At 40.7% G+C, this 144,179-nt stretch overlaps 3 protein-coding genes across 3 annotated transcripts in view; all 3 read left to right on the top strand.

The window, feature by feature from the left end:
- Nucleotides 1–51,137, top strand: part of LOC139749400 (uncharacterized) — a 64,630-nt gene extending 13,493 nt beyond the window's left edge. Inside the window, exons 2-3 of the mRNA XM_071663209.1 lie at nt 38,475–38,774; nt 47,664–51,137. Coding sequence (XP_071519310.1) covers nt 38,475–38,774; nt 47,664–47,766 — 403 coding nt within the window. The 3' untranslated portion in view covers nt 47,767–51,137. The remainder of the gene's footprint in view (nt 1–38,474; nt 38,775–47,663) is intronic.
- Nucleotides 51,138–64,755: 13,618 nt separating this feature from the next.
- par-6 (partitioning defective protein 6) lies at nt 64,756–81,834 on the top strand. Its single transcript, XM_071663208.1, has 5 exons — nt 64,756–64,954; nt 68,494–68,719; nt 72,601–72,716; nt 74,685–74,951; nt 78,921–81,834. Exons 1-5 carry the CDS (start codon nt 64,892–64,894, stop codon nt 79,191–79,193), a joined length of 945 nt encoding a protein of 314 aa, XP_071519309.1. The 5' UTR covers nt 64,756–64,891; the 3' UTR covers nt 79,194–81,834.
- Nucleotides 81,835–87,435: 5,601 nt separating this feature from the next.
- GAA1 (glycosylphosphatidylinositol anchor attachment 1) lies at nt 87,436–136,934 on the top strand. The gene is made up of 13 exons (XM_071663207.1): nt 87,436–87,573; nt 92,458–92,640; nt 99,975–100,060; nt 104,650–104,781; nt 112,141–112,300; nt 114,889–115,040; nt 118,445–118,597; nt 121,090–121,208; nt 122,349–122,536; nt 123,130–123,251; nt 125,533–125,723; nt 127,706–127,870; nt 131,732–136,934. Exons 2-13 carry the CDS (start codon nt 92,499–92,501, stop codon nt 132,000–132,002), a joined length of 1,881 nt encoding a protein of 626 aa, XP_071519308.1. The 5' UTR covers nt 87,436–87,573; nt 92,458–92,498; the 3' UTR covers nt 132,003–136,934.
- The last annotated feature ends 7,245 nt before the right edge of the window (nt 136,935–144,179 follow it).

The following is a 144,179-nucleotide window of genomic DNA, read 5'->3' as shown; positions in this document are numbered from 1 at the left end:
ATTAGACAGGAAATATTATTGATAACTTTACCTCTAATTACCCCTGAGCCACATGTATAATGAGGATGTTTGGAGTCTGAAAATGATCCTAAACAAACGAGTTTTCTTTTGTTTTCTTTTTTTGGTTTGGTGGCAGTTTACATGAGGAAGACACACACAACAGGAGGCCTGATTGGCCCACAACGGAGTTTTCTGGAAGAAAACGTTTTTAACTTGACAAGAAAGTATAATTCCGCTCAGTAACTTCTCTTAAGCTATCACTGACTCCCCGCTGTTGTACATTAACCTTCTAGTGTCCCCGTTAACGTTGTCGTTTATACAGTTTATCTCCGGCGGGTTTTTCTCAGAGAATACCTGAATTTTTGAAATATTCGTCTAAACTACTTTTGAGGATATCTAGCATTCACTATGACGGTAACTTTATTCCAGTGCTCAACACAGCTATAGGAAAAGAAGCATTTTCCCACGTCCGGACTACATCTTTTAGCTTTGACTCGTACTCCATTAGCCCTGGTAACCGTATTTTCCTGCATTTCGAAAAGATGTTCATGATTTACTTTATCGAAGTAGTTCATAATTTTCGAACACTTGGATTAAGTCGCCACGAAGTCTACGTTTTTTTTTTTTCTTTTTTAAAGGGAGAAGAGATCCAATTGCCTTAGCCTCTCTTCGTATGCCAGATTCTAAGGGTTGGGCTCGGCTTAAAACCCCCCAAAGAGCTCACGGGCCAACGTCGAATATCATAGACTAGGCATTAATGTAATCCAGTAACTGAATTATCATTAAACGCACGACAGTTTGGGCAAATCCGATGTAGTTTAACGAAGGGAAAAAACATATTGTGTTCTCTGTACTACCACTCTGTGTTATTACAAGCAAAAAATGTCAGTTCTAAGTAATTGTTTACCATATATTGTATTGTAAAAATCACGGTTTAGCAGTACAGTAGAATATATTTCGATATCAATATTTTCCATAACAATAGCTATATATCAAAATATATTTCAATATCAATATTTTCCATAATAATAACTATATAGGAGATTATATTTCTATATCAATATTTTCCATAACAATAGCTATTATTATTATTTTGCTTTGTTGCTGTCTCCCGCGTTAGCGAGGTAACGCAAGGAAACAGACGAAAGAATGGCCCAAACCACCCACATACACATGTATATACATACACGTCCACACACGCAAATATACATACCTATACATCTCAACGTATATATATATATATATATATATATATATATATATATATATATATATATATATATATATATATATATATATATACACACACACAGGCATATACATATATACACATGTACATAATTCATACTGTCTGCCTTTATTCATTCCCATCGCCACCCCGCCACACATGAAATAACAACCCCCTCCCCACTCATGTGCGCGAGGCAGCGCTAGGAAGACAACAAAGGTCCCATTCGTTCACACTCAGTCTCTAGCTGTCATGTAATAATGCACCGAAACCACAGCTCCCTTTCCACATCCAGGCCCCACAGAACTTTCCATGGTTTACCCCAGACGCTTCACATGCCCTGGTTCAATCTATTGACAGCACGTCGACCCCGGTATACCATATCGTTCCAATTCACTCTATTCCTTGCACGCCTTTCACCCTGCTGCATGTTCAGGCCCCGATCACTCAAAATCTTTTTCACTCCATCTCTCCACCTCCAATTAGGTCTCCCACTTCTCCTCGTTCCCTCCACCTCAGACACATATATCATCTTGGTCAATCTTTCCTCACTCATTCTCTTCATGTAACCAAACCATTTCAAAACACCCTCTTCTGCTCTCTCAACCACACTCTTTTTATTACCACACACCTCTCTTACCGTATTATTACTTACTCGATCAAACCACCTCACACCCCATATTGTTCTTAACATCTCATTTCCAGCAAATCCACTCTCCTGCGCACAACTCTATCCATAGCCCACGCCTCGCAACCATACAACATTGTTGGAACCACTATTCCTTCAAACATACCCATTTTTGCTTTCCGAGATAAAGTTCTCGACTTCCACACATTCTTCAAGGCTGCCAGAATTTTCGCCCCCTCCCCCACCCTATGATTCACTTCCGCTTCCATGGTTCCATCCGCTGCCAAATCCACTCCCAGATATCTAAAACACTTCACTTCCTCCAGTTTTTCTCCATTCAAACTTACCTCCCAATTGATTTGACCCTCAACCCTACTGTACCTAATAACCTTGCTCTTATTCACATTTACTCTCAACTTTCTTCTTTCACACACTTTACCAAACTCATTCACCAGCTTCTGCAGTTTCTCACATGAATCAGCCACCAGCGCTGTATCATCAGCGAACAACAACTGACTCACTTCCCAAGCTCTCTCATCCACAACAGACTGCATACTTGCCCCTCTTTCCAAAACCCTTGCATTCACCTCCCTAACAACCCCATCCATAAACAAATTAAACAACCATGGAGACATCACACACCCCTGTCGCAGACCTACATTCACTGAGAACCAATCACTTTCCTCTCTTCCTACACGTACACATGCCTTACATCCTCGATAAAAACTTTTCATTGCTTCTAACAACTTGCCTCCCACACCATATATTCTTAATACCTTCCTCAGAGCATCTCTATCAACTCTATCATATGCCTTCTCCAGATCCATAAATGCTACATACAAATCCATTTGCTTTTCTAAGTATTTCTCACATACATTCTTCAAAGCAAACACCTGATTCACACATCCTCTACTACTTCTGAAACCACACTGCTCCTCCCCAATCTGATGCTCTGTACATGCCTTCAATCAATACCCTCTCAATCAGTACCCTCCCATATAATTTCCTAGGAATACTCAACAAACTTATACCTCTGTAATTTGAGCACTCACTCTTATCCCCTTTGCCTTTGTACAATGGCACTATGCACGCATTCCGCCACTCCTCAGGAACCTCACCATGAATCATACATACATTAAATAACCTTACCAACCAGTCAACAATACAGTCACCCCCTTTTTTTAATTAATTCCACTGCAATACCATCCAAACCTGCTGCCTTGCCGGCTTTCATCTTCCGCAAAGCTTTTACTACCTCTTTGTTTACCAAATCATTTTCCCTAACCCTCTCACTTTGCACACCACCTCGACCAAAACACCCTATATCTGCCACTCTATCATCAAACACATTTAACAAACCTTCAAAATACTCACTCCATCTCCTTCTCACATCACCACTACTTGTTATCACCTCCCCATTAGCCCCCTTCACTGAAGTTCCCATTTGCTCCCTTGTCTTACGCACATTATTTACCTCCTTCCAAAACATCTTTTTATTCTCCCTAAAATCTAATGATACTCTCTCACCCCAACTCTCATTTGCCGTCTTTTTCACCTCTTGCACCTTCCTCTTGACCTCCTGCCTCTTTCTTTTATACATCTCCCACTCATTTGCATTATTTCCCTGCAAAAATCGTTCAAATGCCTCACTCTTCTTTTTCACTAATAGTCTTACTTCTTCATCCCACCACTCACTACCCTTTCTAATCTGTCCACCTTCCACGCCTCTCATGCCACAAGCATCTTTTGCGCAAGCCATCACTGCTTCCCTAAATACATCCCATTCCTCCCCCACTCCCCTTTCCTCCTTTGTTCTCACCTTTTTCCATTCTGTACCCAGTCTCTCCTGGTACTTCCTCACACAAGTCTCCTCAAGCTCATTTACTCTCAACACTCTCTTCACCCCAACATTCTCTCTTCTTTTCTGAAAACCTCTACAAATCTTCACCTTCGCCTCCACAAGATAATGATCAGACATCCCTGCAGTTGCACCTCTCAGCACATTTACATCCAAAAGTCTCTCTTTCGTGCGCCTATCAATTAACACGTGATCCAATAACGCTCTCTGGCCATCTCTCCTACTTACATACGTATACTTATGTATATCTCTCTTTTGAAACCAGGTATTCCCAATCACCAGTCCTTTTTCAGCACATAAATCTACAAGCTCTTCCCCATTTCCATTTACAACACTGAACACCCCATGTATACCAATTATTCCCTGAACTGCCACATTACTCACCTTTGCATTCAAATCACCCATCACTATAACCCGGTCTCGTGCATCAAAACCACTGACACAATCATTCAGCTGCTCCCAAAACACTTGCCTCTCATGATCTTTCTTCTCATGCCCAGGTGCATATGCACCAAAAATCACCCATCTCTCTCCATCAACTTTCAGTTTTACCCATATCAATCTAGAGTTTACTTTCTTACACTATCACATACTCCCACCACTCCTGTTTCAGGAGTAGTGCTACTCCTTCCCTTGCTCTTGTCCTCTCACTAACTCCTGACTTTACTCCTAAGACATATTTTCCATAACAATAGCTATATAGCAGAATATATTTCGCTATCAATATTTTCCATAACAATAGCTATATAGCAGAATATATTTCGATATCAATATTTTCCATAACAATAGCTATAAAGGAGAATATATTTCAATATCAATATTTTCCATAACAATATCAATTCAATTCTCCATGTCTGGCAAGGGTGTTGGACTCCGCTCAGTTACCAAATGATCAACAGTTAATTCAATCCACCGAGATAACATATCGACGTAGTGATATGGACTTTGGCTAAATAACCCTCGGCCGTTGCTACTCATTAACTTTGATATGCATGTAATTATACACCTTATGAATGTAATTAGAATACCGAGGGAAGTGTAACAAGTGTATCTCGACGATGGAGGATTTAAATGATGGAGACGGTGGCTGTGTCATCATCCCTCGCTCACTATGCTAATGAAATCAATGAGACTCACAACCTCGCCTCGTACGGGGCACTCAGAGGTGCTCGCCTGTTACTAGTCACAATATGATCGACTGAGTGTAACCTACCCGAGCCAGACTTCTCTCTCCAAGAATATTTTTTTTTTTTTACGTTTAACAACGTCTGACTAGGCTATGGCTAGGATAAGTTAGGGTAGGCTATGCTATGCTAGGTTAGGGTTGCCCTAGGCTATGGCCAGCATAGGTTAAGATATGCTATGCTAGGTTAGAGTTGCCCTAGAATATGGCCAGCATAAGTGAAGTTAAGATATGCTAGGCTAGGTTAGGGTTGCCCTAGGCTATGGCCAGCATAAGTGAGGTTAAGATATGCTATGCTAGGCTAGGGTTGCCCTAGGTTATGGCCAGCATAAGTGAGGTTAAGATATGCTAGGCTAGGTTAGGGTTACCCTAGGCTATGGCCAGCATAAGTTAGGTTAAGATATGCTAGGCTAGGTTAGGGTTGCCCTAGGCTATGGCCAGCATAGGTTAAGATATGCTAGGCTAGGGTTGCCCTAGGCTATGGCCAGCATAAGTGAGGTTACGATATGCTATGCTAGGCAAGGGTTGCCCTAGGCTATGGCCAGCATAAGTTAGGTTAAGATATGCTATGCTAGACTAGGGTTTCCCTAGGCTATGGCCAGCATAAGTTAGGTTAAGGTATGCTAGGCTAGGTTAGGGTTGCCCTAGGCTATGGCCAGCATAAGTGAGGTTAAGATATGCTATGCTAGACTAGGGTTGCCCTAGGCTATGGCCAGCATAAGTGAGGTTAAGATATGCTATGCTAGACTAGGGTTGCCCTAGGCTATGGCCAGCATAAGTTAGGTTAAGGTATGCTAGGCTAGGTTAGGGTTGCCTTAGGCTATAGCCAGCATAAGTGAGGTTACGATATGCTAGGCTAGGGTAAGATGTTGCCCTAGGTTATGGCCAGCATAAGTGAGGTTAAGATATGCTATGCTAGGTTAGGGGTGCCCTAGGCTATGGCCAGCATAAGTTAGTTTACGCTATGCTAGGCTAGGCTCGGATGTTCCCCTTAACTAAGATCATATCCTAGCCTCTTAGACATTTAGTATGGCGTGTTTATACAAACATAACATTAAAAAAAGACAAATATTATGGTCTCTCTCTCTCTCTCTCTATATATATATATGCCCTTTTGTAGGCATAAACTACACACCATTACCCTCTCACCCTGACCCATACGTTCCTGTCTTGTACGTCTCATAGATCAGTCGGCACTCGACTCCCTCTGCCTACATAAATTCTCTTAACATAGCATGATAGCCTTCCAAACTCTAGACCTACACCTCAAATACGGTCAATCTTGACTGACACACTACTGTGTCCACGTTCTCGACTCTCAAATACACTCATCGTCAAGAGATCTCTATGAACTTTATTATTGTGCATATCTATTGCGCACAGCCCATGGCGATAGGTCGCCACCTAGGTGCATGCACGAGAGCGTGAGATCCCTGATCGGGACGGAGCGTCCGCGCCGTCACACATGTGCGACAGATGCCTTGTCACAGGTGAATCAACGATACATGACATGCACTAACTGATATCAATATCGTCTTAGAGTGACTCTGAAGTATCTATGATTAATATGTATCCATAGCATCACATCTAGTCCTGTACACTGGCGTACGGATATTGTGTCCTCTGCTCACTTCGTCTGTGAGTCCTCAGGCTATGCTGCGTCTCTCTATCTGACATACGCGCGACACGTGCGATCCATATGCGCGCACAAAAGCACAACAATACGCGCAGCGAGAGTCTCTTGAAATCTCATGAGTACATATCATCGCAACATATACAGAATATCACACAAGTATTCTCTTATATATTACTTCTGAATATTATTCTGAGTCTGATGTATAGAACATCACACGTACTGTACGTCTGCATCTGCGCTCTCGTTTCACGTGCTCGAGGATTAGAGAGCGCGCTATGCGCGCACACGATGCGCTGCGCGCGCGAGCACATGAGACCCCCACCCAAAATGGCTAACCCCAGCCCCCCTCACACCAAACACCCTTATACTAAGTACAAATAATGTCAGCTCGCTAGACGCCAGTCGACAATAATGTCAAACGCTCACAGACAGCCTCAGTAGGGTTCCCCCAACCATCACATGCCTATAACCTTCTCTCAATATCCACAGATCAGAACGTCAACCCCTGTAGTGGGAAGTTGGTACCGGGTAATTGAGAGTAGATGGGGTGGGGGAGTGGGTAGGCTGGGGGTCACATGAGCTTCAGCGTTCTCATATATGCATCATCTACTTTCTGCGAGATCTGAGACGCGCGTCCACATGTGTCACCCTCGCTTCACGACCGTTCAGAATAACCTCTCAATCAAATGAACCATCACTGCAATTTACCAAGATCCTCATCTTACTCCTACTCCTTAGAGAATTGGCTACATCGTCATACACATCTCCCTCGATTCTCGCTCTACCATCCATACGACACTTATATCCTCTATGGTGTCACGAAACACAACTTCACATCACTGCATATCACGTCTCATATAGTGATCCAAGCTGTGACCCGGAGATCTCTCAGCAACCAATCCGCTACACTTCCTGCATCTCACTCGACTCACTGCTCTCTTCATTATAGATGCTCAGCACATCTCTCGATATACCCTTGGCGCTGAGACTCACCTCTATACTCTAGTCTCAGCGACACCCTCCGTACTACACCACACATTGGTCTCTCAAACTCTCATTTCCAGCACATCCATTCGCCTCCAGAGCACATTCTATCCATAGCCCACGCCCTCGCCACCATAACAGCATTGTTGGAGACCACTATTCCCTTCAAACATACCCATTTTTGCTTTCCGAGATAATGTTCTCGACTTCCACACATTTTTCAAGGCTCCTAAAATTTTCGCACCCCCCCCCCACCCTATGATCCACGTCCGCTTCCATATTCCATCCGCTGACAGATCCACTACCCAATATCTAGAAACACTTTCACTTCCTCCAGTTTTCTCCATTCTAAATCACCTCCCAATTGACTATATACCTCACCCCTACTGTAACCTAATAACCTTGCTCTTATTCACTTACTCTCCAACTTTGCTAGATACCACACTCTTCCCACACACTTTACCAAACTCATGACTCCACAGCTTCTATTCAGTATTCTCAGCACTGCACCGAACACCGCCATGCGCTAGAGAGTCATACTCAGACGGATTGCTAACATAGTGTGGACGTCGACGCCCGGTTGGGGGGAGGGAGTCGGGGGGGGGGGGAAGAGGACCAGAGTCAACTCGTACCTATCATACACTTCTCCCTCTTACCACTCTCCTCTCTGCGCGATATCTACGCCTGTCTCTCTTTCCAACAACGCCATCCAAAAACTCTAAATGAGCGCGCCGATACCCGAGGTCCAAGACACATCCACCCACACGCACGGACCGCGACGCCATCCTACCATCACACTGAGAACCAATCACTTCCCCTCTCTTTCTTACAGTACACAGCCTTTACATACTCGATAAAAACTTTTCACTGCTTTCTAACAACTGGCCTCCCACACAATATATTTCTTAATACCTTGATCCACAAGCATCTCTATCAACTCTATCATAAAGCCTTCTCCAGATCCATAAAGTGCACATACAAATCCATTTGCTATTTCTAAGTATTTCCACATACAGTCTTCAAATGCGACACCTGCGCACTCCACCCACATCCTCCATACCACTTCATGAAACCTGCGCCTCATCACTGAGCCACTTCCCCACTCCAGCTCTGCACCCATGCTATACATCACTACTCACAATCAACACTCACCATCTCCCAATCACTCTATATAACACTCAGGCCAATACATCCAACCACTTAACACTCTCCTGACATACCTTCGCGTGACAGCCACTCACATCCTCATAACCCCTGATATTGCGCCTTTTGATACAATGGCACTATGCAACCAATTCCGCCAATCCTCCAGGCACCTCAACCATGGTCATACATACATTAAATAACCTTACCTAAACCAGTCAACAATACACTCTAACCCCCTTTCTAATAAATTCCCCACTGCAATAACCATCCAAACCTGCTGCCTTGCCGGCCTTTCATCTTCGCAAAGCTTTTACTACCATCTTCTCTGTTTACAAATCATTTTCCCTAACACTCTCACTTTTGCACACCACCTCGACCAAAACAACCTATATCTGCCACTCTGTCATCAACACATTTAACAAACCTTCAAAATACTCATTCCATCTCCTTTCTCTCACATCACCCGCTACTTGTATCACTCCCCTATTTACGCCCTTCACTGAAGTTCCCATTTGCTCCCCTTGTCTTAACGCACCCACTATTACCATCCTTCCATACCATCTTTTTATTCTCCCTAAAATTTACTGATAGTCTCTCACCCCAACTCTCAATTGCCCTTTTTTTCACCTCTGCAACCTTTCTCTTGACCTCCTGTCTCTTTCTTTTATACTTCTCCACCTCAATTGCATTTTTTTTCCCTGCAAAAAATCGTCAATGCCTCTCTCTTCTCTTTCACTAATACTCTTACTCTTTCATCCCACCACTCACTACCCTTTCGAAACAGCCAACCATCCCACCTTCTCATGCCACAAGCACTTTTGCGCAATCCATCACTGATTCCCTAAATACATCCCATTCCTCCCCGACCCCCTTACTTCCAATGTGTTTCTCCACCTTTTCCATTCTGTTCACAGTCTCTCCTGGTACTTCCCCACACAGGTCCCTTTCCAAGCTTCACTTACTCTACCAACCACCTTCTCACCCCAACATTCACTCCTCTTTTCTGAAACCCATACTAATCTTCACCTTAGCCTCCACAAGATAATGATCAGACATCCTCCAGTTGCCCTCTCATGCACATTAACATCCAAAAGTCTCTCTTTCGCACGCCTGTCAATTAACAACGTAATCCAATACGCTCCTGGCATCACTCCTACTTACATAAGTATACTTATGTTATATCTCAGCTTTTTAAACCAGGTAATCCCAATCATCAGTCCCTTTTTTCAGCACATAAATCTACAAGCTCTTCACCATTTCCCATTTACCAACACTGAACACCCCATGCATACCAATTTATCCCCAACTGCCACATTACTCACCTTTGCAATCACATTCACCCATCACTATAACCCGTCTCGTGCATCAAAACCGCTAACACACTACATTTAGCTGCTCCAAACACTTGCCTCTCATGATCTTTCTTCTCATCCCCCTAGATGCATATGCACCCAAAATCACCCCACCTCTCTCCATCAATTTCAATTTAAACCCATCTAAATCGAGAAATTACTTTCTTAACATTCTTATGCACATACACCCACAACGCACAACTAAACCTTTATTAATATCCATCTGCCACCTGCAACTCATCTCGCCACAATCAGGAAAATAAGCAATTCCCCCTACCCTCCCTCATGTGTGCGAGGTAAGCCTAGGCCCAACAACACAACAAAGGCCCCTATTCGTTCACCGCGACTCAGTCTCTACGCTTGTCATGTAATATATGCCCGAAACCACAGACATCCCTTTCCACATCCAGGCCCCACACTGATCCAACACTAACACAACACTAATATACTAAAATTGAAAAGTTACAATAACATAGTTACCAATAAACCCAAATACAAATACAACCAATGATATAACAACTTGCAACAACCATCGGGTGAAACAACATGAACATATCTCTTACGTACCATACACTTAACAATAAAACTACAACTCACCCCAAATCCAACTTTATGCAACTATATTAACAGATAACATCAATCACTCACAACAGTTCCAGGTTGAACAATTTATTATCTAAACAACCCTCACCCAGCCGCTTCCCATGCAAGTGGTTCTCAATCCATTGACATCACGACGCCGCCTGGTATACCCCATCATCGGAATATCAATCACTCTACTCTCCTTGCCCCGCACTTTCACCCGCCTGCAAGTATTCAAGCTAACCTGAACCTAATCCAAGTATAAACTAACCCTGATCACTCAAATCTTTTTTTCACTCCATCTTTCCACCCTCCAATTTGGTCCTCCCACTTCTCCTCGTTCCCTCCACCATCGTCTGGGACAAACACGTAAAATCCTCAAGGTCACAATCTTTCCTCATCATTTCTCTACCATGCGACCAAACGCCAATTTCAAAACCACCGCTCATTTCTGCTCTCTCCAACCACACTCTTTCTTTACTACAAAACACATCTACTTCTAATCTCACACTCCATTACAGTACTTGATCAAACCAACCTCACCAACGAGATAAACCACTCACATAATTCTGCTCAAGAACATCTCATTACAGCACATCCACCCCTCCTCCGCACAACTTTACTCTACCACCACAGCGCTCGCAGCCTAAAGCTTGTTGAACCACTATTCCTTCTCAAACACATACCCAATTTTGCTTTCGGAGATCTAAACATGTTCTCAACATTCCACACTTTCTTCAAGGGCTCCCAGAATTTTTGCCCCCTCCTCCCAACCCTATAAATTCACTTCGCTTCCATTGGTTACCCATCCGCTGCCAAAATCACTCACCAGATATCTAAAACACATCACATTTCCTCCAGTTTATTCTCTCTAATCTCGCAACTTAGAGAAACAACTAAACTAAAACCTATTGCCTCTACATTAACCATTAAACAATGGGAAGAAGACACTACAAAATAACCCTATACCTTCAACACCACTTCACAACTCATTATCACATCTAAATTATTCTGCTATAATATAGAATACTTTAATCCTTCCGTTTTGCGCCCCATTCCATTCAAACATACCTCCCAATTGACTATGACTCTCTAACCCTACTGTACCTAATAACCTTGCTCTTATTCACCGTTAACTCTCATCATTCTTAACATCACAGTCGAGACCACACAAACGTAACATGACAACAGAACTCCGAATAAAAAACTAGCATAAAACACAAAATCTATTAACCATTTCATATCTAAAGATCATCCGAAGGAACCAGTAAACTACTAACAGCCTGGGGGGAGGGGGGGGGGGGGGGGGGGGGCTGTGGGGGGGTGTGGTGGCTGGTGGGGGGTGATGTTAGGGGGTAGGGATGCGTGGTTTGGGTTGTTTTAATATGTTGTGAGAGTACAATGTGTTTAAAGAGCAAGGTTATTAGTTACTATAGGGTTAAAGGTTCTAAGTCAACAATGGGCAGGTAAAGTTTGAAAGGACTACAAAAACTGGAGGAAGTGAAGTGTTTAAGACATAAACTGGAGCTGGATTTTCGGCAGCGGATGGAACGCATGGAAGCGGACAAGAGAAATATAGGGTGGTGGAGGGGGCAAAAATTCTGGTAGCCGTTGGGCAGAAAGGTGTGGCGCAATTTGACAGAACATTATCTCCGAAAGCAAAATTGGGTATGTTTGAAGGAATAGTGGTTTCAACAATGTCAATATGGGCTCGAGGGTGGCCGCTATGATAAGTATGTGCGGAGGAGGGTGGATGTGCCAATGAGATGTCTGAGGATAATAATGTGAGTGTGAGGTGGTTACTTGGAATCGAAGTAAGTCTATGAAAGGGTAGAGAGATGTTGTGGTAATAAAAAGATGTGGTTGAGAGAGCAGAAGAGGGTGTAAAAGATCCCAGTAATTACACTCGACATCAACATAACCTCAAGACTTTGTGCCAGAACTCCACAACAAAATCTAACTCTAACTACCACACTAGACAATTCAAACACCAAAAAACCCAACTGAGCCGAACTTGACGCCAATAACTCCCACAACGAAGACTAAAACTAAAACTAATCACTACCACACCTAAAATCCTAATCCCCTTAACTCCACAACCAAAAATATTACACGTGCAACTTCTTTTCTCACACTTCTATCAATCTCATACACCAGCATCTGCAGTTTTCACACATGAAATCAGCCACCGGTGTAACGTATCATTCAAGCGAACAACAACTAGAACTCACATCCCCAAGCCTTATCTCACATCAACAACAGACGCATACTGCCACTCTCACCCAAAACCCTGCATTCACCGCCCTAACACCCTATCCCTAAACAAATTAAACAACCAGGGAGACATCACACACATCCTTGCCGCAAACCTACATCTTCTCTCTTACACAACACCAATCACTTTCCTCTCTTCCTACAGTACAACATGCCTTACATCCTCGCATAAAAACTTTTCCAAAACTGCGCATCTCAACAACTTGGCCTCCCACGACCAATATATTCTTAATACCATTCCATAAGCATCTCTATCAATATGTCCTTCTCCAGATCCATAAACATGCTACATACAAATCCATAATAGAAAGATATATATATATATATCATATATATAAGTAATATATAAAAATCTATATATATATATATATATATATATTATCCCTGGGGATAGGGAGAAAGAATACTCCCACGTTATTCCCTGCGTGTCGTAGAAGCGACAAAAGGGGAGGGAGCGGGGGGCTGAGAAATCCTCCCCTCACGTTTTTTTTAATATTCTTCCAAAAAGAAGGAACAGAAAGAATAGCCAGGTGAGGACTATACCCATCAGAGGCCCAGTCCTCTGACTTTCTAAACGCTACCTATTCTAACCGCGGGAACATGTGCGAATCAGAACAATGAAAAGAAAAACTGAAATATATAATATTATATATATGAGATATATAAATATATGGAATTGTATGTACATTTAATGGATTCTGGAGACGGTCAATGATAAGTTTATAGAGATGCCTGTGGAAGTATTAAGAATATATTGTGTGGAGGCAAGTTGGTTAGAAGCAGTGAAAAGTTATATCGACGGAAGTAAGGACCATGTGTACGCGTAGGAAAGAGTGAAGAAAGTGATTGGTTCTCAGCGTGAATGTAGGTTAGGCCGGCCGGTGATGTGTGATGTACTCCATGGCGCTTGTTTAAACTTTGTTCTTAATGGATGGGGTTGTAAGGGAGAGCGCACATGCAAGAGTCCTGTGAAAAGAGGAGCAAGTATGACATAGTCTGTTGGGGGATGAGAAGAGCTTGGAAGTGAGTCAGTTGTTGTTCGCTGATGATACAGCCTGGTGGCGTGATTCATGTGATAAACTGCAGAAGCTGGATGACTGAGCTTGGTAAAGTTGAGGAAGAAGAAAGTTGAGATAATGTAATACAGAGCAAGGTTATTAGTACAGCTGGGGTGGCGGGCATCACATTGGGATGTGAGTTATGAATGGAGAAAAAACTGGAGGAAGTGAAGTATTTTTTTAGATATCTGGGAGTGAACTGGCAAGCGGCGAATGGAACCATGGAAGCGGAAGTGGATCATAGGGTTGGGGGAGGGCGGCGAAAAATTTTGGGAGCCTAGAAAAATTGTGGAAGTCGAGAACATTATCTCGGAAAGCAAAATGGGTATGTTTCCCAGGGAAATATGAGCGGTGGATGGTCTCCACCATGTTGTATGGTTGCGAGCGGCGTGGGCTATGGATTAGAGACATGTGCCAGGAGGATGGATGGCAGGAAAATGAGATGTTTGAGGACAATGATGGTGTGTGGAGGTGGTTTTAGATCGAGTAAAGTAACCGTAAGGGAAAGAGAGAGAGTGGAAATAAAAAAGAGCGTGGTTCAGAAGAGCAGAAGAGGTTGTTATGAAATGGTTTTTGGGCACATGGAAGCATGATGAGGAGAGATTTGACCAAATATATATTGTCCGGAGGTGGAGGGAACGAGGAGAAGAAGGAAGACCAACGCCTAGACGCGAACTGGAGAAGATGGAGTGAAAAAGAATTTATGCGGTGGATCGGGCCTGAACATGCAGAGGGTGAAAGGAGGCAAGAAAAAGAGTGAATTCTGCCGAGTCATGTGGTATACCGGGGTTGACTGTGCTGTCAGTGGACTTGAAGCAAGGCATGTGAAAGCCGTCAGGGGTAAACCCTGAAAGCTTGTGTAGGTATGTATAATTTTGCGTGATGAGGACGTGTCGTCTCATACATGTGTATGGAGGGAGGGGGGTTAACGGGCCATTTCTTTCGTCGTTATCCTTGCGCTACCTCGCAAACGCTGGTGAGACAGCGACAAAGACCATAAAAAATTAAAAACAAAAAATATATAATCACTTATTATATCATATATATATATATATATATATATATTATAATATATATATATAAATATATATATTCTATTTACAACTATTCGCCATTCTCCCGCGTTAGCGAGGTCAGCTTAAGAACAGAGGACTGGGCCCTTTTTTGGAATATCCACACCTGCCTCACCTCTGTTCCTTCTTTTGGAAAACCTTTAAGAAAAAAAACCACAACGAGGGGAAGGAAAATAATAAGCACATCGTCCTTACAAAACCTACTTACCTAAGAGAGTACAACAGTATAAACATACAACCGTGAAACGGGATACTTGCCGCAGACTATAACACACCGAAGTTGAAACTTTCTACTGCAGGGGGGGGGGGGGGGGGGGGGGGGGGGGGGGGGGGGGGGGGGGGGGGGGGGGGGGGGGGGGGGGGGGGGGGGGGGGGGGGGGGGGGGGGGGGGGGGGGGGGGGGGGGGGGGTGGGGGGTTGTTGTGGATGGGATTTTGGGGATATTTGGGTGGGGTGAGTGGGGTGAGGGTTGTTATGTGGTAGGGGGAAGATGGGGCCCGTTTTTGGATGACACTCTCTCCACCGGCCACGGCTCATGCCTCCCTGTCTTTTGTGAACAATTATATGACACAACAGACCCACAAAAGAACTACAATTAACAAACAAAAAAAAAACCCTAAACACATCTGAGGTGACAGGAATTCTCACCTCAAACCGCCCCAACTCCTCTCAACATCCTTTACCTTACAAATCACCCGCTACATTCCTCAGATCCGTTCGCGCAAACACATCAACTTAACCCGCCTTCCTATGCACGACCACTGGGCAACATCGTGGGACCTCCTTTTAGCGTCAGCCATATACATCTGACAACCGTCAGGATATACTCAGGTTGCATATAAGCAATATACCATTACCCTATCGCTCATTCCGCGTGGCTAGAGGTGGAATCCTGAATGAAACCATAACCAGTTTCCGACAAAGCGAGAAGAAGGAAGTCCCAGGCGTGGCTGGCGTAGACAGCACGAATCAAACAATGATGCGGACGGGGGGGAACCAACTCCACCCCGCCAATGAGGGGCCTGGGGAAATCCGTGAGAGAGTCGCGGAGGTGTTTGGGGTGGTGGTGTTTTTTGTAATTTTCCAAAATAACGGTGCTAACGATGAGGGACCAAGATGAGTGGATATATCTCTCTCTCTCAAGGCCAGTCCATCTGTCCCAACGCTACCCATTCGCTAACCGATGGGGAAAAGAAACTGGCGATATTTAAAGACAGCGCGAGATATATATATGGGGATAAGGGGATTAAGACTTACTTTCCCACGGTATCCCACTGCTGTCCGTAGAAGCGACAAAAGGCGCGGAGGGAGCGGGGAGCTGGAAATTCTCCCTCTCGTTTATCTATCTCTTTTGATTTAATTTTCACTTATCACACAAGAAGGAACAGAGTAATTGTGCCCAGTGAATGAGGTATTCCCTCAAGGGGGGGGGGAGGCCAGTTCGCCTTTCATGTAAACCTTTTTTTAACCAGCTTTACCCCTACGAACCTAAGCTAGCGGGAATGGCGAATAGTTTTGAAAGAAAGAAAGAAATATCTATATATATATAGAATACTATAAATATATTATATATATTATAATATATCCCCTGGGATAGGGGAGAATGAATTATTTCCCCCACACTATTCCCTGCGGTGTCGTAGAGGCTGACTAAAAACGGGAGAGAGAGCGGCGGGGCTGAGAAACCAGTCCCCCTCTCGCGCTTTTTTTTTTTTGTAAATCTTCCACGAAGAGGCGGACCGAGAAGGGGCCAGGTGTAGATTATTCCCCACAGGCCCTCAGTCCTCAGCTTCTCAAGCGGCTAGCCATCGCGTGCACGATACAACGACCTGAGTCCGAACAATATTAAACAACACACCCTACAACGACCACAATCTCAACTTAACTAAAACAGAACCAAAACTAACAATTTACAACACACATACTCCCCAAACTTTCACCCACAACGTCTTAACCAACTCACCAACGATTAAACGAGTACAGATAAGCGCCATATTGCAACATTTTCAAAACTGCAAATGGCCGATGATACTCAAAACGAGAAACCGCATCGAATATCCCCCACAACATACCACAACCATTCTAACCACACAACTAAAGATGATAAATTGCCATATTCATAACTGCAACTACCAAACCCCCACAACACAACTGAAATACGTAAAAACCCGCCGCAGTACCATACTATGCTTACACCTACCGTCGTACAACTAGGTTTCCGATCGGTCTTCACTACAGAGAACTACATATGTACAACGCTCAGTCCTCCCCTACTACAACAAACTCAAGTCTTACATACTTACCGACCCTCGGGGACAACACCCACAACAACCCAACTGCTACGAGACTACAACACCGAAAACGTTTTTCAACCACACATTGCACACCTATGTAACACAACATATACCCACCCCGACATCCCGGAACGTTCCATAACCACAGTAGACCCCAACTGTACCCACACACACCCCAAAAGATCGACACATCCACCGAAGGACCCACCACACCGAACTCCCCACAAAACCGGACTTGTCGTACCAGACAACCCTAGACCGGCCCAATCCCAACATCAGCTACCACGTCTGGAGTCCAGCAACAGACATACCAGGCACAGTCGCCCCAGACCCACCCCCACCCCCTCACTGCAAGACTAACGTGTTCTCTACAACAACAACATCGAGCCACCATCAACGACTACAACAACGCTATCCCCCGCCCGGCTCTACACTCTGGTCCTAACGTCCCTTACCCGTCTTACAGACCCATAGTCAACCAGGTACGAACCCCGACCCCGTGACAACACTAACCCACCCAACCATAGCCAACCCCCACCTAACCTTTAAACAAACGCTAGCTAACCAGAACGTCATCCACACTTCAAGTCGAGCCACCGCACAACCTACACCCCCCGCGCAATAACCTTGTCGACTCGCCCCAATCAGGGGACTTTTCCCCCAACAACCGGAGACCACACCCCCACTACCACAACAAACTCAACCTGACCCATACACAGTCATCTCTCCCTTCTAACTTGAACATACCTTTCTGGACTTACTGACTGCTTGATCGACTTACTGTACGATAACTTGAACAATCACAACATAACTCTATCAGACTATAACGAGATGACCTACTCCACACAAAACCCTGCATGGATGCATAACTGGACTGACCAACTACTTACGAGAGTACGACTACACGGAAAGCCAATAACAAAAGCGGACCCTGGAGCCCGAACCGGGGGAGCGACGCGCCGGTATATAGACACCCCCCCCAGGCGCCCACACTTGGGCTTAACCTGGTTATATCATGAGTATAGCTACTCCTTCCCATGCTCTTGACCTCATATCTCACCTAACCCCTAGACTTCACACACCCCAGACTTTCCAAACAAAACCACTCTAGCCCTTTACCCTTGACATCGTTTCACTCAGAGCCAAAACAACCAGGTACCATTCCTCAAACATACACCTATCTCTCTTTTTTCAACATCTTTGTAAACATCCACACACATTTAGGCACCCCACTCTGAGCCCATCGAGGAGATGAACATTCCCCGCGTGACTCCTTCTTCTGTTTCCATCCCATTTTAGAAAGTTAATACAAGGAGGGGAGGATTTCCGCCCCCCGCTCCCGTCCCCCCTAGTCGCTTTCTACGACCACGCGAGAATGCGTGGGAAGTATTCTTTCACCCCTATCCCCAGGGATAATATACATATATATATACATACACACACACACACACACACACACATATGCACATACACACACACACACACACATACATATATATACATATGAAAAATGTAAGAACAATTTAGAAACAAACTTTTAGCTTGAAAATATATATATATGTATATATATATATATATATATATATTAAGTTTTTATAACGTATCCGGTGTCCAGCGTCTTCACAAGGTAACCATTTGTTTTGGGTTATGTACCGCCGCCATAGCTCACCTTGTGGTTATTGTAGTAGCTTGCCCGACTGAATGCGTGAAGGTCAGGTCATTACTCTCTCGTCTGGTTGGTCGTTCAGGTGATTACTGGCCTCTCAACTCCTCCATTGATGGCTCATTTGGGTTGACTAGGGAGGGTTCTGTTTAGGCTGTCTCTTACCCACCATCTGCTGCTGGCCGTCAGTGTTGGCCATCGTACTGAATGGAGAATTATCGTACACGGTGATCTAGACTGCAGTTGTGTATATTTCATGGAAAATGCAAAAAAAGTATAAGCATATATATATATATATATATATATATATATATATATATATATATATATATATATATATATATATATTTCTTTTCATTCAAACTATTCGCCATTTCCCGCATTAGCAAGGTAGCGTTAAGAACAGAGGACTGGACCTCTGAGGGAATATCCTCACCTGGCCCCCTTCTCTGTTCCTTCTTTTGGAAAATTAAGAAAAAAAAATGAGGGGAGGATTTCCAGCCCCCCTCAGCTCCCTCCCCATTTAGTCGCCTTCGACGACACGCAGGGAATACGTGGGAAGTATTCTTTCTCCCCTATCCCTATATATATATATATTGGTGCTAACAGACTCTATGTAATTAAGGTTACTCAACAAGTGGAAGGTCACCTTTGACAAAGTTGTACCATTAAGAGTACAGTTTTGTTAAAGAACTTATCACTCCAAACGAGTCTACATTTCCCTGCAACTGGAAGTAGCACAGCCTTGTGGCATGCAGGAGACTTTAAAAAGAAGCTTTGGAAATTGGTCCTAGGGTAGTCATGTATGAAATGAATATCAATATAACACTTTATGACCCATGGTTCCGACTCGTGGACGTGGCAAGCTTTCCGAGTGCTGCAGGACTTCTGGGGCAGGAAGGTATGGTAAGATTCATTCTGTATATATGAAGAATTAACGAGGCAAAACAACAATCCATGCTAGCACCAACCCTCCCATGAAGAGAATGAGTGAAGAAAGGTCGACAAAGAGGATATATGTGTCAAAAAGGAGGGAACAAGAATGGGGAGACGAAACTGCAGATTGAGGGATGGAGTGACATAGATTTTAGCAATTGGGTCCTGAGTATGCAGGAGGGTGAAAAGTTTGCATCAGATAGAGTGCATTGGAACAATGTGGTATACTGGGGTTGAAATGCTGTCAGTGGACTTAACCAGGGCATGTTAAACCTCCAGGGTAAACCATGAAAAAGTATGTTGGGCCTGGGGGTGGACAAGGAGCTGTGAGTTTTTGCTATTTTATCCAAGACAAGGTAGCTTCAAGAACAGATGACCAAGCCTATGAAGAAAAATTCTCCATTGGCCCCTTACCTTCCTGCTCAAGGAGTCCCTTCTATGGGATTCATGCAGCTGAGTACTCAGGAAGCCAGTCACAACACCCACTGGGCAGGAGTCCACGGGGAAAATGAAACACGATAAGTTCCCAAGTGCACTTTCGTGTAATAATCACATCATCAGGGGGGGACACAAGAGAGAAATATAACAGTCAGTTGATATACATCGAAGAGACGAAGCTAGGACGCCATTTGGTAAACATGTGATTGTCCAAAACATACAACGAGCTTTCATAAACTTATCATTTTACAATTTTTATCAACACTAAAGTTATCTAATTTGTATAGACCATCACTAATATTAAGACTATAATTCTTTGTGTACTTAATAATAGAAGATTCAATGATATTTATCTTGGTAATAGAGTTAATAACTGAGATGGCGTTACTCCAGTCAATACAATGATCATAGTTTTTAACGTGATTAAACAAGGCATTTGATTCTTGTCCCGGTCTTATACTATATTTATGTTGCTTAAGTCTAACAGAAAGATCCTTACCAGTCTGACCAACATAAGATTTATCACAGTTTAAACAAGGCACTTTATAGATGCATCGAAGAGAATATTCTGGTGAATTCCTGATTAAGATGTTCTTTATAGTATTATTGTTGCTGAAGACAACATTTACATTAAAGGATTTAAGCAACATGGGAAGCAAAGTGAAATTATTATTAAAAGGGAGAACTAAAAGATTCTTGGTGTCAATGGGAGGTTTGGGCTTAACTCTATAAAATGATTTCTTTGCTAACCTAAGGGATTTATCAATGAAAGATCTAGGGTACTTTAACTTAGATCCAATAGAATATATCTTCTCAAACTCATCATCAATAAACTCTGGACTGCAAATACGTAATGCCCTAAGTAACATAGAATGAAATGATGATAATTCAACTCTGTCATGTTGAGATGAGTAATAATGCCTTGTTTAATCACGTTAAAAACTATGATCATTGTATTGACTGGAGTAACGCCATCTCAGTTATTAACTCTATTACCAAGATAAATATCATTGAATCTTCTATTATTAAGTACACAAAGAATTATAGTCTTAATATTAGTGATGGTCTATACAAATTAGATAACTTTAGTGTTGATAAAATTTGTAAAATGATAAGTTTATGAACGCTCATTGTATGTTTTGGACAGTCACATGTTTACCAAATGGCGTCCTAGCTTCGTCTCTTCGATGTATATCAATTGACTGCTATATTTCTCTTTTGTGTCTCCTCTGATGATGTGATTATTACACGAAAGTGCACTTGGGAACTTATCGTGTTTCATTTTCCCCGTGGACTCATAGGAATATCTTGATCACGCGCAAATTTGTGATCCTTTCCAATATATATATATATATATATATATATATATATATATATATATATATATATATATATATATATATATATATATATATATATATATTCCCACGTATTCCCTGCGTGTCGTAGAAGGCGACTAAAAGGGGAGGGAGCGGGGGGCTGGAAATCCTCCCCTCTCAATTTTTTTTAATTTTCCAAAAGAAGGAACAGAGAAGGGGGCCAGGTGAGGATTTCCCTCAGTGGCCCAGTTCTCTGTTCTTAACGCTACCTCGCTAACGCGGGAAATGGCGAATAGTTTGAAAAAAAAAGAATATATATATATATGTATATATTTATATATATATATATATACAGGAAAGTGATTGGTTCTCAGTGAATGTAGGTTTGTGGCAGGGGTGTGTGATGTCTCCATGGTTGTTTAATTTGTTTATGGATGGGGTTGTTAGGGAGGTGAATGCAAGAGTTTTGGAAAGAGGGGCAAGTATGCAGTCTGTTGGGGATGAGAGGGCTTGGGAAGTGAGTCAGTTGTTGTTCGCTGATGATACAGCGCTGGTGGCTGATTCATGTGGGAAACTGCAGAAGCTGGTGACTGAGTTTGATAAAGTGTGTGAAAGAAGAAAGTTAAGAGTAAATGTGAATAAGAGCAAGGTTATTAGGTACAGTAGGGTTGAGGGTCAAGTCAATTGGGAGGTAAGTTTGAATGGAGAAAAGCTCGAGGAAGTAAAGTGTTTTAGATATCTGGGAGTGGACCTGGCAGCGGATGGAACCATGGACGCGGAAGTGAATCATAGGGTGGGGGAGGGGCGAAAATCCTGGGAGCCTTGAAGAATGTTTGGAAGTCGAGAACATTATCTCCGAAAGCAAAAATGGGTATGTTTGAAGGAATAGTGGTTGCAACAATGTTGTATGGTTGCGAGACGTGGGCTATGGATAGAGTTGTGCACAGGAGAGTGGATGTGCTGGAAATGAGATGTTGGAGGACAATATGTGGTGTAAGGTGGTATGATCGAGTAAGTAATGTAAGGGTAAGAGAGATGTGTGGAAATAAGAAGAGCGTGGTTGGGAGAGCAGAAGAGGGTGTTTTGAAATGGTTTGGGCACATGGAGAGAATGAGTGAGGAAAGATTGGCCAAGAGGATATATGTGTCGGAGGTGGAGGGAACGAGGAGAAGTGGGAGACCAATTGGAGGTGGAAAGATGGAGTGAAAAAGATTTTGAGTGATCGGGGCCTGAACATGCAGGAGGGTGAAAGGCGGGCAAAGAATAGAGTGAATTGGATGGATGTGGTATACCGGGGTCGACGTGCTGTCAATGGATTGAATCAGGGCATGTGAAGCGTCTCGGGTAAACCATGGAAAGTTCTGTGGGGCCTAAATGTGGAAAGGGAGCTGTGGTTTCGGGCATTATTACATGACAGCTAGAGACTGAGTGTGAACGAATGGGGCCTTTGTTGTCTTTTCCTAGCGCTACCTCGCACACATGAGGGGGAGGGGGATGTTATTCCATGTGTGGCGAGGTGGCGATGGGAATGAATAAAGGCAGACAGTGTGAATTGTGTGCATGTGTATATATGTATATGTCTGAGGGTATTTGTCTGACAGCGACAAAGCAAAATAAATAAGTAATATTTGTTTATTTATTCATTTATTATACTTTGTCGCTGTCTCCCGCGTTAGCGAGGTAGCGCAAGGAAACGGACGAAAGAATGGCCCAACCCACCCACATACACATGTATATACATACACGTCCACACACGCACATATACATACCTATACATTTCAACATATACATATTTATACATACACAGATAGAGATGCTCTGTGGAAGGTATTAAGAATATATGGTGTGGGAGGAAAGTTGTTAGAAGCAGTGAAAAGTTTTTATCGAGGATGTAAGGCATGTGTACGTGTAGGAAGAGAGGAAAGTGATTGGTTCTCAGTGAATGTAGGTTTGCGGCAGGGGTGTGTGATGTCTCCATGGTTGTTTAATTTGTTTATGAATGGGGTTGTTAGGGAGGTAAATGCAAGAGTTTTGGAAAGAGGGGCAAGTATGAAGTCTGTTGGGGATGAGAGAGCTTGGGAAGTGAGTCAGTTGTTGTTCGCTGATGATACAGCGCTGGTGGCTGATTCATGTGAGAAACTGCAGAAGCTGGTGACTGAGTTTGGTAAAGTGTGTGGAAGAAGAAAGTTAAGAGTAAATGTGAATAAGAGCAAGGTTATTAGGTACAGTAGGGTTGAGGGTCAAGTCAATTGGGAGGTGAGTTTGAATGGAGAAAAACTGGAGGAAGTGAAGTGTTTTAGATATCTGGGAGTGGATCTGGCAGCGGATGGAACCATGGAAGCGGAAGTGGATCATAGGGTGGGGGAGGGGGCGAAAATTCTGGGGGCCTTGAAGAATGTGTGGAAGTCGAGAACATTATCTCGGAAAGCAAAAATGGGTATGTTTGAAGGAACAGTGGTTCCAACAATGTTGTATGGTTGCGAGGCGTGGGCTATGGATAGAGTTGTGCGCAGGAGGATGGATGTGCTGGAAATGAGATGTTTGAGGACAATGTGTGGTGTGAGGTGGTTTGATCGAGTGAGTAACGTAAGGGTAAGAGAGATGTGTGGAAATAAAAAGAGCGTGGTTGAGAGAGCAGAAGAGGGTGTTTTGAAGTGGTTTGGGCACATGGAGAGAATGAGTGAGGAAAGATTGACCAAGAGGATATATGTGTCGGAGGTGGAGGGAACGAGGAGAAGAGGGAGACCAAATTGGAGGTGGAAAGATGGAGTGAAAAAGATTTTGTGTGATCGGGGCCTGAACATGCAGGAGGGTGAAAGGAGGGCAAGGAATAGAGTGAATTGGAGCGATGTGGTATACCGGGGTTGACGTGCTGTCAGTGGATTGAATCAAGGCATGTGAAGCGTCTGGGGTAAACCATGGAAAGCTGTGTAGGTATGTATATTTGCGTGTGTGGACGTATGTATATACATGTGTATGGGGGGGGTTGGGCCATTTCTTTCGTCTGTTTCCTTGCGCTACCTCGCAAACGCGGGAGACAGCGACAAAGTATAAAAAAAAAAAAAAGATATATCCATATATACATATGCACATAATTCATACCTGCTGCCTTTATTCATTTCCGTCGCCACCCCTCCACACATGAAATGACAACCCCATCCCCCCGCATGCCCGCGAGGTAGCGCTAGGAAAAGACAACAAAGGCCACATTCGTTCACAGTCTCTAGCTGTCATGTATAATGCACCGAAACCACAGCTCCCTTTCCACATCCAGGCCCCACAAAACTTTCCATGGTTTACCCCAGACGCTTCACATGCCCTGATTCAATCCATTGACAGCACGTCGACCCCGGTATACCACATCGTTCCAATTCACTCTATTCCGTGCACGCCTTTCACCCTCCTGCATTTTCAGGCCCGGATCGCTCAAAATCTTTTTCACTCCATCTTTCCACCTCCAATTTGGTCTCTCACTTCTCGTCCCCTCCACCTTTGACACATATATCCTCTTTGTCAATCTTTCCTAACTGATTCTCTCTATGTGAACAAACCATTTCAAAACACCCTCTTCTGCTCTCTCAGCCACACTCATTTTATTACCACACATCTCTATTATCCTTTCATTACTTACTCGATCAAACCACCTCACACCACATATTGTCCTCAAACATCTCATTTCCAACACATCCACCCTCCTCCGCACAACTCTATCTATAGCCAACGCCTCGGAACCATATAGCATTGTTGGAACCACTATTCCTTCAAACATACCCATTTTTGCTTTCCGAGATGATGTTCTCGCCTTCCACACATTTTTCAACGATCCCAGAACTCTCGCCCCCTCCCCCACCCTGTGACTCACTTCCGCTTCCATGGTTACTTCCGCTGCTAAATCCACTCCCAGATATCTAAAACACTTTACTTCCTCCAGTTTTTCTCCATTCAAACTTACCTCCTAATTGACTTGTTCCTCAATCCTACTATACCTATTAACCTTGCTCTTATTCACATTTACTGTCAGCTTTCTTCTTTCACACAATTTACCAAACAGTCACCAGTTTCTGCAGTTTCTCACCCAAATCAGCTACCAGCGTTGTATCATCAGCGAACAACAATTGACTCACTTCCCATGCTCTCTTATCCACAGCAGACTGCATACTTGCCCTTCTCTCCAAAACTCTTGCATTCACCTCCCTAACAACCCCATCCATAAACAAATCAAACAGCCATGGAGACATCACGCACCCCTGCCGCAAACCAACATTTACTGAGAACCAATCACTTTCCTCTCTTCCTACTCGTACACATGCCTTACATCCTCGATAAAAACTTTTCACTGCTTCTAACAACTTGCCTCCCACACCATATATTCTTAACACCTTCCACAGGGCATCTCTATCAACTCTATCATGTGCCTTCTCCAGATCCATAAACGCTACATACAAATCCATTTGCTTTTCTAAGTATTTCTTACTTACATTCTTCAAAGCAATCACCTGATCCACATATTCTCTACAACTTCTGAAACCACACTGCTCTTCCCCAATCTGATTCTCTGTACATGCCTTCACCCTCTCAATCAATACCCTCCCATATAATTTCCCAGGAATACTCAACAAACTTATACCTCTGTAATTTGAGCACTCACTCTTATCCCCTTTGCCTTTGTACAATGGCACTATGCAAGCATTCCGTCAGTCCTCAGGCACCTCACCATGAGTCATACATACATTAAATAACCTTACCAACCAGTCAACAACACAGGCACCCCCTTTTTTTTAATAAATTCCACTGCAATACCATCCAAACCCCGCTGCCTTGCCAGCTTTCATCTTCCGTAAAGCTTTTACTACCTCTTGTCTGTTTGCCAAATAAATCTCCGAAACCCTCTCACTTTGCACACCACCTCGACCAAAACACCCTATATCTACCACTGTATCCTCAAACACATTCAACAAACCTTCAAAATACTCACTCCATCTCCTTCTCACATCACCACTATTATCACCTCCCCCTTCTCACATCACCACTACTTATCACCTCCCCATTAGCCCCCTTCACCGATGTTCCCATTTGTTCTCTTGTCTTACACACTTTATTTACCTCCTTCCAAAACACCTTTTTATTCTCCCTAAAATTTAATGATACTCTCTCACCCCAACTCTCATTTGCCCTCATTTTCACCTCTTGCACCTTTCTTTTGACCTCCTGCCTCTTTCTTTCATACATCTCCCAGTCATTTGCACTATTTCCCTGGAAAACTCGTCTTAATGCCTCTCTCTTCTCTTTCACTAACAATCTTACTTCTTCATCCCACAACTCACTACCCTTTCTAATATGTCCACCTCCCACGCTTCTCTTGCCACAAGCATCCTTTGAGTAAGCCATCATTACTTCCCTAAATACATCCCATTCCTCCCCCACTCTCCTTACGCCCTTTGCTCTCACCTTTTTCTATTCTTCACTCAGTCTCTTCTGGTACTTCCTCACACAAGCCTCCTTCCCAAGCTTACCTACTCTCACCACTCCCTTCACCCTAACATTATCTCTTCTTTTCTGAAAACCTCTACAAATCTTCACCTTCGCCTCCACAAGATAATGATCAGACATCCCTCCAGTTGTACCTCTCAGCACATTAACATCCAGAAGTCTCTTTCGCGCGCCTATCAATTAACACATAATCCAGTAACGCTCTCAGGCCATCTCTCCAACTTACGTATACTTATATCTCTCTTTTTAAACCAGGTATTCCCAATCACCAGTCCTTTTTCAGCGCACAAATCTATGAGTCCACGGGGAAATGAAACTTGATAAGTTCCCAAGTGCACTTTCGTGTAATGATCACATCTTCAGGGGAGATTCAAGAAGGAAATATAACAGTCAGTTGTTATACAAGGAAGAGACGTGGCTAGTACGCCATTTAGTAAATAAGTAACTGCCCAAATGGAGGATGGGTGCGTTCAAGTCTGGGAACATGCGTATCATAAAATTTAGAATGTAGACAAGAAATGGAAGTTTACAAATTTTATCAATAATAAAGCTATCCAATTTGTATAGATTCTCACTAATATTAATGTTATAATTGTTTGTGTATTTGATCATAGAAGATTCAATGATACTTCTCTTGGTACAGGAGTTAGAGTTGATAACTGAGATGGCATTACTCCAGTCAGTATACTGATCGTAATTTTTAGCATCATTAAACAAGGCATTTGATTCTTGTCCTGTTCTTATATTTATGTTACTTATGTTTAACATGAAGATCGTTTCCAGTCTGCCTAACATAAAACGTATCAAAATTGTTACATGGTACTCTAAACACAGCCTGCAGAGCATTCTGGTGAGTTCCTGATTAAGATGCTCTTTATAGTATTGTTGTTGCTGAAGGCGACATTCACAGTAATGGATTCAAGCAGCATAGGGGTGTGTGATGTCTCCATAGTTGTTTAATTTGTTTATGGATGGGGTTGTTAGGGAGGTGAATGCAAGAGTTTTGGAAAGAGGGGCAAGTATGAAGTCTGTTGGGGATGAGAGAGCTTGGGAAGTGAGTCAGTTGTTGTTCGCTGATGATACAGCGCTGGTGGCTGATTCATGTGAGAAACTGCAGAAGCTGGTGACTGAGTTTGGTAAAGTGTGTGAAAGAAGAAAGTTAAGAGTAAATGTGAATAAGAGCAAGGTTATTAGGCACAGTAGGGTTGAGGGTCAAGTCAATTGGGAGGTGAGTTTGAATGGAGAAAAACTGGAGGAAGTGAAGTGTTTTAGATATCTGGGAGTGGATCTGGCAGCGGATGGAACCATGGAAGCGGAAGTGGATCATAGGGTGGGGGAGGGGGCGAAAATTCTGGGAGCCTTGAAGAATGTGTGGAAGTCGAGAACATTATCTCGGAAAGCAAAAATGGGTATGTTTGAAGGAATAGTGGTTCCAACAATGTTGTATGGTTGCGAGGCGTGGGCTATGGATAGAGTTGTGCGCAGGAGGATGGATGTGCTGGAAATGAGATGTTTGAGGACAATGTGTGGTGTGAGGTGGTTTGATCGAGTAAGTAACGTAAGGGTAAGAGAGATGTGTGGAAATAAAAAGAGCGTGGTTGAGAGAGCAGAAGAGGGTGTTTTGAAATGGTTCGGGCACATGGAGAGAATGAGTGAGGAAAGATTGACCAAGAGAATATATGTGTCGGAGGTGGAGGGAACGAGGAGAAGAGGGAGACCAAATTGGAGGTGGAAAGATGGAGTGAAAAAGATTTTGTGTGATCGGGGCCTGAACATGCAGGAGGGTGAAAGGAGGGCAAGGAATAGAGTGAATTGGAGCGATGTGGTATACCGGGGTTGACGTGCTGTCAGTGGATTGAATCAAGGCATGTGAAGCGTCTGGGGTAAACCATGGAAAGCTGTGTAGGTATGTATATTTGCGTGTGTGGACGTATGTATATACATGTGTATGGGGGGTGGGTTGGGCCATTTCTTTCGTCTGTTTCCTTGCGCTACCTCGCAAACGCGGGAGACAGCGACAAAGCAAAAAAAAAAAAAAGAAAAAAAAAATGATGATGAGCGACATTCCTTCACGAGCCTCCATTTCCAGGAATCTTAAACAATTACTACAAGCCTAACGATCATCTTTCGTTCACTCTGACCTTCGTTCATTAATTCACACTTTGATGCTAGGCGATTGAGGGCAGCGCTTGGAGGTAGAAAAAATAATTCTGTCTGTACTTGAACAGCAGATCTAGTAACAAACAGAATTATAATTCAACTTATTTGTTGTAAAAAAAAAAAAAAAAGAAAATAAATTTGTGGTGTTGGGGGCCCTGGGGAGAGAGAGTCAGCTGTCGGGGGACACACACACACACACACACACACACACACATACACACACACACACACACACCTCATTACAGGCTTAATTTTTCATGATCTCTCAGCATTTTTGAACAATTTCAGTTCCAATTTCACTTTAGCCTGTTCATGAAAAAATGCAGCGAAAGGCTCTTGAATTCAGAGATGATAATGAATTTATGAACGCTGACAAGTGGTAAGTATGTGGGAGACTAAGACAAGCCAAATTTCTACATCATGATTTATGTCAAGTCCTGTGAAAATAGGTTTTTGAAAATCTTGAAATGCCGTGATATATTTATATGAAATTGCTTTTTTTTATATATATATTTTTTTGTTGTTATTTTTCATACATATTTGCCATTTCCCGCGTTAGCGAGGTAGCGTTCAGAACAGAGGACTGAGCCTTAGAGGGAATATCCTTCTGTGTAACTGGCTCCCACCACTCCTCACATCATCCCCCCTTGGACCCTCAGCCTCCTTCTGCTCCTCCTCCTTCTCCACGGCTCCCCCAACCCACAACCCCTTCCTGGTGCCCACCAAAACAACACCCCTCCTCACCCACACCCTCTTTATCAGCCCAACCAACACCCCTCCTCACCCACACCCTCCTCATCAGCCCAACCAACACCCCTCCTCACCCACACCCTCTTTATCAGCCCAACCAACACCCCTCCTCACCCACACCCTCCTTATCAGCCCAACCAACACCCCTCCTCACCCACACCCTCCTCATCAGCCCAACCAACACCCCTCCTCACCCACACCCTCCTTATCGGCCCAACCAACACCCCTCCTCACCCACACCCTCCTTATCAAGCCAGCGCACGGCAGGGCAGACTTAGGTAAAAGTCGTGGCGTAAAGTTCATCTGGTATTCAGCACCCTCCCAGCTCAACGTCTCACAGAATGTTGTAGTTTTATTTAAAAAAAAGGGGGAAAAAAAAAGTAATCTTATAAAGTGACAGACATTGCATAGAAGTAACTTGAGATATGATTTATACTTTAGTGTATGTTACATAAACAAATGCAGACGTTATGAAGCACCTACACACCCACACACACACACACACACATACACGCCCAACTGCTATTTACACTCACCTCCCCAGTGTAACAAGGCCCCAGTTTAGTTCCCCCCAAGACCCTAAATCTAATATTCCATCTGGCTACGAAGATCATACGTGTTGTATAAGCTGGTGCGTGTGTATGTGTGTGTGTGTGTGTGTGTCTGTGTCTGTGTGTCAGTGTATTGTCTGGTATCAGAGTTATGGATAGATAGATAGATAGATAGATAGATAGACGAATAAATACTTGTGATGTATTCCAACTTAGTAGACATGATGAACATCTTTCACTGTAGATGGGGCATATACACCGTGCAGTTTTGTTTTCTCTGTTGATCACGGTGAGGTTGAAAAAATTGAAAAATGAAAAAACGACACATCCATTTTAGGTGGCAGGTCAGGGCATCGGGGATAAGTAAAAGTTGCCAGGGTCTGACTGGGGTCTCACTGATCGGAAACCCGTGGACGTCTAACACAGCATGGACAGGTGATCCTGCCGAGCCACTTGAGACAACGGGAGAAGATACGTCGGAAAGTGGAACGAGGCGCTCTTTTGGCCTCAGTAGGACCACGGCAGCTGTCTCTTCTTGAGGTTTCTCCGGAAAGCCCAAGATCGAGGCGAGAGACAGGGGTGTAGGTCGTTGTGGTAGGGGACGGGGTGGTGGACATAGTACGTCGGGACAGGATTATTGGGAATTGCAAGCGAGAGGATGGTGGGAATAGAGCCGTGAGACGGGGTGATGGGAGTAGATCCAAGAGACGGGGTGATGGGAGAGCCAGGGGAAGGGGTAGTGGGAGGAGAGGCAGGCGAGTGGTAGATGGAAGGAGAGCGAGGGCACGGGGTGGTGGGAGGATAACTAGGGGAGTGGGTGATGGGAGAATTTGCCGGGGAAGGGGTGGTGGAAGTTGCCAAGAACGGAGTAGTGGGAGTAGATTAAGGGGACGGGGTACTGGGAGAATTTGCAGGGAACGGGGTAGTGGGAGAAGTTCCTGGGAAGGAATTGGTGGAGGAAGTTCCTTGTGATGGAGTGGTGGGAGTACTTCCTGTGGAGGAGATGGTGGGAGAACTTCCTGTGGAGGGGATGGTGGGAGAACTTCCTGTGGAGGGGATGGTGGGAGAACTTTCTGTTGAGGGGATGGCTCGAGAACTTCCTGTGGAGGGGATGGTGGGAGAACTTCCTGTGGAGGGGATGGTGGGAGAACTTCCTGTGGAGTGGGTGGTGGGAGAACTTCCTGTGGAGTGGGTGGTGGGAGATGGTGCATAGGAGGTGGTGGTGGGAATGTTACCTGGTGAGGGTATGGTACCATGTCAGGGTGTGGTGGGAATTGTACCATGAAAGACTATGGTGGTAATGGTACCTGGTAAGGGTGTGGTTGGAATGATACCATGTCAGGGTGTGGTGAGAATGGTACCATGAGAGGGTGTTGTGGGAATGGTGCCATGAGAGGGTGTTGTTGGAATGGCACCATATGAGGGTGTGGTGTGAATGGTAGCATGCCAGGGTTTGGTGGGAATGGTACCATGAGAGGTTGTTGTTGGAATGGTACCATATGAGGTTGTGGTTGGAATGGTAGCATATGAGGGTGTGTTGGGAATGGTACCATATCAGGTTGTGGTGGGAATGGTACCATCTGAGGTTGTGGTGGGTATCCTATCATATCAGGTTGTGTTGGGAATGGTACCATATCAGGTTGTGTTGGGAATGGTACCACGAGTGGGGGTGATGGGAATGGTATGATGGGTTCACACAAGGGCTCCTCCTGAGGTTCTGCCTCACACACAGGTTCCTCCTCAACTACTGCCTCACACACGGTTTCTGCCTCAGGTACTACCTCAGGCACCTCCACGGGCTCCTCCTGAGGTTCTGCCTCACACACAAGTTCCTCCTCAGGTACTGCCTCACACACGGGTTCTTCCTCAGGTACTACCTCAGACACAGGTTCCTCCTCAGGTACAGCCTGACACACGGGTTCTGCCTCAGACACAGGTTCCTCCTCAGGTACAGCCTGACACACGGGTTCTGTCTCAGGTACTACCTCAGACACCTCCACGGGCTCCTTCTCAGGTACAGCCTGAGACACTGGACTTTGGTCCTGTTTCTGATCAGGCTGAGAGCGCTTCTGGAAGTTGCCCTTCTTCCTGGAGGGCCGAGGAGTTCTACTTCTGCAGAGCCACATTATGTCGGTTTTGGCCTTCTGGGCATCTTCAGCTCGTCCGAGAATATCAATTACTTTATATTCTTCTTCCTTGCCGGGCACGTGGATGTGAACGCCATACTTCTCTCTAATGGCAGCCACGGTTTGTCCACCTTTACCCAGAATTAGACCATGCAAGCTGGGGTCAACATTTGACGTTCTCAAGACGTGCCCAGAAAGCCAAACTCTGGAGGGCCGATTCCTGTAAGAGGCCTTAGACGCTATCAAGCGAAGGTCGCCGTCAGTAACCTTAGTCAGCTTGAAGACACGCTGTAGCTGCAAACAAGCCTTAGTTACCCCTTGACGGTGTCCTTCTAGGATGATATAGTCGCCTGTGTCGGGGACAGTAACCTTAACGTCCAATTCATCTTGTATGGATGGCGTTCTCCTTCTGACGTAGTCGTGTTCTTTTGAGGATATTTCCAGCCACTCCACCCACCTGTAATTTCTCTTGGAGGTGTTCTGACGGTCGTCCTCCCTGGGTGGGGGCCTTGTTTCCTTTACAAGGCTCTGGTTACGAGACGTCTGTGTTGGGTGTTCGATGACTATATGGTTGTAGTTAGATGTCTGGTGTGGGGTTTTGTAAGGTGGGGTTGTGTAGGTTCTTTCCGTGCCAGACCCTTGAGGTCTCTGAGGTGGGGTTGTGTAGGTTCTCTGCCTGCCAGACCACTGAGATCTCTGAGGTGGGGTTGTGTAGGTTCTCTCCCTGCCGGACCCCTGAGATCTCCGAGATGGGATTGTGTAGGTTGTTTCCCTGCCAGACCCCTGAGATCTCTGAGGTGGGGTTCTGTAGGTTCTCTCCCTGCCAGACCCCTGAGATCTCTGAGGTGGGATTGTGTAGGTTGTTTCCCTGCCAGACCCCTGAGATCTCCGAGGTGGGATTGTGTAGGTTGTTTCCCTGCCAGACCCCTGAGATCTCTAAGCTGGGGTTGTGTAGGTTCTCTCCCTGTCAGACCCCTCAGATCTCTGAGGTGAGATTGTGTAGATTGTGTCCCTACCAGACCAGCGCACAGACCTGCCAGAACCCTCAGACCTCAAACCTGGTGAAGCCTAAAGTGGAGTAGTAGTGACAGGTTTCTTACCAGACCCCTGGGTTGGAGTCTTAGGTGTAACCTGAACTGGAGTTGAAGTGGTTGGTGTGTTTGGCTTCTTCCCAGACCCCTGGGTTGGAGTCTTAGGTGTAGCCTGAACTGGAGTTGACGTGATTGGTGTGTTTGGCTTCTTTCCAGACCCCTGGGTTGGTGTCTTAGGTGTAGCCTGAACTGGAGTTGACGTGATTGGTGTGTTTGGCTTCTTACCAGACCCCTGGGTTGGAGTTTTAGGTGTTGCCTGAACTGGTGTTGAAGTGGTTGGTGTGTTTGGCTTCTTACCAGACCCCTGGGTTGGAGTCTTAGGTGTAGCCTGAACTGGAGTTGAAGTGGTTGGTGTCTTTGGCTTCTTACCAGACCCCTGGGTTGGAGTCTTAGGTGTAGCCTGAACTGGTGATGAAGTGGTTGGTGTCTTTGGCTTCTTACCAGACCCCTGGGTTGGAGTCTTAGGTGTAGCCTGAACTGGTGTTGAAGTGGTTGGTGTGTTTGGCTTCTTCCCAGACCCCTGGGTTGGAGTCTTAGGTGTAGCCTGAAATGGTGTTGAAGTGATGTGTGTGTTTAGCTCCTTCCCAGACCCCTGGGCAGGAGTCTCCAGAGGCGCCACTGGAGTTTCCTGTGGAACCTGCATGGTTGCGAGTCCAGTGTCTTGTGGAACCTCACGTGTCGTGACCGTAGTGTGTTGTGTTATTTCGTGTGCCTGGATACAAGTGGAATCAACCATTTCCTGTTGGTGACGTCTTCGTCCTCTGGGAATTCTTTGTGGCTTGGGTTCCAACAATTCCCAGAACCTGGGCCTTTCTATATGACCGATTATGTCTTCCATTACAATGGACAATCTCTAACTTTAAACCTGTACAAGAGGAAAGCCACTCACTACAAAAGATATTCTAGATACTTTCAGAAATATAGTAATGTTCAGCTTTCAGATGGTAGTGAAGTTATATGTTTGAAAGTGAAGATATAATCAGAGAGTTATTTGACTCCAGTATCAAGGATATATAAAAGCTGTTACTGTAATTTCATTGGTAGTGAAAATACATTTGAGCGTTATCTGTTGCCCATTTGTTAGTGAAGATACATTGAGAAAGTTATTCCAATCCAGTCTTATGGACATAAGTTATGCATATACTGTAATTTCAGTGGTAGTGAAGATACAGTATGAGGGTCACTGTTGTCCATTTGTTAGTGAAGATACATTAAGAAAGTTATTCCAATCCAGTCTTATGGACATAAGTAATGCATTTACTGTAATTTCAGTGGTAGTGAAGATACAGTATGAGGGTCACTGTTGTCCATTTGTTAGTGAAGATACATTAAGAAAGTTATTCCAATCCAGTCTTATGGACATAAGTAATGCATTTACTGTAATTTCAGTGGTAGTGAAGATAGAGTGGTATGGTCAGTGTAGTCCAGCTCATCATGAAGATACATTAAGAAAGTTATTCCAATCCAGTCTTATGGACATAAGTAATGCATTTACTGTAATTTCAGTGGTAGTGAAGATACAGTATGAGGGTCACTGTTGTCCAGTTGTTTATGAAAATACAGTAAGTTCTTGTAATCCAGTTTTAAGGATATAGTTATGAAGTTACTGTAATCCCAGTGATAGTGAAGATACAGTGGAGCGGTCACTTTTGTCCAATTGTTAGTGAAGATACAGTAAGGAAGATATTGTAATCCATTTTTAAGGATATAGTAATGCAGTTACTGTAATCTCACTGGTAGTGAAGATACAGTGGTATGGTCACTGTAGTCCAGCTCATCATGAAGATACATTAAGGAAGATATTCTAATCCAGTTTTATGGATATAGTAATGCATTTACTGAAATTTCAGTGGTAGTGAAGATACAGTATGAGGGTCACTGTTGTCCATTTGTTAGTGAAGATACATTGAGAAAGTTATCCCAATCCAGTCTTATGGACATAAGTAATGCATTTACTGTAATTTCAGTGGTAGTGAAGATAGAGTGGTATGGTCACTGTAGTCCAGCTCATCATGAAGACACATTAAGAAAGTTATTCCAATCCAGTCTTATGGACATAAGTAATGCATTTACTGTAATCTCACTGGTAGTGAAGATACAGTGGTATGGTTACTGTAGTCCAGCTCATCATGGAGATACATTAAGGAAGATATTCTAATCCAGTTTTATGGATATAGTAATACATATACTGAAATTTCAGTTGTAGTGAAGATACAGTTTAACGGTCACTGTTGTGCAGTTGCTTAGAGAGATAGAGTAAGATATTGTAATCCTGGTTTAAGGACATAGTAATTGTCATGACTGTAATCTCATCGATAGTGAAGATACAGTGGGATGCTCACTGTTGTCGAGTTGTTATTGAAGATACAGTAATGAAGTGGAATGTGAGAAAGTCTTTAGAGGAAAGAAAAGAGAGAGTCGTTTAGGGAAAATAAGACATTTATTTGGAATTAGGAAAAACTGGAAAGGCGTGGATGTAGTAGGGGAGAATGACTTAGTAAACGGAGAAGAAGCTCTGCGGAAGGTGAAAGCCGGAAAGGTAGCGGATTTGGATGGTATTGCAGGTGAATTTATTTAAAAAGTGGGTGACTCTATTGTTGACTGACTGGTAAGGTTATTCACTGTATGTATGACTCATGGTGAGGTGCCTGAGGATTGGCGGAATGCGTGCATAGTGCCATTGTACAAAGGCAAACGGGATAAAAGTGAGTGCTCAAATTACAGAGGTATAAGTCTGTTGAGTATTGCTGGTAAATTATATGGGAGGGTATTGATTGAGAGGGTGAAGGCATGTACAGAGCATCAGATTGGGGAAGAGCAGTGTGGTTTCAGAAGTGGTAGAGGATGTGTGGATCAGGTGTTTGCTTTGAAGAATGTATGTGAGAAATACTTAGAAAAGCAAATGGATTTGTATGTAGCATTTATGGATCTGGAGAAGGCATATAATAGAGTTGATAGAGATGGTCTGTGGAAGGTATTAAGAATATGTGGTGTAGGAGGCAAGTTGTTAGAAGCAGTGGAAAGTTTTTATCGAGGGCGTAAGGCATGTGTACGTGTAGGAAGAGAGGAAAGTGATTGGTTCTCAGTGAATGTAGGTTTGCGGCAGGGGTGTGCTGATGTCTCCATGGTTGTTTAATTTGTTTATGGATGGGGTTGTTAGGGAGGTGAATGCAAGAGTTTTGGAAAGAGGGGCAAGTATGCAGTCTTGTGGATGAGAGAGCTTGGGAGGTGAGTCAGTTGTTTTTCGCTGATGATACAGCGCTGGTGGCTGCTTCATGTGAGAAACTGCAGAAGCTGGTGACTGAGTTTGGTAAAGTGTGTGAAAGAAGAAAGCTGAGAGTAAATGTAAATAAGAGCAAGGTTATCAAGGACAGTAGGCTTGAGGGACAAGTCAATTGGGAGGTAAGTTTGAATGGAGAAAAATTGGAGGAAGTGAAGTGTTTTAGATATCTGGGAGTGGATTTGGCAGTGGATGGAACCATGGAAGCGGAAGTGAATCATATGGTGGGGGAGGGGGCGAAGTTCTGGACGCGTTGAAAAATGTGTGAAAGCCGAGAACGTTATCTTGAAAGCAAAAATGGGTATGTTTGAAGGAATAGTGGTTCCAACAATGTTATATGGTTGCGAGGCGTGGGCTATAGAGCTGTGCGGAGGAGGGTGGATGTGCTGGAAATGAGATGTTTGAGGACAATATGTGGTGTGAGGTGGTTTGATCGAGTAAGTAATGAAAGGGTAAGAGAGATGTGTGGTAATGAAAAGAGTGTGGTTGAAGAGAAGAAGATAGTGTTTTGAAATGATTTGGTCACATGGAGAGAGTGAGTGAGGAAAGATTGACAAAGAGGATATGTGTGTCAGAGGTGGAGGGAACGAGGAGAAGTGGGAGACCAAATTGGAGGTGGAGAGATGGAGTGAAATATATTTTGAGTGATCGGGGCCTGAACATGCAGGAGGGTGAAAGGCGTGCAAAGAATAGAGTGAATTGGAACGATGTGGTATACCAGGATCGACGTACTGTCAATTGATTGAACCCGGGCATGTGAAGCGTCTCGGGTAAACCATGGAAAGTTCTGTGGGGCCTGGATGTGGAAAGGGAGCTGTGGTTTTGGTGCATTATACATGACAGCTAGAGAATGAGTGTAAATGAATGTGGCCTTTGTTGTCTTTTCCTAGCGCTACTTTGTGCACATGCGGGGGGAGGGGGTTGTCATTTTCATGTGTGGTGGGGTGGCGACGGGAATGAATAAGGGCAGACAGTATGAATTATGTACATGTTTATATATGTATATATCTGTGTGTGTGTATATATATATATATATATATATATATATATATATATATATATATATATATATATATATATATATATATATATATATACATTGAGATGTATAGGTATGTATATGTGCGTGTGAGGACGTGTTTGTGTATACATGTGTATGTGGGTGGGTTGGGCCATTCTTTCGTCTGTTTCCTTGCGCTACCTCGCTAATGCGGGAGACAGCGATAAAGTATAATAAAAAAAGAATAGATAGATGAAATATCACCTACATAGGTGACTTTGTCCTGAGTGTTCTTGTGCGACAGAAATCGACGGATAAATCTTTTTCACCCTGATCTCCTATGCATTGTGAATAGCTCAGTCTCCCCTGTTGCAGGTGTCCCTGTAGGATGGCGTCCCTCTCTCTGCCTCTCCGCACCCGCAGTGGCATGAAGGAGGTGCGCTACAAGGGGCTCTTCAGCCCAGAGGCGGCGCCCACGACCCGAGCGTACTGCCTTCTGCTGAGCCTTCTGCTGGGAGCTCTCATGGTGACCGCTGGCTCCGTTTTCTACCATGTGATCCTCACTCAGCCCATGAGCGGGTCTCGTCCCATGCACACGCCACCGCTGGCCTTGGCCCTGGGCCTCATCCTGGCCGGCTTGGCCACCCTGCTGGCCGTTGCCACCGTGGCCTATAGGTAAAAACCCCCCCGAGGACCGGAGGCGTGGATGATTGCTTCCTCTCCCTTTCCCTAAATTCGTAGTCCTGTGCATTCAGGACGTGTGTGCTGCAATGGCATGTGATAGTAAATGGCTGTGTGTGGTATCTCCAGCATTCTCCACCATACTAACGTCTCCAACATTCTCCACCATACTAACATCTCCAACATTCTCCACCATACTCTCACCTCTCACACCCTCCCTCCACCATACTCTCACCTCTCACACCCTCCCTCCACCATACTCTCACTTCTCACACCCTCCCTCCACCATACTCTCACCTCTCACACACTCCCCCTCCACCATACTACCACCATGTCACTCCCTCCGCACACACACACACACACACACACAGCAGTAGAGGAGTTGACCTTGGCTAAGATGTTAGGGTGGAGTTCAGCATCACCATCATTTAAGACTCTGTTTCCCTCCCTCCCTCCCTCTTTCCCTCCCTCCCTCATTATGATGTGATCGCCCCATGTCTTGACACATTGCTGTGTCAAGAGTGGTTTACTTAGATCACGAAACTCTCTTTCCCCTGTGCGTGTGTGTGTGTGTGTGTGTCTGCTTTTCCCCCCACACGAATCTCTGTATATGTCTTACGTGTCTGTTCTTACTACACGAATCTGTGTTGTTGATATGTCTCTCTCTCTCTCTCTCTCTCTCTCTCTCTCTCTCTCTCTCTCTCTCTCTCTCTCTCTCTCTCTCTCTCTCTCTCTCTCTCTCTCCTCCTTACCCCCCCCCCACCCCACACATACACATACACACACACACATATACTTATGTACATATACACACGAATGGACCCATACATACTCGGTGTTCAATAGATGTGTTCCGTTTGTGTTTCTGTTGGAGATACTCATCTTTTCATCGATCATGTCTATCGGTGGGTCTCTCCTCTCTAGAAAACCGGCTAGAAACCCTCCGGGTGGCCCGTTGTGTGTTCTCTAAGAGTGAGGGGAAAAGAACATGGTTTCAAATTTGGTTGGAATATTTTTTTCTTTTGAGCAACAGACATTCATAGGAACAGTTTCTGTTGTACCTGTTATAGAGCACCTGTTGTCCTGTTGTAAAGAACCTCTGTTGTCCTGTTGTAGAGAACCTGTTGTCCTGTTGTAAAGAACCTCTGTTGTCCTGTTGTAGAGAACCTGTTGTCCTGTTGTAGAGAACCTGTTGTCCTGTTGTAGAGAACCTGTTGTCCTGTTGTAGAGAACCTGTTGTCCTGTTGTAGAGAACCTCTGTTGTCCTGTTGTAGAGAACCTGTTGTCCTGTTGTAGAGAACCTGTTGTCCTGTTGTAGAGAACCTGTTGTCCTGTTGTAGAGAACCTCTGTTGTCCTGTTGTAGAGAACCTCTGTTGTCCTGTTGTAGAGAACCTGTTGTCCTGTTGTAGAGAACCTGTTGTCCTGTTGTAGAGAACCTCTGTTGTCCTGTTGTAGAGAACCTCTGTTGTCCTGTTGTATGAGAACCTCTGTTGTCCTGTTGTAGAGAACCTCTGTTGTCCTGTTGTAGAGAACCTGTTGTCCTGTTGTAGAGAACCTCTGTTGTCCTGTTGTAGAGAACCTGTTGTCCTGTTGTAGAGAACCTGTTGTCCTGTTGTAGAGAACCTCTGTTGTCCTGTTGTAGAGAACCTCTGTTGTCCTGTTGTAGAGAACCTCTGTTGTCCTGTTGTAGAGAACCTCTGTTGTCCTGTTGTAGAGAACCTGTTGTCCTGTTGTAGAGAACCTGTTGTCCTGTTGTAGAGAACCTGTTGTCCTGTTGTAGAGAACCTCTGTTGTCCCTGTTGTAGAGAACCTCTGTTGTCCTGTTGTAGAGAACCTGTTGTCCTGTTGTAGAGAACCTGTTGTCCTGTTGTAGAGAACCTCTGTTGTCCTGTTGTAGAGAACCTCTGTTGTCCTGTTGTAGAGAACCTCGTTGTCCTGTTGTAGAGAACCTGTTGTCCTGTTGTAGAGAGACCTGTTGTCCTGTTGTAGAGAACCTGTTGTCCTGTTGTAGAGAACCTGTTGTCCTGTTGTAGAGAACCTCTGTTGTCCTGTTGTAGAGAACCTGTTGTCCTGTTGTAGAGAACCTGTTGTCCTGTTGTAGAGAACCTCTGTTGTCCCTGTTGTAGAGAACCTCTGTTGTCTGTTGTAGAGACCTGTTGTCCTGTTGTAGAGAACCTCTGTTGTCCTGTTGTAGATAACCTGTCTGTTGTAGTCCTGTTGTAGAGAACCTCTGTTGTCCTGTTGTAGAGAACCTGTTGTCCTGTTGTAGAGAACCTGTTGTCCTGTTGTAGAGAACCTCTGTTGTCCTGTTGTAGAGAACCTGTTGTCCTGTTGTAGAGAACCTCTGTTGTCCTGTTGTAGAGAACCTCTGTTGTCCTGTTGTAGAGAACCCTGTTGTCCTGTTGTAGAGAACCTGTTGTCCTGTTGTAGAGAACCTGTTGTCCTGTTGTAGAGAACCTCTGTTGTCCTGTTGTAGAGAACCTCTGTTGTCCTGTTGTAGAGAACCTCTGTTGTCCTGTTGTAGAGAACCTGTTGTCCTGTTGTAGAGAACCTGTTGTCCTGTTGTAGAGAACCTGTTGTCCTGTTGTAGAGAACCTCTGTTGTCCTGTTGTAGAGAACCCTGTTGTCCTGTTGTAGAGAACCTGTTGTCCTGTTGTAGAGAACCTGTTGTCCTGTTGTAGAGAACCTCTGTTGTCCTGTTGTAGAGAACCTCTGTTGTCCTGTTGTAGAGAACCTCTGTTGTCCTGTTGTAGAGAACCTCTGTTGTCCTGTTGTAGAGAACCTGTTGTCCTGTTGTAGAGAACCTCTGTTGTCCTGTTGTAGAGAACCTGTTGTCCTGTTGTAGAGAACCTGTTGTCCTGTTGTAGAGAACCTCTGTTGTCCTGTTGTAGAGAACCTCTGTTGTCCTGTTGTAGAGAACCTCTGTTGTCCTGTTGTAGAGAACCTCTGTTGTCCTGTTGTAGAGAACCTGTTGTCCTGTTGTAGAGAACCTGTTGTCCTGTTGTAGAGAACCTGTTGTCCTGTTGTAGAGAACCTCTGTTGTCCTGTTGTAGAGAACCTCTGTTGTCCTGTTGTAGAGAACCTGTTGTCCTGTTGTAGAGAACCTGTTGTCCTGTTGTAGAGAACCTCTGTTGTCCTGTTGTAGAGAACCTCTGTTGTCCTGTTGTAGAGAACCTGTTGTCCTGTTGTAGAGAACCTGTTGTCCTGTTGTAGAGAACCTGTTGTCCTGTTGTAGAGAACCTCTGTTGTCCTGTTGTAGAGAACCTGTTGTCCTGTTGTAGAGAACCTCTGTTGTCCTGTTGTAGAGAACCTCTTGTCCTGTTGTAGAGAACCTCTGTTGTCCTGTTGTAGAGAACCTCTTGTCCTGTTGTAGAGAACCTCTGTTGTCCTGTTGTAGAGAACCTGTTGTCCTGTTGTAGAGAACCTGTTGTCCTGTTGTAGAGAACCTCTGTTGTCCTGTTGTAGAGAACCTGTTGTCCTGTTGTAGAGAACCTGTTGTCCTGTTGTAGAGAACCTGTTGTCCTGTTGTAGAGAACCTGTTGTCCTGTTGTAGAGAACCTCTGTTGTCCTGTTGTAGAGAACCTGTTGTCCTGTTGTAGAGAACCTGTTGTCCTGTTGTAGAGAACCTCTGTTGTCCTGTTGTAGAGAACCTGTTGTCCTGTTGTAGAGAACCTGTTGTCCTGTTGTAGAGAACCTGTTGTCCTGTTGTAGAGAACCTGTTGTCCTGTTGTAGAGAACCTCTGTTGTCCTGTTGTAGAGAACCTCTTGTCCTGTTGTAGAGAACCTCTGTTGTCCTGTTGTAGAGAACCTCTTGTCCTGTTGTAGAGAACCTCTGTTGTCCTGTTGTAGAGAACCTGTTGTCCTGTTGTAGAGAACCTGTTGTCCTGTTGTAGAGAACCTGTTGTCCTGTTGTAGAGAACCTGTTGTCCTGTTGTAAAGAGCCTCTGTTGTCCTGTTGTAGAGAACCTGTTGTCCTGTTGTAGAAAACCTGTTGTCCTGTTGTAGAGAACCTGTTGTCCTGTTGTAGAGAACCTGTTGTCCTGTTGTAGAGAACCTGTTGTCCTGTTGTAGAGAACCTGTTGTCCTGTTGTAAAGAGCCTCTGTTGTCCTGTTGTAGAGAACCTGTTGCACATGTTCTAGAAGACCTGTTGCCCCTGTTGTATGTGACCTGTTTTCCCCCTGTTGTATGTGACCTGTTGCCTCTGTTGTATGTGACCTGTTATCCCCGTGTTGTATGTGACCTGTTGCCTCTGTTGTATGTGACCTGTTTTCCCCCTGTTGTATGTGACCTGTTTTCCCCCTGTTGTATGTGACCTGTTTTCCCCCTGTTATATGTGACCTGTTGCCTCTGTTGTATGTGACCTGTTTTCCCCCTGTTGTATGTGACCTGTTGCCTCTGTTGTATGTGACCTGTCGGTGAAGAAGACCTATTTTTACCTGAAGGTTAAAGATGGCGGTTCATAGACAGTCTTGTCCTCATCAGGTGTACACATGTTCATATATATGTGTATGGTGTGTCTTGGTGTATCTCTGTGTATGGTGTGTCTTGGTGTATCTCTGTGTATGGTGTGTCTTGGTGTATCTCTGTGTATGGCGTGCCTTGGTGTAGGAAGCGGTGGCTCTCGGTTCGCATCTCACTTCCCTGACCGTGTTCATTGTCTAAGCAATTATCTCTATGAAGGAGATGTTGACCCAGTCCTCTAGCACTCAAACCCTTGTCAAGGGCGTCAGGTCGAGGCGTGGGGGCCAGCTGCGGAGTATGTCATCCCGTACGTTCGCTGTTGTCGTGGACAAAGGAACAAAGGATTTTGAATGTGGATAAGTGGGCCGGACCTTAGGCCTTCCTTCAGCCAATCACGTCAAGATGAGGGCGTGACAATGAGTCTTTTTGACCTATCAAGGGCAATGGTGTCATTCTGACCTATAGTAGAATTCAGGTGGTGGGTCGAGGCGTGGCTAGCTGTTCCTGCCTTGCTGGTCCTTCACATAAAAGGCTCAGACGATCGTCTGGGAGTCGATACCTTCAGTAGTCTCGAGCCCAGCAAGGTAATGGAGGCTTTCCCTGTCTCGAACCCCGTAGCCACCGCTGCCAGAGTTTGTAAGATGTTTACTGTGTTACGTCAGGTTTAGCTAAGTGTAACGATGAGGTTTACTGTGTTACGTCAGGTTTAGCTAAGTGTAACGAAGATGTTTACTGTGTTACGTCAGGTTTAGCTAAGTGTAACGATGAGGTTTACTGTGTCACGTCAGGTTTAGCTAAGTGTAACGATGAGGTTTACTGTGTCACGTCAGGTTTAGCTAAGTGTAACGATGAGGTTTACTGTGTCACGTCAGGTTTAGCTAAGTGTAACGAAGATGTTTACTGTATTACGTCAGGTTTAGCTAAGTGTAACGAAGATGTTTACTGTGTTACGTCAGGTTTAGCTAAGTGTAACGATGAGGTTTACTGTGTTACGTCAGGTTTAGCTAAGTGTAACGATGAGGTTTACTGTGTCACGTCAGGTTTAGCTAAGTGTAACGATGAGGTTTACTGTGTCACGTCAGGTTTAGCTAAGTGTAACGATGAGGTTTACTGTGTCACGTCAGGTTTAGCTAAGTGTAACGATGAGGTTTACTGTGTTACGTCAGGTTTAGCTAAGTGTAACGATGAGGTTTACTTTGTTACGTCAGGTTTAGCTAAGTGTAACGATGAGGTTTACTGTGTCACGTCAGGTCTAACTAAGTGTAACGCTATCGAACGAAGAGTCAAAGGAAAGTGATCTCCTGATTTGAAATCTTATCTGGAATGTTAACTCATGTTCAATGTTAAACTCATGTTCAGTGTTAACGTAAATGATTCGTACCTGATTTATGTGTTCACCTTGTACATTTGAATTCTTTCATTATAGGTAATTCTAACCTTGGTGTTTGTTTTAATCCTATAACGTTAAGATAGCGTTATCCTGAGTTGTGCAATATAACAAAACTAACGTACTTGCAAAGACAAGGACCGGTATAGTGTTTGTAACATATATATGTTACTGGCGACCTTGCTCGAATAAGCACTGAGTTCGTAACATATAAATTGGCGACCTTGCCAGGATATTTCTTGCCTTAACGAAATCTCTTTCCTTGATTCGTTAATCATGTCGTTGATCAGTGATGACAGTACCGCTCCATCATTAACGTCGGTCCGAAGTCTCGATCCTTCCCCATATCCCTAGTGATGTTAATGTTGATCTCAATTATTGGCGAATTCAACTAGAGATAGCTAAGATCAATGCCGAAATGCAAAAAGGAGAGGATCGCCCTCGAACGTGAAAAACTTAGACTTAACGCTTCACCATCAGGAGCAGTGTCGTCCCAATTGGACAATTACATCTCGTACCGAAGTTCAGTGAACTTGACGTGGGCAGACGTTCAAAGGGCTACGACGGCAGATGGAGGAGGACCAGAGGTCATGTGATCCCACCTGAATCTGATACCTTGCCGGTAACTCATAAAAGTTAGGGGAAATACTCCCAGAAAGTAAAGTTTTGCTCTCACTGTGGCAAGGCTGGGCACCAGGTGAGGGATTGCTGGGATCGAGCGAAGGAATCCAGAGACTTCAACCAAAGTAGGCCAGTAAGTCTCTTCTCAACTTAAGGTCCACTTAGTAAAGTAGGTGAGGTTGTCCCTGCTCTTAGGAAAGTGAGGGGTTGCGAGAGTGTTAATCAATATGTGGTTAAGGATCCGTTCTGTGGGAACTACAATGCGTTCCTGTCTGAGGGCTATGTTAGTAGATGTGGTGTACGACGAAAAGTGACCGTATTACGGGATTCTGGTGCGCTACAGTCCCTGATGTTGGATGGCTCGGTGCCGCGAGAAGAGTTTGGAGACCGAGTCTTGCTAGATGGACTGTCGGGTCCCAAGGAAGATCCACTAGTCACTGTGAGGGTAGAAGCAGATCTCTTCACGGGCCATGCTCTCATAGGGGTTGTAGATAGGTTACCTGTCTCAGTTGTGGACTTTGTGTTAGGCAATGACCTAGCGGGTGGGAAGATGAACCCAGTGCCGGTGTTGCCTACGGGCCCGGTGGAGTCCACGGAGGCAGTGCAGCTTGAGGAAGAAGTGCCAGAGTTAGTCTCCAACCACGATGATGCCAGGTCTATGACAGCTGGCACGGCAGGCCGTGTGCCTGAGGGCATAGCCGTTGAAACGGAGGAAGTGAAGACCAGCGAGAGGAGGCTGTGTGATACCCTCTCCCCTGGTACAGACTCCGTTAAGACGAAGGAAGTGAAGTCTCTCCCTACGAGTGAGTCTAGTGAGAGGGAGCTGTGTGATACCCTCTCCCCTGGTGTAGCCTCCGTTGAGACTGAGGATTTGTCTCGCTCCCATTCAAGAGAGAAGATTCTCCCTTAGGATGAAATGAGTGAGGAGAAGCTGTGTGATACCTCCTGTGCTGGTTACGAGTCCGTACAAGAATCAGTGGGTGAGACTGAGGATTTGCCTCGCATCCATTCAAGAGAGACTCAGGAACGGAGGACAATATGGCCTGACAAACGATCTCGTTTGAGAAGGTTTGAGGCGAGCGACGAGGTGTTGCTTCAACTACTGCAGCCAGGTCAACCCTTGGCTGTCCATTTTCAGGGTCACTACACCATTATCTGGAGTGTAGGAGACTCAAATTACCTTGTCTCTATCCCCGATAGGCGCAGAGGTCGGAGATTATGCCACGTCAACATGCCTAAGCCACATTTCAGTCGTGAACCTCCCCCCTTGGAACCGAAGGTGCCAGTCTGCATCATCTTACGTCCAGCAGTAGCCGTGTGTGACGAAGTCGACGACGTAGCTGCGAGTGCCTCAGAGACCTGTGACCCGGGCGGGGGCGTGAGAGAACTGAAATGTTACTTCGATATGGTTAGGTACTATAGGATGTTCATTGTAAATTTGGCAACGCTCGCAATCCCCTTCTGACAGATTTCCTGAAGAATGATATCAGATGTTTGGAATGAGTAGTGTGAGACAGTCTCTCTCACCAGTTAGGGATCCTACTTTGTAACTGTTATATTTTGCAGGCTCCAACCAGATTATATGTGAATGCCAGCGATGCTGACGCTGGTGAGGTCCTCATGCAGGAGGACAGAGAGAAGGTTGAGCCCAAACAGATAGCCCCACCATGGAGAAGGAACCTTTGTCTGTTATTTGTATCATAACACTTTATATATTTGTGTCCTTCAGCCAACCAATTTAGAGGGTACTGACTACCAACACTTCAAAATGTTAGTAAGTCACGGGATCGGACTCAGAAGTTAACTAGGTGGGCCGTGTTCCTTCAACAGGATAATTTAGACATTCACCATATTGCTGGCGCACATAATGTGTTAGCTGATTGTTTATCTCGCTCTTAGTGTGAGAAAATTCCTTTTCCAGGAATTTTCTCCTTTGGGGAGGGAGGTGTTACGAAGACGTGTGTGTGTGCACGCATGTTCGTATATATGTGTATGGTGTGTCTTGGTGTATCTCTGTGTATGGCGTGCCTTGGTGTATATATATATATATATATATATATATATATATATATATATATATATATATATATATATATATATATATATTATCCCTGGGGATAAGGGAGAAAGAATACTTCCCACGTATTCCCTGCGTGTCTTAGAAGGCGACTAAAAGGGGAGGGAGCGAGGGGCTGGAAATCCTCCCATCTCGGGGGGTTTTTTTTCTTAATTTTCCAAAAAAAAGGAACAGAGAAGAGGGCCAAGTGAGGATATTCCCTTAAAGGCTCACCCCTCTGTTCTTAACGCTACCTCCCTAACGCGGGAAATGGTGAATAGTATGAAAAAAAAAAAATATGTGTGTGTGTGTGTGTGTGTCTGTCGTTTAACGACCACTCTCCCCCTTATCTCCAGGTTGGGTTGTGACGATGGGGACGACACGCTGGAAGACGACCTCTACTACCTCGCCCGGGACGACGACCCTCACCACGACCACGACCACGACCCCCCGGTGTGAGGCTGGACCCCCTCCTCCTCCTCTCTCCTCTCTCCTCTCGTTCTCCAAGACGACCTGCCGACGAAGATCTATATCTACTAATATCTACTCGCATCTACTATTATCTACTCGCATCTATTGCTTAGCTGAATATATATATATATATATATATATATATATATATATATATATATATATATATATATATATATATATATATATATATATATTCTCTCAAGGCCTATGAATTTAGCTAACCTTTATTGTGTGTACAGATACGACCTCCGGTGACCTGTACGTACAGATATGACCCCGGTGACCTGTATGTACAGATACGACCTCTGGTGACTTTGTTATGTACAGATACGACCTCTGGTGACCTGTATGTACAAATACGACCTCTGGTGACCTGTATGTACAGATACGACCTCTGGTGACCTGTATGTACAGATACGACCCCCGGTGACCTGTATGTACAGATACGACCTCTGGTGACTTTGTTATGTACAGATGCGACCTCTGGTGACCTGTATGTACAAATACGACCTCTGGTGACCTGTATGTACAAATACGACCTCTGGTGACCTGTATGTACAGATACGACCCCCGGTGACCTGTATATACAGATACGACCTCTGGTGACCTGTACGTACAGATACGACCCCCGGTGACCTGTATATACAGATACGACCTCTGGTGACCTTGTTATGTACAGATACGACCTCAGGTGACCTGTATGTACAAATACGACCTCTGGTGACCTGTATGTACAGATACGACCCCCGATGACCTGTATATACAGATACGACCACTGGTGACCTGTATGTACAGATACGACCTCTGGTGACCTGTATGTGCTGTTATGATCTCAGACGACCTGTTACGACGTCAGGTGACCTGCACGTACTGTTACGACCTCATTTGACCTTTGTATACTGTTGCTTACGACCTCAGGTGACCTGTACGTACTGTTACGACCTTAGGTGACCTGTAAGTGCTGTTATGACCTCATTTGACCTGTACGTACTGTTACGACCTCAGGTGACCTGTATGTGCTCTTATGACCTCATTTGACCTGTATGTATAGTTATCTACGACCTCGGATCATTGAGGTGTATATGCGTTTAGACACAAGTGAGTACTGGCTTCATGTAAAACACTTGTGTAAAACACCTGTATGTGTAAAACACCTGTGTTGTGTAAAACATCTGTGTTGTGTAAAACACCTGTACTGTGTAAAACACCTGTACTGTGTAAAACACCTGTGTTGTGTAAAACACTTGTGTGTAAAACATCTGTACTGTGTAAAACATCTGTACTGTGTAAAACATCTGTACTGTGTAAAACATCTGTACTGTGTAAAACACCTGTACTGTGTAAAACATCTGTGCTGTGTAAAACACCTGTACTGTGTAAAACACCTGTGATATGTAAAACACCTGTGCTCTGTAAAACACTTGAGTAAAACACCTGTGCTGTGTAAAACACCTGTATTGTGTAAAACACTTGTGTAAAACACCTGTGTTGTGTAAAACATCTGTACTGTGTAAAACACCTGTGTTGTGTAAAACACCTGTACTGTGTAAAACACCTGTGTTGTGTAAAAAATGTACTGTGTAAAACACCTGTGATATGTAAAACGTATGTTATGTAAAACATAAGTATTTGTAGAACACCTGTTATGTAAAACATGTGTTGTTTAAAACAACTTCTTTTTTTTATAAAAACACTTGTGTTTTGTATAATGTCAGTGCTCTGTAAAACCTAAGTGCCTGTAAAACACTCATTTACAATATGCAGTGTAAATCGGGTGATTTACGTAAAAAGAGTCATCCTGAGCTGTGGTAAACAAGGCGTGATGCATAGAATAGAATCACTTGATTTACCTCTTTCAAAATCTCTGTTTACTGAATGGATAATAAGATGGTGTATAAAAGACTGTGTTTTTCAGTTTAATGGAGAATATTACCCTCAGAAATTTGACATGGTCGAGGGGTTAACCCTCTTTCACCAGTATTAAGAAATCTTTGCATAGAATTCTTTGAAGCAAAATGATTAAGGGATATCTTACCTTCTAAAGCAATTTGATTTAAATATGTAGAGGATGTTCTTTGGTGTTTGGCCAACAAACGAAAATTTACAAACATTTATCCCTTTACTATTTAGTCCCTTCTAACAACTTTACTGTGGAAGTGGACAATATTGGTATGTTACCATTTTTAGGTTGTATGATCCATAGGGATAGAAACATATATAAGTTTAGCCAAAACAGAAAAGCCATCCAATTTCCTTTTTTCATATATTCATTATGACTCACCTCAGCATGACAGAGATGAATTATCATCATTCCAGTCTGTGTTCCACTGGGCATTACGTATATGCAGTCCGGAATTTATTGATGATACAGGGGGATAGGGGAGAAAGAATACTTCCCACGTATTCCCTGCGTGTTGTAGAAGGGCGACTAAAAGGGAAGGGAGCGGGGGGCTGGAAATCCTCCCCTCTCGTTTTTAATTTTCCAAAAGAAGGAACAGAGAAGGGCGGCCAAGTGAGGATATTCCCTCAAAGGCTCAGTCCTCTGTTCTTAACGCTACCTCGCTAATGCGGGAAATGGCAAATAGTATAAAAAAAAAAAGTTTGAGATGATATATTCTATTGGATCCAATTAAAAGCATCCCAGATATTTCATTGATAAATCCCTTAAGTTAGCAAAGAAATCATTTTATAGAGTTAAACCCAAACCTCCCATAGACATCAAGAATCTTTTAGTTCTCCCTTTTAATAATAATTTTACTTTACTTTCCATGTTGCTTAAATCCTTCAATGTAAATGTTGCCTTCAGCAATAAAAATGATATAAAGAATATCTTCATCAGGAACTCGCTAGAAAATTCTGCGGGCTGTGTTTGTAGAATCCCTTGCAAAAATTGTAATATGCTTTATGTTGAGCAGACTGGTAAGGATCTTTATGCTAAACTTAAGCAACATAGATGTAGTATAAGAACAGGATAAGAATAAAATGCTTTGCTTAATAATGTTAGAAATTATGACCATGATACTGATAACTGTAACTCCTTTTTACCACGAGAAATATCACTGAATCTTCTATTATTGAATCACAAAGAAATGTTAAATCATTATTAGTGAAGGTCTTTACAAACTGGATAGCTCTGTTGTAGTCAAATTTTTTTTAAGCATTTTCCTTTCCTGTCCAAATAGTAGAATTTTATGACAGACATGATGCCAGATCCCGAACACCACCATCTAGTCACGCTTGTTTACCAAGTGGCGTCTTAGCTACGTCTCTTCCTTGTATATCAACTGATGTTCTACGTCTTCTTGTATGTATCTCCCCTGATGATGTGATCATTATGCGAAAGTGCACTTGGGAACTTACCGTGTTTCATTATCCTCATCGTTTTATGCATATGATAGATCACGCACGCCACTGTAACCTCTTGCAGTATATATTTATTTTAACTTTCTAAAAGGGGAAACAGAAGAAGCAGTCACGCGGGGAGTGGATGTAACCAAGATGAGAAAAAAGGAGAGATAGGTAACATGTTTGAGGAAAGGAACCTGGATGTTTTGGCTCTAAGTGAAACGAAGGTCAAGGGCAAAGGGGAAGAGTGGTTTGGTGATGTTTTGGGAGTAAAGTCAGGGGTTAGTGAGAGGACAAGAGCAAGGGAAGGAGTAGCACTACTCCTGAAACAGGAGTGGTGGGAGTATGTGATAGAGTGTAAGAAAGTAAACTATAGATTGATATGGGTAAAACTGAAAGTGAATGGAGAGAGATAGGTGATTATTGGTGCATATGCACCTGGGCATGAGAAAGATCATGAAAGGCAAGTGTTTTTGGAGCAGCTGAGTGAGTTTGTTAGTAGTTTTGATGCATGAGACCGGTTACAGTGATGGGTAATTTGAATGCAAAAGTGAGTAATGTGGCAGTTGAGGGAATCATTGGTGTACATGGGGTGTTCCGGGGTGTAAATGGAAATGGTGAAGAGCTTGTATATTTGTGTGCTGAAAAAGGACTGATGATTGGGAATGCCTGGTTTAAAAAGAGAGATATAAGTATACGTATATAAGTAGGAGAGATGGCGAGAGAGCGTTATTGGATTACGCGTTAATTGATAGGCGCGTGAAAAAGAGACTTTAGAATGTTAATGTGCTGAGAGGTGCAACTGGAGGGATGTCTTATCATTATCTTGTGGAGGCGAGGGTGAAGATTTGTAGAGGTTTTCAGAAAAGAAGTGAGAGTGTTGGGGTGAAGGGAGTGGTGAAAGTGAGCTTGGGAAGGAGACGTGTGAGGAAATACCAGGAGAGACTGAGTGGAGAAAGGAAAAAGGTGAGAACAAAGGACGTAAGGGGAGTGGGGGAGGAATGGGATGTATTTAGGGAAGCAGCGATGGCTTGCGCAAAAGATGCTTGTGGCATGAGAAGCGTGGGAGGTGGGCAGATTAGAAAGGGTAGTGAGTGATGGGATGAACAAGTAAGGTTATTAGTGAAAGAGAAGAGAGAGGCATTTGGACGATTTTTGCAGGAAAATAGTACAAATGATTGGGAGATGTATAAAAGAAAGAGGCAAGAGGTCAAGAGAAAGGTGCAAGATGTGAAAATGAGGGCAAATGAGAGTTAGGATGAGAATAATTAAATTTTAGGGAAAATAAAAAGATGTTTTGGAAGGAGGTAAATAAAGTGCGTAGGACAAGAGAACAAATGGGAACATCGGTGAAGGGGGCTAATGGGGAGGTAATATAAAGTAGTGGTTATGTGAGGAGATGGAATTAGTATTTTGAAGGTATGTTGAATATGTTAGAGGATAGAGAGGCATATATAGGATGTTTTGGTCGAGGTGCTGTGCGAAGTGAGAGGGTTAGGGAGAATGATTTGGTAAACAGAGAAGAGGTAGTAAAAGCTTTGCGGAAGATGAAAGCCGGCGAGGCAGCGGGATTGGATGGTATTGCAGTGGAATTTATTAAAAAAGAAAAGGGGTGACTGTGTTGTTGACTGGTTGGTAAGGATATTTAATGTATGTATGACTCATGGTGAGGTGCCTGAGGAATTGCGTAATGCATGCAAAGCGCCATTGTACAAAGGCAAAGGGGATATAGGCGAGTGCTTAAATTGCAGAGGTATAAGTTTGTTGAGTATTCCTGGGGAATTATATGGGAAGGTATTGACTGAGAGAGTGAAAGAATGTATAGAGCTTCGATTGGGGAATAGCAGTGTGGTTTCAGAAGTGGTAGAGGATGTGTGGATCAGGTGTTTGTTTTGAAGAATGTATGAGAGAAATACTTGGAAAAACAAATGGATTTGTATGTAGCATTTATGGATCTGAGAAGGGATATGATAGAGTTGATAGAGATGCTCTGTGGAAGGAATTAATGATATATGGTGTGGGAGGTAAGTTGCTAGAAGCAGTAAAAAGTTTTTATCGAGGATGGAAGGCATGTGTATAAGTGGGAAGAGAGGAAAGTGATTGGTTCTCAGTGAATGTCGGTTTGCGGCAGGGGTGCTTGATATCTCCATGGTTGTTTAATTTGTTTATGGATGGGGTTGTTAGGGAAGTGAATGCAAGAGTTTTGGAAAGAGGGGCAAGTATGCAGTCTGTTGTGGATGAAAGGGCTTGGCAAGTGAGTCAGTTGTTGTTAGCTGATGATACAACGCTGGTGGCTGATTCGGGTGAGAAACTACAGAGGTTGGTGACTGAGTTTGGTAAAGTGTGTGAAAGAAGAAAGCTGAGAGTAAATGTGAATAAGAGCAAGGTTATTTGTTACAGGAGAGTTGAGGGACAAGTCAATTGGGAGGTAAGTTTTAATGGAGAAAACTGGAGGAAGTGAAGTGTTTTAGATATCTGGGAGTGGATCTGGCAGCGGATGGAACCATGGAAGCGAAAGTGAGTCACAGGGCGGGGGAGGGGGCGAAAGTTCTGGGAGCGTTGAAAAATGTGTGGAAGGCGAGAACATTAAGTTGGAAAGCAAAAATGGGTATGTTTGAAGGAATAGTGGTTCCAACAATTTTATATAGTTGCGAGGCATGGGCTATAGATAGATTTGTGCGGAAGAGGGTGGATGTGTTGGAAATGAGATGTGGTGTGAGGTGGTTTGATCAAGTAATGAAAAGGTAAGAGAGATGTGTGGTAATATAAAGAGTGTGGTTGTGAGAGCTAAAGAGGGTGTTTTGAAATGGTTTGGTCACATAGAGAGAATGAGTGAGGAAAGATTGACAGAGGATATATGTGTCAGAGGTGGAGGGAACGAGGAGAAGTGGGAGACCAAATTAGAGGTGGAAAGATGGAGTGACAAAGATTTTGAGCGATCGGGACCTTAACATGCAGGAGGGTGAAAGGCGGGCAAGGAATAAAGTGAATTGGAACGATCTGGTATACCGGGATCGACGTGCTGTCAATTGATTGAACCAGGGCATGTGAAGCGTCTGGGGTAAACCATGGAATATTTTGTGGGGCCTGGATGTGGAAAGGGAGCTGTGGTTTTGGTGCATTATACATGACAGCTAGAGACTGAGTGTGAACGAATGTGGCCTTTGTTGTCTTTTCCTAGCGCTACTTCGTGCACATGCGCGGAGAGGGGGTTGTCATTTCATGTGTGACGGGGTGGCGACGGGAATGAATAAAGACAGTAAATATGAATTATGTACATGTGTATATATGTATATATCTGTATATTATTATATATGTATACGTTGAAATGTATAGGTATGTGTATGTGCGTGTGTGGACGTGTGTGTATATACATGTGTATGTATGTGGGTTGGGCCATTCTTTCGTCTGTTTCCTTGCGCTACCTCGCTAACGCGGGAGACAGCGACAAAGCAAAATACAAGATAATCAAAAAATCTTGAGATTTTGAGCCATTTTGTTTACCATTTTGTTGGGATTTTATCAAAATTTTCAAATTTTTCAGATTTACATAAAAATTTCATTTTAGATGTTATTTTTAGAATCAGAGTTTGGAGTGAAAAACCCCATTTTCTAATACTTCATATATCAATTAGCTAATAAAAATGGAAATAATGAACCAATTTCATTAGCTAATTACTTGAGAAATTATGCTAAACATAACTTTTGGATAAGTTTCTTATTCAGCATGGTTGATGATATCGATGGTAAAGTCTTAAACAAATTCGAAGATATTCAAAAAAAAATCTTGAAAGTTTGAGCCATTTTGTTTTACATTTTGGTGGGATTTTATTGAAATTTTCAACTTTCTCAGATTTACATGAAAATTGTATTTTAGTTGTTATTCCTTATGCTGAATCAGCATTTGGAGTGGAAAAAGATCCATTTCCTAATATCTGAAATATTAACTTGCTTATGAAAATTGAATCAATTAACAAAATCTATGAGATAATTACTTGAAAAAGTATTATGGACATAATGTTTTGATAACATTTTCTTATTCAGCATGATTGATATAATATATGGTGAATTTTTAAACAAAATCCATGATGTTCAAAAAGTCTTGAAATTTTAAGCCATTTTGGTGGAATTTTATTGAAATTTTTAACTTTCTCAGATTTGCATGAAAATCTCATTTCAAATGTTATTCTTTCTGCTTAATAAGTATTTGGAATGAGAAAACTCCATATCCTACCATTTCGTATATTGATTAGCTAATGAAAATTGAAATAATTGACCAGAACATTAATTAGCTGATTACTTAAGAAATTATTCCAGAAATAAGTATCGATAAGTTTTTCATTCAGAATTTTTAATACTATTCATGGTGAAGTTTTAAAGAAAATCCAAGAAATTCAAAAAAATCTTGAAATTTTGAACCATTTTGTCCAACATTTTTGTGGGATTTTATTGAAATTTTCAACTTTTATAGATTTACATGAAACTATTATTATAGGTGTTATTCCTTAAACTGAATGATTATTTGGAGTGAAAAAACTCTTTCGTAATATTCTGTATTTCAATAAGCAAAAGAAAATTAAAACAATTAGCATAATTAATTAGCTAATTACTTGATGAATCATTCTAAACATAAGATTTTGACAACAGTTTCTTAATCAGCATGCTTGGTGAAGTTTAAACAAAATCCAAGATACCAAACAGATCCTGAAAATATGCGTCATTTTGTTTTTACATTTTGTTGGGATTTTATTGAAATTTTCAACTTTTTCAGATTTGCATGAAAATCTCACTTAATTTGTGATTCCTTATGCTGAATGAGAATTTTGAGTGAAAAAACTCCACCATCTGATGTTTCACCTATCAAACAATAAAAATTGCTATAATTAACCTAATTCATTAGCTAATGACTTGAGAAATTCTTTTGAATTTAAGTTTTTGATAAAAGTTTCTTATTTAGCATGCCTAATAGTATTTATGTTGAAGTTTTAAACAAAACCCAGGATATCAAAAAATTTTGAAATTTTGTGCCATTTTGTGTAACATTTTGATGGAATTTTATTGAAATTTTCAACTTTTTTAGTTTTGCATGAAATTTTCATTTTAGATGTTATTCTTTTGCTGAATAAGTATTTGGAGTGAAAATAAAATTCCATCCTAATATTTCATACATTAAGTTAAGAGTAAATGTGAATAAGAGCAAGGTTATTAGGTATAGGGTTGAGGGTCAAGTCAATTGGGAGGTAAGTTTGAATGGAGAAAAACTGGAGGAAGTAAAGTGTTTTAGATATCTGGGAGTGGATCTGGCAGCGGATGGAACCATGGAAGCGGAAGTGAATCATAGGGTGGGGGAGGTGGCGAAAATCCTGGGAGCCTTGAAGAATGTGTGGAAGTCGAGAACATTATCTCGGAAAGGAAAAATGGGTATGTTTGAAGGAATAGTGGTTCCAACAATGTTGTATGGTTGCGAGGCGTGGGCTATGGATAGAGTTGTGCGCAGGAGGGTGGATGTGCTGGAAATGAGATGTTTGAGGACAACATGTGGTGTGAGGTGGTTTGATCGAGTAAGTAATGTAAGGGTAAGAGAGATGTGTGGAAATAAAAAGAGCGTGGTTGAGAGAGCAGAAGAGGGTGTTTTGAAATGGTTTGGGCACATGGAGAGAATGAGTGAGGAAAGATTGACTAAGAGGATATATGTGTCGGAGGTGGAGGGAACGAGAAGTGGGAGACCAAATTGGAGGTGGAAAGATGGAGTGACAAAGATTTTGAGTGATCGGGGCCTGAACATGCAGGAGGGTGAAAGGCGGGGAAGGAATAGAGTGAATTGGATCGATGTGGTATACCGGGATTGACGTGCTGTCAGTGGATTGAATTAGGGCATGTGAAGCGTCTGGGGTAAACCATGGAAAGTAGTGTGGGGCCTAGATGTGGAAAGGGAGCTGTGGTTTCGGGCTTTATTGCATGACAGCTAGAGACTGAGTGTGAACGAATGGGGCCTTTGTTGTCTTTTCCTAGCGCTACCTCGCACACATGAGGGGGGAGGGGGATGGTATTCCATGTGTGGCGAGGTGGCGATGGAAATGAATAAAGGCAGACAGTGTGAATTGTGTGCATGAGTATATATGTATGTGTCTGTGTGTGTATATATATGTGTACATTGAGATGTATAGGTATGTATATTTGCGTGTGTGGACGTGTATGTATATACATGTGTATGGGGGTGGGTTGGGCCATTTCTTTCGTCTGTTTCCTTGCGCTACCTCGCAAACGCGTGAGACAGCGACAAAGCAAAATAAATAAATAAATGTAATTTGCTAATGATAATTGAAATAATTGACCATAATATTGATTGGCTAATTACTTGAGAAATTATTCTCGACAAGTTTTGATAACAGTTTTTCATTCAGCATTCTTAATAGTATTTATGGTGAGGTATTAAACAAAATCCAAGATGCTCAAAAAATATCGAAATTTTGAGCCATTTTGTTTAACATTTTGGTAGGATTTTATCAAGATTTCCAGTTCTTATATTTGCATGAGTCTCATTTTAGATGCTATTCCTTCAGCTGAATCAGAATTTGGAGTGAAAAAACTCCATTTCCTAATCTTTTTCTTTCTTTCAAATTATTCGCCATTTCCCGCATCAGCGAGGTAGCGTTAAGAACAGAGGACTGAGCCTTTGAGGGACTACCCTCACCCGGCCCAATTCTCTGTTCCTTCTTTTGGAAAATTAAAAAAAAAAACGAGAGGGGAGGATTTCCAGCCCCCCCGCTCCCTCCCCTTTTAGTCGCCTTCTACGACACGCAGGGAATACGTGGGAAGTATTCTTGCTCCCCTATCCCCAGGGATAAATATTCTATATATTAATTGGCTAATTACTTTCCAATATAGTGGAAATGTATTTGCAACATATAGTGACTGGTGATCAATATGTGAACACACTACAACATAATTGTGATTCTAATGACTTGATTAATGATGGGATGATCTTATTGCAATCCGTGATTATGATAAATCATTTCAGTACAGTAAAGTCTAAGACGTTATAAACATTACTCGACCATAGTGAGACGGTTTAGAAACCTTTTGGAAGGGTTCGAATCCTTGGTTCGAATCCTGGAAGCCTCGTCACTCCTGACTGACCTGACCTCCACCTCCACCCAGCCCGGCGTCGGAAGAGTGAAGTTGTGGTGGGCGACTACGAGGTGCAGGTGTACGACCAGCTGGTGATGGCGGGCAACACGGCCGTGCTCAGGTGCGCCGTCCCCTCCTACGTGCGGGAGTACGTCACGGTCACCTCCTGGCTCCACGACAACTCCTTCAACATCTACCCGTCCCTGCACGGCGACGGGAAGTACCACATGAGCAGCGAGGGTGAGCTCCACGTGCTGGAGGTGGGGCCCCAGGATGGTCTCTCCCGCTTCCAGTGTCGCACCCTCCACCAGCTGACCAGCCGGACCCAGCTGTCCCGCACACCAGCTAGGATCATCATCACAGTATAAAGGTCTGAAGGCAAGACCGATTTCGACGATGAAGGCCTGCACTGTGGCTGAGAGATTGACTTGAGGAGGCAGAAGTGATATTGTGACAGTGATTGTGTCAGCGTCGCGTCGCCTCGCCGCAGTGTATCGAGACAGACTTCCCCAGAACTTTTAAAGGGGAAGTAAATGTTTATAGTTGTGTTGCTGGAGTGATAGTTTTCATGCATGGTGTTTTTGACAAGAAAATAGTGAAGTTGGAGAAAAATGTAGCTTAGACACTGAAGCTTATTGATACAGTGGTGAAATTGATGAGAACTGCTATTGACGTTTGTGTGAATAAATTGTACATTTCCTTTTCCATAGCCAGAGGTTGAACCATTATGTGACACTCATTTTTTTCATTCATTTCAAGCTAAAAGTTTGTTTTCTAAATTGTTTCTTACATTTTTCATATGTATATATATGTATGTGTGTGTGTGTGTGTGTGTGTGTGTGTGCGTATGTGTGTGTATGTGTGTGTGTGTGTATATGTATATATATATGTATATTATCCCTGGGGATAGGGGTGAAAGAATACTTCCCACGTATTCCTCGCGTGTCGTAGAAAGCGACTAGAGGGGACGGGAGCGGGGGGCCGGAAATCCTCCCCTCCTTGTATTAACTTTCTAAAATGGGAAACAGAAGAAGGAGTCACGCGGGGAGTGATCATCCTCCTCGAAGGCTCAGAGTGGGGTGCCTAAATGTGTGTGGATGTAACCAAGATGTGAAAAAAGGAGAGATAGGTAGTATGTTTGAGGAAAGGAACCTGGATGTTTTGGCTCTGAGTGAAACGAAGCTCAAGGGTAAAGGGGAAGAGTGGTTTGGAAATGTCTGGGGAGTGAAGTCAGGGGTTAGTGAGAGGACAAGAGCAAGGGAAGGAGTAGCAATACTCCTGAAACAGGAGTTGTGGGAGTATGTGATAGAATGTAAGAAAGTAAATTCTCGATTAATATGGGTAAAATTGAAAGTTGATGGAGAGAGGTGGGTGATTATTGGTGCATATGCACCTGGGCATGAGAAGAAAGATCATGAGAGGCAAGTGTTTTGGGAGCAGCTAAATGAGTGTGTTAGCGGTTTTGATGCACGAGACCGGGTTATAGTGATGGGTGATTTGAATGCAAAGGTGAGTAATGTGGCAGTTGAGGGAATAATTGGTATGCATGGGGTGTTCAGTGTTGTAAATGGAAATGGTGAAGAGCTTGTAGATTTATGTGCTGAAAAAGGACTGATGATTGGGAATACCTGGTTTAAAAAGCGAGATATACATAAGTATACTTATGTAAGTAGGAGAGATGGCCAGAGAGCGTTATTGGATTACGTGTTAATTGACAGGCGTGCGAAAGAGAGACTTTTGGATGTTAATGTGCTGAGAGGTGCAACTGGAGGGATGTCTGATCATTATCTTGTGGAGGCTAAGGTGAAGATTAGTATGGGTTTTCAGAAAAGAGGAGTGAATGTTGGGGTGAAGAAGGTGGTGAGAGTAAGTGAGCTTGGGAAGGAGACCTGTGTGGGGAAGTACCAGGAGAGACTGTGTACAGAATGGAAAAAGGTGAGAACAATGGAAGTAAGGGGAGTGGGGGAGGAATGGGATGTATTTAGGGAATCAGTGATGGATTGCGCAAAAGATGCTTGTGGCATGAGAAGAGTGGGAGGTGGGCTGTTTAGAAAGGGTAGTGAGTGGTGGGATGAAGAAGTAAGAGTATTAGTGAAAGAGAAGAGAGAGGCATTTGGACGATTTTTGCAGGGAAAAAATGCAATTGAGTGGGAGAAGTATAAAAGAAAGAGACAGGAGGTCAAGAGAAAGGTGCAAGAGGTGAAAAAAAGGGCAAATGAGAGTTGGGGTGAGAGACTATCAGTAAATTTTAGGGAGAATAAAAAGATGTTCTGGAAGGAGGTAAATAGGGTGCGTAAGACAAGGGAGCAAATGGGAACTTCAGTGAAGGGCGTAAATGGGGAGGTGATAACAAGTAGTGGTGATGTGAGAAGGAGATGGAATGAGTATTTTGAAGGTTTGTTGAATGTGTCTGATGACAGAGTGGCAGATATAGGGTGTTTTGGACGAGGTGGTGTGCAAAGTGAGAGGGTTAGGGAAAATGATTTGGTAAACAGAGAAGAGGTAGTAAAAGCTTTGCGGAAGATGAAAGCCGGCAAGGCAGCAGGTTTGGATGGTATTGCAGTGGAATTTATTAAAAAAGGGGGTGACTGTATTGTTGACTGGTTGGTAAGGTTATTTAATCTATGTATGACTCATGGTGAGGTGCCTGAGGATTGGCGGAATGCGTGCATAGTGCCATTGTACAAAGGCAAAGGGGATAAGAGTGAGTGCTCAAATTACAGAGGTATAAGTTTGTTGAGTATTCCTGGTAAATTATATGGGAGGGTATTGATTGAGAGGGTGAAGGCATGTACAGAGCATCAGATTGGGGAAGAGCAGTGCGGTTTCAGAAGTGGTAGAGGATGTGTGGATCAGGTGTTTGCCTTGAAGAATGTATGTGAGAAATACTTAGAAAAGCAAATGGATTTGTATGTAGCATTTATGGATCTGGAGAAGGCATATGATAGAGTTGATAGAGATGCTCTGTGGAAGGTATTAAGAATATATGGTGTGGGAGGCAAGTTGTTAGAAGCAGTGAAAAGTTTTTATCGAGGATGTAAGGCATGTGTACGTGTAGGAAGAGAGGAAAGTGATTGGTTCTCAGTGAATGTAGGTTTGCGGCAGGGGTGTGTGATGTCTCCATGGTTGTTTAATTTGTTTATGGATGGGGTTGTTAGGGAGGTAAATGCAAGAGTCCTGGAAAGAGGGGCAAGTATGAAGTCTGTTGGGGATGAGAGAGCTTGGGAAGTGAGTCAGTTGTTGTTCGCTGATGATACAGCGCTGGTGGCTGATTCATGTGAGAAACTGCAGAAGCTGGTGACTGAGTTTGGTAAAGTGTGTGGAAGAAGAAAGTTAAGAGTAAATGTGAATAAGAGCAAGGTTATTAGGTACAGTAGGGTTGAGGGTCAAGTCAATTGGGAGGTGAGTTTGAATGGAGAAAAACTGGAGGAAGTGAAGTGTTTTAGATATCTGGGAGTGGATCTGTCAGCGGATGGAACCATGGAAGCGGAAGTGGATCATAGGGTGGGGGAGGGGGCGAAAATTTTGGGAGCCTTGAAAAATGTGTGGAAGTCGAGAACATTATCTCGGAAAGCAAAAATGGGTATGTTTGAAGGAATAGTGGTTCCAACAATGTTGTATGGTTGCGAGGCGTGGGCTATGGATAGAGTTGTGCGCAGGAGGATGGATGTGCTGGAAATGAGATGTTTGAGGACAATGTGTGGTGTGAGGTGGTTTGATCGAGTAAGTAACGTAAGGGTAAGAGAGATGTGTGGAAATAAAAAGAGCGTGGTTGAGAGAGCAGAAGAGGGTGTTTTGAAATGGTTTGGGCACATGGAGAGAATGAGTGAGGAAAGATTGACCAAGAGGATATATGTGTCGGAGGTGGAGGGAACGAGGAGAAGAGGGAGACCAAATTGGAGGTGGAAAGATGGAGTGAAAAAGATTTTGTGTGATCGGGGCCTGAACATGCAGGAGGGTGAAAGGAGGGCAAGGAATAGAGTGAATTGGAGCGATGTGGTATACAGGGGTTGACGTGCTGTCAGTGGATTGAATCAAGGCATGTGAAGCGTCTGGGGTAAACCATGGAAAGCTGTGTAGGTATGTATATTTGCGTGTGTGGACGTGTGTATGTACATGTGTATGGGGGGGGGGTTGGGCCATTTCTTTCGTCTGTTTCCTTGCGCTACCTCGCAAACGCGGGAGACAGCGACAAAGTATAAAAAAAAAAAAAAAAAAAAAAAAATTAATTGGCTAAAAGAAAATTAAAATAAACCTAATTCTTTAGCTAATTACTTGAAAAGTTATCCTAAATATAGGTTTTTTATAGTTTCTTATTCAGCATGCTTGATAGTATCTATGGTAAAGTTTTAAACAAAATCCAAGATATTTAAAAAATTTAAAAGTTTGAGCCATTTTGTTTAACATTTTGTTAGGATTTTGTTGAAATTTTCCAACTTTTCAAATTTGCATGTAATTTCTTATGCTGAATCAGAATTTTGAGTGAAAAAACTCCATTTCCTAATATATTTTGATAACAGTTTCTTATTCAGCATGCACGAAGATGGATGCCATCTGGGCCACAAGCCTCGCCTTTGTCCAGAGAAAGAAGCGCTGTGCATCACATGGCATTTATGTATGTTAATGACTGTTATGTTTTCTAAGGCCCAAGCATGGAGATTCTAACTGGCCTTATGTAGGGAACTGTCAGTGCTTGACCCCTTCCAGTGGACATGGTTCATAGACTTCGAGGTCATCAACATATACTTTTAAGATGTCTATGCGCGTCCCACGCAGCAACTGTGATCATGTCCAAGAAAGCAATGACTCCACACGTATCACACGTTATTCTACTCCATGGACTCAATCAGGTTCCCTACGAACTCTCTACAACCGGTCGTTAAGGAAACTGCTAAACTACCGAAGTGGTGCGGGTCGCAGTGCGAGTTCGAAGCGTATCTCCCTAGGGTCACGAGTGGCTATGGTCTTTGATCAAAAGCCTTTTGAAATGAAAATGACTAGCCAGGTTGGGTCAAGATGAGCAAACACGTCATGAAAGAGACGGACCAATATGGTGGGGCATATATACATGTTACTATATTGTCTTAGGTCAATATAGGGAGGAATGTCGGCCATGATCAGTGGTGCTACAAGGGTCTTGCTAAAGGTGGGAGTGAGGCTGAAGGGTCTGAGTTCATCTATGGTGCTGGATTGAGGCTTCCTGGGTACTGTGATGATGGTAGCTTGAGGCCAGAGGGGAGGCATAAACCCTTCCCTAAAAGATCTGTTGCTTGTATACGTGGGTGAGAGGGATGTTTAGTTCAAAATGGCGTACTCCTTAATTAGTCTGCTAAGGCCTGGAGGCGTGGCCATGTTGGTTGCTGCTCTTCAGCTGTGGAAGACGTATGGCCACATCCCCCCCCCTAGTTTAACCCTAGGATGCCCTCCTCCTCCGTCGAGGGAAGGGGGTCAAGTAGGAAGAAAGTGAGCATGGAGAATACGGTAAGCGTTTGCATATCTCAGTAAAGTGTGCGGTGATATATATATATATATATGTATATATACAGTGCTTGGCTGGTCATCAGGTATGTCGGGTGGTTGGTGAGGGACTGTACCACCTTTCGTGGCATAGCAGAGGTTTTTTTTTGGATGCGCCATTGATATTATTTGGATTTTGTCTAAACACTCCGTCATAATTGTATTAACTCGTTATTTACTATTGTATTTACTTAGAAGTTGCCAGTTTGTTTTTTTTCTAACAAGAGCTAAATGAATATTGCTCATGAATATTGCACTCTATCTGAAAGCTGCTCTGTCATATCTAACTTAGAAGGATAATGTTAATTCAGTCATGTGAATAGAAACACATGAGGTAATATATCATAGACAGATGATAAGAACATAACTGCTGTCACATATATTGAACGTAGTATAACAAGTCCTCCGAGATAACCCCAGAAATAAAAATGGATCTGAAAAGGAATATTCTTCATTTTTGTAACTCGTTATGATAAGGGTGATGGTTGTTATCTTTCCTAAAGCTTGATATATGTGACTTATTATCATTCTTAATAGTCCTTTGCTCTCATGAAGTTAATGCTGTAATTCAGTGACTGATATTGTTACTCTGAGCTTGTATGAATAAAAGAACTTAGTTTCATTGTTGTTCACCTGTAGGAAATGATGCTGAAAATAAAATTCTTGAAACCAAGTTGAATTTTCACTTGAAAGACCTCGACAGTAATTAATAAGATACTTGGCTATATCTCAGACCTAATGTGGCTGCTTTAGTTTGTCTCTTGGGAGTGCGCCCCTGCACCTGTTATCTTAGTACCAAAATTGACTTCGATTTAAGTAATATAAAAGTCTAATTATATAAATGATATACTAAGAATAAATATTTTAATTTATTTCTAGAACTATAATTAAGTAGAATATATATAAATTAAGTATTTGTTGCTAAAAAGGATAAATAGTTTTGGTGGGAGATACAATAACAGGTGCTCGTGACGTCATTATTTAGTTGCGAGCTGTATTAATGTTTGTGAAATCCAAAACAAGTGGAGACGGCGAGTGGGATATGAGCTTGAAAATGTAAATCAATGTCTGCTAGTGCCATTTTCACAGGTGTGCTGACTCCAAAACTAACCTGAAAATGTCCAGGAGTTCCAAGACACAGAGTAGAGCTCAGAGTTCCTTGATAGAAGTGAAGAGCAAGGTGGGTTGTCTCCCAAACTTTCTTTTCCCAAGTGTTTGGGGCTGAACAGGTGAGTGAGTCACGGGCATTCCACTGGGGGTTTATTGTCCCGGCTGATCATACCGTCTGTACCGAAGGGTTAAAAGACTGTTATGTCCCTCGAGAAGAGAGCTATCAGGTGGAGGAGCCTTGTCCCGACGTCGATGTAGAGTGACAGGAAGTGCGAGTGGAAATATTTGGACGAGGGTTTGAAAATTGTGGTCAGTATGAGTCATGGATTGTTGGTAGTGGAGCTCATAAGAAACGAGAAATATTCGGTGATTATAGTTGATGTTAAGAGGATTAGAAATCTCATGTCGTCCAGGATATATTGGTATAAGTGATTGGACATGAATGGTCAAGGGGGAGTAATGGTGGTGGGGAGGATAACCGAACGGAAATGACTGGACCAACCTTCCTTAACTTAGGTTTTGCTTTGGGTAAAAGTCTCAGTTTAAGGGCACCGTGGAAATGATAGGGATTTAGAAGAAATATATATGAATGGACTACCGACGCCTAGGATGATTGGAATTTGATTTTGGAATTGGAATTTGATTTTTTATTGTGTACGGTCATGGACGTGATAGTGGGGAGGGCTGTGATGCTCAGGGAAATTGTTGTATGTAAGGGGATGATTCATCTATAAGAAGTCACAGAAACCTGTGAAAGACCTTGGAAATTTCCGTGAAATTACAGGTACCGTCATCCACCTGTTTGGATGTTGAAATTATGTTTTTCTGATGTTTTTTTGATGTGTTTTTGCACAACTCTGACCCTCATTTCTACCGTTAATCACTACCTTTTGAGTTATTCAGTGATAATGGGGGATCCCTAGTGGGAGCAGGGTTTTTGGGTTGGGAAAATCATAAAAAGCATTATCAACCAAACCAAACCAACCTAACTTACCAAATCTAACAAAGTCCGCTGGATGCACGAAATAGTATTAATAACCAAACTCCGTGTTACAACCTAGATTGATCTTTTTTTATTTGCAGTATATGCGAGTGTCGGGTGTTCCTTGTATTGCTGGTTGCCTGTGTTGACCTCACTCAAATGAAACTCTTATAGTGGAAGAAAATGATAATTTGAATATATACGATTGGTGTATGTTGACTGTAATATTGAAACACAAGGTCGCTCTTGCTCTTTGCCCCAAGTTGATACCAGTTGCAGTTTTCATTACTTTTATTGATTTCTAGTGATGCAGTACCTTTGCCCCACGTTTTCCTTCAGAATCATAGACATCCCCACTCATTTATTACGTGAAATGTACAAGTAATGCATCAAATTGTGTCGTGAGGTCAAACTTATTTCTGTTAAATGGCAAAAGTCTAGTTTTAGTCTGTGATGATATTAACTTTAGATAGTAAGTGAAGTGCTTTTGGAATGTGAGTGTAGTGTTTAGAATACAGTAACAGCTGGGAGTGTGATTAGAAGCAATGTATTTTATTGAGAAACATCAAGAGATAAGAGTAGTATATTAGGGAAAATAATAGTTTATACGTTATACGTTGTTATACGTTGATTCTGCCACCATTTTTAACAATCTTTTTGACCACTCTTGTAGAAGAAAAATTAATGGTTATATTGATAAATGTACAATCAGTTAGAGGAAAAGAAAAATAGTATTAAGTTTTTCTCAGAAGAAATCAGAATGTGTTGGAGAAGAGTTGATGTATTGAAAGATGGCTGGCCAGCACCCACATTTATTGTAAAAACTCATTATCACAATCTTTCTACCCCAGCCAAGTTGTTAGTTTTCCAAAAACAAGTAGACAAAAGAATTAACTTGATGGTGCAGCTGAAATGATAAGTTCATGTTTTTATGATATATCTATGATAAGTTGATATTGATATGGGTGCTGTGAATCTTCGAAAAGTGGGGTTGATGTGTATGAAAGTAAGCAAAATCTCTATAGAATCAGCAGAACATATAAAAGCCTATACTAACTTTTTCACTCATATAGTCAGTTCCTATTGGTGATCTTAATTGTTAGGCCACATAAAGATGCAGTTGTGTGCATAACCACAAACAGTGAAGGAAATTGCTGCAGTACCATTTCCTAAATAGCTTACCAGTGATAGGTTTGGGCGCTAATGAGGAAGTGTTTTATTGCAGCAAATTAAATATTCTCGCCTAGTTAAGGTCCCATAAGTATGTATCAGTTGTATTTTGTCAGTAGGGAGATGGTGTCTCATGATGAGTTGAAAAAAGTATATATTTGCTCCACTTCTAATGTTAGGTTTAATTTTTTTTTTTTTTTCTGGTGTGTTTGCAACTGAGATGCACTTTATTAAGAAATAAAAGAAATTGCATACACCCTGACTTAAGTCAGGTGTTAGGTACCTGCTGGGAGTTTCACACTTTGGAGTTGGATGAGGCCTAGTTTCCACAGTATGAGGTGGAATTTGTCCTTGGTGTATAATTACATCCTGAAATACGGATACAGTTGGCCACCTCACAGATTATTTGCTGGATCTTTTAGTGAAGCAATTGAATAGGTAGTCTGGATTTAAGGAATGCTCTGTGACATTACATTTCACCCCAGAATTAGCAAGGTTGGCTTCCATTCTGGTACACATCATTGACATTAATTCCTTTTTTCCCTGTAAAGTTTTTTGGAAGTCAGAGTTCTCAAGGGGAACATTTATTTGTTCACTCACAAATCCTTGACACCATATTTAGTGAGGAACATATCTGTTTGTATTCAGAAACTCATATAAATGGCTTAGCCTGGTTTTTATGCTAGATCCCATGATGTGAAGAAGGTGACCTATACCTTAGCCTTATTTAGAAACCTTTGCTAGTTAGTTTTATGGCCATGACATTGTGGATGTGCCCTACTTGCGCACGATTCCTTCCTCAGATAGTAGTTTACTAATGTGCCTCTGGATTGCCATTAGATGGTTAATGTTTCCACTTTTTGTGTGCTGTCTTTCTGCATGAAATATACTTTGTCAAAATCGTCCTCCTTCATGTGGTTATGCATTCATTACTCATTGGACAAATGGGTAGAGGAGAGAAATGTAGATTTTAGAGTTTTAGATCTTTTTCTTCAAGGCAGTATCCAGAAAGCAATTTTCTGCTATTCTTACCATGTCCTGCCTTCCCCTCTCCCTTTTTGATTAACCTCTGATGGTAATCGTTTATGGACAGATGCTTACAGTGTGCGAATTCAAAACTGCCAGACTGGAGCGAGTAGGTTAAGGATGTTATCTCTATTGTGGACTGTGAATGATTGAAGACAGGCATGAAATAAATGAGTAGCCGTTGGTGCCACAGGTGAGTGAATTGTGACAGGTGAGAAAAGGTATAGCACTACCCTACTGGTTTGATGAGGTGTTAGAAGGCTCTAACCCCCTAGATTTATGTCTCATTGTTTTTGGAATATTCTCTTGGAGAGAAAAGAGTTTTCAAACTTTAAACTTATGCTTCAGTTGTAGAATACTGAAAACAGAGGATTCTGTTTTGTTGAAGGTAATGAATTTGTTTATGGCTAATAAGGGATTTCTCTTGGCAGTTTGATGCAGAATTCCGCCGTTTTAGTGTTGAAAGAGACAAGTATGAAAAGCTCGAGGACTTCTTAAAACTAGTGGAGGAGCTACACAGACTCGCAAATATTGCCTTTGTTTTAGCATACACTGATCCTCGTGATGGTGACCTCCTCCCTATCACCAATGACGACAACTTTAGGAAGGCTCTCCAGTGTGCCCGACCAGTACTCAAGATTATCATTCAGCACAAGGGTAATTCTTTATTTTTTGTAAATGTATATAGAGCTATGTTTTTGGTATTTGAGTAACCCTTTTGTTTTGAATTTTTCATTAATACTCTTGAAATTCATGGAAGGGAATCAAAAAAACCTGACCATACAAAATATTTATGAAGAATATGTTTATGATTAGATTTTCCATTGTGGGCTTCTGAGGGAAATAAGGAAAAGAGGATGTATGGATATTTTAATGATCCAGATGTTTATGATGAGAGCAATGAGGGATGATGAAGTGATATTATTCAGAGCATCATGGATTACAGTAATGTAGTGCCACCCATACTCTGAATGTGTACATTACACGTATGAGTATCGCCTTTTGTAAGAGATTTGTGACTTCTGTATGCTTTGTACATACATCTCTTGTGATATGTTCATGCTGTCATTTAAGTTTCATTCACTTAACCACGCTAAAGAAGGAATATAGCATTAGTTTTTTGTTCCCTCATCCCTCTGTTTGTCTACATGTCCATTTGTTTATTTTCTAACCAAATTTACATTTGGGTTATTTCTTTGCAAGCAATCTGTTGGGGTAAGAGTACCAGGGAGGTGTCAGTTACTGCTGGTTGTGTATGGATGCAAGGTGTGGGCAATAGATAAGAAAGTATGGAAGACTGTGGATGTGTTGAAAATTTAATGCTCAAGGACAATATTTGGTGTAAGGAGGTTTGATGGAGCGAGTAATGATTGGGTAAGAGAAAGGTCTGGTAGTAAGAAGAGTATGATTAAGAGAGCTGAAGAGGAGTGCTAAATTGGTATGGACATTTGGATAGGGTGAGTTGGGGGGAAGCTGACTGTAATGATATATGTGCCAGAAGAGGAGGAAACAGGGAGGAGGGGAAGACTGAGGATGAGGTGCAATTTTAAGTAGAAGATACTTTGAGTAGCCAGAGCCTGAACATGTTTGAGGCAGGCATGGAATAGGGCGAATTGGCTCGATATGTTTACAAGGGGCATCACGCTGTCTTTAGGCTGATGAAAGTATGTGAAGTAGTCAGGTTAAACTGCAAAAAGATCAGTGGGTCTTGGCTGTAGATAGTGTGCTCTAGTTTTGGTGCATTATACATGAAAGCTTGAGAATGTATGTGAGCAAATACACCCACTCTTCATCTGATCCTGGTGCCACTTTACTATATGGGAAGTAGGGGATAAATACGAAAGAAAAGGATTATTACCTTTGCCTCCCAGCACTAAGATCCCTGTCTTGGGGCCCCTGCAGCTGTCAGGTTACTAACTACATTCACAATGCATGAACACATGTTGGGAAGTGTGGTAATGTGTGTGTTTCTCTGTAAAGAACAGTGTGGAAATTGCATTTTCTACCACACTAACTTTCCTTCACCAGCTTCAGCACTTTTTAAGATTTCTAGCTTTATTTCTCTTTGTAGGTAGTGGTTGTTAGGCAGCTAACGACCAGGGAGGCGTATTACCAGTACTACCTACCTGGGTATCGGGAGGGTTAGTGATGGCTGAGTAGTGAGCTAGCACTTCAATGGTTGTCAAGTTACACTCCTGTGACTCAGGTAGCCGTCTTTTCTTTCTGCCTCACCCACATATGTACTACTGGCATTCTGTCCACAAACATACAATCTCTCCTTATCTTACATAAAACTTGACATCACAACTCACACAGCTCATTCTTTGTAACTGGAACTTACTAATTATGCAATTATATTACCATGGCCACACCCTTGAGGGAGTTCCAGTTGGAAGAGGCATCAGAGAAATATATAGAGAAAAATAGAGATTCTCATTTTTTTAACTGCTGTGTCAGTGGTAAAAGATGATGTTGCTGAATGTTTGGAGCCATATTAACAAACACAAAACACAGTGGGCTGCAGGAGAATCACATTTTCAGGTATACCCAAATTTTGCAAGTTGCACAGATCTGCACACAACTGAAGTAACTGATAGACTGACCTGCAGTTGGGAATGTAGGGCTCTCCACCCAGGACCCACGCTTACTCCTCCTGCCTAACCCCCCCCCTCTCTCTCTCTCTCAATTTTTTTGCACACTTTCTACCACGCTAATGCTCCCTTACCGACATCAGTGCGTTGTAAGATTTCTAGCTTCATTTCTAAGGTAAGAGAGATTCTCTTAGTAGTTGGTAGGCAGCCAACGACCAAGGAGGAATATTACCAGTACTACTCACTTGGGTATTGGCAGGGTTAGTGATTGCTTTGTAGTGAGCCAGCGCTTCAGTGATTGTCAAGTTGTTAAAAAACATTTTAGCTGTCTGTGGCCAGTTATTTTAGACATCTAGAGAAAAGCCAAGATGAAGAAGCAGACATAGCAGCCTTTTTATCTTGGTGACTGTACCACTCATGACCACACCTGCACCACTAGTTACTTCGCCTGGCCTGTAGGAACTGTAATGTAGTGCACCTCAAACCATCTCTTATAAGTGATATTTGATTGATTTTTTTTTTTTTTTTTCATATTTAGACCTATGATGATCTGATATTTACTTCTTATTTATTCATGAGAATTTTTTTATTCTGTGCTAGGCCTACAAAATGTAATCCCCACATTTGCTTGTTGAGTATGGTAAAGTTGGTTTCTTTTAAAATTGCACTTATTAGGATGCATCTTTAAAGTTTAGTGGGGACTACATGTAGATTAAAGTTGTATGATATCACAATATACATTTTGTGCTTGCTTAAATGTGTGTATGAATGGCAGTTATGTTTTTTTCACAAACATTTTTATCAATGTTAGTTGAAACATTTTGATTTTTGTGATTTATGTATTGTTTTGCTGGAAGTACATCATGGCCTCTTTATTTATTTTTTAGTTACTTAGTGAAAGTGTTTTGTTAAGTTGCAAAACATTTTAAGTCATCATGCAAGTTTGAGTTGGTGACATTTTATTAGTATTCTGAAATATCTCATAATTTCTTTGTTTTCTAGAAACATGAGACTTGCCAAGTGTGTGCATTTTAATTTTACTTCATTGACACCATTGTTGTTACTGCTGTGCTACTTAACCAATTTTTATGTATTTTCATAAATCATGCATTGTCACTTCAGAAGATAGTTACAAATGCTTAAAACCTACCTATTTCATGAGTTGGTTTGGGTGAAAGGATTCTTATCTTCTGGTGACACTGTGACAGAAGACTCTTTGGGTGTTTACAAAAAGTGATCATTGAAATTGGATGATAATTAATCCATTGACTTTTTGATTTGAATATCATCATAATTGATCCCTCATTGCAGTATCATATGTTGTGGATTTGTTAAACATTCAGAAAGCAGTGCAAATGATTGGAAGATTAGAAAATTTAGGTTGGAAGAGCAAGCTCTTCACAGCAGTTAACCTTGAGTTTGATTAAATGTCTTTGTATTATGTCTGATTGAAGACTATCATGTGTATTATGTCTGATTGAAGACTATCATGTGTATTATGTCTGATTGAAGACTGTCATGCAAAAGTTGATTGGAAGATTAATGCATTTCATACATATTCTTAATTAAGAGTTACATGATTTTGTTCTCTTTGTTAATGTGCATACCTCTGTACATATTGCAGCATAGTAATTTAAAGCAAGACACAGATGAAGCTGATGTGAGGCATTGTTAGACAATTGTAACTATGATGTGTTTGTAAAACCTGTTATTTGTTCTGACACTTTTCATTTTCCATTGCTTAATATTATGTTCTTTACTCTTTATACATTTATGTATTTGGAAAAGAATATTAATTGCATCCATCCCATCTTTTGGCTAACTATATTCCTATCTGCCAAAGAAAGAACAATAAAAAGATAACCATCATTATTTGTCAGACCCAGAAATCTTGCAGAATTTCACTTTAGTATTGTTGTGAAATTATGAATGTTTTATCATTCACAGGGAGTTTGGAGCACTTACCAAATGGATCCAACTATAAGCTACCCAGTATTCTCTCACCATTTGTCACGCAACCCAGAAACAAATTGTCTATATCTTATCCACAAGATTTCAGACAGGTAAGTAGTCCTTCATATGATGGTAACAAGGTAATAATGAGCAGAGCTTCATTTATGAATATTTTAATGATTGTTACAAAAACATTTACGTACCTAATTCTATATATTGCATTCTTGATATGCCTTCATTTCGTCCTCCTGATACACTTAAATTTATTTACTGGTAATGAGTGAACCAGGGCATGTGAAACAACTGGGGTTAACCTTGGGAAAATCTGTGGGGTCTGGATGTGGATAGGCAGTTGTGGTTTCGGTGCAGTACACATGACAGTTCATGTATTGATGTGAGCAGATGTGGTGCTACCTCACTAACAGGGTTGGCGATGCTTTTTCCTGCGGGATGAGATGGCACCAGGGATGGATGAATATGTACATGTGAATTACTGAATGCTTTTAATCAGAGCCTAGTGAAATAAGTGAAAGAACGAGATCTGTCACTGTAATGTTCATTAAACAAAGATTTCTCATGTATGAACAAATTCCTTAGGGATCACCTGCTTGTAGGGGGTGAGAACCCAGTTCAACCCCACAAAGTGAGGTGAATCTAAGCAAGTGTTCTCTTAGATTTTCAGGAGTTCTGCCTTCAGAAGAGAATTGGTTTATGTTATAATTATCTTACATTTAGGAAAGGGGATTGGTATATATGAATTATATAATGTTGTAGAAAAGGCATATAAAGTGAATTGGAAAGGATTATAGAATGTTGAGTGCCCATACACCTAATCACCACTGTTTGGTATTTTGTTTATATGGTGTTATGAAAAACTAAAGTAAGTAATGGAGACAAGGGAAGAAACAAAAAAGTTTTAAAAACTACTCTAGGCAATAAGGGACAGGTCTCATGTCACGATGTAGAACTTGATGAAGGGTTGTATAGTTTAAGTTACTTTGCCATAATTTTGTTAAAGTCTTTGCTAAGTTCAAGAAGTATTGATTGCTCATGCAATATAACATTTTCTTGAAATGTTGTCTTGAAAACTCCTAATGGCTGATATGGTACAGTTATGCCAAATGTTATTTCATTTTTGTTTATTTAGCTGTAATGTAAAAATACCATATTTGAAATTAATGGCTTGAAAACTGAAAATTTAGTGTCCCCAGCATTTTATGGTTTAGAAAAATATGCGAGATTTTCAAAACATGATTTCCTTCAGTTAATCACTTATAGTTACTGTTATTTATTATTTTTTTTTATTATACTTTGTCACTGTCTCCCGCGTTAGCGAGATAGCGTAAGGAAACAGACGAAAGAATGGCCCATCCCACCCACATACACATGTATGCACATACACGCCCACATACGCACATGTACATACCTATACATTTCAACATATACATACATAGACATATACATATATACACATGTACATATTCATACTTGCTGCCCTCATCCATTCCCGTCACCACCCAGCCACACATGAAATGGCACCCCCCTCCCCCCACACGTGTATGAGGTAGTGCTAGGAAAAGACAACAAAGGCCACATTCTTTCACACTCAGTCTCTATCTGTCATGTGTAGTGCTCCGAAATCACAGCTCCTTTTCCATGTCCAGGCCCCACAAAACTTTCCATTGTTTACCCCAGACACTTCACATTCCCTGGTTCAATCCATTGACAGCATGTCAACCCCGGTATACCACATTGTTCCAATTCACTCTATTCTTTGCACGCCTTTCACCCTCCTGCATGTTCAGTTCCTGATCCCTCAAAATCTTTTTCACTCCATCCTTCCACCTCCAATTTGGTCTACCACTTCTCCTTGTTCCCTCCACCTTTGACACATATATCCACTTTGTCAATCTTTCCTCACTCATTCTCTCCATGTGACCAAACCATTTCAATACACCCTCTTCTGCTCTCTCAACCACACTCTTTTTATTACCACACATCTCTCTTACTCTTTCATTACTTACTCGATCAAACCACTTCACATATAGTTACTAATATGATTATTTTTTTTTAAATAGGTAGCAGCCATCATTGATGTGGATGTAGTACCAGAAGTTTGTAGAAGAGTACGACTACTTAAGCATGGTTCAGATAAGCCACTTGGGTTCTACATTCGTGATGGTACTAGTGTAAGAGTTACTCCACATGGTTTAGAAAGAGTCCCTGGTATCTTTATCTCCCGCTTGGTGCCTGGTGGTTTGGCTGAGAGCACTGGCCTCCTTGCCGTCAATGATGAAGTTCTGGAGGTGAATGGAATTGAAGTCAACGGCAAAACATTAGATCAGGTTAGTTATTGTTTAATTGTGAAAAATAGCTTTAATAGTGAGGAATGAGGGACACCTTGATGATGCAAGGAATAAAGTAATAGTCTACCAGGAATACCCATTGGTCTTGCAGATTATTTGTCAATACATGAAGTTGCATTTGTGCTGTCAAATGTTTCTGTGGAGAATTTTGTCCCATTTCTGATGCAGTACACCTATTTGGTAATGAAACAGTTGCCAGAATCTTGTTTCCCTTTCTGTTTCTGGACCATTCTTCATAGTAGTGGATGCATTGTAGTGGATAGGAATCATTAGGAATCCATTGGCCTTGAAAAATTAAGTAATTACAGTAAATCTCTCTATCTGTTTACATCTCTGGTGCCTGTTTCAACTTGAAACTCCCTCATGGGGGTGGCCACAGCAATAGAGCCTTCATAACTAGTGAACTCTGGTGCCACGTCTTAGCCTTTAGTGTCTCACTCTTAACAGGCCACTGGCAGAGGACAATGCTGGCACAGTGTTCGCAGAAGCTCCTACCTATGTTCCTACTGACTACTAGCATATGCTCCTGCCTCATACTGTTACTTACTACTCCTAACTAATATTTCTTCCTAATGCTTTTGCCTAAATGTTTCTACATACTACTACTGTCTAGTGCTCCTACCATTGTGCCAAAAGGCAGAGCTCACTGGAGGAAAATCTAGAGTTAATAAGAATGAGCTGTATGAGTTGAGTGTTGTGAGATGTATTGTATGTTTGTGGATAGAATGCCAGTAGTCCACATGTTGGTGAGACAGAAAGAAAAGGCAGCAACATGGGTCAAAGGAGTACAGCTTGACAACCTCTGAAGTCCTGGATCACTACGTAGCCGTCACTAACCCTTCTGATACCTAGGTAGGTAGTACCGGTAATATTCCTCTGTGGTCATTGGCTGCCAACCAGCAACTACCTACAGTAGATGAGTAAAAAAAATCTCTGATTGTCATATGTTTTTCAAGTACAGAGGATGAACTCTGAACTGATCTGATGGGGTGGTCCTTAAGCACAGTATATCAAAATAGGTGGTTAGAGGGGTGAACCTCCCCCTGGCCACCTCTGCTTGGCTACCACTCCCATCACCTGCTGACACATTGCAGTTTACTGACAGATTATTATTACTGCAATATATACAAGCATCAGTTATTGCATGCTGTGACATAGTGCTGGTAGCAGATTTGAGAGAGAAATGGTAGAAATTTATCTCCAAGTTTTTCGGAGTGTGTGTGAAAAGAGAAAGTTGAGAGTAAATGTGAATAAAACCAAGGTTCTTAGGTTTAATGCTGCAGCGAGACAGATTGGTTGGGGTGTGAGTTGGAAATGGAGGAAACTTAGAGGAAGTGAATTATTTTAGATTCTTAGCTGTGGACATGGCAGCAGATGAGACCAACAGAGCTGAAGTGAGCCATAGGGTGGTTGAAGGGCAATGGTCATGGGAGCATTGACGAATGTGTGAAAAGAGTTACCACTATCTGGGAAGGCAAAGGTGGGCATGTTTAAAGGTTTAGAAGCCCTGATGGTGTTGTATGAATATGAGGCATGAATTAGATAAGAATGTATGGAGAAGGATGATTGTTTTGGAAATTAAGTGCTTGAGGACAGTGTATGGTGTAAGGAGGGTTGATAGAATAAAAGGGAGGTGCGGTACTAAGAAAAGTATGTTTGAGAAAGCTGAAGATGGTGTGCTCAGATTGTTTGAGTATATGGAGAGAATGAGTATGGAAAGGTTGACAAGAGGATGTATGCATCAGAAGTGGAGGGGACAAGGAGAAGGAAGAGACTTGATAGATGGAAGAATGGGGTGAATAAGGTTTTGGGCACTTGGAGTCTAAACTTGCAAGAGGGCATAAGGCTTGCATAGGTTAATCAGAGTGAAATGGGATACAGGGGATGATTTGCAGGGCAAATGAAGCATTCATGTGAAACCACAGAAAAGTCTGTAGGGGTTGGTTGTGGGTAGGGGGTCGGGGTTTCAGTGGATTACACAAGTCAGCAAGAGAATGGTTGTGAGCGAATGATGCCATTTGTTCATCTATTCCAACACTGAAGTGGGAATCAGGGAACAAGTATTGGAATAAAAAGAAATTTACATGACAGTATTGTGTGGATTAAAAAGTTTAAAGGTGTGGTGATATAATTTATCTACATCAGAACCTCAATATACACTTGACCTTCAAAAGAAGAGTGATTAAGGACATAGAATCAAGAATCAATTTCCTTCATGTTATACCTTCTTGCTGCTTCTGACTTGTTAAAACAAAGAAGCTTATGTGTGGGAAACAAATGTGGTTGGTTTGTATTTACTTTTATTCATATGATATTTCCAGTGAACTGAATGAACTATTACTTGATTATGATTTATATAAGGAAACTTCCCACAGGTTAAAGGAACATTTTCCTGATTTTGATATTTTACCCAGATTGTTAAGTGTTCCCATTTTTCCTACTTAAAGATATCTCACTTTTCTTGAATCTGTATTTTAAAATATGACCAAGCAACAGTAGTGCTTTAAGTGTTTTTCACATTCTTATTGTCCCTAATGTAGAGTATATTCAAGGAGGCAGCAGACTTGCTGCTGGGCTATTTCATGTTTATCTTGAATGCCATCATTACTTTAGGCTTCATTGTCGGAAAAATTTGGGGGAATGGAACTGTTTGATCAGGTTGAAATATGGTAAATACTTGGCGTGTTTCTGTTGTGGCTAGTGATTTGGTTTGACTTGCACTTTTTGTTCCTTGTAAGAGACTGCCATATGTTATGTCTTCAGATCCATTTGCCCTGAATTCAGTCCCTGGCATAGACAGACAGCCCATGCAGCACTCTCATCTGTTCTTCCTTTCATTGGTGGGTAGACAGTTAGGTACTACCTTGGGTTAGAGTAAAGCACCATATCAGTGACAGACCTAGCCAACCAATGATAGCTTGTAGCTGTGCTGGAGTTTCCCCAAATGTGTCCATGTCTGATGATAGCTTGTAGCTGTTTCCCCAAATGTGTCCATGTCTGATAACCTTGAATTTCCCCAAGCGTGTCCATGTCTGATGAGCTTGAGTTTTCCCAAACGTGTCCATGTCTGATGAGCTTGAGTTTCCCCGAGCATGTCCATGTCTGATGAGCTTGAGTATCCCCAAACGTGTCCATGTCTGATGAGCTTGAGTTTCCCCAGACAATTCCATGTCTGAGGACATAACGTATGCTGACAGGCCTGATCGACCTACTTTGTGTACATGATATTCATTGTATTTGTTTCTTTCTCCATATATTTTGTTTGTACTTTTATGCCTTTTGCCATCTTAAGAAGATAGCATCAGGAACATGTGACAGCCTTTGAGCAAAATCCCCCACCTGGCATGTAGATATAAAGTAATAAAGGATTATTGAATTGAAGCTAAAGACAGAAGACATGGAAATTTCATGCCTTTGATAATGTGATTTTGAAAAAAGGGGTTTTGAAAGAGAAAATCTCTGTAATATTGTGTGGAATGGAGATTATTATACAGTCTTCTGTTCGTTGATATGCACAGAGTTTGCGATGGGACTGTTCTTGAATTTGTCTGTATGGGTCCATATTGGTTTGTTGCCGTTGTGATGCTAAACTGCAACTCGGGGACAAAGGATCTCTGATGGCAGATGACAGCGGTACATGTGTGTTTTGAATTTGTGTGAAGCTTGTTGTTGGTGCAATGTTGTGAATGTAAAAAAAAATGTGAATGAGAAAAGGCGAAGCCCTTAACTTTTCACCCTCCTGTTCTTCCATGGCAGTCAGTTCTGAGTTCCTTTTAATATATCATATTGAATATGAGATCAAGGGAGCCTCCTTTGAAGTGCCACTTGCTGTCATTATGGGGAAGACAGACCATGCTTTTTTTTTTTTCTTTTTTTTTTTTTTTCTTTTTTTTTTTTCTAACAGTTAACCCACAAAACATGAAATGCATTTATCATATTGTATTACAGGTGACAGACATGATGGTAGCCAACAGCAGCAACTTAATAATCACTGTAAAACCTGCCAACCAGAGGACATTGTCTCATACACCACGCAGAGGTTCTTTCTCACGCAACTCAGCGATGTCATCCGGGTCACAGCAGTCACACCAGTCTGCATCAGATGATGATCGTTATGACCAGGATGAGATCAGAGATCTTACTGCTGGAGACTCTCTCACTGATGCGCCTCTCTCACATGCCTCGCAACCTAGTAAAGATGAAGGAGTCCTGCATCTGTAATTTTATATAGATTATAGTCTTTACTTTTATAACTGAATAATTAATAAACATGCAAATTATGTACAAATTTGTACTTAAAGCTGAAAGAAAGTAGACACAAGAAAAGAATTTCTCTACAGGATTGGAGAATTGCAAAGTGACACTTCAATAATGCTTTGAGAATTATATTTATTTCACCAATGACACTGAGCACACAGGCTGGTGCAACAATCAACTTTGTGCAGCTCTTTTTTTTTTCCAACAGTGATAGCTCATAATTTTAGCCCACCGTTGCTGATTGTGCTATTTTTAACGTAAGCAAGAGAACCCCTCTCAGAGGTAAAAGAAGTGCCTATAACTGATATGTGTCTTTTCCGTTGCCTTATCGGGTAATGTAACGATAGGTTAAAAGTTAATAAGAAAATGATTTATTATCAGAGAAGGATTGCAAATTTAACCCTGCAAATTGAAAGTACCTGGTATGGTGTTACAACAGTGCCTTTATGTGAAAAACTACTTTATCAGAAGAGAGCAGTGAATTCATCATCTCAGTAAACACACACACATCTCAGTAAACACTCACATGTACACACACACAGAAATTTCATACATACATACATACAGATTTTTCTTAAATTTCTCTACTATGATATTTTGTATACAGAAGGCAAAAAAGTCTCTTAAGAGTAAGTGTTCAGTTATGGAGGGGAAGAAGAGGTTAGGAGCTGTCTAGAATTTACAATATTCTTCCAAATACTTACATTATTGGAGGACATTTAAGAGTAATTTTTGGGCAGTTTTTGGCTCTTCTTTGATATCCAGCAATGTACAGCTTTACTCTGCTTTGGTGGTAGTATTTTCATTATATTGTCCTTAGGTTGTTTTTAGGATTGAATTATTACATTCCAAGATCATGGCAGAAATTGCTTTCTTTGATTTAAAGAAGATGTATAATCAGTTCAGATTAGCTTTAACTTAATGCCAAGAGTTATTCCTCTCTGTCCATTGTATATACAATACTGTGCACATGGTACCTTTGAGGTAGAGAAGCCGTCTATTATGCCTTCCAAATCCTTGTAGTTTTTTGTAATTAATATTGTTGCTGTGTTCACATGCCTAATGGTTGTCACTCATGTTCATCTTTTTAATGAGTAGTATTGAAATATTTAGTGCACCCTGTTTAGCCTTTAGCAAAAGTCTTCTTTATGTATGCAGTGTGCTGTGTTAACCACTGTAGTGGACCATTGTGCATATTTAAGACTAGAATCATTTTCATGAATGTAGCTCTTCATTTGAATTTTATTTTGATGTGATACTTTGGGCAGGATAAATGAAAAACATTTAAGTTAACAGACAATAGAGTGCCATGGTACAGGGTAATGCTCAACTATTAGAGCTAGGGAGACTTGGTTTCCGTCCCAGAACCAGGCAGGATTTTGATTATAGCATGTGGATATGGTCAGTTATAATATTGTCCCAGATTATACTAACTTTTTGCCAGTGATAATACCACCCCATAACTGGGAGATGGTCAACATGTGTTAACTTAGTAATAAACGGACTTTGGAATGATTGAAAGTTTGTGAAAGAATTGAATGGAAGAAATGATGAGACAATGACGTGTTTATGTGTTGAAAGGAAGAGTGATGTGATTGAAGCTTAGGCTAGTTTACATTGTGGTTTATGATGTAAAGAATGGAAAGGTACATCAGTCATGCAACTTAATAATCAAATCCATCTTAGATTCTAGAAAGGTTTTAAGTCAGAGCGAGAATGTTTATTAAGAGTTGTATTACTACATTCCGTCCCAAAAAAATATATATTGATGCAATATATATATATTTTTTTCAACATGAACTTTTTAACTCATGGTATGTAGTTCTTTCTCAGGACTTGTATATCCTTAATGAAATGAACCCGGCATCATCTGTTATTTGATAATTATTCCTAATATTGTTGAATTATTAAAGATATTATAGAATATTATCCAGTATCATAATGTTTTGCATCATGTGAATAGTAATAAGTTTGCATGATGAGTGTTGCCATCCAAAATGTGGGATTTTTTACTTCCAGTGATAAACATGTAAGTGAACCCATGAGCAGCTCCAGCTTCTTATTAATTGTACTTAAAAATACCTGTGAAGTAATTGTGGAGTGCCTAGAATAATTTTCAAGCATTCCAGGAGACACAGAATGTTTTAAAACTGTGGCAAATTGCATCATCAGTTCTTCCAGACATTGTTGTCTCTATTGTGATCATATTACTAATATTTTTATATTCGATCCATGAATTTTCTGCTTCTTGTTTTAATAATTTAAAAATACACTTTCTTGTCTGAATAGGCTTTGGATTTTTTTCCTGTATTCCTTGCTTCAGTGACTGGCAAAATGTTGTGAGTTCTCTCAGTCATTTTTTAATGTGAATAAGATTGAGAAGAGGTTATGATGGTAGTGTTGAGAAATAAGTGTGAGAACTTTTAGAGTATATGTTAATGTCTTTACTCTGAAGTTGGACATACAGTATGTACTTGTACAGGGCCACTGAGGCTTTTATCTATCCCTTTTTACTATAACTGCATGTGTACATCTACAGATAGAATTTATTTTATGCATACACATTTGTATGGAGTATAGCCTATTAAAATGAAACCTTTATTTACTTTGACTTTCTTTTTATTCTTTTTCTTCATATTTTTAAGGAATTATATTTGATTGTTTTTCAATTTGGGGAGTAAGGAAGTATATGTGTGTGACTGGACTTCACCTGCTTGAGGTTACATCCGAGGGAAGAGTCATCTAGTTAGGCTTTATTATTGGCAGTACAGTCTCTTCAAGGAACTTCTGACTCCAAAGGCATCTGAATTTCTTTGCTTCAGAAAAGTCTTAGGTAAAACCAGGAAGTATGTAATTGTAAATAAAATGAGTAGAGAAAATATATATTTACTCAAAAATTAATTCAGATTTGAATCTCAAACAATCACCTATCTCTCATAACCCATTTTTATTTTCACCCATGTCAATATAGACAAGGGGAACAAAGGTGAATGGTTGCATTACAGAGGTATAAATTTGTTGAGTATATTTGGTAAGTTGTATGGAACAGTAGTATTTGAGAAGGGCGTGCACAGAACATCATGCTAGAGAGGAACAAAATGGCTTCAAAAGTGGTTGAGGATGTATGGATCAGATGTTTGCTTTGAAAAAAAATCTGTGTCATAAAAGTTAGAGAAAGAAAATGACTTAAGTTGCATATATGGATCTAAAGATGATGTACCATAGGGTTGATAGAGATGCATTGTGGAAAGTGTACAAGGAAAAGTTCTAAAAGTGAAAAAGAGTTTAAGATATTACAGCATATTTGCGAGTAAGAAGAGAGGAGGGTAAATTGTTTTAGGTGAAAGTGGTATCTAAGGCAGGGTTGTGCGATGTCACTATGGCTGTTTACTCTATGGATTGGGTGGTGAGAGAAATAAATGCAAGGGTCTTGTGGAGAGGGGCAGGTCTACAGGCTCATGGGAAGCTGGGTGGTCAGTTGCTGGCGGCATGCTTGGGTGAGAACCTGTCCAAACTGGTGTCTGAGTTTAGTAGTGTGTTAAAAGAGGAAGTTAATAGTTAATGTAAATATAAGTTAGGTAATGAAGTTCAGCAGTGGAGACAGACAGGTGTGTTGAAGTGTGAGTTTGAATGTAGAGAACTTGAGGAAGTGCAGTGTTCTAGGCACCATAGAAACTGAAGTAAGGCATGTGGTGAGCGAAGGGGCTAAGGTCTTTGGTGCAGTGAGGAGTGTTCGGAAAGTGAGTTTGCTGTCTGTGAGGACAAAGATTTGTATATTTGATGGCATAGTAGTCCCAGCGGCCATACAGATGAGCTGAAAATGAAATATCAAGGACAACATATGGTGTAAGGAGAGTTCATCCATAAAGAACTTAAATTGTAAGGGAGATGTGTTACAGTAAGAAGAGGAAAGTTGAGAGAGCTTGATGATGGTGTACTGAAATGGTTTGGACATAAGGAGAGGATGAGGGAGGAGAGGCTGACTAAGAGGATATTCATATTAGATAGAAGTGGAAGGGACAAGGAGAAGGGGAATACAGAATTGGAAATGGAAGGATAGACTGATGAATGTTTTGAGGTCTTGGGGTCAGGACATGCAGAAAGATGTGAGGCATGAACAAGATAGAGCTAATTGGAGTGATTTGGTTTACAGGGGGCGAAATGCTGTGACTTGGATGAAGCAACTGGAGAAACCACGAAAAGGTCAATAGGACATGGTTGTGGAGAGGAAGCGCTGGTTTCATTGCATAAATAGATGACAGCTAGAGAACATTTGTCAGCAAATGATGCTGTTTGTTTGTTCCTTGTGCTACATCTATACGCGGGAATCTGTGAACTATATATATGTGTGTGTGTGTGGGTGGGTTGTGCGTCTGTTTCCTGGCGTTACCTCGCTTACACCGGAAACAGCCATCAAGTATTATAGATAGATAAATATATGGGCAGTCTCTGAATTTCAGTGACCACGCCAGCTGATCTTCTAAGATTTTTCTGGACTTGACACAGTTGGAAGGACCGTTCTTTGGCCCACTAAACCAATGACTAAACGAAAATGACATCTCTAAACTACAGGTTGTATGTGCAAAGATATTAATTTTTTTTTTTATAAATATCATGTAGTCATGTGACCCATGTATCAGTCAGATTGTGCACTGACCTAACTAAAGAATAATGATGTATGTGTTATACGTATTTGTATGACAACCAACATTATCATCATTCTTTATCAAAGTACACATCATCAATCAGTACACCAAGATGAAGTGTGTAGAATAGTATTGAGTGAATAACACTTAAGCAGTGAAGAAATATCGCTCACAACTCCAGTCATAAATGGAATTGTACAGCATTGTTGACCAAACTTTTTTGGACGTGATCTTGAACACAATGTTTTTGGGCCCTGGCGACCGAGCCTCAGGGAGGAAACGTAGTTTCAGTATTTCATTTAGTTTTATCATGTAAATTGTACTGAATTTTAATGTATTAATCAATACATTTCTATATATGATCAAGGAAGAAAATGAAAAGCAATAACTTCATGCAGAAGTAAATTATTGCAAAAATCAAGCAGGCAAAGAAATACAAACTTTTGACTATTGATTACTTGCTTAGACATTTAGTAAGCAAAAACTGTGGTGACCATGATGATGCTTTTACCATGACAGGGATTTGATCATTTCTTTCCTCAAAGGGACTTCATGGCAGAAATCTAAAAGGAAGAAAACATTTATGATGACTAAAGCAGAGCACAAATCATGCTGAGAATCCAGACGGTTCCTTGCTTTAGTCCTGATGGTCACAAGAGTTAAAATTCCTTGTTCATTCCTTGTTCACAGAGGTATATGGTTGGGCAAAGGGGGGGGGGGGTGGAAGAGAGCCTTTTCAGCCTCAGGAGTCAAAGGAGATTGATCCAGAGCTCAGAGTACGAGAGACTTTCAAAATGTTGCCTCTGCACCTGCTGGTTTTCCTGGACATTATTTACAAGGTCTTGAGAACCAGGGATAACTTGTCCATCTTTACTGGCATTCACAGCAAACATATTCTTAACCCAGCTAGGTTGACGTAGCTTGATATTTTTTTGGGGCAAATATCTGTCCATTTCCTCTTGAAACTTCTTCAAATGATCTTGGAAAAACCACTTGAACATCAGCAAGAGTTATTTCTGACGAATCTTCCAGCACTGCTCGCACGCACTCAAGTTTTGGAAAAGCAGCCATTATTCCCCTGGCTAATCTTTCTCTCCAAAGTGCAAGTCTCTTCTTGATTGAGGCCATTTTTCTTTTTTTTTCCCACTAATATCCATCATAGCCTGATTTTGGCCTTGCATGTCCTGAGTTAAATTCATTCAGGTGTCTGAAGAAGACATCGCTTAGATAAGCTAGCTTCGCCGCCCAAACTGGATCTTTGAAGAAGTCGACCAGTTTATGCTTCTTCTCTTGGCCAGTTTAATGCCTCTTCTCTTGGCCAGCTTAATGCTTCTTCTCTTGGCCAGCTTAATGCTTCTTCTCTTGGCCAGCTGAATGCCTCTTCTCTTGGCCAGCTTAATGCTTCTTCTCTTGGCCAGCTTAATGCTTCTTCTCTTGGCCAGCTGAATGCCTCTTCTCTTGGCCAGCTTAATACTTCTTCTCTTGGCCAGCTTAATGCTTCTTCTCTTGGCCAGCTTAATGCTTCTTCTCTTGGCTGGCTTAATTCTTCTTCTCTTGGCTAGTTTAATGCTTCTTCTCTTGACCAGCTTAATGCTTCTTCTCTTGGCCAGCTTAATGCTTCTCTTCTTGGCCAGCTTAATGCTTCTTCTCTTGACCAGCTTAATGCTTCTTCTCTTGGCCAGCTTAATGCTTCTTCTCTTGGCCAGCTTAATGCTTCTCTTCTTGGCCAGCTTAATGCTTCTTCTCTTGGCCAGCTTAATGCTTCTTCTCTTGGTCAGTTTAATGCTTCTTCTCTTGGCCAGCTTAATGCTTCTTCTCTTGGCCAGCTTAATGCTTCTTCTCTTGGCCAGCTTAATGCTTCTTCTCTTGGCCAGCTTAATGCTTCTTCTCTTGGCCAGCTTAATGCTTCTTCTCTTGGAGGCGAGAAAAAAAAACTTCTATTTCAGTTTGTAGTTCAATAACCTGTCCACGAATGAGCCCTCGGGACGGACATCAGAGTTGAAAAGTAAGATTCCATCTCTCCCCACATTTCAAAACTCTGGCCTTGAAAAAACAAATTCACAATTTGGCTATCATTCAGAATTCAAGTGATTAAAAAAAAAAAACCTACATGAATAAAAGTACTCTTCCCATGAATTTGAAGTAAAGCAAATACTTCATTGAGAATAATGCGAATACAAATAAACACTGTATTGGAATGCATTCCAATACAGTTACTCCATCTCTGCACAATACATTGTTCTATCACACACTTGTCTCATTTATTCACAGACGCCCACCCACATACTCAATGATAATAACTTTAATTGTAAAACATACACATGTAGAAATTATCAACCCTATCACACTAGTAGTATCAATAAAGTTTAGCAAGTTTCCATCTTTGGGTGAAAATTCCCAGGCTTAAGCTGTTTCCTCTATAAGGCTATTAAGCGACTATTTTACTCATGATGTAGCTTGGTAATCACAGCAAATCAAAAAAAAGTAAGAGGCAAAGAAAAGTTGCGTTATGATAAGTGCGTATCACACAGGACGTCAGTCATCCAACACAGCAGCGCCAGTATATCACAGCGCGTCAGCCATCCAACACAGCAACGCCAGTATATCACAGCGCGTCAGTCATCCAACGCAGCAACGCCAGAAACGACACTGCGATTGCGTCAGGAGTTTTCGCACATTTATCGGTGCTTTATTATTCACAACTACCTTCCTTTTCCAGAGTTTCAGTGACGCTTTATATTCCAGAATTGTGATGTAGGTAAATCTGCACTATTTTGTACATTTTTTTTTTCCTTGCGACCCCTCATGTGGGGCACGATCATGAGTTTGGGAAGCACTGAATTGCACAGTACATAAGAGTTACTGAAGCAGAGGGTGCAGACATATTACCTACAAGAGAGACTTTTCCCTTTTTTTTTTTTTCATCATATTTTTGCAGCCTTGTTGCACCCCAGGACAATATGCTGAAGAAGGAGGAGAATACTACCATGTGATACCAGATGACATCTTGTTTGTGGCTCCCATTTTTTCTTTGTTTTTAGTGAGTTTTATGGTTTTTCTTCAGAAATTATAGGTAATACATTTGGTATTTTATTGAAGATAATACTCACACTGCATTTTGAAAACACAAATTGTCTTCATTCACATACCTCGTGTGTGAGAAATTCAAGAGCTTTTTAACATTTTGGTATGCATAGTAAATGAATGACATCTTTAATTCTTCGATGATACTACATTTGTAGATATGTTTACCTGATAATCTTTAAACTCAGAATATATTATGATGATAGACAGCTTGTAAAGATGTGATAATATTAACATGCATAGGAACATCGAATTTAGAACGAGAGAGAAACATTGGGACTTAAAATTCAGATTTTATATTTCTGTGACTTGAATAAAGTCCTCAGCTCCTCTGAAAGATTACTAGATTTATATAAGATTTAATAATTTAATAAAAGAATATAAGACATATAAAATTGTCAAAAGAATGACAAATTATGAGAGAAATTAAAAAAAATCTGAATAAAAATTCTCGAGCGAGGTTTACCCGTCCCTCTATCAGAGGCAAGAAGTAAACAAACCCGGCATGTATTGAGGTAAACTTTATGGTGTACAGTTAAGGAGGACGGGAGCAGACCAGGAACTATGATTAATGCATCTACACAGACATTATAAGGACAGGGTAATTATATGAGGTGAGAGACTTACGAGCTTCGTGCAGTAATGAGGAGTAAGGGATGTGTAAACTACAGATTTAATGTAACGAAGTAAGGGATGTGTAAACTAAAGACAATACACTAGGATGTAAGGGTGTGTAAACTAAAGATTTAATGTAAGAGGAATTAGGGATGTGTAAGCTCTGGACTTAATATAACAGTAAGTAGGGTTGTGGATACTCAAGTAAACCCCGACAAAGAAAGGAGGGATATGTAAACTACTTTGAAATAGTAAGGTTGTGTAAACTAATAAATTTTACTATAATAGGAAGGAGGGGTATGTAGTCTACCTAGTGAATTTTAATTGGAAGTAGAGGTTGTGTAAACTACATGATAAACCTTAACAGGAAGTAGGAGTGTACAGTGAACTATCTGATAAACCCTAACGTAATAGGAAACTTCCTGGTTAACATTAACGTAACAGAATTAGGGATGTGTAAACTTCCTGATGAACCTTAATAGGAAGTTGGGATGTACTGTAAACTACTTGATAAACCCTGACGTAATAGAAAACCTCCTGACGAACGTTGATGTAACGGGAAGCTTGGGTGTGTAAATTACGTGAGAAACAGCATAATAGGAAGCAGGAATGTGTAAACTACCGGATGAACAACGTAACAGAAGGTAGCATCAGTAAACTACCAGATACCCTCAACTTAATTGGAAGTAGGGTGTCTAAAGTACCTGTTGAACTTTAATGTAATGTAATAGGATATAGGATGTGTAAACTGAAACCTTAAAGTAATAAGGAGTTCGGGGTGTGTAAAGTACATATTGGAAAATAGTGCATAAACTACTTGATACAGGAAACAGGAAGTAGAGTGTAAACTACCTGATAAACCTTGATATAATGGGAAGTAGAGAGAGCGCTCTGCAGCCAGAGGGCAGGTATGAACTGAGTTTTATTATACTGCATTGCCTTGCTGTGCCCCCTCAAACAAAGCAGATGTTATTCTCGTTAATCTGGAATCTTAAAAAACAAGCCTTGTAACCTGTAATTTTCAGTAATTCTTAGCAATGTTTTCAGTAGTTTCAGGATGGAAGTAAGCATCAGTGTTCACTAATGTGGCTGGTGTCGGAAATATTCATGCTTTTGGAATTGGGATGATCAGCATGCATCATACTCCATAGTTAACAAGGTGGAAGTATTAAAGTCATAATTTTTCAGAGGCGTTTTTGGGTTTGCTTTCTTCTTATTGGCAAATATTGACAAAAGTCTTTTTCAGCCACCTTTTTCACTTTGTGCGACGCAATCCGAGTAATATTTCAGTTTAGATTGAAAGTATCTTTGGAATGATGTTAATTTCATTTGGCTGTGATAGTTCCCTGCGAGGAGAATGTAAGACTGTTGGAGCAGGATTTAGGCCATTTTTTTCTGCAGTAATGAATAAGTTTATAGTGTGGAAAGGCCATGAAGATCAGGGAAAATGTGGAGTTCCTGAAGGCAAAAATAGGTAACGTGCTAGAAATCAACAGAATATATAAAAGCCTTGCCTAACTTTCCACAGTAGTCAAGATTTACTTTATTTTGGATGTTTTTTTGAAAAGTATGTGATTGTTATGATTGCAAGGTATATATCATTTTTAGGGATTGTGTGTGTTCATGTAAAAGCAGGTGGATTACATTGCATGAACTTGTTATCATTGCACATAGTTGACCATATGTAGATGAGAACAGTGCTTGAATATTTCGTAAATACTATCCTGTGGTCATAAATTGTAACTGATTTATCATGTTGCTCAATATTTATAGCACCCTTTATGTCTCTCGACAGGGTTTTAGTTAGCATCTACCTTGAGTTATAATGATCAACACTTTAACCACACATTTAAATTCATTTCCATTGACAATATACATTTCTTCACATTTATATAAGACACGTGACATACAGCATGTTGCAACCACTTTCTCAACATACCAAATTTTGTATGAGAAGAAGGCTCGATTAAACCAGATCCAAAATTTTCGATCCCTTCCCCACATGTCTCCTTATGGTTTCACCTGACGAAATAGGTATTAAAAATTATTTTTTTTCCATTAAATACTATTAGATGAGATACTTATTTGTCTTATTGATTTACTTTTTGCTTTTCACACTGTTTCGGATAGTTAATCGTGACAGTTTTGACATCGAATAAAGGTTATCAAGGAAAAACAATTGCTCACTCCTCAGTTCTCTATCCAAATGACTTCATAACTTGTATTAAGACTTGTTTACTTTTAGAAACATACCATAAGAAAATCAAGATGTAGACTAAACTCCTGCCGCAAACCTACATTCACTGAGAACAAATCACTTTCCTCTCTTCCTACACGTACACATGCCTTACATCCTCGATAAAAACTTTTCACTGCTTCTAACAACTTGCCTCCCACACCATATATTCTTAATACCTTCCACAGAGCATCTCTATCAACTCTATCATATGCCTTCTCCAGATCCATAAATGCTACATACAAATCCATTTGCTTTTCTAAGTATTTCTCACATACATTCTTCAAAGCAAACACCTAATCCACACATCCTCTACCACTTCTGAAACCGCACTGCTCTTCCCCAATCTGATGCTCTGTACATGCCTTCACCCTCTCAATCAATACCCTCCCATATAATTTACCAGGAATACTCAACAAACTTATACCTCTGTAATTTGAGCACTCACTCTTTTCCCTTTGCCTTTGTACAATGGCACTATGCACGCATTCCGCCAATCCTCAGGCACCTCACCATGAGTCATACATACATTAAATAACCTTACCAACCAGTCAACAATACAGTCACCCCCTTTCTTAATAAATTCCACTGCAATACCATCCAAACCTGCTGCCTTGCCGGCTTTCATCTTCCGCAAAGCTTTTACTACCTCTTCTCTGTTTACCAAATCATTTTCCCTAACCCTCTCACTTTGCACACCACCTCGACCAAAACACCCTATAACTGCCACTCTGTCATCAGACACATTCAACAAACCTTCAAAATACTCATTCCATCTCCTTCTCACATCACCGCTACTTGTTATCACCTCCCCATTTACGCCCTTCACTGAAGTTCCCATTTGCTCCCTTGTCTTACGCACCCTATTTACCTCCTTCCAGAACATCTTTTTATTCTCCCTAAAATTTACTGATAGTCTCTCACCCCAACTCTCATTTGCCCTTTTTTTCACCTCTTGCACCATAACTTTGAAAATTAAGGTACATCTCAGTTGAGAGGAAGTTAGGAGACACTTTCATACATTCTGTTGATTTCTAGAGAGGTTATGCCTATTTTTAGATTAATTAACCAAACATATTCCCTTATCTTCTTACTTTCCCGCCATCAACTTATGTATTATTGCAGAATAGAAAAAAGAACTAAGGTACATGTATTTTCCACACAGTAAAATGTCATCGCAAAACAAAATTAACGATATTTAAAAGTTAATTTTGATGTGCTACTAAATTGGAATTTAGCCAGATTCTGATGAACCCACGGTATAAGGGTTACTTCCTGGATGCGTCCAGTAAATTGTGAAATGATTGTATGACATGTTGTCTCAACAGGGTTAGTTAGCATGATTCATGTTATCTCAGTAGGGTTAGTTAGCATGAAAGTGAGATAAATGATAATTTTGGAGCCACACTTTATAGTTATTTCCATTGAAATATAAAATTTTTTTAACATTTAGTATGAGAAATGACAGGAAATGTTGCAAGCATTTGTCATTACAATATTATGAAAGAAGGGCTACTAGTGTAAGACCAGATCAATGGGAATTTCTCAGAATCCTTTCTCCAAGGTGTCATATTGTTTCACACGAAATGGTAAAATAATTTTTTCTTTCAGTGTGTACTATTAGATAGAGATACTTTTTGGTTATTGATTACTTTTTGCTTGTCAGCTTGTTTGTGGATATGTTGAAATCATGGAAGAAAGGGTTTTGAGCCATCGAGATAAAGTTATAGGATGAAAATGATTATCCATATTGCTCGCAACATCTTTTATTCTCTAGAATGAATATTACCATTGCTAAACGGTGATAAAATGTTTCTTTTAAGGAATATTTACCTGGAGTAATGGTATTTTCACTTAATATCTTCTTGTCCCTCAACCCTGCTTTTATTCACATTTACTCTACTAGACTCTCTCTTTTCATACTCTTCCAAACTCAGACACCAGTTTCTGACTCAGATCAGCCATCATTGCTGTATCATCATAGAACAACAACTGACACTTCTCAGGTCCTATTATCCCCATCAGACTGCATGGTCGCCACTCTCCAAGACTGTTGTATTTACCTCCCTCACCACCCCATCCATAAACAAATTAAACAACAATGGCATCATCACACACCCCTGTCCCTGACTGTCCTTCACTGGGAACCATTCACTTTCCTCTCTTCATACTTGTACACATGCCTAACATCCTTGATTAAAATTCTCACTGCTTCTAGCAGCTTACATCCCACACCATTTATTTGTAAGACCTTCCACAAAGCATTTCCGTCAACCCTATCCTATGCCTTCTCTAGATCCATAAGTGCCACATGCAAAACCATCTGTTTTTCTAAGTATTTCTCATGCACATTCTTCAAAGCAAACTCCTGATCACTCATCCTCTACCACCTCTGAAACCACATTGCTTCCTTCCCCCCACCCCCAACCCATATACATATATGGGTAGGATAGTTGCCAGGTCACATGTATATACACAAGTGGAGTGGTTAAAAGGTTAATTTTGATAGCTTTGATGTTGTCTTATTATGATAATTGACATATTTGAAAGTGAATGGAGAAAAATGTCAAATTCATTTCAAAATATTGAGGAAGAATTTAACTGATATGCTTGTTGTAGATAGTAAAGTACTTTCTTTTTTTTACAGCTGTAGCTTTTGTGGATTGTTGATGCTGAAATTTGTGCAACATGGGGCTGCTAACCGACCCTGGTATGGAACGAAGCCGACTGCCAGCTCTGCTGGAGAAACACCACCGTCCCATTTGTGTCATTCTCTATGTACTGGGCATTTTATGGTTTATGGCATTAGCTCACAACTCCTTGAACCATGGTAAGTAAAATTTTCAACTTCGTTTAGTTGATGTATATTTTTTTCGTATTAGATATTAGTATTTTGTCTACCTAATACAAATGTGTTTGTATATCTTAATAGGATGTACCTTATTTTCATGTATTGCAGTTATGCATGAATTCAATTATAATTTGAGTAGAAGTCTCTTGCTACATTCATGCACACACCTTTCTTACATTTTGTACAGTGCTTCCAATAACACTTGCATTTGTATACACTAACCCTTATGCTCCTGTTACATGCATGTTAATGCCCTTCCAGTATCGAGTTTATACTGATGTTTAGATTATTATCCTGTATGGTCATTTGTCTGAATTCACTGTGTTGTTTCCTCCAATAAGAGTGAAAGACCCCATATAGAATCTATTTGAAAACCTTGGTTTCTATATATTAAGTGTTCAGGACCTGGTATTAATGCCTGAAATGTTTGTCAAAGAGTTGTGTAAGTTGGTGTTGCGGTAACAAGAGAGGCTCTGGCCATTTGTTCTCTCCACAGAAATTAAATGTGGCAAGCATGTGTAAAGTGTATGAAGTTGAAAATGTGACTGATCACTGTTTGATCAGTCATATGACTGTGGGCAAAGAGAGAATAAAACACTTTTATGGTAATGGATATTGAAAGTTAGTTCATCATTTTATTGAATTTGTACTTTTTCCAAGGACTGCTAAAGCCATGCAGTTCTTACACCAGGGGATACTTTCTCTTAACTGAAAAAGATGGTAATTTGGTCTTAGTCAGACAGGGTAAGTAACACTTCTCTTTGACAAGTGTTCTTTTTCTCTGCGGTGGGTCTTTTCCTTTGGCTATTTTTGCAGAGCTGCTTGATGATTTCATTTATGTTGCCAGGTCATGCAGTGCTATACTCTCCTTGTTGGTATACTTGATGAGGTAGATATCTATTTTCTCACATTTTGATTCTTGTTGAAAGATGGTAACTCTTACTGAATGGTCATGTTAGCTTGCAAATTTCTTTAGATTCTTTGTGCATTGCTGATTGATCATGAATACTTGAAGGCGTAGATATTGTTGTTATCTGAAATGTATAAGGGATATTCTGTATGTGTTGTCTTGCTGAAAATCTACAGAAATTGATAGGATACAGATAGCTGGAGATAAATAGATATTTTTTTTTTTTTTTTTATACTTTGTCGCTGTCTCCCGCGTTTGCGAGGTAGCGCAAGGAAACAGACGAAAGAAATGGCCCAACCCCCCCCCCATACACATGTATATACATACGTCCACACACGCAAATATACATACCTACACAGCTTTCCATGGTTTACCCCAGACGCTTCACATGCCTTGATTCAATCCACTGACAGCACGTCAACCCCGGTATACCACATCGCTCCAATTCACTCTATTCCTTGCCCTCCTTTCACCCTCCTGCATGTTCAGGCCCCGATCACACAAAATCTTTTTCACTCCATCTTTCCACCTCCAATTTGGTCTCCCTCTTCTCCTTGCTCCCTCCACCTCTGACACATATATCCTCTTGGTCAATCTTTCCTCACTCATCCTCTCCATGTGCCCAAACCACTTCAAAACACCCTCTTCTGCTCTCTCAACCACGCTCTTTTTATTTCCACACATCTCTCTTACCCTTACGTTACTCACTCGATCAAACCACCTCACACCACACATTGTCCTCAAACATCTCATTTCCAGCACATCCATCCTCCTGCGCACATCTCTATCCATAGCCCACGCCTCGCAACCATACAACATTGTTGGAACCACTATTCCCTCAAACATACCCATTTTTGCTTTCCGAGATAATGTTCTCGACTTCCACACATTTTTCAAGGCTCCCAAAATTTTCGCCCCCTCCCCCACCCTATGATCCACTTCCGCTTCCATGGTTCCATCCGCTGACAGATCCACTCCCAGATATCTAAAACACTTCACTTCCTCCAGTTTTTCTCCATTCAAATTCACCTCCCAATTGACTTGACCCTCACCCCTACTGTACCTAATAACCTTGCTCTTATTCACATTTACTCTCAACTTTCTTCTTCCACACACTTTACCAAACTCAGTCACCAGCTTCTGCAGTTTCTCACATGAATCAGCCACCAGCGCTGTATCATCAGCGAACAACAACTGACTCACTTCCCAAGCTCTCTCATCCCCAACAGACTTCATACTTGCCCCTCTTTCCAGGACTCTTGCATTTACCTCCCTTACAACCCCATCCATAAACAAATTAAACAACCATGGAGACATCACACACCCCTGCCGCAAACCTACATTCACTGAGAACCAATCACTTTCCTCTCTTCCTACACGTACACATGCCTTACATCCTCGATAAAAACTTTTCACTGCTTCTAACAACTTGCCTCCCACACCATATATTCTTAATACCTTCCACAGAGCATCTCTATCAACTCTATCATATGCCTTCTCCAGATCCATAAATGCTACATACAAATCCATTTGCTTTTCTAAGTATTTCTCACATACATTCTTCAAAGCAAACACCTGATCCACACATCCTCTATCACTTCTGAAACCGCACTGCTCTTCCCCAATCTGATGCTCTGTACATGCCTTCACCCTCTCAATCAATACCCTCCCATATAATTTACCAGGAATACTCAACAAACTTATACCTCTGTAATTTGAGCACTCACTCTTATCCCCTTTGCCTTTGTACAATGGCACTATGCACGCATTCCGCCAATCCTCAGGCACCTCACCATGAGTCATACATACATTAAATAACCTTACCAACCAGTCAACAATACAGTCACCCCCTTTCTTAATAAATTCCACTGCAATACCATCCAAACCTGCTGCCTTGCCGGCTTTCATCTTCCGCAAAGCTTTTACTACCTCTTCTCTGTTTACCAAATCATTTTCCCTAACCCTCTCACTTTGCACACCACCTCGACCAAAACACCCTATATCTGCCACTCTGTCATCAGACACATTCAACAAACCTTCAAAATACTCATTCCATCTCCTTCTCACATCACCGCTACTTGTTATCACCTCCCCATTTACGCCCTTCACTGAAGTTCCCATTTGCTCCCTTGTCTTACGCACCCTATTTACCTCCTTCCAGAACATCTTTTTATTCTCCCTAAAATTTAATGATACTCTCTCACCCCAACTCTCATTTGCCCTTTTTTTCACCTCTTGCACCTTTCTCTTGACCTCCTGTCTCTTTCTTTTATACTTCTCCCACTCAATTGCATTTTTTCCCTGCAAAAATCGTCCAAATGCCTCTCTCTTCTCTTTCACTAATACTCTTACTTCTTCATCCCACCACTCACTACCCTTTCTAAACAGCCCACCTCCCACTCTTCTCATGCCACAAGCATCTTTTGCGCAATCCATCACTGATTCCCTAAATACATCCCATTCCTCCCCCACTCCCCTTACTTCCATTGTTCTCACCTTTTTCCATTCTGTACACAGTCTCTCCTGGTACTTCCCCACACAGGTCTCCTTCCCAAGCTCACTTACTCTCACCACCTTCTTCACCCCAACATTCACTCCTCTTTTCTGAAAACCCATACTAATCTTCACCTTAGCCTCCACAAGATAATGATCAGACATCCCTCCAGTTGCACCTCTCAGCACATTAACATCCAAAAGTCTCTCTTTCGCACGCCTGTCAATTAACACGTAATCCAATAACGCTCTCTGGCCATCTCTCCTACTTACATAAGTATACTTATGTATATCTCGCTTTTTAAACCAGGTATTCCCAATCATCAGTCCTTTTTCAGCACATAAATCTACAAGCTCTTCACCATTTCCATTTACAACACTGAACACCCCATGCATACCAATTATTCCCTCAACTGCCACATTACTCACCTTTGCATTCAAATCACCCATCACTATAACCCGGTCTCGTGCATCAAAACCGCTAACACACTCATTTAGCTGCTCCCAAAACACTTGCCTCTCATGATCTTTCTTCTCATGCCCAGGTGCATATGCACCAATAATCACCCACCTCTCTCCATCAACTTTCAATTTTACCCATATTAATCGAGAATTTACTTTCTTACATTCTATCACATACTCCCACAACTCCTGTTTCAGGAGTATTGCTACTCCTTCCCTTGCTCTTGTCCTCTCACTAACCCCTGACTTCACTCCCCAGACATTTCCAAACCACTCTTCCCCTTTACCCTTGAGCTTCGTTTCACTCAGAGCCAAAACATCCAGGTTCCTTTCCTCAAACATACTACCTATCTCTCCTTTTTTCACATCTTGGTTACATCCACACACATTTAGGCACCCCACTCTGAGCCTTCGAGGAGGATGATCACTCCCCGCGTGACTCCTTCTTCTGTTTCCCATTTTAGAAAGTTAATACAAGGAGGGGAGGATTTCCGGCCCCCCGCTCCCGTCCCCTCTAGTCGCTTTCTACGACACGCGAGGAATACGTGGGAAGTATTCTTTCACCCCTATCCCCAGGGATAATATACATATATATATACATATACACACACACACACACACACACACATATGCACATACACACACACACACACACATACATATATATACATATGAAAAATGTAAGAAACAATTTAGAAAATTATGTATATATTATATGTATATATATACATATATATACATATATATATACATATATATATACATATATATATACATATACACATATACACATATACCATGGGGTAAACCATGGAAAGCTGTGTAGGTATGTATATTTGCGTGTGTGGACGTATGTATATACATGTGTATGGGGGGGTTGGGCCATTTCTTTCGTCTGTTTCCTTGCGCTACCTCGCAAACGCGGGAGACAGCGACAAAGTATAATAAAAAAAAAAATATACAAAGATATTTAGATCTTACTGTTTAAGAAGTAAGCTGTTTGTGTGGTATACAAGTCAGAGCAGATGATACCATTTGCTTGTTCTTTTTAAGGTAAGTTCATGCTTTATAGAGTACTTTTTTGTTGTATGTTTAATTTTTGGAAGCTTTGGGTAGATCTTCCCTCAGGATTTTTCAGTATATTGATGGCCCGAGATTAGTTAACTCAACCTGGCGATTTGTTATGGTTATGTTTTTATGTTGTGTTGCATTGTTGTGGAGGGACAACAAGTGTGCATCCATGAATGGATGGTTGTGCATGTTGAGTGATATTCTTAGATGTTTGAAAATTTTTCAGCCAGTTGAAACACTTACTTCTTGCCTGAATGGTTCATTGTTTCATTTGCAGTTTTTTTCTGAGATCTTTGATTGAAGTATACTCATGTCAAGATCATCTTTTAACCTTATGTTATTGTAGGGGAGGCAGACACACAGCTGTGAACTATACTGTTGATACACTGTGGGTATTGAGTTGAAGGGAACTTCAGACGAACTTTGGCCGTATACTGTTTAGTGTGGGATCTTATCTCTCATTTTTGTCCAAATACAAAAGATCATGGGATAAGTTGCCTTGGAGTGGAATTTCATTGGAGTTTTAGTTGTATACTTTGCAGAACGTTAGTTCTTGTTGTTGGCTGAGTGTGACATATTTAGATAAGTTCCCCCCACCATCTCTCTCTCTCCCCCAACAGAATGGTCGTTATGATAAAGTAATTATGTTTTGAAATCATATCTGACAACAGCCTGCCGTCACAACTTGCATACTTTCACCTCCTATTGTGGTCTGCCTACATCACTCTGCCTCGATGGCTGCTCGTGTGATGTCATAACAATGAGTTTCATCAGCTTTTGATGTCATGAATCAGTTTCCTTTTATATCACACTGATCATTCTTGTAAATCAAGCAATATACCCTTTTGAAATTTTGTATCAAAAGGTTAAAATCCCATCAGATGTGGGTGAATATTCTCATTAATCTCAGAAGACATTATCATATTCAGGGTAATATTCTAAAATCTGAGATACTCATAGATTAGAAATACTCTCATAAACCTGGGATACTCTTGTAAATCCAGATGCCTTTGTACATCTGGGATACTCTTGTACATTCGGGTTATTCTAGTACATCTGGGATGCTCATGTAAATCCCGGATACACTCTTACATCCAGGATACTCTCTTACATACATGATTCTCACTTACATTTGGGATACTCTCATATATCTGGGATACTCTGTCACAACCAGGATACTCTCTTGAATCCACGATTCTCTACTCTCCAACATCTGGGAGACTTTCCTACATCTTGGATACTCTCCTACATCTGGGATACTCTCCTACATCCTGAGATTCTCTTACATCCAGGATACATCCTTACATCCAGATACTCTTGTACATTCGGGATACACTTGTGCATCCTGGATACTCTCTTATATCCAAGATATTTTCTTACATTCAGGATACCCTCGTATATCCAAGATACTCTTTTACGTCTGGGATACTCTCATTCACTCGGAATGCACTTTTACATCTGGGATACTCTCTTACATCCACAGTATTTTCCTACATCTGGGATGTTCTCCTACATCAGGGATACTTTCTTACATCTGGGATAATATCTTATATCTGGGAAAATCTCATACATTCAATATACTCTCTTACCTCCACGAAACTCTTGTACTTCTGGGATATTCATGTACAACCAGGATGCTCTTTTATATCTGGGATTCTCTTACATCTTGTGCATCCAGGATACTCTCATACATCTGGGATACTCTCTTACTTCTGGGATACTCTCCTATATTCAAGTAAGGAAATGATAAGAGAGAGGTATAGTAATAAAAAAATTGTGGTTGACAGAGCTGAAAATGATGTGCTGAAATGCTTAGGACATATAGAGAGTGTGTAAGGAAAGGTTAACAAAGAGGAGATATGTGTCATAATTGGAGGGAACAAGGAGAAGGGGGAGACCAAATTGGAGATGGAAGGATGTAGTGAAAAAGGTTTCGAGTGATTGGGGCCTGAACATGCAGGAGAGTGAAAGGTGTGCACGGAATAGAGTGATCTGGGAAGATGTGGCATACATGGGTTAACGTGCTGTCAGTGGAATGAACCAGACATGTGAAGTGTCTGGGTTAAAGCATGGAAATGTTTGTTGGACCTGGTTGTGAATAAGGTACTTTGGTTTTGGTGCTGTGCACAACAGCTAAAGAATGGATGTGAGTGAATATGGCCTTTCTTTCATCTGTTCCTGGCTACCTTGCTGATGCTGGAAATGATGAAGTATGAAAAATACTGTAGTATTATGTACTTACACAATTAGAGTTCAGCATACTTAAACTGTTATATCTGAGTAGTTTATTTTATGTATATGCTCACTCTGTATATGTATATCCTCACTAAGATTATTATAAGATAAGTAAATTTTCATAATTTTTCTTTATTTTCAGGTACATATTTCTCTGAGAATGCTTTGTTGCCAGGACTTGTACAGGGAGACTTCCATGGTGATTCTCAGGCATGGCAGTATCTGGAGGTGAGTTAATGGTATCTTTTAAAGTCTTCTTAGATTGACTTGTACAAGGGAGGTTTAGCACTGGGATTGAAGTATCGGAGTTTTTTCTTTTAATTTCTTATATCCTTCCTTACAGTCCACACAGGTTTTCATTAATACAATCAACCTCAGATACTTTGAGTATTAAGGAACATAGAGCAACACTCAAAATTGTGAAAGTGCATGGTGGAGAAATTGGTGACATTTGTGTCTCATAACTGAAGTGGTGATTTTGCCAGTTATCATTTATTTTGTAGATTATGAAAGTTTTTAATTATGTGTGAATGTTATTTCAAATATGTGTGTAAAACAGATATAGACGACAACCATCAGCTTGTAGGCTGCATATGATTTTCTGTTTGTTTTGAGGAATATGGGTTCCAAGTTGTCTCTATGTGTTAGACTTGAGCTGCCATCAGTCTCTTCGCAACATATATGCTTGATTACCTCACCAGAAGTAAATTTTTTACTTTGATGGCCGCTTACTTGACTGTTCCTAATTCAGGACCCCTATGATAAGGAATTGCAGTGTACAAGAAGTACACCTCCTACCCAACATACGTCTGAGTTCCTTTCTGACCGACCAGTCAGATCTCGAAATGGATGTAAGTTGGATGCATGTCAGCATGACATGCAAAATTTGTATACCTGTACAGCATTCTTTTATTCTACTCAGTTTCTGTCATGATTATCTTGTTTTTAATTAACGAGTTTTATTATACGATTCTGTAATTTCTTTTTACCTTTTATTTAAGATTCATTAGTTCATATTTCATCAGTTTTACTTTTAATTCATATTTTTTTTCCGGTCATATGTACGGATGGTTGTAAGTCACAGAGGTTATAAGTAAGGATCAGGTGTAATAAAGATAATATTATACAACAGAAAATCACCTTTTAACTCCAAAGAATGGAAAAAGTTTTCCTGAGCCACCTCTGTTTTGTGTAGATGTTCCTAAGAGCTGAGTGGAGCTACATAATACAGTGATTTTACTGGTTATAACTGAGTATTGCTATGTTTTACGACCTTAAGTGCTATGGGGCCTGGAGACTAGGGCTAGCAGTTTCTCTTTACCCATTATGCAGTACATTCTCAGACAGGGTATCTATCATATCACTGAATAACTGGTCATGTAGAGCTCTCCTGTCTTGAGGCAGTTACATTTAAATGCTTTGATAGAGAGACGTTGTGGTTGATTGGCAGTTAACCACCTTCCTTAACCCTTTCCCTATTTCACTGCAGTTGTCCTAAAATCCTTTGTATACTCTATCTGCTGGATGTGTTCATATGTTTTGTTATTAGGACAGAAGGAAGCTTATTTCTTTTTCATAAATTGATATGCAACTCAGCATGGTGAATGATAACAGTTCTTATGTGTGTTGATCATTCTTTACGTTATATTGCACTGTTGTCAGGAGCATGAGGTATGCCAGATGTATAGTCAGGTATACATAGTGAGAAATGTGGTATTTTCTTAAGTGTTTTTGCGTCAGACAGATATAATCATTAAAGGATACTACATCTCTAATGTCTATTATTTTGTAAGTTTTGCAGCTTCACAGTTTTTTACATAAGAGGAAGCAGATCTTGCACAGGCCTACTTGATGTTTTCACTCAGACTGATCAGTTTTAGGGGAAAAATTTACACTGAAATGTGTGGTAACAATGGGGAGTATGCTACCATTGATATTAATAGCTGTATATTTTGCATCAAGGCAAAGGCAGGCAATTCAAGAATTATGATTATATACACCTCAGCTCTAGAGAGCTTGATAAAAGATACCACGACATGAATGCACCATTCACAATGAATAGGCTAAGGGCAATTCATTGATATGGACAGTTCTTATGACGTATGTGGACCTAATTTTTCAGCCTATGTTTGAAGGATCCCATGCTTTTTTAGTGACTTGAAGCATGTATAGATGCCATATGTTACCTCTGACTGACTAGCATGTGAAAGTATCAACATGGCTCAGTTATGCAGGGATAATGGAAGTGGAAAGATGTGCATTACTCCCACCAGGGCCTCTGCCTTACTATGCAGTGTAAGTAAACAGATAAGGTTATATGCGGTTCAAAAACAAAAACAGCTATCTATGATTTTCAAGAGTGGAAGGATCACATGCAGGGTCTTTGGGCACACACTTGGATTGAATAGGAGTGGCACACAGAGATTTAAAGGGATTAGTTGTGTGCCAAGGTGTAAATGCCTCTTTTGTTTTTGTTTAAATGGCCTATAGTACAGTGCTTCAAATATTTATAAAAATCCACCATCTCTGGGTGACAACTGTTTAGAAATTCACTGTCCTGAGAGGGTTAAGATATTAACTTACCTTGCTGCACATAACAGACCAACCAGCTCTTTTAGGGTAGATGTGTTTATCCCTTGGGCTAATTTGCTCATTTGTTCTGAAGTTTGGATGTGTAGTGATAAAGTTTGGGGTTTGGTTTGTTTGTTCTTGTGTCTACAGGATGAAGAAAAGCTATGCACATCATTTCTACCCTGATCATAGATCAGTCATTTTAGTTAAGAAAGTGTTAAGATTGTTGGTTGAATTTCAGAACAGATAGAATCTACTGTGTCTGCAAAACACATTTTATGGCCCCCATATATTTTCAGAGGCAATACATGTTGAAGGTTCATGGTGGGTAAAAGCATGTGATGCTCTCAGGGTGAAATGATTATACATCTAGTTGCAGATACTAGTGTGTCTTACAGTGGGAGCACCAGCAATCCATCTTAGTGTGGTTTAGGCTGTCTTGAGGGAAATACATTCTTTTTAAACAATTCCTAGCTTCCACCTCATTTTGGGCATTTCTTTTCTGGGTGCTGTATTTCTTCCTCTTGTGTTTCAAGATAGTTGGCTCTTACCTTTCTGAGGAGGAAAAAACCTGAATTCTCACGTGGAAGCATGAAAATGTGGGTGCCTGTGGAATTTCTAGGAGCACTGGCAGGATCAGGCAACTGCTTTCTGCAGTGCCTTATCATTCTGGAAATCAAGACCCTATGGACCCAAAACATGGAATCTAGAATACTTCAGGAACCCAACCAGTTCCATGCTCAGACATTGGCAGATGGTAATCAAGGCCAGAGGAGAGATGACAAAATACTAAGAAGTATATGTGACATCGTCTTTGAAAATTATGTGAAGGCGGAGAAGGTTTTTTTGCAGACATTGTAATGTCTTCAAATTTTTTTAGTTTCTAGTTTTAATGAGTTGGATTTTAAAAACTGTGGGAAAGGTTTGAAGTGACCCAGCTGTTATTGGCACCTTAATGCTTCAGGCAGTGTGATGGGGAAACCACATGTGGATTTTACTTCATAGCTGTTGAAAAGTTGAATTTATATTGAGGGGTATGATTTTAAGATTTTCTGAGCATTTCCATAAAAGCATATTGGTTTGAATTTTAGACAAGCTTATAATAAAGTAGTATGTGCAGTATGCATGGAATTTGGTAGAAGAAGAAAATAGGTAACTTTACATAAAGGGCTTAAATTAAGAAAGAGTTGCAGTTTACAGTGAAAGTGGACATCTTTTAACAAGGGAAAAATTTTAAAGGTAATAAACCACTAGGGAACTAGAATTCATTTTGATGAAATTGATGCTCTTCTGTTCTCTCTGTTTTAATGATATCCTTTATAGGTAGCTTTCTTGGTACATGAATTTGATGTAACTAATAGAAGTAAGTGTAATCTGAGGTTCAAAAATGTAAAGAGGATAGAAATGAATGATCTATTCTGCTTTAGCCCTGCCTTCCACTTCCAGTGATCAATTAGTGGCACATAACAAATCTGTCATAAGAACAAATCCAGTGGTCCTCAGCAACTCAAATTCTTGAGGTGGCCTCACTTAAAGTGAGACAAAAGGTCATGTTCTGATGTATTATTTGTTACAAACAAGATAGTTTCCTCATAGATATAAACCAGAGACTCTGCAGGAGGTGAAGTGCTTATGAAGGAAATATATAAATTTTTGTATTTTGCTTTTTTTCATCGGGTACCATGATATCTCCTTAGCTAATGTGTTTGAAGAACACACACTTGACTATTGTTGAGATTTTATCTCTGTAACTTACACTAGTTTTTCTTTCTTATGACTCTCTTCAATTGAATTGATTTCCTGTTCTTATACAGTGCATCATACCATTTAATTTGATGTGCATCTCCAAGCTACTGCCACAAATTTGTTTCATTCAGAAATTTATTAAAGAATTAATTCATTTGTTGGCTGTTGAATGTATGAAACATTTACGTAGTGCTTGCATGAAGATTAGAATTTATGTAGATAACAAGGGTCCCTTGAACAATTGCTTACACAAGAAGCTGGTACCTGTGGTAGTATGAAAAAAATGTAGAAAAATGTAAACAATTTTTTAGAGCATTTCTGTGGTGTCATTGGAGCCTCACCATGAAAAAAAGTTATATATATATATATGGCAGAAAGTAGAACCTGCTAATTTCTGCCATGTTGGAGCATCCATGGATATGTGAAGCTTGTTCATTGATAAGCATATTACTGTTAAGAGTTTTTTTTTCAATAATTACTCATGCAATTCTGTCTTTCAGAGTTTGAGAGAGGAAGCTGAGAAGCATCCATCTAATATGCCCTACTCTTGGATATCTGGCCAGTTCACTCAGTTGGGTCTGGACACATTCACTCATAATTTTACCCTACATTATCCCATGGGGAAAGAGAAGGTAGAGTGGAGCTTTTACTTTATCCTTTGACGAAACACTGATTTGTGAAACTTTCTATTTTGACAGAAAGTCAGCATTCTACATAATTTCTTATGTGTTAGCATGTGTATCTTGGCTTGTATGATATATATGATTATGTATAACAGGAGCACTGCTTCCAAATTTAGATTAGCCAGTACCTGATGTGGTATTTTATTTCTTAACAGGTTGGTTCATTTAGGTCTTTTCCAAACATCAGTGTTGTCTTTTTACCTCATCATTTGCCATGAGTCTCTCACCCTGCTTGTTATCTCATCTTAGATACATAACATCTGTCTCCCTCTCATTTAACATTTCCCAAAGTCCTTCAGGATACTCATTCCATCTCTTTTTCACATCTTTTTTTGTTATCTTTCTTATCCATCACCTGTCTTTCCTTTCATGTTTTCACATTGTTCACCTCTGTCTTAAACATTTTCTCATCCTTTCTGAAGTTCAACAATTCATATTCTTCCCATCTATCATCTGCCTTTTTTTAAGCTCATGTACTGTTTGGTAAACAGAGAAGAGGTAGTAAAAGCTTTGCGGAAGATGAAAGCCGGCAAGGCAGCAGGTTTGGATGGTATTGCAGTGGAATTTATTAAAAAAGGGGGTGACTGTATTGTTGACTGGTTGGTAAGGTTATTTAATGTATGTATGACTCTTGGTGAGGTGCCTGAGGATTGGCGGAATGCGTGCATAGTGCCATTGTACAAAGGCAAAGGGGATAAGAGTGAGTGCTCAAATTGCAGAGGTATAAGTTTGTTGAGTATTCCTGGTAAATTATTTTTTTTTTTTTTTTTTTTTTTATACTTTGTCGCTGTCTCCCGCGTTTGCGAGGTAGCGCAAGGAAACAGACGAAAGAAATGGCCCAAACCCCCCCATACACATGTACATACACACGTCCACACACGCAAATATACATACCTACACAGCTTTCCATGGTTTACCCCGGACGCTTCACATGCCTTGATTCAATCCACTGACAGCACGTCAACCCCTGTATACCACATCGCTCCAATTCACTCTATTCCTTGCCCTCCTTTCACCCTCCTGCATGTTCAGGCCCCGATCACACAAAATCCTTTTCACTCCATCTTTCCACCTCCAATTTGGTCTCCCTCTTCTCCTCGTTCCCTTCACCTCCGACACATATATCCTCTTGGTCAATCTTTCCTCACTCATTCTCTCCATGTGCCCAAACCATTTCAAAACACCCTCTTCTGCTCTCTCAACCACGCTCTTTTTATTTCCACACATCTCTCTTACCCTTACGTTACTTACTCGATCAAACCACCTCACACCACACATTGTCCTCAAACATCTCATTTCCAGCACATCCATCCTCCTGCGCACAACTCTATCCATAGCCCACGCCTCGCAACCATACAACATTGTTGGAACTACTATTCCTTCAAACATACCCATTTTTGCTTTCCGGGATAATGTTCTCAACTTCCACACATTTTTCAAGGCTCCCAAAATTTTCGCCCCCTCCCCCACCCTATGATCCACTTCCGCTTCCATGGTTCCATCCGCTGACAGATCCACTCCCAGATATCTAAAACACTTCACTTCCTCCAGTTTTTCTCCATTCAAACTCACCTCCCAATTGACTTGACCCTCAACCCTACTGTACCTAATAACCTTGCTCTTATTCACATTTACTCTTAACTTTCTTCTTCCACACACTTTACCAAACTCAGTCACCAGCTTCTGCAGTTTCTCACATGAATCCGCCACCAGCGCTGTATCATCAGCGAACAACAACTGACTCACTTCCCAAGCTCTCTCATCCCCAACAGACTTCATACTTGCCCCTCTTTCCAAGACTCTTGCATTTACCTCCCTAACAACCCCATCCATAAACAAATTAAACAACCATGGAGACATCACACACCCCTGCCGCAAACCTACATTCACTGAGAACCAATCACTTTCCTCTCTTCCTACACGTACACACGCCTTACATCCTCGATAAAAACTTTTCACTGCTTCTAACAACTTGCCTCCCACACCATATATTCTTAATACCTTCCACAGAGCATCTCTATCAACTCTATCATATGCCTTCTCCAGATCCATAAATGCTACATACAAATCCATTTGCTTTTCTAAGTATTTCTCACATACATTCTTCAAAGCAAACACCTGATCCACACATCCTCTACCACTTCTAAAACCACACTGCTCTTCCCCAATCTGATGCTCTGTACATGCCTTCACCCTCTCAATCAATACCCTCCCATATAATTTACCAGGAATACTCAACAAACTTATACCTCTGTAATTTGAGCACTCACTCTTATCCCCTTTGCCTTTGTACAATGGCACTATGCACGCATTCCGCCAATCCTCAGGCACCTCACCATGAGTCATACATACATTAAATAACCTTACCAACCAGTCAACAATACAGTCACCTCCTTTTTTAATAAATTCCACTGCAATACCATCCAAACCTGCTGCCTTGCCGGCTTTCATCTTCCGCAAAGCTTTTACTACCTCTTCTCTGTTTACCAAATCATTTTCCCTAACCTCTCACTTTGCACACCACCTCGACCCAAACACCCTATATCTGCCACTCTGTCATCAGACACATTCAACAAACCTTCAAAATACTCATTCCATCTCCTTCTCACATCACCACTACTTGTTATCACCTCCCCATTTACGCCCTTCACTGAAGTTCCCATTTGCTCCCTTGTCTTACGCACCCTATTTACCTCCTTCCAGAACATCTTTTTATTCTCCCTAAAATTTACTGATAGTCTCTCACCCCAACTCTCATTTGCCCTTTTTTTCACCTCTTGCACCTTTCTCTTGACCTCCTGTCTCTTTCTTTTATACTTCTCCCACTCAATTGCATTTTTTCCCTGCAAAAATCGTCCAAATGCCTCTCTCTTCTCTTTCACTAATACTCTTACTTCTTCATCCCACCACTCACTACCCTTTCTAAACAGCCCACCTCCCACTCTTCTCATGCCACAAGCATCTTTTGCGCAATCCATCACTGATTCCCTAAATACATCCCATTCCTCCCCCACTCCCCTTACTTCCATTGTTCTCACCTTTTTCCATTCTGTACACAGTCTCTCCTGATACTTCTTCACACAGGTCTCCTTCCCAAGCTCACTTACTCTCACCACCTTCTTCACCCCAACATTCACTCTTCTTTTCTGAAAACCCATACTAATCTTCACCTTAGCCTCCACAAGATAATGATCAGACATCCCTCCAGTTGCACCTCTCAGCACATTGACATCCAAAAGTCTCTCTTTCGCACGCCTGTCAATTAACACGTAATCCAATAACGCTCTCTGGCCATCTCTCCTGGTAAATTATATGGGAGGATATTGATTGAGAGGGTGAAGGCATGTACAGAGCATCAGATTGGGGAAGAGCAGTGTGGTTTCAGAAGTGGTAGAGGATGTGTGGATCAGGTGTTTGCTTTGAAGAATGTATGTGAGAAATACTTAGAAAAGCAAATGGATTTGTATGTAGCATTTATGGATCTGGAGAAGGCGTATGATAGAGTTGATAGAGATGCTCTGAGGAAGGTATTAAGAATATATGGTGTGGGAGGCAAGTTGTTAGAAGCAGTGAAAAGTTTTTATCGAGGACGTAAGGCATGTGTACGTGTAGGAAGAGAGGAAAGTGATTGGTTCTCAGTGAATGTAGGTTTGCGGCAGGGGTGTGTGATGTCTCCATGGTTGTTTAATTTGTTTATGGATGGGGTTGTTAGGGAGGTGAATGCAAGAGTTTTGGAAAGAGGGGCAAGTATGAAGTCTGTTGGGGATGAGAGAGCTTGGGAAGTGAGTCAGTTATTGTTCGCTGATGATACAGCGCTGGTGGCTGATTCATGTGAGAAACTGCAGAAGCTGGTGACTGAGTTTGGTAAAGTATGTGAAAGAAGAAAGTTAAGAGTAAATGTGAATAAGAGCAAGGTTATTAGGTACAGTAGGGTTGAGGGTCAAGTCAATTGGGAGGTGAGTTTGAATGGAGAAAAACTGGAGGAAGTGAAGTGTTTTAGATATCTGGGAGTGGATCTGGCAGCGGATGGAACCATGGAAGCGGAAGTGGATCATAGGGTGGGGGAGGGGGCAAAAATTCTGGGAGCCTTGAAGAATGTGTGGAAGTCGAGAACATTATCTCGGAAAGCAAAAATGGGTATGTTTGAAGGAATAGTGGTTCCAACAATGTTGTATGGTTGCGAGACGTGGGCTATGGATAGAGTTGTGCACAGGAGGATGGATGTGCTGGAAATGAGATGTTTGAGGACAATATGTGGTGTGAGGTGGTTTGATCGAGTAAGTAACGTAAGGGTAAGAGAGATGTGTGGAAATAAAAAGAGCGTGGTTGAGAGAGCAGAAGAGGGTGTTTTGAAATGGTTCGGGCACATGGAGAGAATGAGTGAGGAAAGATTGACCAAGAGAATATATGTGTCGGAGGTGGAGGGAACGAGGAGAAGAGGGAGACCAAATTGGAGGTGGAAAGATGGAGTGAAAAAGATTTTGTGTGATCGGGGCCTGAACATGCAGGAGGGTGAAAGGAGGGCAAGGAATAGAGTGAATTGGAGCGATGTGGTATACCGGGGTTGACGTGCTGTCAGTGGATTGAATCAAGGCATGTGAAGCGTCTGGGGTAAACCATGGAAAGCTGTGTAGGTATGTATATTTGCGTGTGTGGACGTATGTATATACATGTGTATGGGGGTGGGTTGGGCCATTTCTTTCGTCTGTTTCCTTGCGCTACCTCGCAAACGCGGGAGACAGCGACAAAGCAAAAAAAAAAAAAAACTGTTTTCTTAACTTCTTGCTGCTTTTCTTATACTTCTCTTAGTCTTTTGCATTCCTTCACTGCAGATATGATCCATTATACTCCTGATTTCTCTTTCATTAGCAAATTAGTGAGTTCCTTTTGCTTCTCACTACCTTTTCATAAGTCCACATCTCTTTTTTCTGTATGCCATATGAGGCACCCACACAAATAAGAGCTGCTTCCTGAAATACCTTTTCCTACCCCAGTTCCCTAGTTTCATTTACATTTATCCCACGTCATTCTTCATTCACCTTCAAACATACCCTCTGGGTCTTGGTCCCCTCTTCAACCCTAAGACTCACTTCAGCTCATATAGTTCCATCTGCTGCCATGTTCACTCTCAGACACAGAAAGCACTCCATTTTCTCCAGGTTCTTTCCCCTCAGATTCACACTTAGCCATTCTGTTACATTTCTTATGCTGTACTTCATAACTTTACTTTTATCCACATGAAAACTAAACTTCCATCTTTCACATTATTTCCCAGATTTGGACACCAGCTTCCCATCTTTCACATAATTTTCCAGATTTGGACACTAGCTTCTGGAGTTTCACAAGTCTATCACCAGAGCCATTTCATCTACAAACAGCAACTAACTGACCTGCCAGGCCTACCCCACCCCTAGCATACTTGAGACGAACTCCTCCGTCCAAGACCCTTGCATTCACCTCCCTCATCACCCCATCCATGAACAAATTAACACTAGAATTACCAAAACTTCCTTCCACCTAGGATGACCAAGCAGTCACTTCTAACTACTTAACAGCACATATATTTATTTTATTTTGTGGCCATGTCCTCTCCCCTTATAGCCTTCTGATCCTCCCATTTCTTTTTATGATTTCAAAAATTTTGCAAAATGAATATAATTTTAGTGTTACTTTAATCGTTTCAATTAATTTTTATACAACAAAGTTAACTAGCTATGACTCATTATTATAGCTATATGATGTTGTAGGCAAAAATAAGACTAAAGATGTATCCATTGGAAGGATTCATTTGAAGCATTTGATGTCCAGTCAGAGTATTTGACAACAGTAACTTTACATCCAGAGAAGCAGTAGAAGCTGCTGTCCAAGTGTAGGATACTGTAAACAAAAGTAAGGTAATGATGTATATACAATATTTGGGGTGGGGGGAGATTGGTTTGAGTGTGAGTCTGAATGTAGAGAACCTGGAGGAAATCGAATGCTTGAGATACTTGGGAGTGATCATGGCATTGGATGGAACAATGGAAGCAGAACTGGATCAAAAATCAAAGTGGAGGAGAGCCAGCAAAGGTCATGGATGCATTGAGGGTTGTTTGAAAGGGGATGTCACTATCTGTGAGGGCAAAGGTGGTTATGTTTGATGGTGTAGGAGACTAATATTCCCAGTGGTGTTGTATGGGTTTGAGTCTGCTCCCTGAATGCAGGAAAACAGAAGAAGGTTGAAGCATTGGAGATGAAGTGCCTGAGGATAGCATGTGGTGTGAGGAGGGTTTGTTAGCTGAGGAATGACATTGTAAAAGAGATGTATGATAGTAAGCATAGTATGATTGGTTTGCTGAAATGTTTTGGACACAGAGAGAGGTTGAGCGAAGAATAAACTAACAAAGGTTATGCATGTTCCAGAAGTGGATACAGCAGTGTGGAGGAGACTAAGAGAATTGGAAGGTTGGAATGAAAGAGGCTTTGAGTTATCAGGGCTTGAACATTCAGAATGGTGATAGATGGGTATGGGATACAGTGAATTGGAATGATGAAGAAGTTAGGGGATCCATAGAACAGTCTGTGAGGCTTGACTGTGGACAGGGGCTTCGTTATCATTACATTACATATACATGCCAAATAGAGGGCGGACGAGAACAAATTAGGCTTTTGTCTCTGGCACTACCTTGCTAATGTAGGAAACTGTGAACAATTATTAAAAAAAGTAGGGAATTATTTTATTTTTATTATTACATTTTTCATTCATGTTCACCATTTATGTTGTGAGCAATGTAGTGCCAGGAACAGATGAAGAATTGATCTCATTTGCTCATACTGATTCTGTAGCTGTCATGTTTAATGCACAGAGACTAAAACTTTGGTATAAACTTTATGAACTCTAAGTATATAATTATGAAATTATGTAAGTATACAAACTATAATTATAATGATACTAATATTTATAGTAATGATATATATTGGTCTAAATATTAGTATTTTTATAATCCAGATTGATGTATGGGTGAGACTTGGGAACGGATGTACCTTAGGATCATTCCTGTCTGCGTTTAGAAAAGTCTCAGTTTAAAAGACTATCTGTGATTATGTATATGAAGTGCAGTGAATATTTAGTTGTAATTTTCATTTTAAGGGAAGGAAATGATACTGTTGATATCATTGCTTTTACATTATTGATTGTATATTTTAATGCTAATGACTACTTAATTTGTAAAATATTTTACCCCAAATAAGGATGGTTTGTTTTTAGTGATGTGTACATAAAGTAGGAAAATTTAATTCTACTGTAAGTTTATTTTTTGGCTGGCCCAGATTTTCACCGGTAAGAATGTTTATGGCATTCTTCGTGCTTCACGTGGAAGCAGTACAGAAGCGGTGGTTGTATCAGCTCCCTACCGACCCCCATCATCAGTCCTTCAGGGCACTACACCATCTGTTGCCCTAATGCTAGCCATGGCTCACTTCTTCTCCAGTGTGTATAAAAATTTGTTTTTCCTTTGCTGTTTTGTCTGTACCTTCTGAAACTATCTGTCACATGCTTTTGTTTCCAGTGGGTAGCCATAATCTGTTAACTAGAATGAACTGCAGATTCTAAATTTCTCATGGGTTAGAGTCTGAACTTTATGTTGAAATGGATAGAGGTTCTGATAAATCTAGACTTCCCTTCCAGGCCATAGTTTCAATAAACCTTTCATTATCTAGTAGATAATTCAGATTATCTATAATTCAGATTATCTATTCTTTCAAGGTCTGAGATAACTCAGACAGTAGAAGAGATAGTTCTTCACCTTAGAAGCTTGCTTCATCGTGTTTATTTCTTTTTTCGTGCTTGGTCGCCATTTCTATCATAAGTGAGGTAGCGCCAAGAAACAGATGAAGAAAGGCGCATTCGCTCACATACACGTGTATACATATATGCACACACACGTACATATACATATATTTACATACATACATATTCATATACAGACACATACATATGCATATACATGCATATACATGTATGCATTCATACTTGCTCGCTGTCATCCATTTCCAACACCACCCCGCCCCACAGGAAAGTGCACGAAATGCATGAAAGAAAAGAAAAGAAAAAAAAGAAAACAAAAAATGATTACATATACATTCTTTTCTTCTCCCCCTTACCTGATAACCACCCCTGCATCAGCATGGTAATGCCTGGAAAAGATGAAGAAATGCCTCATCCTCTCACATCCTCTCACCTCAGACGTTTCACATATCATTGGCAGCATGCTGACCCCAGTATACCGTATCATTCCTGTTCACTCTATTCTGTGCATACTTTTCACCCCCCCCCCCTCCCCCTCCCTTGCATGTTCAGTCCCCTATCACTCAAAATCTTTTTCATTCCATCCTTCCATATCTAACTTCTTCTCCAGGTTCTCTATTTTCCCTCCACTTCTGACATATGTATCCTCTCTGTCAGCATTTCCTCACTCATTCTTTCCATGTGTCCAAACCATTTCAGGACACCCTCTTCTGCTTTCTCCACCACACTTTTCATTTCCTTACATCTCTATTACTCATCATTTCTTATTCGATCAAACCACCTCACACTACATATTTAAGGTTTAGAGTGATATATATATATATATATATATATATATATATATATATATATATATACCTAGAAATTCTCAATGAGCTAGTAATTTCATTGCCAAAGCATATATTTTTCTCTGTGTTCAAGGATATGTAGGTTTTGTTGTGAAAAATTTTTGTATACTGAAACCCATGTATCTGTTACTGTAATGTATAATTACATTGTAATTCCTCTGTGACTGATATTTGTAAGTATATTTTGTAATCTCACCACCTGCATGACCAAACAAAAATACTTCCAGCACTATACCACCTTAGCATGCCTGGCATGTTAAGGTGGCACAGCTTAATCAGTCTTTGAACCTTATGTAGAAATGAAATGCTGTACCTGACTCACACTTTAGCATTCTGAGTTCACAAACTTGGAGACATTAATTTGATTTGTGTGCTTCATCTGGAGATGTGTTACTGCAGTCAGACCATTACATATTTCTCTCCTCTGCATGTTTTCCTGCAGGCATAAGATATATTCCTTGGGAATATGTGAGTGAAGCCCATCCTACCCTCATAGTTCAGGAGAACGCACCAGCCTTCACGTATCCTTTGTGAACATCCAAAAGTATTCACAGCCATGTGCTCATTTAATAGGTCCATCTGTGGCCAGTCAGCAACAACCACACACAGATGTGTTGCATGGTTTGTCTGCTGCTGTCAGCCATTTTATCATAGATTGGTCTTCTTTTCTTTTGTTTTCTTTTTCATTTATTTTTTCATCATACTTGATCGCTGTTTTCCACATCAGTGAGGTAGTGCCAGAAACGGACAAAGAAAGACTCATCCACTCATATACACATATGTAGACATACGTGCACATACACATACATACATTTATGCATTTAGTTATATTCATTTTGAGCTAATGGATGGGCTTCTCTTAAATAAGGATGGCTTACATACAATGTAGTCTTGGTAGACTTAGCAAGTATAAATGGCTAAGACACTTCATAGGCACAGTGCAAATATATGCACAAAAATCTCACTTTAAACAAAAAAAATTGAACTACAGCAGGTATCCTAACATTAGCTTTCAGCGACTACTATGGGTGTGACTCTAGTTGGTGCACAGCATCCTGATGGAGGATGTTGTAGTGGTTGTACAGCCACCTGGTGGAGGAGATGGGAGTGGATTTTCAGATGCTTGGTGGAGGAGGCTGTGGTGTTTTTGCAGCCATATAGTAGTGAGGACTGTAATGAACTTATACAGAAGCAGAATAATGTGTAATAGGATTGATAGATTCATATCATCTCATCTCATTAATAGTTGATGTACAGTAGCCATTTACAGAGGAAACTATTACTGTCTTTAGTAGTTTGACTTCCAGACTTATAGGATTTATGATGCCTTTCATCTAGATTAGTTCAAAATGCTAATGTCTCCGTTGTTCGTACAGTGTTCAAGAGCAGAAATAGTTTACATTTGGCTTTTGTATTTCACAGAACAAGTGTACTGGGCAAAAGATTTGATCTTCTTGGTGACAGAGCATGAACAGTTAGGTGCCCAGGCATGGCTGCAGGCATATCATCGTACACAAAGTGGAGCAGGGATACTAGTCCATGGTGACCTTGAAGGCAGGGCTGGAGCCATACAGGTACATATTGCTTGTCACATATCTCCTATTTCAGAGTAATGATAATTTCCACTAGTGCTTCATGCTTTATTCGTGTAAGTTATTCTCTTAAGAGCTTGGTTGTTATACATTTATGTCATATGCATAAATTAGAATCACCATCATCTAATTCGTTGAACAACTGTCTCTATTCAGGATATTATATGTGGTCGAATCCTTTTCAGTCATTTGGGTTTCCAGTTTCACACTGTGTTGTGAGAGATCCAGTAAGAATGTAATCAGTGGTCATGTTAGATTTATTCTATGTTTCCTTGTGATTACTATTGACATGCTGAAAGGAAGACATTGTTTAATATTTAGCACACTTTCCTTAACTCTTAACCTTATTCATAAATACTGTTATGCCATATGTATATATATACTTGTGTGTGACTGTGCTGTATGGGGAGGGAGTATTACATTCATAAAGCCCCATCTCTTGAAATTTTCTGTTGTCATACAACTTTTTAAACTTCATGCCATCCATATTCACCATTTCATAATTCGTGGTGTTCATCTCTTGAACAATCCTTTCTATAATAAAACCATTAGACTTCTGTATGATGTCCACATTTACATGTACTCATTTAGTTTATTCCATTTGTTTACCTCTCTTATACTATAAAAGTACTTCTCAGCATCTTAATTTGTACAACATGTTGGTGTATATATGCTGAAAATATGATGCAGTACAGCCATATCAGACATATCCTGAGTGCTTCCCAGATAAACAGGTATCTCCTGCATCCCTACACATTCAGCTAATTATGGGTACCTCTTTCTGCTCATACAGTGGTTATAGGGAGTTTCAGGATGCAGGTTGGATGACACAATGCAGTACGTAAGCAGCCTTGTGTAAGCAACAAATTTAGTATAACTATCATTATTGCCGATGTGGTTTTTGCAATTTTTTTTTATACTTTTCTGTGTGTATTATTTATCTTTTCATAGATGCCTATAAGGAAATTTCAATTTATCTTTTCATAGATGCCTATAAGGGAATTTCCCCATAGCTGTGATCGGATGTATTTCAATATATATACCTTAGCATAGAATGAACCTTGTAGTCATTGCTGTTGGAGTTGTGACACCTTTAGTTACATATTGCAGCAGCATCTGCAGCCCTTATGTAATTAAACCCATATGTTTACTTACTTCAGTGCTACCCCTAACAACAGAATCTGGACCCTCGACATACGTGAAGTGCTTTTATTGTATAATCAGAATGTGCCACATGAAGATATTGATTAAAGAAAAACGATTTATGTTGTTTTAAATGAATTAAGAACTTGGAAAAGAAAAGTTCTTGATGATCCTTAAAGTCCTGGAACCAACTTTTATTTTCCAGGAACATATACCCTGCAGATAGCAAGGCATGTGTATAGGTTGCTGGAGTATGAAGTAGGAGTAATTTCTCATTTTGTCTTTCTGGGTTGCTCATTGATAAAGAAGTAGGAGCAGTCTAGTGTTACTGTAAAGAATTGAGTGCTGTGCATGTTGAAGTGATATTGTCCTAGGAGTGATCCTGGTTTGCTGTATAGTTGTGGAATGTTTTTGGATGCTAGGCAGCTGGCAATTGTTCCAAATGCTCTGATTTGTATGGTTTTCAGCTTTGTTATATTTGCCTTTGACAGGGTAGGTGACTTGGCTGGTAAGGCATAGTTTAGAGTGAAGTGGATGATTTGTTCTTAGGAGACACGAAGGGATTTTTTATGGTCAAATCAGGTATTTGTTTATGCTTTGAGGGCATTTAGTTTGTTTTTTTGGTCTTTATGTTGATGTTTGTAGTGTTGGGAGTGAATATTTTGTGTTTGTTGTATGTGACACCCAGAATAGTTGGAGTTTTCTTGAGTGGGAGGAGTTGACCATTCAAGATAATTGAAGGGTGCAGAGTGAATTCATGTCCATCAGGGTAAAGAGGGTGACAATGGAATTATGTAGGGATGCTGACATTCTGTTTCAAATGATTCAGTGCTTTGGTGTTATGTAAGTTTTGTTATCACTTGAGTTTTGTCAGGGTGTTGTGACTTGATCGTGGACTTATCTACATGTGTGGACCATCAGCCATTGGTTGTTTTAGTAGCTCAGCATAAAGAAAGGATGTAAGTAGAGACAGGTTGTGAAGACACAATCTTGAATGGGAGGTGAATGTATTGGACTAAGATGAGAAGACAAAAGGACCCAGCCTCCTGGTGGCAGTATCTGTCATCACAAAATGTTAAGATAGCAATAAACAAACTCTTGACTGGCTAGAGATGTCATTTCCCTTTAATGTGAGCTTCAGAGAAGACAAGTGTTTTGTTATCAAAGGAGTCTCACTCTCATATAGGCCAATAAAGTGAAATCTACTGTTTCTTTGATAGGAGTCTGGCTTAAAGGTTCGTGGAAGTAGACCATCTTAATCCATCTCTTTTCTTCAGGAGCATTACATCTTCAGTTTTGATAAAGTCCTGAAAGCAGTCAAAAGCTTTATTTAGACTTTTAACATGAAGGATTGCCAGAGGAGTTATAAAGCCTCATTTTGTGCAGACTTTTTTACTTCAAATGACTTTGATGCTATCTTTTCACAACCTCTTTATCAGGGTTTTGGCATTTCTCCCAGACAGTTGATTTAATCTCTCCTTTTTTCTAGGGATGGACAGGGGAATTATTGCATACAGTTTATGTCTTCTTATTTTGAGAGGTTGCCAGGGGAATTCTAGACAGTTTATTACGTCTTCATTTTTTTCTGGGATGGCATGGAAAATTCTTGCAGATAGTGTTTTATTTTCTTTTTTTATGAGGATGGGTTGGGGAATTCTTCCATACAGTTTATTTAGTCTTTTCCCTTTTTTCTTGCAGTGGAAAGGGGAATTCTGACAAACTCCATTTGCTCAACTATTGCTTATTACTTCATTTTTTGAGTTCCTCATTCTCCTCCAAATGGATATTCTTTCATTTTCATTGTTCACTTGCTCAATCCTTTTGATTATTAGGGGTAAACAAGTTTTGAAAATTAGAAAAACTAATTTCTCATGTTGGGAGGCCAGTGAACACATTTCCTTTTTCTTTCCTGTCTGTTTTTCCCTTCTTTACTCTCTTTTACTTTCTGCACTGGGGTTTGGAATTTTGTGGAAAGTGACAACAAGGGACACTGATGAATAGTGGGTCCCACAAGGTAATCTTGCCTTTTGGGACAGATGGTGGGATTATGCCCACCTTGCTTATCCTATTAGGAGAGGATGATCAGTAGGTTTAGCCATATGCCAGCTCCTGTTTTTGCTCAGATATGGGCCTGGAGGATTCATGTTTGTTATTGCATTGATTTTTTTAAGGAATTGAAAGGCTTACCTCTAGCACACTTTTTTTGCTTAAGTTGTATATTTTAATCAATATGATTATTCCAGGCTGCCATAAACCTTGAGCTGCACAATTCACAAGTAAGCCACATAGATGTAAAGGTGGAAGGCCTCAATGGCCAGCTTCCGAATCTTGACCTTGTCAATCTTATCCACCGCCTTTGTCAGAGAGAAAACGTCCATCACACATTTAAGAACAGAGTAAGTTGTGTATAATATGTTACTCATTGATACTTAATGATTCATAGTGTTTGATGTCCTACTTGACTAGAACCTTTCATGTCATTTTTGACGTATTCTTGATTTAATATAAAACATTTGAGTTATACAGTCAGTATCCACATTTTTTGTGTGTGAAACTTAGATATCATGCTTGAACCATATAACAGATGAAGAATCTCCATGGAACACATCAGGAAGTGTATTTACTCTGAAAATATTAATGTTATTTTTAAACAGCATCACTAATTCTTTGCCAGACTTTTTTCAGTCTCATAAGTTAGCACTGAAAAGTCAGCTTTAACCATAAGTGCTGTTGCTCTAGATATAAAGTTTACCCTAGTACTGCACTTCTCAGTGAAGAAGAGAAATATCTGTTTGTTGTTTTTCATGCTTACTATTCAAATGATTTATAATCAACATATTAAAACTCTATGTACATGTATGGTGAGTATTAGATGCACATATCTTACTTTAAATGTCTTTGCCTGGCAGGTGCTGTTCAGATTTTTTGCATTTGTATTTTGCATTTGTAAGATTAGCTTTTTAGTTCAAGGACTGAATCGAGGCATATGCAGTTTTTGCCTCAAGTTTTGTAGGATATAACCTGGTGACAGACTTGAGCTTTGTTTAGTTTGCTATTCCTTGTAAACTTGCTCTGTAGATTGTTTATATTTGAGAAATAGATCTGGGAAGTGTAAGGAGGAGTCTTTGAATAAATTAGTTGATTTTGGTAAAATTACAGCCATGGCCCAGTCACCAGTTAAGAATGGCATGATCATATTTTAGTAATCTAATAAGGAAAAAAGTCTGCACCAGCAAGTGAACCGATTGTCAATTGAAGTGAGAGGAAGAGGAGGAGGAGAAAGAGAAGGAGGAACCCTCTTACCAAACACTTTCAGCACACCCTCTTAGGCTTTCTTATATGTACTCCTCGTACTGCCACATCTGTGTCTTATCCTATCATTTCTTATTCAATTAACCCAACGTACATTACATGTCCTTAGACATTTAACTTCAAACACATGCCTGTCTTTGCCCATAAAACAGTGACCTTTCTTTCCACACATTCCTCACTGTGCCCATGACATTTACCCCCTCACCCATTTTATGGCTCACTTCAGCTCCCATGTTCCATCATTGCCATATCCACTTCCAGGTATATATACCAATATATTGATTTGTAATTACAAATGATGTCTATCTATTGTGTCCACAAAAAAGAAAAAAACATTGTCCACCTCCTTATGTAATTTCAAGGGCAATACACTGTTAAGTTTTCTTGTGGATACAAGCATATGAAGCTTTCAGTGAAACCATTGTATCTCTGCTCTTTGAGACTAATGTTTCCAAAGGTGTATCAACACCCTGCCTCAATGTGCCTCAGGCTATCTTAAGAGAAAGATGTTTTTGGTGTACTCTTAATATCTGCCTCTTCATGTTATGAATTTCCCTACTGGGCACTATGTTTCATCTTCTTGTGCTTCAAGATGGTTGGCTCTTACCTTTGTAAGAAGGAGGAATCTTGAATTCTGGCCAGGGAGCAAGAAAATGTAGGTACAAGTGATCAGCAGACTGCTTCCTGCAATACCTCGTGAATGCCTGGCCTCATTCAGGAGATCAAGACCCTGTTGACCCAAAACATAGACCTAGAATACTCAAGGAACCTTGCCAGTTTCATACCCAGACTTTCTGCAGATGGTAATCAAGGCCACAGGAGAGATGGCGAAGTACTTAAATGTAAGTGTGACATTGCCTTTGAAAATGTATGGAGAAATAGACAAGGTTTTATGCAGACACTGTAAGAGAGAAACTCCTGGTGTTACCCAGGATCTCTCTCCAGAGGCTTGTGTAGCTCAAGGCTGTGTTACTTCCTGCAGTAAGGAAATGTGGACTCCTTTGGAGTAAGAAGTTCTTTGACAAAATTTTGCTCCCAATAAACAGTAAAATAGCATTATGCCTCATCTGAGGGGAAGTGCTCTTCCAAATGCTGAAAGGGCTGTACCTCTGGTAGAAAAACCATTTTTGATACCTAAGAAGCAGTATTTTGATTTTGGTTGACAGTGGGTTTAAAGAAAGTTTTGTAAGACCTGCTGTTTGGAAGGGAATAAACAATATCAACTCAAAATATTTGGAGAGCATTTGGGCATCAGATAGACATTGATAAATAAAGAAGGTATTGTCAGAGTGTAATGAATTGTTGAAGTTGTTGGGAAGGCGTATGAGCAAGAAGGTAGAGGGGAGAGCTCTGAAGAAATTAGAAATGGGATAAAAAGAAAACAGAAGGATGAAGTTTGTGGAAAATGTTTGAAGGAGTTTCTAAAAGTATGTGGCACCTGAAGTGTAAAATAGAAATTTTGTTACTTTTTGTAGAAGGGGTTGACAAATCATATGGAATGTGCTTCACTTGTATATCCTTACTTATTCCTTGATATGCAATGCGCATCTTAATGTTTTAACTTTGTGCCCTTAAGGGTGATCATCCCCGTCCAGAAACACTTCATGGCTGGATGCACCAACTGCACACACTATTTTCTATGGTGGCATCACAAGCATCAGGAGTCCCAACAGGCAACCATGGCTTATTCCACAGGTAACTATGATTTTTTTTTTGTGCAGAACTCAATGCTCATTAGGGATTACTTCCTCAGTACTTGCACTGTTTTACCTCCTTAAAACTCCTATGTTCTGATGTGGCAGTGTGCAGCATTTCAAAAACTTGCACTCACCTTCCATTGGTTTAATTTGCATCAATTTCACTGAAAATTCTTTGAAAATCAATTATGAGTTATTGTACATATGCTTACTTACCTTCATCCATTCCTGGTGCCACCCTGCCCCACAGGAAACAGCATCACCACCCTCCAGCATCAACGAAGTAGCGGCAAGAAAACAGATGAAAAAAGGCCACATCCGCTCACACTCAATCTCTAGCTGTCATATGTAATGCATCGAAACCACAGCTCCCTATCCACATCCATGCCCCACAGACCTTTCCATGGTTTACCCCAGACGTTTCTTATGACCTGGTTCAGTCCATTGACAGCACCTCGACCCCAGTATACCACATCATTCCAATTCACTCCATTCCTTGCACGCCTAACCCTCCTTCACGTTCAGGCCTTGATCACTCAAAATCTTTTTCACCTCCAAATTGGTCTCCCACTTCTCCTTGTTCCCTCCACTTCCGACACATAAATCCTCTTTGTCAACCTTTTCTCACTCTTTCTCTCCATATGTACATACCATTTCAACACATTCTCCTCTTCTTTTTCAACCACTCTTCATTTATTACCACACATCATTCTTACCCTTTCATTACTTGCTTGATCATACCACCTCACACCTCATATTGTCCTCAAACATTTCATTTTCAACACATCCACCCTCCTCCATACAACCCTATCTATAGCCCATGCCTCGCATCCATATGGTGTTGTTGGAACTACTATTCCTTCAAACATACCCATTTTTGCTCTCTGAGATAACACTCTCTCTTTCCTCACACACATATGTGTGTGTGTGTGTGTGTGTGTGTGTGTGTGTATTTATATATTTTATCCCTGAGTTATGGGAGAAAGAATTCTACCTCTGTATTACCTGCATGTTCTAGAAGGTAACTAAAGGGGGCATCAGCTGGGGGCTGGAAATCCTCTCCTTCTTATATCTAAATTTTTGAAGCCCCATGGTGCTTCATACTGCTATCTTGTTTGAAAAGATGTGTATTTGATAGGTATGGTATTGCTGCTGTGACTGTGGAGGGGCAACATCATCAAGGTCAAGGGTGGCACAGTGTGTCAATGCATCAGTTAGGGCGTGTCCTTGAAGGGGTCTGCCGCTCTCTGAATAATCTCTTGGAACGTTTTCATCAGTCTTTCTTCTTCTACCTTCTACCAGCTACAAATAGGTACATCTCTATAGGTAAGTTTAATGTCTTAACAAACTAAATTAAAGTTACTAATCAAATAATCTATCTCTGATCATGTATCTTACTTTTTAGCATTATGGCTGATGTGAATCCTCTAGACTTTTCACTACCAAGTCTTTGCAGACCCATGTGTACTTGCATTTCTTTCTAATGTGTGCTCCTGTTAAGATGGGTGATGTGGTTTTGCTTTCATTGTTTTGTTATACTCTCTTGCTTTATGTATGCCAATGCTTCACATGATTAATTGTGCTGAACCTACTGGCTGTCACTTTTCCTGCACACAGAAGTATAATTTATTCTATTGGATAATGATGGGAAATGTAGTATCACAGTACAAATGCTTTTTTCACTTAATATATATATAGTGATGGCAATTGACGAGCAGAACTTTGAATATGTATGAATTCTTTTGAATGTACAGGATTTTTTGGTTTTAACTATCACCTGATATTTTAATTCCTCAGATACTGAAGATGTAGAACTTCATACCCAAATGGTTAGGATGGTATATCCCATGATTCCCAATTGATATTACCCTGACTTTCAACATATGTAGTTGCATTGTATAATAATATCACTCCTACAGGTGTGTACATGCCTCCTTTTGGCATGATAGCAGGTGGGGTGTTGGTGAAAGCCCTGGCTCTTTGGTACTCCACCAGCTGTGCTGCTGAGGAACAGGACCAAAACAAAAAAATTAAAAAGAAGGTAATACTGTTAAATATTATGTCTGTAATTCATTTGAAGGTGTTGAAAGGTTATAATTATAAGTGTAGTTCCATAAGTAGTTGGTATTAGTTTCCTCTTACTTATTAGTGAACCATTGGTTGGGGAGAAAACAGAGGTCCTGAGTGCATTAACTTTGTGGAAAGAGAGGTCATTGCCTGTGAGGTCACAGATGGGTACTTTTGATCATATAGTTGTTGTGGTAGTGCTGTTTGAATGTGAATCTTGGGCCCTAAATGCAAAAGTACAGAATAGGAATAAATACATTGGAAACGAAATGACTGAGGACACTACGTGGTGTTATGAGGATTGATTGAGTAAGGAATGACATGGTGAGAGAGGTGTGGTAGTTAGTGATGTATGTTTTAAAGAGCTAAGCAGGGTATGCTGAAGTGGATTGGATATGGAGAGAGGATGAGTGAGGACAGACTGACTAATCAGATATAAAGGTTGAGTCAAAAGTCATTGTGCACCTATACTACAAATGATACAACAGCCTCATTCTTAGTACTATTGTTACCCTCCCCTCCACTCATCCTCTTTTTCCTTCCTTCCTCATGCAATGTCACTTAACTGTTTCTTTGAATATGAACATGTCTGGATGCTGACAGGTGATAGTGTGAAGATGTTTTTTTCGCTTGAGGCTCGAGTGTTTTGGTGGAACAGGTGTCATGTAGTGCAGACCAACATCAGATGAAGTGCAACAGAAGTGTGCTGAAAATTCTCCTGACACTCCCATGCCACACTGCAATAGTGCATTGGTTAATTGCTGAGTTTTACAGAAAATTTGGATCAGTTGAGGATTTACTGAGATCTTGTAGGTTGGCAGTAGTAACAGAGGAGAAAATGTTGGGTGTTTCGGATCTCATAACACAAAACCGGAAAAGGTCTGTTTGTAGACTGGGACTGCAGACCATTGTATCATGTAGCAGCACATGTAGAGTGCTGAAGAAGCAGTTGCACTTGCATTTCTACAAGAAAACAACAGTGCATGAATTGAAAGAAAGGGACATTGTCAAGCATGTTGAATAATGCTTATAGTTTAGACTTTATTACTACCAATGGAGAGGATATTCTGGACGTGACATTCTTTACTGATGAGGCATGGTTTCATTTATCCAGTTACGAAGACACCTAAAACAGCCACATTTGGTCAAGGATTAATCCGTATGAGATCAAGGCAATACAGTTACATGATCAGAGGTTTGGTGTGTGGCACACTGTATCACAAAATTAGATAATTAGCCCAACATTCTTTATTAACACAATCAACTTGGAATGTTATTGTGAATTAGTTGTTTACCTCAACATTAGACATAGAATGAGAATGAAATTGCTCACAGCTACCTACAGCAGGATGATGCTGCTGCACACACAGCTCATGGCCTCATGAAGCTACTGCATTTTGTGTTCAGGGACAGAATAATTTCGAAAGAAGATTTGTGTGTCACGGTTGCCAGATTTGACACCCACTGATTATTATCTCTGGGGAGCAATAAAAGGTTCAGTTTACAGAGACAGTCCTCACACATTCCTTTCACTGAATGAAGCCATTGCTGCAAGTATCATCAGGAACATCTCTCCAGTTGATTTTCACACATTTATGCAAACAAGAGAAGAAATGTAGGGACATGGGTGCCATTTCCAGCATTTGTTGGAACTTGAGTATGGAAATATATACTCATATACTCATGTATTGTATGCGTACATTTTCTTTTGGCTCACCTTGTATGTAGGAAACAACGAGGGGGAGATCAAGATGAAGATGGACGATGGAGTGAAAGCTGCTTTGTGTTATTGGGACCTGAACATGCAAGAGGGTGTGAAATATTGATAGGTTACAAGGACGTGGAAGAGTGTAGTATACAGGGGATGGCATTCTTTCATTGCCCGAAAACATGGCATATAAAGTGGTCCAAGGATACCACAGAAAGGTGTATGGGGTGTGGCTGTGAATAGGAAGCTTTGGTTTCATTGCATCATACACGACTGCTTGAGAGTGGAATGAATGAATGAACGAGACCTTTCTTTGTCTGCCCCTGGTGCCACTGTTCTAACTTGGAAAAGGAAAATGACAATTGTGAAAAATATTTTTGTGCTTAATAGATTATTACTGAGCTTCGTAAAAGCATTTTTTTTGGTGGAAGTTGTAGGTATGCATCTGTTTTATAGGTCTTTGCATAATGAATGTTGGAAACTTTTGAAATGTACTACTAAGGTTATTGATTGCTTGATGAATTTTGTTCATTTGATTTGTCTGCAGATTGACTATGGACTACTAGGGTGTGTACCTTTGGTGGTGTTGATGCATATGATAAGTGTGGCCTTGGCCTTTGCACCTCCAATGCTGTCCAGACTTGGCTCTTCCATGGGACTCTCTGCTGAAGATAGTGTATTCTTGGGCATTGGTGCTTTCTGTATAAGTCTCCTAATGCTTCCCAGTTGTGTAAACAGGTTAGATTTCTTTCACTTCACATCATCATTAAGATAATTGTATGCTCCAGTATTGTCAGGTAGAATATACAGTGTACGGTACAGTATGATATTTAGAATCCAGAATCAAGGACCAAACCCTTTTGGAATTCAATGTAACCATTGGGAAATGTTAAATTATGCGTGTTCTCTACAACATAGATTGATAGGTAATTACCTGATATCAACACCTCACTCTGAAAATCACATATATGTTATTGAATATATTTTACTGTTTATTGCTAAAGAAATCTTTCCCTGTACTGCATAGATTTCTGCATTTCACATGGCTTCTAGAATACTTGCCAATTCATGCAAGTTTTGTTGGTAAACAAGAATGTAGATAAACTGCATTTGATCTACCTACACTTCAGACTATGTACATTTACCTTGTATTTTCACCATGATTTAGGCAAATTATATACATGATATACTGATACCACAACTCCCTATCCACATCCAGGCCTCACAGACCTTTCCATGGTTTACTCCAGATTTTTCATATGCCCTGGTTCAGTCCAATGACAGCACATTGACCCTGGTATGTATGTGGTGTATAAGCTATATGTAAGTATTGATCATACATAAGGATAAGGGTCATGACATTATGTGTGAAGATTAAGTCTAGTAATGGTGGTGCATCAGTCCCTTTCATCTTAGTGTGTTCACTAACATTTTGGTGATGAAAATTTTCCTGTGTACACCCTAAAACTCCCTGTCTCCATGAGAATCTAAGTTGCTCCAGTCTGCCTCTTTATAACTGGCATAATGGTATTGGAAGTTATCTTGTGTGCACTCTACCTGTTACCATGATAATCTAAATTCCTTAGTCTCTCTCTTGGACTTGTAAACCCTTGTTATCAGTACTTTGCTGTCTCTGAGAACTGAGTGCTTTACAGCTTCTCGTACCATCCTGATTGTTCTGTCATTGTTATTGTTGTATTTTTTGTTCTAGATTTTTCAATTTTTTGAAGGATTAGATAATACCATCACTGTGTATTTCTTCGGTATAGTTATTCTTCCTATTTTGTATTATCTGAATGGGCCGTTGTATGAGCTGCATTGATTATATAAGGATAGATAGAGTAATAAGCACAGTTTGAGTGAGGGAGCTGACCAGTGTGTGCTGAAATGGCTTAGACATATGAAGAGGATAAGCATAGGAAGATGAAAAAGATCTATGTGTTATAAGTGGGGGAAGGTAGAGGGAGGGAAGGACCAAGAAGATGAAAGGACATAGTGAAAGAGGCTTTTGGGGTGTTGGGGTCTGAACGTTCAAGGTTAAAGGCATGTATGAGATGGGTTGATATGGTATGTTGGGCAACGACAGGCTGTCTATGGGCTGAACCAGGATATGTGGTGAAGTGTTTCAGGGTAAATTGTAGAATAGTCTGTGGAGCTTGGCTGTAGAGAATTGGCACTGTTTTTGATTCATTATACATGACAGCTAGTTAGTGGAGGCCATAGTTCATAAGTTACTGATGCTACCTTACTAAGGCAGAAGATTTAGTTTATATAAAAAAGATTTATATTATTTAATATGTAATTTGTTATGTTATATTTTGATATATGATGTATTATTTTGATATCATGTTTTCATATATTATCCCTGGGGATAGGGGAGAAAGAATACTTCCCATGTATTCCCTGCGTGTCGTAGAAGGCAACTGAAAGGGGAGGGACCGGGGGCTGGAAATTCTCCCCTCCTGTTTTTTAATTTTCCAGAAGGAACAGAGAAGGGGGCAAAGTGAGGATATTCTCCTGTTCTTAATCCTACCTCGCTAATGCAGGAAATAGCAAATATGTATGAAAAGAAAATTTTACATGTAATACATTATTTTGTAATATTCATATTTTTCAAATGAAAACAATAATACCTATTGTATCAAATATTTATACTGCCATTATGTTGATGTGCATTTACTGAAAAAATAACAATGATAAATGTTATTTTGATTTTACAGGTACACGAATTTACAAGAGCGTAGTTGGGAGATAGTGAAAATCTTTGCTGTTTTGGAGTTAGGAGTTCTGCTGTTTGCTGGTGCAGTCTATAATTTCTCTTTGGCACTCATAATGACAGTAATATACACCCCGGTTTCTCTTGTTATCACTCCATCTAAAAGCAGGTGAGTTTTGGTACAACCAGTTTGTTGTACTAATTTTAACATTGTTTTATTGCCATTTTTCAGAAAATTACACTCATTTCTGTAAATTTGAATATTTCTCTGTCATGTTTCGTACATAAGTTTTATGTTGTAGATCTCTCTTTTCTAGCAAACAATTTTTGCAAGTATCTAGCATATGATAGTGTTGATAGAGATGCTTTGTAGAAGGTCTTGAGAGTATATGGTGTGGGAGGTAAGCTGCTTGAAGCAGTGAATAGTTTTTATCAGAGATGTAAGGCATATGTATGAGTAGGAGAGAGGAGAGTTATTGGTTCCCAGTGAAGGTTGGTCCATGTTAGATTACATATCAAAATGCAGGCACTCTATCACACTTCCCTTTCCATACTCCAACATTTCAGCCATAACCCCATCCACTCCAGTTGCCCTTCATACCTCCAGCCTCATTATTGTCATTTTTATCTCCCTTCTTACCATAGACCCTGTACTTGTATCTTTTTCAGTCCATTTCCAGTTCTCATGTATAATTCACTGAAACCAGAGCCAACTATTCACAGCTTGGTCCCATGGACATTTTTGTGGTGGTCCCTGACTGCTTCATATTCCATGGTTTAGACCATTGACAGCACTTTGCCTCTGTGTACCACATTGCTTCAATTCACCGTATCTCATATGTGCCACACACCTTTCTGGGCTTCTTGTTGGCTTAATTATATCCATATTCATACCATTTATTAGAGGACACTTTTTGTCTCATTTTCATGATTTTTAAAATCAGTATTGTTACTATCTTTTTTTGAAATCATTATTACTTACTATCTTATTTGTTTATCAATTTTTTATTACCACAGGACCAGCATATATAAAATAAGCCTTGTGTTACCTTAGACCTTTTTAAAACAACTGCAGCCCATGGCTGTGCTACTTCCAGTAGCAGGGAAATGGAAACTCCTTTGGAGTGAGAAATGCTTTAAAGGGATTTTACTGCCAGTGATACAGCCTCACTGAAGATGACTCCTCTCATGGTGTAACCTTGAGCAGGTGGAGTCTGGTAACACTGAACTTACCATCTAATACCATGCTTAAGGACCTTTACTGCTTGATGTGGAAAGTTCAACTTACTTCGATTTTGAAAAACTAATACAAAAGGTTATTCAGATATATTTATTTAGTGCGTTATTGACACTATTTTTCCTGATTTTTTCTTTGAATAATTTTTCACTGCCTTGTATGGGTTTAAAGGAATATTCATGCTAGAGATAAGAAATAAAACTTTTGGTGTTAAAAGAGTGATGCAAAAGTCATTTATATATTTTTATTTTTTGGTGGGTAATTGAAACTTTCTGGGAAACAAGCCTGAAAATTAATTGCACAGTGAAAGGCTTAAAACACTGGTAAATGTTAGTTCATATTGATAAAGTTTCTACTCCAAAGTAGTATTTTCCTTGGGTAAGTATGGTTAGGCTGTACCATAGTTTCCACAAGATCTTGCCACACTGCAGGCATATAAGGTGCAAATCATTCTGTCATTTCACATACTTTTGTTTCGTCATTTCCATCCCCTTCTCCTTGATATATGTAATATATACCTTTACTTTATTATGTTCTCAATATATTTGACGTTTCAACTCTGTACCATACTCACCCATCCCTATTATGTTATCATTCATATTTGATCTTTTGTAATTCTCACTTATATGCATCATTACTATACTTCATCACCCACCTGGGTACCGGGAAGGTTAGTGATGGCTGTCTAGTGAGCCAGCACTTCATTGGTTGTCAAGTAGCACTCTGACCCAGGTAGCTGTGTTTTCTCTCTCCCTTACCCACATATAGACAACTGGCATTCTGTCCACAAATATGCAATCTCTCCTTGTCAGCACTTAATTCACACATCTCATTCTTCATAACTCTAGATTTTCCTGCTATGAGCACTATGCACTAGCACTACCTTTTGGCAAAATGGTAGGACCTAGATAGAAGTAGTAGGTAGGAAAATTTAGGCAGGAGTATTAGATAGGAAAATTAGGTAGAAGTAGTCGGTAGGAGCTGTAGGTAAAAGCAGTCAGCAAGAACATTAGGTAGGAACCTCTACGTCTCTAGATTTGCCCCTTGCCAGTGGTGTGTTAAGGGTAAGACACTAAAGGCTAAGAAGCGGCCTAGAGTTCACTAGTTATGGAGATTATATTTCCATGGCCACCCCCTTGAGGGATTTCCATTTGGAATAGGCATTAGAGATATAGATAGATAGATAGATAGATAGATAGATAGATAGACTGTTATTCATTACTATGGGAGGTGCAGTGGGGCATAGCGTGGGTGAAGGAGCGAAGGTCATGGGAGTGTTGAGGAATGTGTGGAGAGTTAGGTCACTGTCTGGTCGGGTGGAGATAGGCTTGTTTGATGTTATGCTTGTCCTGAGAGTGTTGTAATGATGTACAATGTGGGTTTAGATGATCATGTTTGGAAGAGGGTGAATATGTTGGAAATTGAATGTTTAAAGACAATTTTTGGTGTGAGGAGGGTTGATAAAGTAAGAAATGAGAAGGTAAGGGTAAGTGTATTGATATGAAAAGTAACTTTATAGTGCTGAAGAGGGGTGTGCTGAAATGGTTTGGATACATGAAAAGAATGGATGAGGAAAAGTTGACAAAGAAGGTATATGTGTCAGAAATGAAGAGGAAAGGAGAAGGGGAAGATTAAAATAGAAATGGAATGATGGAGTGAAAAAGAATTTGAGTACCTGGGGACTGAACATGCTGGTAGGTGTAAGTTGTGCATAGGATAGAGTGAATTAGAGCAGTGTGGTATACAGGGGGCAGTATTCTGTCAGTGGACTAAACCAAGGCATATGAAGTGGTTAGGGAAAACCCACAGGAATGATTGTGGGATTTGGTTATGGAGAGGAAGCTGTGATTTCAGTGCCTTACACATGACAGCTAGAGAATGGACTTGATAGAATGAGGCCATTTCTTCGTCAGTTCCTGGCATCACCTTCTTAATATGGGAAATGATAAACAAGTATGATAAAGGAAAACTAATTAGTAGGTATAGTAATGACTCCTACAAAATAACTATCTTTTGCTGTCTCTTTATCTTTCTTAGTTACATAACAGTACTTGATACTTTTAAAGTATTGTGGTAAATGAAGAATCTTTTCTTCGTGGTAAATGAAGAATCTTTAACTAGATTGTAACTGAAACATGGCCAAAGCATGTATTATACTAAACCTAGGACCATGTAAAATCATTATTTCCGTGCTATGAACTGAATCGTTTATTATGATGCCCAAATAAAAGGAAATTCCACAAGCTTCAAAATTTTACTACAGGAATAAGCTTGAGTCCTCAAAGCCACTGCAATTTCTGTCATGAAATTAAAACTTCTTTGAAAAGATAAACCAAAGATAGAGGGATCAAGGGTATTTGACTATAGTAGGGACTACAACCATGTTAAGAGGGAGAGAAAAAAAAAGTGGATTTAATGAGAATTTACAATGCTTGGAGTTTATAGCCTCTATGCAGAATTCATACAGGAATTAAAAAGACAAACTATTTTATGTTATTGTATCTTGTTTTGAGAATTAAGTCTGAATTGAATTAAAAGCATATGCAGTTGTCACCTGTAAAGCCACAAATATGAATCTTTCAAGATTTTAGCACTTAAACTTCACCAGCCTATGTTAAGAAGTTAAAAGACCTTTATTATCTTGAAGTAAGAAATAAAGTTAATGGAATTTGGTAGACAGAAATACAGCATTTGAGGAGTGATTAGTCTCTGAATTATATACAGTAGCTACTGAGTTGCATGCTGCTGTGTAGTAGGACTGTAAGATTAAGTGATGTCACTTTCTTTTTGCAGAGTGAAGAGATGTTTGAAATACCTTATCCTTCTCCTGGTTCACCCACTGTCCCTGCTGTTCATATTTGTCCTGATGGATACTTGGAACAACTTTGATGGGCTGCCCTTCAACAGGTTATTGTGGAAATCATATGTGGCTACAAAACGAGCACTCATGTACAGTGTTGTGGACAGCCTTATTTACTCCAACTGGGTGTTTGATGTAGCCACCCAATGTCTCTTGCCGGTGTGGCTTCTCTTCTGGCAGATCGCTCTTTACCCTGCTCCTTGAAAATTGGCTTGATAGCTGGATTTAAGATATTCAACAAATTTCACTTTCTGCTGAGTTGTAGATTATTGATTTGATCTTTTTTTATACTTGGTGAATACTGTTGCAATGAAATACTGTAAGTAGAAATTATATATTTTCGTTTTGCTTTTTTTTAATGATGTGCATTTTGTACATTTACTATTTACAGTGGAGTCTCTGTAAGTGCTGCTTGTCATTTACCAGTACAAGTTAAGTGGTGGATAATGTCAGAAGCTGAAACCTTATTCAGATTAGTCAGTAAGAATGAATTCTTGTCTCATTTGGTCATAAAATTCTGTGATTAATATTCTGAGCTGGAGGACCTATTGCATACACTCACTTAAGTTAGCTTCACTTGGACAGCATTAACCACAGAAGGACCAGAATTTTTGTTTTGTTGTTGAGAAAGATACTTGGGAAATGATTGAATGTAATGCCAAAGAATAAGCTATGCAGAAATGCCATAATGCTTTCCTAGATTGCAGGTGCAGCATTAAGTTTGACAAAACTTCAGAACATTAGCTTATTCTTGAGACAAGTACATAACAGCTTTGCTGGTTACTTTTTTCTTTTCATGAAAATTTCCTCGAGGAATGAGTGGACATCATTTCAGTCTTTCATGTTATTAGGAGGCCTCTAAGATTCTCCTGAGCCTGAAAAGGCAGTTTACAGACAGTGCATACTGCCAGAGTAGTGGGTGCATTTTATTACTTTCTGGGAAGATTACATTTGTATAGACAAAGAATGTTTTCTTAGGTTGCACAAGTGACTCATAGGCTACACAGATTTGCTCATTGCTTTATTTTGATTTTAGTATAAGCATCGCCAGTTAGAATCATTGATCTTGATTATATTTGTGGGTTATTGTAGTTTATGGTAAAGCATAACAGGATACATCAAGGTTTCCATATTGGCCTTTTCTTTCTCATCTACAGGATCTGTGGTAGGAATTTCTCTTTTTTTTTTATCTGAAGTTCGCTACCTGGTAGTATGGCCAAGATATCATTTGTATTCTAAAGCTGTTGGTTGTGCAAATACTATGATTACTTGTGTATGCTTTTGAACATGTTTAAGCTGTTTATATCTTTGGTTTACTGTCTAATTGACTCTACAATTGGTGACAGTAATCCTAAAGAATTTGATTCTTTTTTCTATGAGAGCAATCTTAGTCAGTTTAACAAAAGGGATTTGAATGATTATTTGCCATTATCAAAATCACCTCATCACCTGCTTTATGATAAATTTATCAAACAGCCCTTGAATACAGAATATTCTTTTTCTCCAGTTCGTTCATTAGTGGACTGAGAATCTTATATCCCTCAGGAAAAGGCTTCGGTCCACCATTTTGAGAATCTAGTTGCTTTTCTTATAGTTCACGGATATCAGATACATGCATTAATTATTAAAGTGTTGTGTTTGGGTGTCTGAAAAAAATTTGAAAATATATTTTTTGTGAAATTTGATTGAAAGAATCATTTGATTTGTTTTCCGGGTTGTATTTTCCACTGAATGATTTTGTATATAACATTGTGTGGATGCAGTGGTCATCATTTGACAGCTTAGCATTCCTTTTCCTTTATAGCTATAAAGATCTTGCAGCCCACACACCTCATAATTGCAAATGGCAGTTTTGATGTAAGAGACTTATTTTGATAATATGACAGAGATGAAATAGTGAGCTAAACTCCCATCTGTTCATGATAAATGAGAATGGCATTAACTCTGTTTTTAAAGTGTGTAAGGTTGTTCATTTGTTTATAGACTCATGTTTGATTGTTAAAGCATCTTCACATATTTCAAATCTATCGGTCTGTATTTCATTGCCAATTTTGGGATTTGAGTGTTACTGACATCTGAGTGAAGTTCACTAAGGAAAGTATGACCAATAGTCTTCCTGTGAACACATTGCTACTTAATGTAAATTTAGACTTTAAAAAGGCAGTTGGTCTGTCTGTTTGTTTGTCTGTCGGGACACACACACACACACACACACACACACACACACACACACACACACACACACACACACTTCAAGGATAATGCCAGATGCATGATAACTAAACCCCGTGCACAGTTGTAGAAATGCTGAGGAAATAGCCAGATGCACAACAACTTACCCTAATGCACAGTTGCCAATGGGATATACTTTTGGGCTAATGAATTATTGTTAATTGGAAGGTTGTGCTGGAATATTGGGTGTATGAATAGGAAAGTGGGAGGTTGGGGGGTGTTTGGAACCACTGAACAATGTCATTCCACCATACAGGGTATGGCAGTTAAGGAGTGGGGAGTGGTGGTGGCCTGGGAGGGAGGGAGTGATGGTGTTGAGGGAGTGTGTGAAACAGTCTGAATCTGCTAGTTTATCTGAAATGAAAATTACTTCTTAAGAAAAAGTCACTGTAGCTAGTTCTTTACTACTTTTGGTTTCAGTTATTGGAATTGCCTTTGGTGGCCTCATTATATAACGAGTGGCCTCTACTTCATTCGAGATGAGATGATGTTCCTTTCACTTTTGCTGACTGGGTGCTAGCCTCTTGGACATAACCTCAGATATGCATCTCATTGTTGACAGAAACACCTCCAGTTAATTAACTTCAGTATATGAAATCTTCTGTTTAAATACTTTTAGTGTAAACTGTGGAAAACTGAAAGAGTATTTCATTGTAACACTGATAAGTAAAAAGATTGTAATTTCTTTATTAGGAGATGATAGGAAATAATCTTGCCAGGCATGTGAATGCTCATGATTGCCTTAATGATTGTAATCTCTTTACTAAGAGAAAAATATTGCCTAACATATGAATGCTTGTAATCACCTTCAGTTGAAACTTCCGGATTTGGGTGTGCCCGCCTGGTTTAGAATATGAATTTTAAGCGTTTTATGCCTGGTTCCTAAAATAGTGCAGGTGGTTAGGAAGCTACAATATATGAAAATAAAGAATGCATGCAAAATTCTGAAACTTGTTATGCTCAATTTTGTATTGTGTCCTCAGAAATATATTTAGTGAAAAATGATAGAGAATAACCCTTGCCACACATGTAGCTTTTCATGTAGATATATCCGTTTATGTAAATTTCAAATGCTGTTTACATGATGAGTTCAGTAAAGTGCAATTAAGCATATCATTAACAGTTATAATTACAGGGGTAAGCAGACTCCACCTGTCAGTAGTAACATAACACTGTAGGAGTTCCCTTGATGAAGCTGTATCATTGTCAGCAGATGAGTGATGAGTTATGAGGATCTACTCACTTTATTGGATACCACCTTACCTTCCTCCTACGTAAAGCACAGCCTGAAAGCTTTAGGGGCCCCAGGGTCCTAAGGTTTCATGATGATTGTAATTACAGTTGCTGCTTGTATGTTAAAAAACAAGGTTCATTTGAACTCAAAATTATGCTTGTATCCAGAAACATGAAAGGTGTGAGGTGCAATATGATTGCAAACAGATTTCTTGGTAATCAGAGATATTATTATGATTTGAGCCACCTCCATGGGCTGATAAACATCTGCTTGCTCATCAGTAATTTTTCATCATTCATCTCGAAACAAAGATAGGGTCAGGTTCAACATGCTTGCTCTAACATAAGATGCTTCTTTTCTAGGGTCAGTTCATACCCATCTTTGATCTGAAATGAAATAAGGCATCTTAATGTAGCTGTTGCAGCATTATGTGCGTATGTTAGTGACATGGCATTAGGATTGTAGCTCATTATGAATCAGGGAGAGTTTGCACACTGTGATTCTAATCTTGCTTCACTCTTTCATTGAGTTATCTGAGTGATGATCTTGAGACCAAATAAGCAGAATTTGTGAGATTGGTTGATTTTCTGTCAAAGCTCTGGAAAAAGTATAGTGTTGTGAAAGATACATCCTCTTAGAAGTGTTTCAAGAAATGCAGCTAACAAGTTAACTGGGATGTTCCATCATGTTGAACATTCACCAATCCATAGCCTTGAATACCATGTGATAGTAACATGTTATCTCTAGCATTATTGAGTTTTTTCTGCATCTGTTTGAGAAGAGAAAATACTATCCTAGCTTAGGTTGGCGACAGCATCAGAGAAGAGCCAGATAAGTGACAGCTAGCATTTATTGTTTGATATGCTTGTACTCCTGCTGTAGTAACAGTGGCATCAAGGAGAAAACCAGCCTTCTGCCTAATTTAGATCTTTCCACTGTACGGGTAATGTTGCTTGATCAAGCAAACTGCTATTGAGTAGGCTTTCCTCAGCAGTAAGGTTATCAAATTCCATGTTTTGTTATCCCCATAAGTGCTGTAGTCCTTCACTGCCACATTCCAGTTCAGTAGTGCAAGAACACAGAAACAAATGTTTGCCACTGTACAAGTAAATAGGAAATAACTTTGGAGTTATGAGGGTTTCCAAATTAAAAATATTGTTTATTGTAAAGGGAAGTAAGCAAAACTTTTCTGACATTCCAAGGATTGTAACATAGAGAGAGAGAGAGAAGGAATCTGCTTGGCTTTACTTCAGCTATTTTAGTTCAAGCATAGATTCAGATGACCAATTTACGCGCATACACACATACTAATGGTGATCACTTAATGTATATTACATTTTGAATACTGTTGGTTTAGACGACAAGCACCAAATACTTGCATATTTATGCCTTAGATATAGTACACAATATTAAGCTGTTTAAGATAAATTTGTTTAGTGCAAAAAATTGTGAAAATGTAAAAGTTGTATCGTTCTTCTTCATTTATTTTGTACTGAATAGATATAAAAAAAGCTGTTTGATTACAATATATCTATATATTTTTTTGAAAATTTTATTTGAATTCAGTATTTTCTGACCTATTATATTTGTAAACACATACATTCACTTAAACTGAAATTGTAAATATTGACTGTACTTATAGTTTAATCAAAAATATTGTACTGCTAAAAGTGTTTTATTGACAAACCTAAGGGCCATATTTATACATTAGTATACCTTCTGACGCACTGCATTTTTTGCATTTATAGGGTACTGCAATGAGACAAATTTTCACTCATTATCTTCAAAACTACCTGATTTAATGTTTTCTTGCTTTCTCTCTTAAAACTATGTGAGGGTAAAAGAACACACAACTTCAGAAAAGGTCAGTCTTATCCCCATTATGTGCTTTCTTCTAATCAATCCTAGTATTTTTATTTATTTATTTTGCTTTGTCTGCGTCTCCCGCGTTAGCGAGGTATGGCAAGGAAACAGACGAAAGAATGGCCCAACCCACCCACATACACATGTATATACATACACGTCCACACACGCAAATATCCATACCTATACATCTCAATGTATACATATATATATCCACACACAGACATATACATAAATACACGTACATAATTCATACTGTCTGCCTTTATTCATTCCCATCGCCACCTCGCCACACATGAAATAACAACCCCCTCCCCCTCATGTGTGCGAGGTAGCGCTAGGAAAAGACAACAAAGGCCCCATTCGTTCACACTTAGTCTCTAGCTGTCATGTAATAATGCACCGAAACCACAGCTCAATCCTAGTATTGTCAGTAATACCCCAGAGAATTGTTTTAACCTTTTAACATTCATGTGATAAAAATTTCTGCCGCGATTTTGAAGCTACTTTTCAGGGTAAGGGTATGGAGAGGCGTGTGTATGGGTGCAACTAACTTTTGCAAGACAAAATCTCTGTTATCATACAGATATGATGGGGGAAGGAAGAGTGAAGTCTGTGTCAATTTTTACACAATTGCCAGTATTTGATGATGTATGCACAACCTTTATAGATGTTACTGGTAAAGCTTCTAAAAAATATGATTATGATAAATTTTTTATTAAAGGAATAAAAGCTTAATGACAATTGTTCCATCGATAGGAAGTTTTTAGAAATTGTTCTATCGATAGGCAGTTTTTAGAAATTGTTCCATTGATAGGTAGTTTTAAAAAAAAATTGATACGTACATAGAAGCAACAGTGCTCACTCTTTTCTTTGATAGCATTGGAACAAGTAATGTGTGCTATTTTGGCTGAATTGAGACCTTTGGAACTGCGTTTCAGGCTTATTTGTAGTTTCAAAAGTATTTTTTTTTTCTCTTTTCCTTGTAACTGTCCAGATCATATTTGTATAAGTAATATGTGTCATATAGGCAGAGCTTAGATCTTTGGTACTTGGTGTTCTGGACTGATTTGTCTAATAATTCTTTAAAAGCCAAAACAGTTTTAATGTAGACTTTTTGTTATTTTTTGTGATAGATATCTACATCACATTAGTATAAGTAATGTAAGTCTTTTTGGCAAAGCTGAGACTTTTGAAACTGGTTGTCCTGAGCTGATTTGTTAATGATTTTATATAAAGCCTGGAATAGAGTTGTAAAGGTAGGTAGACCCTACGATCCCAAAAGGACAAGGGGTTCCTGTTGTGCTGCTGTACCTCAGAATAATCTTACAATCCAGTGGGTTGTAGGAAGCAGGGTTGTATTGTGGTGCTGACCCTACAGCCTCAATGGGATGCAGGGGGTTGTTTTGTGGTGCTCTAACCTAGAGCAACTGTCAAATCCAAAGGGATGCAGGGAGGGGTCGTTTTATGGTGCTGACTCTACAACGCCGATGAATCACAGGGGTTGGGGACTTATATTATGGTGTTGTACCCAAGAGTGACCATACAACCCTAATGAGGTAAGGGGGTGGGAGAGGTCATGTAGTGGTGGTATAACCAAGGACTACCCCACAAACCCAGTGGTATACGGGGGAGGGTGTCTTATTGTGGTGTTGTAGCTAAGGATGACTTTACAAACCCCAGCAGGAAATGAGGAGTTGTGTCACAGTGGTGTAGCTCAGGACGACCCCACAACCTCAACGGGGGGGTGGGAGTTGTTGTGGTGCTATATCTCGGACGAACCTACAACCTAGAGCCGGATAGAGAGGGTTGTATTTTAGATGAAACTACAATCCCCAGAGACACCGTGGGGTTGTGTTGTGGTAGTGTATCCCGGGACGACTCTACAACCATAGTGGGACATTGTGTGAGTTGTGTTGTAATGGTGTAACCCAGGATGATCCCTACAACCCCCAGCAGGACACAGATAGGATCTATTGTGATGGTGTAACTCAGGACGAACCTACAACCCACCAACGATGCTGGAGGAGAGAGTGGGGTGTGTGTGTGTGTGTGTTCGTGTGTTGTGATGTAGTCTAGGACGACGACCCTACAATCCCGTAGCGATACTCGGATAGGAGGAGTAGAGATGTTTGTGTTGTGGTTGTATATACCAGGACGTCCATACAACCCCAGCGGGACGCATGAGACACGTGTTGTGGTGGTGGGACGCGGCAGTGTGGAGTGTGTGTGTCTTGAGATTCGCCAAGACCACGCTGTCAATGACGGCCCGTCCTCCGGTGTGCCATTACCGGCACAGGTTAGGGTGTGTGCTTTTAGGATGCCATTATCGGCACAGGGTCGGATCATGTGTGAGTGTTGTGTGTGGTGGGCTTTTATGAAGACGTGTGTTGTGTACAAAGGCCGGGAACTTCTTTTGCGAATGAATCCGTGAGCGGGACAGTTTGAACTACCCAACTGCTCGTTACTGACGCACTCCCGTTTGATTGGTCTCAGAGCGAGTATGCCAGTCCTGTAATACATCATCATTTTCTTTACTCTTTTTATATTATTATTCTTTTACATTACGCGGTTGTGATGTAAACATAGACCCCAGCATGCAAGATGTATATTTTAGCGAGGGACCTGACGCCCAGGTTGTCCAGCTGGGCTGGTGTGTGTCTGCTGGGTTCTACCCCACACACCCAGGCCAGCCTGGGGTGAGGACCAGACGTGTCGGCTGCTGCACCGTACCGTCTGTGTCGTGTTTCTATTTATCATGTGTGTGTGTGTTTTTGCGTGCGTCTGGCAGCAAGTGGTCGTCATCTTACAAGGTAAGTAGACTGTTATGAACGAGTCATGAATTAATCTGTTGACTGTATATTTCATACGTTCAGCTTTGTGTTTCGTTCATTCACTTATTCGTGTTTGACGGTATTGCGTTAACTAGTTGACTAGTCCCATCCGCCGCAGGTGTGTGTGGTTCTGGTAATTAGAGAGAGGCCAAAGCAGTAAGTAAATACCCTAAGTTACTAAGGTCCCATCACAGGTATTGGAATGAGAGAAATATAGGAATTATTGATGCTTGTAACATAACATTTACAGAGCCTAGTTCACCTACCCATCTTGATTTAATTAACTACGTGGAGAAAATAAGGTATAATTGGTATATCATTTGTTCATAGCTACTTACAAGAGTGGGGTATGTAAATATGCATAACAATAGTATTGCAATATTGAGGAATGTAGTGCTATGACAACCCGACAACGAAAAATGCCATTATAGTGAGATGCTGAAGGGATATATTTCACATGTGTGAAATAAAAATAACGTAAGGTGTTATATATAAGTTTGACTGTGAGGCAGGCGACCAAAATTGTAATTGTGTGGGAGCAAGACTGCGAATTAGTGGGTAAGTCGTTACTATGTGGTACTGTGGCAGAAGCAGTTGTGGTAGGGTGGCACACCAGTTGTGATAGGAGGAATATAAGTGAGAAGACTTGCTGCCCAGGACACCTTTTAAGTAATAACCATTTACATTTGTCGTATGCTTTCACATATATCTTAAATGTTTAGTCATAAGTAACTCACAGACGCAGGCCCATTGTCGCCTTTATCAACCAGAACTTTTAACAATTTACATCCACAATCACAACTTGTGGAATTGTTAAGTTGTGGATTATCTATATATCTATATTAAGTAGAGACGTGTGTGTGTGTATGTGTGTGTGTGTGTGTGTGTGTGTCAGTCTTTGCAACATACAATGATAATATGAATCATATTCGATCAGATTTTTATAACAATTATTGATCTAAACGTATAACTTATTCGGTCATAAAGACTAAGGCATATTCAATAAACCACTGCCCATCATTAATTGGATAGAAAGCAATCATAAGGTGAAATTATACAAACGAAGAAATTATTTCTCTGGCTGACCTAGGCGTTATGGAGGTGGGCAGGTAGAGCTTTTATTGTTGACCAAAGTTCCTTGGACATGAGCATGTAAAACTTTGCTAGGCCGAAATCTCTCTCTCTCTCTCTCTCTCTCTCTCTCTCTCTCTCTCTCTCTCTCTCTCTCTCTCTCTCTCTCTCTCTCTCTCTCTCTCTCATTTCAGCTCTCTCTCTCTCTCTCTCTCTCTCTCTCTCTCTCTCTCTCTCTCTCTCTCTCTCTCTCTCTCTCTCTCTCTCTCTCTCCTTTTGGGAGAAAATTTCCGGACGACATACGAGTGGTGTGGACTGGACACCATGGCGAATCCTGAATAGGGGAAGTCATGGGAGGAGGGGAATAGAAATTGCCATGAGCTGCATGGCTTGTAGGAGGGAGGAGACCCTCCAAGGTCTCAGGGGACCTGACGACTGCTCGCTAGGCATCCTCGTCTTATCCTTGCCCCCCAATCCGCAGCACCAGACGCCTGTTGTACGACCCTTTATTAGATAAGCAGAGCTGATCTAGCCATTGTTTAGATTTTTTTTCAGGATTCGCTTATTCTCTAAGAATGTCTCTCATTTTGAAGGGTGGTAGACCAGTTGTGGTAGGGTTGGCAGACCAGTTGTGGTGGGTTGATAGACCAGTTATGGTAGGCAGATCGGTTGTGGGAGAGTAACAGACCAGTTGTGGTAGGATGACAGGAGCGGTTGTGGTAGGGTGGCAGACCAGTTGTGGTAGGATGACAGAAGCGGTTGTGGTAGGGTGGCAGACCAGTTGTGGTAGGATGACAGGAGCGGTTGTGGTAGGGTGGCAGACCAGTTGTGGTAGGATGACAGAAGCGGTTGTGGTAGGGTGGCAGACCAGTTGTGGTAGGATGACAGAAGCGGTTGTGGTAGAGTGGCAAACCAGTTGTGGTAGGAGAGAGAGCCGGTGAGTACATAAAGTGAGAGGTTGATTTAAGTAAAATATAGTCCAACGGGAGAGTGGAGGAGGAAGATAAGGTGAAGGAGGAAGATAAGGGGAAGGAGGAAGATAAGGGGATGGAGGAAGATAAGGGGATGGAGGAAGATAAGGGGATGGAGGAAGATAAGGGGATGGAGGAAGATAAGGGGAAGGAGGAAGATAAGGTGAGGGAGGAAGATAAGGGGATGGAGGAAGTAAGGGGATAGAGGAAGATAAGGTGAAGGAGGAAGATAAGGTGAAGGAGGAAGATAAGGGGAAGGAGGAAGATAAGGGGATGGAGGAAGATAAGGGGAAGTCCACGAGCCGAGTCTGTTCGCATCACAAGGACTAGTTGATCTTCCATCTTAACTACAGTGAACCCGACCCAGTGTGAGAGGGGTGTAGGAGTGGATTTTTCGAAGAGATGTATGTAACAAACTTGTAGAGGGCCTGTTACAGGATGAATGTTAGATGAATGTGAGATAAATATGATATGTATATCAACTGACTGTTATATTTCTCTCTTGTGTCTCCCCTGATGATGTGATTATTACACGAAAGTGCACTTGGGAACTTATCGTGTTTCATTTTCCCCGTGGACTCATAGGAATATATATATATATATATATATATATATATATATATATATATATATATATATATATATATATATATATATATATATATTGCGCTGGTGATACTAAAATGAATCTAGATAGTTTAGATGGACAGGGAAGGACTCTACGTGGATTACGTGTTATGTTGTGGAGTTGGATCACTTAAATATGGCCTGTGTGCCCCCTCCCTCCTCATTACGTCTCCCCTCGCTAGGGTTAGCATGGGAGAATAATGGCAGGATGGGAGGGGGGGGGGAGGGGAGCATTAGGTCATTATCTTCTCAACACCTGATAGATAGTAATAGATTCATAAGGACTTGGACCTGTTTTTTTGCGTGAGGTGGAAACAATGGGGTGGGTGTAGTGTATTCGGAAAAGCACAAGGGTGTTTAACGATGGCTGGCTGGTCGTTAATTGTGTATCTTCCTCTTCGTTTTACTCTACATTAAATGTATTATTTACGTTGTTGTTTGTTATGTAAATATAGACGCAAGAATAGCGGTAATTATCTATTAACTTATAGTACAAGTCATGTAGTATGATTGTTTACCAAATAATTGTGTTTGTCGAATGAGAGTGGAATATATTTCTCTGAGGCTTTTTCCTATGTTTGAATATACTTTTACGATTCCAAAACCATATTCATTAACGTCCTGTCTCACAAATAACGTCTCATTTCGATCGTTCATTGTCACCGATGACGTAAGTCACTGGTGATAATGGTGGTAGTAACGCCTTGGTATAATGAAACATGGTTTTCCTGGCCTTGCTAACAGGGGAGCCAAAGTCAGGGTGGTCAGGGGGTGGGAGCAGTATGTACATAGTGGGAGCGTGACTGACTGTACAATTGGAGCGTGACTGTACACAGTTGGATATGAGGCCAAGTTTTCAAGATGTTTTGATGTGTTTAATCACACTTCTAATTAGTCTACTAATGGACTTCCGTGGTGTAAAACCATTAGCGTTGCTGACAGTGACTCATTCCCAGGCTGCGTAGGGTTCGAATCCTAGAGCAGCCGTTAGTCTACAGTTCAGCCTAGCTGTTCATCTTCCCCTAAGGGTTGGTCAACAAATTGGGTACATGGATTAAGCTAGTATATATATATATATATATATATATATATATATATATATATATATATATATATATATATATATATATATATATTTGCTTTGTCGCTGTCTCCCGCGTTTACGAGGTAGCGCAAGGAAACAGACGAAAGAAATGGCCCAACCCACCCCCATACACATGTATATACATATACGTCCACACACGCAAATATACATACCCATACATCTCAATGTACACATATATGTACACACACAGACATATACATATATACACATGCACACAATTCACACTGTCTGCCTTTATTCATTCCCATCGCCACCTCGCCACACATGGAATAACATCCCCCTCCCCCCTCATGTGTGCGAGGTAGCGCTAGGAAAAGACAACAAAGGCCCCACCCGTTCACACTCAGTCTCCAGCTGTCATGCAATAATGCCTCAAACCACAGCTCCCCCTCCACATCCAGGCCCCACAGAACTTTCCTTGGCTTACCCCAGACGCTTCACATG

This window comes from Panulirus ornatus, chromosome 7 (genome assembly GCF_036320965.1).
Source record: "Panulirus ornatus isolate Po-2019 chromosome 7, ASM3632096v1, whole genome shotgun sequence".
NCBI classification, from domain to species: Eukaryota; Metazoa; Arthropoda; class Malacostraca; order Decapoda; family Palinuridae; genus Panulirus; species Panulirus ornatus.
The sequence above is the reverse complement of the archived record's forward strand: the minus strand, read 5'-3'. Positions and strand labels throughout refer to the sequence as shown.

Coding starts and splice junctions, on each gene's coding strand:
- par-6 (XM_071663208.1), top strand. CDS start 64,892: ATGTCCAGGAGTTCCAAGACACAGAGTAGAGCTCAGAGTTCCTTGATA. Junction 64,955..68,493: donor TGATAGAAGTGAAGAGCAAG/GTGGGTTGTCTC, acceptor TTCTCTTGGCAG/TTTGATGCAGAATTCCGCCG. Junction 74,952..78,920: donor ACGGCAAAACATTAGATCAG/GTTAGTTATTGT, acceptor ATTGTATTACAG/GTGACAGACATGATGGTAGC.
- GAA1 (XM_071663207.1), top strand. CDS start 92,499: ATGGGGCTGCTAACCGACCCTGGTATGGAACGAAGCCGACTGCCAGCT. Junction 92,641..99,974: donor TCACAACTCCTTGAACCATG/GTAAGTAAAATT, acceptor CTTTATTTTCAG/GTACATATTTCTCTGAGAAT. Junction 112,301..114,888: donor CATGGCTCACTTCTTCTCCA/GTGTGTATAAAA, acceptor TGTATTTCACAG/AACAAGTGTACTGGGCAAAA.